Source organism: Bos indicus, chromosome 10, assembly GCF_029378745.1.
Source record: "Bos indicus isolate NIAB-ARS_2022 breed Sahiwal x Tharparkar chromosome 10, NIAB-ARS_B.indTharparkar_mat_pri_1.0, whole genome shotgun sequence".
Lineage (NCBI taxonomy): Eukaryota > Metazoa > Chordata > Mammalia > Artiodactyla > Bovidae > Bos > Bos indicus.
The window spans coordinates 21,464,976-21,607,279 of record NC_091769.1 but is presented as its reverse complement, the minus strand read 5'-3'; the positions used below and the strand labels follow the sequence as shown (position 1 = coordinate 21,607,279).

Sequence of the window (142,304 nt, the reverse complement as noted above, 5' to 3'; positions counted from 1 at the left end):
GACTCACATGCAGTTGGAGGAAATAATGTGACCTTACATAGACTTCACCCAAAACTCTCCCATTGGTAATATACTGCAAAACTATACTAAAGTATCATGACTTGGATATTGATGTTTACAAATTATTTTTAAAAAGAGAGATTTTAGGGAATTCCTTGGTGGTCCAGTGGTTAAGAATCTGCCTTCCAATGCAGGGAACACAGGTTTGATCCCTGGTTGGGGAACCAAGAGCCCACATGCTGTGCGGCAACGAAGCCCACACACAACTAGAGAAGCCTGTTTGATGCAGCAAGACCCAGTGTAGCCAGGATAAAAAAAAGAGAGAGAGAGAGAAATTTTAACATAAAGAGCAGCCCTTCTTCCTCTTTCCTCTCCCAAGAAAAAAGAATACTGTAAGCTGTTAGGAGTCATTTACATATTAGTAGAAATTAGACCACTTTTTCTTTTTTCTATGATTTTGGAGGGAAAGGATCAGCTAAGGGGTGAGAGGAAGGGGATGTGATGGGGGAGACAGAATGGCAGAGAGTCAGTACGCTGGGTGGTCTGGAGAGAACTGTCACTTTGTCATTTGGGTATGGGGGAGAGTGGGGCTATCAGCAGCAGCTCCTGAGGAGTGTGAGGGTTGATTATGGCCCCAAGTACCCATATGCACACCATCGTTGCCACCATCAGCAACCTCGCCCATTTCATAGTTTCATGCAGCTGCACGGCATCGCCTCTGCAGGGCAGCCTCATGCACCTAGGGGGCCCCAGGTGCTCTGTGGCCCTGACCATGCACATAACCAGGGTCCCATGTTCATCTCTCTCCTCCACATGCAGCCAGGACCAAGGCAGTTGACAGATCCAACAGCACTGGCAAGTCAAGTTCACGAGAGACAATCGTTGCCCGGCGAGCCAACCACGGAGCAGACAGGACATTAAGCGTGACACACGCATACACACGCCTACTCCTCAGGAAGAATCATCCTCTCCCTTCCCCCAAACACAAAGGAGTAAGAGAGAGGAGCGAAGGGAGGAAGGAACTGGAAGGATGAGTTGAGAAGGCCTGCTGGGTGAGCTGTGCCTCTGACTCCAAGGCTGAGCGCACCGGGCCCCCGCCTCCGCATGCACACACAGCCGGACTACATGCACGCAGACTGCTGCTCAGCCTGCCCGAGGGACAAACCCCACTCTAAAGCGACTGGAGCCAGTCACTCTCCTCCAAAAGATCCCAGAGAGCCTCAGGGGTCACTGATCTTCCACCGCTCGCCCTTGGCTGGGGCCTCCAGGCGGCCACTGCTCCTGTGTAACACGCATACGAGGTTGCCGTGGGTGAGTGCCGGAGGGTCCTGGGGTGAAGGGAACGCCCACACTCCCTCTTCCCTGCCCTGCCCTCTTCCCTTCCCTGTCCTGAAAACATGACACTCGTTTGTCATTTCATGGGAACTCCTCCCTGATATGACTGGTGGCTTGGGAAGCAGTTGAACTCAGGGGCTCACAGCTTGTGAGTAGGACTGTGTCCTTGGGGGAGGGGGGCTTCCTAAGAACCCTGGGAGGAACCCTCTGAGCCACAGCAATGGAAATCATCCATTATCTGCTGGGCTCAACCGCCCATTCTGGAGACAAGAGATGGGACATCAAAGAGCGGGCCAGATGTCCGGGTGTGCGGAGGTGGGGGCTGGGGACTCCTGGGTCCACTCACACCTTGGGCTTCCCTGAGAGTTTGGGGTGAGATATGGCTTTGGACAAATGTTTCCCTTTCGTTCTTCCCCAGTTCTCACTTCACACCCCTACCCGAGTCTCATGGTGGCCACACAAGGGCCTTCCACAACTGCTTGTCTGTTCAACAGGGAGGAGCCTGCACCCTCAGGGCACTCAGAGATGAACCGGTTCCACCTGCAGTCTGGACCCAGGACTTTCACGGGAGGTCAGCCCAGAGGCCCCGGGCATGGGTCCCTCCTGGTCTCTTTCAGAGTGGGGTTCCTTTCCAGCCAGCATGGCCTGTTTCTAGGCAAGTGGAAAAGGGACTCCGAGGCTGCAGGCAAGATGCTGTCCTGCTGCCAAGCACACGGCTCGGGCCTCCTCAGCCCTCTGCTCCTCTGGACATGAGGTGGGAAGGCTGGTGCTTCTTGCCACCACATGTAAAGCCACACACGTCGTGCGTCACCACATGAGCAGCACAGGCTCCTCCGCCAGGCGCCCACACAAAGCCCCGTTGATGGAGACAAGCCCCCCCACATATACAGAGCAATATGCACAGCAGAGGGGTCCCTGGCCCTGGAAGGGCCTGGATGGCACTCACCGGGAGGAGGTGAAGAGGGACCCATTGACTCCTCCAAATGTAGACAGGGCGACAGAAATGGGCATGATCCAGGCCATGACCCCCAAGAGTTTCTCTCCAAAAGTCTGAGAGGGAAAACAAGAGGGTGAGTAGAGAAAGCGAGCTCACAGCCTTCCACATGCATGTCACTGCTGAGAAGGCTCCCTCCCAAACCCACCCCTGCTGAGTCTCGGGTTAAAGTCCAGGGAAGGAGGGACAATGGAGTCCATGTCCTGGCCGCTCGTGCACCCCCAGGTCCCTTGGTGATGACTACACAGTGGGGAGTCAGTAATGTTTGGGACTGAATAATGAACAAGGCTGTGTGTGGTGGTGATAATAATAATAAACATTTGTTATCCTTGCTGTATGGATAAGGAAACTGAGGCACAAAGCAATTAAGTAGTTTGCCTAAGATCACACAAAGAAAGTGGAGGGTGAGGACCGGAAGCCAGCAGTGTGATTCCAGGCCTCGCGTATAAGATACACTAATGAGTCAGGCGGGCTGGGGTTCAAATCATAGCCTAGCATTTAGGAGCTATGAGATCTTGAGCAAAGTTCTTAATTTTTGAGCCTCAGCTTTTCCATCTGTAAAACAGAAATAAATCTTGATTCATAGAAACAGAAGATATTGGGGGGGTGGTTGGTATGATAAGAAAAAACCACTACGTAGGCTAAAGAAAAGGTGGTGAAGCTATACACTAGTCTTCGTGTATTGAAAGGATATAAAATGTTGGGGAGCAGCTTTTTCCACATTCTCTGAGCCAGGGACATACTTGAGTTACAGCACTTGTCTTTATGCATAACCCATAGCACATTTGGGGGAGGGGTTGTTCAGAAGAGCTGTCTTGCTGGGGAGGGTTGATGTCTGTGAACGGACAGTGCAGGGCCTCTTTCTTGATGGTCTTCAGAGATGAGACGTGTGGTAACAGTGGCGGGGTGGGGCTGTGGTCCGGCTGAAGCCGCATGAGGGAACTACGTGGTTCCCAGGTCTTTCCCAGGTAACAAGGACCAGAAGGCCTTGGACCTGCAAGATCTCTTTCCCCAAAGAACACAAACTGCACACGCTTTTCCCTGATGCGGGAAGGAGTCAGGTTGTCCAGGCGTGGTCATAGAGGCAGAGGGAAATGGCATGTCTTGTGCAAGACAGTGACTTTCTGAGGAGGAACCCATCTCCTTTATACAATCATCACATATACAGTTTAAAGTGCCCTCGGTCAGGAGTTAGCTCTTCTCAGGTGGCTCAGTGGTAAAGAGTCGGCTTGCCAAGAAGGAGACTCAGGAGATGCTGGTTCAATCCCTGGGTTGAGAAGATCCCCTAGAGAAGGAAATGGCAACCCACTCCTGTATTCTTATCTAGGAAGTCCCGTGGACAGAGGAGCCTGGTGGGCTGCTGTCCATAGGACTGAAAGTGTCAGACAGGACCTGGTGACTAAACTACCACCACAGATCAGGAGTTGGCAAACTTTTCTGTCAAGGGTCAGATAGTAAATATTTTGATTGCTCCTGGACACCTGAAGGTGTGGCTTCTGCCCTGAGGACTTGAGAAGACTTCCAAACCCACAAAGTCATGGATCGGGGGAAAGTGAGTGGGACTAAACCAGTGAGGCTATGTCACTGTTCCTGGTTTGAGGGCGTATGAGAGTTTTTGCTTTTAAATATTTATTGGAGTATAGTTGATTTACAATGTGGTCTTAGTTTTGAGGGCATGTAAGTTTGATTTCTATCCTTTTTTTAAGTTGAACTATAGTTGACTTACTGTTTCAGGCAAAGCAACCCAGTGATATATTTATATATATATATATCTTCCTTTTCAGATTCTTTTCCATTATAGGTTAGTACATGATATTGAATATATTTCCCTGTGCTATACAGTAGGTCCTTATTCTTTATCTATTTTATATATAGTAGTGCATCTCTGTTAGGCCCTATTCCTAATTTATCCCTCCTCAGGTTTAATTTCTTACCACAGCGACTGCATTTGATGCCAGCAGCTCCTGGGGGGACATTGCAGTGACGTAAGCCACATTGGCAAAGACATACACAAATGTGACCAGTGGGATGGAGATGAAGATGGCTCTGGGAAGGTTCCTGTAGAGGGAGAGGAGGTGAGAGGGGGCAGGTCTGGCACCTGGGACCACCTGCCTAGTCAGGGGGTCTGGGGAGTGCCTTCTGTCTCTCTGCAGGAAGCTGACCTTGCAGCCTTCTGTGATGTTCCCTCTACTTGGGGGGTGGATTTTGTCTCCATACGGGCAGGACAGTTGAAAGGAAATAAGACAGCTTAGGCTAGAAGTACACTCCACACCTGTTTATCTCTTCCTGACCAGAGTCTCCACAATGCGCTCCCCCAACCCCTCATAATTCCTACATCTCAAGACAAAGACCTGTCTGTTGCAAGACAGGTGAGTAAGATGCCTGGAATTCTCTCAGGGCACTTTTCATTCTCTAAGGCAGTGGAGTTATCTCAGTACCACTTTCAGCTTGTAATCTGCTCCAGGGTAGTCACTGGATTGTTTTTCTCCTGCAGGGTGAGTGACAAATGGTCTAAGTTCCTGGAAAATGAACCATTTCTTCAGGCTGAACCATTTTGAATGGTTCAAAATGAACCATTTCTCCAGGTCATGGTCAGAAGGGGGCTATCGGGAGAAGTGGGCAGTGGGCACCTGGCTCCCTCTTTCCAGTGGCAGGTGCCTTGGATATTGAAGGGGGAGGGGGAGAGCTGTTGTAACTCACTTGTGGGGATCGACAAGCTCCTCAGTCACGTAATTTAGAAAGTTCCAGCCTCCATAGGCAAAGGAGCCTTGAAGGAAAGCCAGTGCGATGAGGCCGATGTTGGGTTCCTGGAAATTATCAAATGCATTCTTTGGCTCCAGCCAGAAGTACTGTCCTGTGGACACACAGACAAGAGGCTGCTCAGAGAGACACATGTCAGAGCCCGGCAGCCCCAGGTCCCTGGTCTCCAGTGAACCACACATATTGGTGAAGTGGGGCCAAAATGGGCCAAGAAGTTCAGGACCCCCCAGAACATGATAATGATGAGTTCAAGTGGGGGCTCAGGTCCAAAGCACAGCTCTGAATGTTCCTTTTTCAAAAGGCAGAGTTCCTTGGAAGGAAAGACTGGGAGAGGTTACTGGGCAGGGCAGGGTAAATGGAGCTGGCTCACTAGGACTCAGAGATGCAGGAGTGGAGTCACTGGCAGTCTTCTGACCACCCTCCCTCATATTCAAGTTTGTACATTTTCATGGAGAAAGCAGCAAGAACAACAGACGCTCAAACATAAGCTTCTGTGATGCCATTAGCTCAAGCTTGCTGTGCTTTCTTTGTCAATATCCTCCTGTCTCTTCCTAGGGTGTGTGTTTGCTCTATCTTTTCATGGAATACATCTCCTGAAGATGGGGAAACTTCAGTGGACAGCTTTCCAATTGCCTTCTCAGCCCTCAGCACAGTATCCTGTACACATGGGGTCCTCAGGAAAGGCTGCTAAGACTGTAATGAGATACAGAGTAGCTGACCATATGTTATATCTTCACCCATAATCGAGCATTTAGACAGGAAATAATGAGATGAGAGTGATCGGGAGAAGGCTTTGAGACCAGATTAGGAGAGCCTCATATCTTTGAAAAGACAGCCCAGCGATTTCTTTAAGTCTCAACTCTTGAAAATAATACCACCTGCTCAAGAAATGAATCCAAAGGATGAAAATTATTAGGCCCATTATAGAGCTGAACCTTAACTCTGTTTCCTGGAATCAAAATCCAGACACACCGTACCACCTCCAGGGCCTGTGGGCGGGTGGGAGGTCCCCCTGTTTGTCATCTGACTTTCTCTAGGAGGTAGTGACACTAGGCAAAGTCTGGTGCTGCCATGGGAACCATGGAAACCAAACAGACTCAGGCTTGGAAAGGGCCAATCCAATGGGGAATGTTGGCAGGGGCCCCAGGAATGTAGAGCTCTCTCTTGTGGAGCTGAGTAATTTCTGAAATGTGTAAAAATCTCCTCTGTCTCCCATTTAAGATACAGACAAGATAAAATATAAGATACAAAGAGCTTTCCTGGAGCTGGGACAAACAGCAATGTTTAGAAATATGGAATCTTCATTTACCTGTGCTGGAACCATGAGGTCAGCAAGGGAGGAGAGAATTTGGCACCCCAGGGGGTGCTCAGCTCCCAACCATCCTGGGGAAATTGGTTTCTTGTCCCCTTTGTCAAGCAAGCGAATACGAAAAGTCATTCAAGGACTCCCCTAGTTGCACTGGGAGTTAAGGCTCCCAATGCAGTGGGGCCCAGTTCAATCCCTGCTCTGGGAAAACTAAATCCCGCATGCCACAACTAAGACCTGGCACAGCCAAATGAATAAATAGTAATAATACGTAAGAAAAGGATAGAATTGGGACATCTCAGGCTGTGCACACATCCACAGACAGTGCGAGGGTGTGTATACACGCAAGGGTTGGCGTGTTCTGATGATACCCACCTTTGCAGATCTGTACAACTCCCATGATGATGATCAGGCCCAGGGCCAGGAGCTTGCCAGCTGTGAAGACGTCTTGAACCCGGGTGGCCCACCGCACACTGGAGCAGTTGATCCATGTGAGGAGCACTGCAATGACAGACCCCCAAACACATCCTCAGGGCCATAAGGAGACTACTGGATCCCTCTGGACAGAAGCAGCAACACTCCTCGGTCCTGATGATGAGACTGTAACAGGCGAGCCAAAAATGCCGCAGGCTCATCACCAGCATCTGAAACTTTGGAGGGGTTAGTAGGTGGGGTTCCAAATGCGGATTGCTTGCTCAGAACATGCCCTGCTCAGGCTTAGAAGTCAGAAGTAAGAATGGAAGTGTGGGCACTGACTTTGGGGAAAAATCAGCCTCTCATCAGGGCATGAATGTGGGCTCAAGATATTGTGTGCTCAAGAGGAGCCCTAAGCAGCTGGTAGAATCCTGGATGTCGTCTTCCTGAACCTGATTTTAGGGTAACAAGGTTTAAGGGAATCTTTTGTTACTCAGCTTTTTCAAGTTCTAATTTACATTTAGTAAAGTTCATTTTTGTAAGTGTACAGTTTGATGAGATTTGACAAATGTATTCAGTTGTTTAGTCACTTCAACATCCTCTGTATAGAACATTTCCAACACCCCGAAAAGTCCTTTTTTATATTGTGCTCCTTTGAGGTCAGCCCCTTTCCCTTACCTCTGGAAGTCACCAATTTAACTTCTGTCCCAAAAGTTTTGCCTTTTCCAGAATGTCACATAAATGGAATCATACAATATGCAGCCTTTTGTGTCTGGCTTATTTCACTTAAAATGGTGGTTCTGAGATCCATTCATGTTGCTGTATACATTAATACTCCCTTTCTATTGTCGAGGAACATTCCACTATATGAATGTATTAGTTTTCTATTCAATAGGCAATGGACATTTGGGTGGCTCCCAGTTTGGGGCTATTATAAATAAAGCTGCTATAAGCACCTACACAGAAGTTTTTGAGTGGATCATAGAGGTCTTTGAGGGGAGTTTTCGTTTCTTTTAAGTAAATTTCCAGGGATGGGATTTTGGGTCATATGGTGAATGTAGTTTGACTGTATATGAAATAACCAAACTGTTTTCCAAAGTGGTTATATCATTTTGAATTCCCACCAGGAATGCATACTCCTGTTGCTCTGTATCCTTGGCAGCATTTGGTATTGTCAGCTTCAAAAGTCCGACCATTTCAAAAGAGTATGTAGTGACATTTCATTGAGGTTTTGATCAGGGCTGATCTCCTTCAGAATGGACTGGTTGGACCTCCTTGAAGTCCAAGGGACTCTCAAGAGTCTTCTCCAACACCACAGTTCAAAAGCATCAATTCTATGGCACTCAGCCTTCTTCACAGTCCAACTTTCACATCGATACATGACCACTGGAAAAACCACAGCCTTGACTAGATGGACCTTTGTTGGCAAAGTAATGTCTCTGCCTTTGAGTATGCTATCTAGGTTGGTCATAACTTTTTTTCCAAGGAGTAAGCGTCTTTTAATTTCATGGCTGCAGTCACCATCTGCAGTGATTTTGGAGCCCCAAAAAATAAAGTCTGACACGGTTTCCCTGTTTCCCCATCTATTTCCCATGAAGTGATGGGACCAGATGCCATGATCTTTTTTTTCTGAATGTTGAGCTTTAAGCCAACTTTTTCACTCTCCACTTTCACTTTCATAAGAGGCTTTTTAGTTCCTCTTCACTTTCTGCCGTAAGGGTGGTGTCATTTGCATATCTGAGGTTATTGATATTTCTCCCGGCAATCTTGATTCCAGCTTGTACTTCTTCCAGCCCAGCGTTTCTCATGATGTACTCTGCATAGAAGTTAAATAAGCAGGGTGACAATATACAGCCTTGACATACTCCTTCTGCTATCTGGAACCAATCTGTTGTTCTGAAGATCAGCCCTGGGATTTCTTTGGAAGGAATGATGCTAAAGCTGAAACTCCATTACTTTGGCCACCTCATGCGAAGAGTTGACTCAGTGGAAAAGACTCTGGACGTACTCTGCATAGAAGTTAAATAAGCAGGGTGACAATATACAGCCTTGACATACTCCTTCTCCTATCTGGAACCAGTCTGTTGTTCTGAAGGAGATCAGCCCTGGGATTTCTTTGGAAGGAATGATGCTAAAGCTGAAACTCCATTACTTTGGCCACCTCATGCGAAGAATTGACTCATTGGAAAAGACTCTGATGCTGGGAGGGATTGGGGGCAGGAGGAGAAGGGGACGACAGAGGATGAGATGGCTGGATGGCATTACTGACTCAATGGACGTGAGTCTGAGCGAACTCCGGGAGTTGGTGATGGACAGGGAGGCCTGGCGTGCTGTGATTCATGGGGTCACAAAGAGTCAGACACGACTGAGCGACTGAACTGAAATGAACTGAGAGACTAATGCTATTGAGCATGTTTTCATGTTTATTTGCCACCATCCCCATATCTTCTTTGGTGGCATGGGGGGCTAGGAGTCACAAGGATCCCATAGAAACACTAACAACATGGAACCTCCAAGGGCTGGCCAAGAGCTCAAAAGCTAGGTGATAGGATGGTTTTACTGCCACACTGCCTAAGCAACTTAGGGCAGCACAGGGGCTGCAGTCACCCAGCTTCCTGATGGTTATGAAGTACTTGAGAATATGGGAAAAAATTAAAATCCCCTTGTTTCCTCTTCCCCTGAAACAGACACCAGGATGTGCCCTCAACCTTCCAGGGGACAAGCCATACATGTAGCGAGACTCTGTCTCCTCAAGCCTCTAATCAGGCCTCAGATTTTCCTTGAACAGCTGACCAAGTTCTATCAACACCTTCTCCTGAAACTGTGCTTTTACTTTCCAAGTATTTTCCAACCTTACTTGATTCTGAGAACATCTCCTCAGGGTAAGGTCCTGACAGTATTATCCATCTGTAACCTTCCTCCCTGTGCTGTTTCTACCTGGGAACTTCCTCATCTTTCAAGATCCAGCTCAAATGTCACCCACACCATGAGTCTTTATTATTTTATTTTTCCTAACAAGGTGCCTTCCAGGTAAGAGGTATCAGCTGCATTTTGTAGACAAGGAACAAAGTTAATTCCTCCTTTCTACTCCCAGACCACTTTGTTAACAAGGCTGGCACTTATTTCTTTGTATTACAATTTTCTCTTTCTTTTTCTGTGTCTCCTTGTAGAAGTGCAGGGCTATGACTTTTTCATATTTTTAACCCCAGGGCATATCGTTTGTCACTGTTGTTTAATCGTTAAGTCGTGTCTGACTCTTTTTCGACCTCATAGACTGTAGCCTGCCAGGCTCCTCTGTCTGTGGGATTCTCCAGGCAAGAATACTGGAGTGGGTTGCCATTTCCTTCTCCAGAGGATCTTCCCAACCCAGGGATCAAACCCAAGTCTCCTGCGTTGACAGGCGGATTCTTTACCACTGAGACACCAGGGAAGCCAGGGCATATCATTGGTGCCTGCATATAGTAGGTGCTCAACAAATACTTAATACTTGAATAAAGAAAATGCCGCAATTCATCAATCCTCCAGTCTCTTCTCAGTCTGCACTTTCTACAGTGGGCACCAATCTCCCCAGCTCTCCAGGAACCTTCTCAGTTGGTTTCACGTCGTCAAAACAGCAGCAGGAAGCATAACTTCAAGGGCAGGAACTCTTGATTCCTAGTGGAGGAGCTTTTATCCAAGATGGTGTCATATAATGAGAATCAAAACATGTTTTCAGAGGAAGGATTTCATGTGCCCGAATTAGGAGAACATTTTGTAAATGTTCCAGATGGGCTGAGATGTCCTGATACATACACATTATCTTGCTCAATTCAGTAAGGATTTCAGGATCACATGCCTGGTAACAAGTAATTAGGTCTGTAATCTCAACTCCTCCCCAGGCCCCTAGGTACAAGTCTGGGCCCTTGGGCCCCTGGAATTCAAGCAGATACAAACAATGACTAAAGGATAAAGGAGACTGATGTATGAAAGGAAGATTAGGAAACAAAACCCTTGTGACTCCAGGAGAGGTAAGGATTACAGAATGAGGAACCAGATCATGATGTCATCATGCAGAGATCATCCTTGCCAAGGGGAGGAGAGGGCAAAATGAGGTCACCTCCCCATGTGCCAGCTTAACCAGGCAGCCAGAAAGGCTTCTTCACAGTGTTCCTGGGGACATCGAGAAGTTTGAAAGAAAGGACCATTTGTCAAGTTAACTTACTGTGCATGTCTTCTGTCCTTCCTAAGCCTACCCCCACAAGAACCCAGCCCTTAACTAATCTTTAACCTCTAGACTTTTCAGGAATCTTTCAGACATAATAGGGACTTCCCTGGTGGCTCAGACGGTAAAGCGTCTGCCTGCAATGTGGGAGACCAGGGTTTGATCCCTGGGTCAGGAAGATCCCCTGGAGAAGGAAATGGCAACCCATTCCAGTACTCTTGCCTGGAAAATTCCATGGACAGAGGAGCCTTGTAGGCTACAGGCCATGGGATCGCAAAGAGTCGGACATGACTGAGCAACTTCACTCACTCATTCAGACATAATAGAGAAATCTTGAGAATAGGGTGGGGGAGATAGACTGCCTGTGACACTAATCTCCTTGGACAACGGCTGCAGCACCACCCCCCCACCCCGTCTGACCCTTGGCCCTGTAGGCAATCACAGCATGTGACTGAGGGGAGAGAAGGTACTTTCAGTCTCCTGGTACCCCAGGTTAGCCTCCCTCACAGCAGGCTGAAACCTGAGCTTCCATCCCAAGAGGAAAGGTCAGTGAGGAAAGGCAACACTTGCCAAGACCCTGCCTTCCTCAGGCATTCTGTCTCTGTCTATACCCAGAGTGCTTTCTGTTGCTGAGGGCTATGTCCCCGCTCTCTTTCCAGCCAGATCTTGAGTTCTGCATGCTAGAGATACAGTGACCTTAGGGAAGCCACATGTAGATGGGGATGAGGGGCAATTGCAGCTTGAGATGTGAGAGTCTCCATCCATCCATCCATCCATCCAACCGTCATCTACAAAGAACCTTACTAAATACCCTGGTGGGGGGAGCTATAAATAAGACACAAGTCCCTTCCTCTCTTTAGGAAGTTCACACTGTAAGAGGGGAGATGGCTGAGCTAAAAGATCACAAAGCAACATGATGACAGTAGAGCTCTTCACAGAAGCTTGGCAGGCATCCACACGGAGCCCCTAGGTCAGCCCAAGGAAATCAGAGATGCTTCCTTTTTCTTTTCGCCAAGCCCCACAGCTTGTGGGATTTTAGTTTCCCCCAACCAGGACTCAAACCCGGACCCTAGGCAATGAGAACTCAGAGTCCTAACTACTGGACTGCCAAGGAATTCCCCAGAGATGCTTCTTATAGGTGAGGAAGATCCTAGCATTAGAGAATTTTTATAATGTGAGGCTAGCTGGACAAAATAAACAGGAAGACATAAGATGGGTTCTTGTGCGTTGTAATCTGACTGCGTGGAGGGTTGCTGCTTCTCTAGAGGGCCCCATGGAATCCCAGGTTTCTCTGTATTTCTTGGGCATCTTCTCCTCTCTTTTTCTTTTGTTTCCTGGCTTATAAAAAAAAGGGACGGTGAAAGGTTATCAAGAAGATGAGACTTCAAGAAGATGCTGAAGTCAGGGGTCGGTTACTTAATCTGCCCCGTTTGAAAACCTTAATGTCAAGGTAATGGGAGAGAGACAAAAAAAATGAGGCAGGCAGGAGGAGGGGACTCAGAACCCAGTAATCTCTTACCTGCCCAGAACCCAGGGCCTGGTAACTGCCATGTAGGTGGGAAAGCAGGGCTCAGCGCTTTCTGCCCTGGGAAATCTGTAGGACCAGCAGAGAGGCAGAATCCTTGTCAGACCCATGACAGTGCCTGTGCCGATCTGGGACGTCCACGTGAAGAGGGTAGGTAAGCTCCTGCTCCCTAAGAGAAGGTATCCCTCACCGCAGGCCAGTCCTGATCCTCAAACTCTGATTCCCCCACCCCAGGCCAGCCCTGATCCTCACACTGTGATCCCTGGGGAGTCACGAAGCCTCTGTTTCACTTTTCCCTCTGACAAGACACCAGAACTCATTGGGCCTGTGGTGGGCAGACACACCACCTCAAAGGTGTCAACATTCTAATCTTGTGAATGTTGCCTTACAAAAGGAATTTCACAAATGTGATTAAGTATCTTCAGGTGGGGAGATGATCCTGGATTATCTGAGGGGGCCCCGCCTCCTTATAACAGGCAGGCAGGAAGTTCAGAGTTACAAAAAGAGATGTGATAACAGAAGTCAGAGACGGAGAAAGGCTTGAGTGCTCACTTTGGTAGCACACACACTAATAAATTGGAATGACCAGAGAAGATTAGCATGGCTCCTGTGCAAGGATGACAAGCAAATTCATGAAACATTCCATATTTTTATAGAAAACAAATTTATGGTTATCACAAGGGAAAAGGGGGAGAGGGATAAATTTGGAGTTTGGGATTAGCAGATACACAGTACTATATGTAAAATAAACAAGTTCCTATTGTATAGTCCAAAGAACTGCATTCAGTATCTTTTAATAAACTATAATGGAAAAGAATCTGAAGAAGAAAATCTGTAACTGAATCACTTTGCTGTATACCATAAACACAACACTGTAAATTAACTATATATATTTCAAGAAAAAAAGAGAGAGAAGGAGAGATTTAAAGATGCTATGCTTCTGGCTTTGACGATGCAAAAGGGGCCACGAGCCGAAGAATACAGAAGCTGGGAAAGGTGAGGAAACAGTTCTCCCCAGAGCCTTCAGTGGGGCCTCAGCCTTGGACACCTTGACTTTAGGACTTCTGCCCTCTAGAACTGAAAGGCGACACATCTGTGTAGTTTTAAGCCACTAAGTTTATGGTAATTTGTTACAGCAGTAATAGGAAATGAATGCAGGGCCAGACACCACAGAGAAAGACAAGGACGCAGGGGAATAGCCTTCACGAGGCAGCACACGCCAGGGCCCCAAAGGAGTGCCTGTCACAGGCCTCACAGGACACCAGTTGGGGGTGGGGGGCGGAGCACCGGGAGCAGGCAGCGAAAGTGAGGTCACCAATGTGCTAACCTGGTTGGCGAACTTCCACGTCACATGCTGTACATGATAGCATCTCAGCTCTTCCACCTTCTCTTTCTCCCCTTGGTAACTCAATACAGGAGTAAACAGGCTCACCCTAGGGTAACTCTATCTGTGCACTTCCTCTCAGATAGATTCAGGGCAAAAGACTCTTCATACTCCTTCATCCATCCTGGGTTCTCCCCCAGCCTCCTCCATAGTCCATACAGCAACAGGCCCATGTGCACAACCCAGACGCACAGACACACAGGCCCAAGAGTTACAAACCTCTTTCGAGGCCAGTGGAGTGCTGAGATGTTCACAGACACGAGTCCTTTGTTCTCTGTCCCCAGAGTTTGGTTGGTCTCCTAACTTTACGGACCAGAGGCTACAATCAAAGGCCATAAAAGATGTCACTATGGAGAGCCAAGAGATGCTCAGGAGTTGAGAGTCTAAGTTCATTTTTCCCTGCAGAAGGGAAAGGGTGGCCCCACTGTGTGCTATCTTGTCGTGGACGCCTCCGCTCTGCAGCTTCCCCAGGCAGAGTCCACCCCAACTGACTCAGGGAGTCGAGGTGCACAAGATCCAAGGGTTATAAAAGTTGGAAGGAAAGAATAGGAAAACATTTGGGAGACAATTTTACCTTAAATTAGTACATTATAGACTACCGGTAAAAGAAGCAATTTAAAATCAATCTCTCTAGTCCATTTTGAAACAGAACATCAGTGAATCTTTAACGTAAATAAATAAATCTTCCTTCAGAAAATCCTCTAAGGATGAATTAGGGGATTGTGGGGCTGGTCTTAAGTCCCTAAGAGCATCACAGAGCCAGGGCTGTGACTTTATCCCTCTTCCCCTCAGCTCTATCCAGCAACACCTTGCGGGTAGAGGACCACACGGGTTTCTGGTGTCTCTGTCAAGTACAGATCAAGCCAATAGAGCTCAGAGCAACTTGTGTAAGGAGTGAAATGGTAGCAGTGGGGGTGGGGTTGAGCAGGTCTGAGGAGCAGAGGCAGAGATGGCTCCCTCGGAGGGACATGGCAGCCTGGGCAAAGTAAGAATGAGACAACATAGAACTTGAAGAACCCAATGGCCATGATGCCCTTCCCAACATGGTCACTTACTCTCTGGACAAGCCAGTCAAACTCTTTGAGCCTCCCTTCCCTATCTGTAAAATGGCAAGAAGTATGGTCCATTTTAATGCCACGAATATGCTCTATAACCGGTGTATGACTGTACAAAAGGTTACATGGTTATCCTTATTGTTCATAAGCTAAGAAACTGGAACTCAAAAAGAGGGCATGCTTTGCTCAGGATAATGCTGACAGTTGGCGGCAAAGCAGAGAAGATGGGAAAGGGGATGGTTTGGTGGGTTCTCGAGCCACCATATCACACATCAGGACCTACCCTGCAAAGCTGCATTGCTTCTCCCTTCTTACTTCCTCCTCTATCCCTGATCCTTTGCCTCAATTTGTCATGTCTCAACCTTTTTCTCAGCAGGATGCTCACCCACAAATCACCTGCTCTGGGGTCCTTCAACCCAAGCTGTCTGGAAGAGTGGGCACAAAGGTGGATTAGGGGGCTACAGGAGTGGTGAACATAAGGTCAAGGCACTGCACAAGGAGCCCAGATGTTCAAGCTTGTCCATGTACCTTGGTTGCACCACCCATTCTGTACAGGAAGGAGTGTCCTACAAAAAGCAAGGAATGCTGATGTTGCTGCAGCTGCTCTACTCATCAGGTCCAGAAAAGAAGGAAACTTCTCTGTTCTTCTGCAGCCAACAGTATACACACAGCCATTAACAACACTGCTGGCTAGGGTGATCCTGAGATCCTGTAACGGCCTGATGCACAGTAGGTGTTAATATGTACTGAATAGAGGATGGCTAGATGGACAAATCAATTCATAAAATACTGAGGCTGCACAGGGCCACTGTGCTTCTCTAGAGAGTAAACATCAGGGTTTTTATATCAGGGGACAACCCCATGAAGCAGGGTGGGCAAGTACTGCTGATGCTAGACAGAGATGGGGGAGGGTACATAACACGGCTGTTTCTCCTTCCCCCAAAGGGCTCACAAAGCACAAGCTATCCCCACCATGACCACTGGATGACTGTCTTTAGGACCTCCCTTGCTTTTGGATACAGGATTCTGGCTTCTTGCTCAGCTGGTCAGGCAAAGGGTCATTTCGTATCTTTAGCAGAGGGCTAATGAGCACTTTCTCACATGGATCCTCAAACCACTCTCGTTGCTTTAGTCAAGCCAGCTTCTGCTCCATGAACCACACTGCTCTGGTCTGATGGGTGAAAGTCAGGAAGAAGCCATTTGGCTAGGGGTCTGGGTTGACTGTTATAAGAGCAGTGCTGAGAGTGACACAGTTGGGGCTCACTTATAGATAGGTCTTGGTACTGAAGGGAGAGGTCTGTACCCTACTACCCAGAGGCATGGTTCCAACCTCAGGGGCAGTCAGAGAGACCCAGAACCTCATCTTATATGTGAGTGAAGTAATATTCTAACTAATTAGTGCCAAAGACAGGACTACCCCCTTGGGTCCCCATCCCTCCAATTCCCAGTTGCTTATTCTGCCACTACACCGGCCTTTCTTAAATCACATGCACATCATTCTTCTCCTCCCATGCCCACATTCTCTCCCCCTTGCTCCTGTCAGTGGTACCCATGGCCACTAGGGGCTCTGGGTCTGTCACCTGAAGATGCTGGCCAAGTTGCTTTCTGGGCAGCAGGAAGTAAGATGCCAGCGTGAAAAAGGGGGAGACTAGGATGGCTGTTCCTCAGAAACCAGCGGTTTTGTGTTTGCCGGTCCCCCAGGGCTTGGAAAATTATTTCCCACAAGCAGACTTTCTTTTCTGCCTTGTGTTCCCTCCTGTGGTCCCTTATCAATGTCACAATACATTTCTCTCCAACTCCGGGAACTCCACTTGGATTTCTTGGTTTTGCTGGCTCATTCTTTACTCAGGAGTGAGCTAGAGGCAGCTTAGCAAGGCTTGTTTTCCTTTAGCATTTCCAGAACCTGGGCTCTCTTTGTCTTTTCAGATAAGAGAAAGCAGGCAGTAAAAATGCCCAGCATGGCCAAAGTCAATAAAGACAGGTGATGAAGGAGAGAGGGAAAGATCATGAGAGACACAGCGGGGATGAAGAAGGAGGAGGAACAAAACACATCATTACTAGTGAGAGAGAGAGACCATGCGTGCGTCAGCGAGCTTGAGAGGAGCAGAATACAGAAAGAAGGTCAGGACAGAAAAAAGAAAGATGGAATGTACTAAAGCAGGCAGCTGCAGAAAGGGAAGCTAGTGATGCCACTTGGTAGAAATCAGAACACCCTGTTCCCCTCCAGAGCTTCAAAATAAGCACCTTTCTGGGATGGAGCTCCCCAGCCCTCTGATGCAGCCGTAAATTTCACCTGGGTCACGGGCCTGCCAGAGCACTGATTTCTTGGCCTCACATTTTGCTGGGGCATGCAGCCTCCTGCCATACTGGCCTGCTCCCCTACTCCCTCCCTCTGGACCAGGAGCAAAAGGGGTAAGGTGATGCCCCTCCGACAGGTCCTCAGGGTGGTGCCCCCAGCCAGTGACTTCAATGCCTGCCGCAGGGGGTGTGGCTCCGCTGCGGTCTGTGACAGGCTGGACCCAGCTCTTTAGATGTGACTGGGCACGTGTTTCTAATTGTGGAAAAGCTGCTTCCCTTGGCCTGACTTACTTCAGCCGTTTCCAGATCCAAGGAGGTAACCAGTGCCGGCTGCCGGAAGACACTGACAGGCGAAGAAAACACCGCAGCCCTGTTTGAGCTCTAAGGCACCCGACCTCGAGACTCGGATAAGATTCCAGCTCAGCCCACATAGGCCTGCCTGTCTTTCCTCCTCACAGACCTCAGAGAGGAAATTGAGGTAGGAGTTCAGAGACACAGAGCCAGCTCTCTGAAATCCTGGGCTCACCCAGAGTCAAGACATTTTTCATACGGGCTCAGGAGCTATTATAAAATCTCATGTCTCTGCCTACTTACCACAAAGGTTGGTATTATCACAGGAGTGAAGGACTGGTGAAAGACAAAACCGTGAAAAGGAAGCAAAAACAACAACATCAAATGCAGTTCTTTCCTATCAACAAAGCTTTGATTCCAGCTCTGGGAAGGTGCATAGTGGGGCTTCGGAATAGATCTTGCCTACCACGCTACAGCACGTCTTCCCTTCTCCAGCCCTTTTCACCTCGAAGCACCAGCATCATTTTGGAAATCTCAGAAGCCCCTCTAAGGACAGATGTGCTGAGCCTGTGGCAGGGCTTCTCACCTCCAAGGACAAATAAGCAGTGGAGGAGGGGTGCACCCCTATGCTGGAGCTTGTGGACATCCGGATTCACACAGCTCTTCCTGGACACTTCCAGCTGAGCTCCTGCCCATGCTGGCCCACCCCCACCCCTTCCTTTCCTGGCTCCCTCTTACCCTTCCCTCTTATTCTGATCCCTCCCTGCCAGTTGTTGGACCTGAAGTTTCTGCTGAATCACCATCTAGTACTTAGTTCAGCCAAGAAACCCAAACACCCAGCTCAGCAGTTTACAAGAGCTGAGTAATTCTTCAGCATTAGCTAAACATGGCTCCTGAACTGGGGTGGGGGAGAAAAGAAAAACAGAAGACACAGGGAAAGCAGGGGAGACAGAACACACTGTGCTATGCTACCTGGAGGAGCCCCATTTAAGTCCTACCCTTTAAAGAATACACAGAAGAACCATGAGAAAGAGGTCTTCATGATGCAGATAACCACGATGATGCAGATAACCACGATGGTGCAGTCACTCAACTAGAGCCAGACATACTGGAGTGTGAAGTCAAGTAGGCCTTAGGAAGCATTATATGAACAAAGATTAAGTGGAGGTGATGGAATTCCAGCTGAGCTACTTAAAATCCTAAAAGCTGCTGCTGTTAAAGTGCTGCACTCAATATGTCAGCAAATTTGGAAAACTCAGCAACGGCCACAGGATTGGAAAAGGTCAGTTTTCATTCCAATCCCAAAGAAGGGCAATGCCAGAGAAAGTCGAAACTACTGTACAATTGTGCTGATTTCACATGCCAGCAAGGTAATTCTCAAAATCCTTCAAGCTAGGCTTCAGCAGTACCTGAACTGAAAACTTACAGATGTACATGCTGGGTTTAGAAAAGGCAGAGGAACATCTACTTCTGCTTCATTGACTACATGAAACCTTTTCATTGTGTGGATCACAACAAACTGTGGAAAATTCTTAAAGGGATAGGAATACCAGACCACCTTACCTGTCTCCTGAGAAACCTGTATGTAGGTCAAGAGGCAACAGTTAGAACCGGACATGGAAGAACTGACTGGTTCAAAACTAGGAAAGGAGTACATCAAGGCTGTGTATTGTCACCCTGCTTATTTAACTTATATGCAGGTGTGTGTACACATGTGTGCTAAGTCACCTCAGTTGTGTCCAACACTTTGTGACCCTGTGAAATATAGCCCACCAGGCTCCTCAGTTCACGGGATTCTCTAGGCAAGAATACTGGAGTGGGTTGCCATGGCCTCCTCCAGATCTTCTCAACCCAGGGATCGAACCTGAGTCTCCTGCTGCTTCTGCATTGCAGGTGGATTCTTTACTACTGAGCCATAGAGCAAGCCCTAATATGCAGGTATATCATGCAAAATGCCGGACTGAATGAATCACAAGCTGAAATCAAGATTGCCAGGAGAAATATCAAGAACCTCAGATGTGCAGATGATACCACTAATGGCAGAAGTGAAGAGGAACAAAAGAGCCTCTTAATGAGGGTGAAAAAGGAGAGTGAAGCTGGCTTAAAACTCAACATTAAAAAAACAAAGATCATGGCAACTGGTCCCATGACTTCATGGCAACTAGAAGGGAAAAAGTAGAAGCTGTGACAGATTTTCTTTTTTTGGGCTCCAAAATCAATGCAGACGGGGACAGCAGCAACGAGATTAAAAGACCCTTGCTCCTTGGAAGGAAAGCTATGACAAACTTAGATAGCATATTAAAAAGCAAAAATATCACTTTGCTGACAAAGGTCCATATAGTCAAAGCTGCTATGGTTTTTCCAGTAGTCATATATGAACGTGACAGTTGGTCGGTAAGTCCCTTGGACTGCAAGATCAAACCAGTCAATCCTAAAGGAAATCAACCCTGAATATTCATTGGAAGGACTGATGCTGAAGCTGAAGCTTTGGCCACCTGATGTGAAGTGCTGACTCATTTGGGAAAGACCTTGATGCCGGAAAAGATTGAAGGCAAAAGGAGAAAGGGGAGGGAGAGGATGAGATAGTTATCTAGCATCACTGACTCATTGGACAAGAATTTGAGCAAACTCCAGGAAATAGTGAAGGACAGGGGATTCTGGTGTGCTGCAATCCGAGTGGTCAAAAAGAGCTGGACATGACTTAGCAACTGAATAACAACAACATTACAAGACATCCCTCCTGGCCTCCAGCCTCCATGACTGAATAACAACAACATTACAAGAATCTGCCCTCCAGTGCAAGGGACACAGGTTCGATTCCTGGTCGAGGAACTAAGGTCTCACACTGTGGGGCTAACTGAGCCTGAGAGCTCTCGAGCAAGTACACTGCAAATATTGGAGCCTGTGTGCTCTACAGCCCGTACTCTGCAACAAGAGAAGTTTGCGTACTGCAATGAGAAGCTCTGGTGCGCCACAACTAGAGAATAGCCCTTGGGCCACAATGAAGAGTTCGTGTGCCACAACCAAGACCCAGAGCAGCCAAACTGAAAATAAATAAATGAGTTCTAAAAACTCATTACTTTTCCAGCCCAGGCCTGAAAAATTCAAGCTATTTCATACCCCAATTCTCAGGGCCAAGAACAGTATGGGGTACATCATGGCCCTTGATAAATATTTGCTAAAGGAACAAAGGATTGTGATTCTCATTTATATAAGGCTGCCCCAAGGTCTCAGTCCCCTTCTGTTGTTCCAGAGAAGGCTTTTGAGCAACATCCTGGGTGGATTAACGCCCCAAAGGAAAACTTCCAACCAAAGACCCATTCAGCATCTCAGGGATTTGGCAAGGATGTGGAAGACAGAAATAGAACACACTGTAAACTGCTCATCACAAATGCTGGAGACAGTTAAGTAGAAACATATTTCATTTGAAACATTTTTAATTTTGATTTGTAGATAAACTGTATTTCTCCGGCTTAGCAGTCAGTCAGTCACATGGCCAGCCGACTCTGCTTCTACCTCTTCCTTGTTTTTGTCACCTTGTAACTTTGTTTTTATTTTGGGCCACCACCTATTTGGCCTGGAAAAATGCTTAGCCTGCTGACTTATCTCCCTGCCTCAAGTGTCATGCTCTTTTCTTCACTCAAATGTGGATCTAATCACGTTACTCCTCTGCACAAAATCCTTCAGTGGTTCCTTGGATGTAGACTGCTCTTCTCTGCACGATACCTAAGGTCCTTTAAGATCTGGGTCATGCACATGAAAATCTGGCTCATGCGCACCTCTTCTGCCCTATCTCCTGTCTCTCTCCTAGGCTCTACCCATACAAAAGAACTCTCTTTTCTCCAAGGACTCGTTGGTTTCTCGACCCCAAGTCTTGACTATGCTCTTCCGCCTACTCACTGTTCTATTGTATGCCCAGATGGAGGCCGTGGGTTTATCCTCCTAGACTTAGCTCAACCTGGAAGCCTTCCCCGGCGCCCCTCTACCAACTCTGAAGCAGCTTTCTCTGTGTGGTACACACTTTTGTCATCATACTATATTGTAACTATTTGTAATTCCATCTTTTCGCTAACCTTTAATATCTTCCAAGATTCTGTATAAATAAAGTCACTCAAGATAGGAGCTCAATGTGATGATTAACTGATGGATTTGCAGTTTCTTTTTTTCTTGGAAATCCATGTGAACATGATTTGTTCCATCTGCCAGAAATCCAGTTAGGTGGGTTTTGTATTATTATACCCAGTTCATGGCTGAAATTTTAGATTGGGACTGTGAGGTCTCTGTGTCTGTTTATCTATTTGTATATGTCTATATGGGGCTTCCCCAGTGGCTCAATGATAAAGAATCTGCCTGCCATGCAGGAGATGGGGTTTCGATCCCTGGGTCAGGAAGATCCCCTGGAGGAGGGTATGGCAACCCACTCCAGTATTCTTGCCTGGAGAACCTCATGAACAGAGGAACCTGGCAGGCTGTCGTCCATAGGGTCACAAAGAATCAGATATGACTGATGCGACTTAGCACACATGCATGCACATATGTCTATACACATATGTTATAGATGTGTGGTATTTTCTACCTCCAAATGGTATTGCCAAAATTAGTTTGTAAAAGAGCTCTATTTAACTGACTTGAAATATAATAGAAACTAGCCCTAATGAATTTCAGCTTCATGTGACCTGGGAAAATACTCAGTATTAAAGCTAGTCTAAAAAAAATAAAAATAAATAAATAAATAAAGCTAGTCTAAGTTTGTCAGTTTAATTAATACAGACATGTCTTTAGAGTTATCAAAATTAAGAATAATCTTTCGTTGTACCTAAGTTACTACAGATCAAAGATGACCATGTTACCTCTGTTACAAAATTGGTCAGCAAGAAAAATAACTTGAGATGATGATTGACTTTGTCTAATGTCTCATCAAGTTTTTATGAGTAATTTAAACATTAATTGTTGGAAACAACTAAATTAAATAAATGTAAATAGGACAAGAGTTTTTAGATAAACTCTTCAATAATTTTTTTATGTTTTATGGTGTGCCTACTTAAAAACAGTTTGTCTAGTGCTTGCCTTGGCAGCACATATACTAAAACCGGAATAATACAGAGAAAATTAGCATGGCCCTTGTGCTAGGATGACCAAAAAAAAAAAAAAGTTTCTCCAAATCTTTTAGTAATTTAAAACTTTGGAGTTTTGCTAAGTTAAATGATGGGGCTTCATTGAATGTCTTTATCACTTCCAAGTAAGATAAAATACTGAAACATTAACTGCTAAACTAGTCTAAATCTTCTGTCTTATTACAGAAACACTAAAGAGGTTTGTGTTTATTAAAAACATGTCTTGTACCACATTGGAAAAAAGCATTATATTATGAGGTAATGTATGTTTTTAGAAATTATGGTATGCATTCATGAGTTTGCCAGTCCAAAAAAGTAAACAGAACAAAACACTGTTATAACAGTTTACAATTGCTTAACAAAGATGAAACAGTTATCTTTTTTTTTCTCCCTATCTGATGTCTCCAGTATGTGGAAAGTCAATGAGTATTCTTATTTTCATGGCAATATAGCTAACTGTATAAGTTCAATAAGAATCTGTTCTCCCTATAACATGATACAATTAGAAACATTGGTTACATTACCAGGGCTTTGACTGGATTGTCAGATTTGAGAGAGACACGCATAGAATTAGATACGACCAGACAGCTTTAAAGAACTAAGATTGACTTCATGGAGCCATAAAGCTCTTTGGAAAGACAAGCTGGTACCATGACTTCAGGGTTCCCATCAGCTTTACCTGGTGAGTAAGAAAGATTCCTTCTTGGCAGGTGCAAGAACCTCAGGATAATTTTAGGAACCTCAAGGAGACAAAAATTCACCCAAATTCATAGGTATTACAGGTGAATCTAATGTCATGTTCAGTGTGGCTTCCTGGTCCTGAGAGGCAATTAAAAGTTCAATCTGGTGATTCCTTATGAAAAAGTTCCGGCAAAGCACGCTTTTAAAAGCCTGGACTTATGAAATAATCAGGCAAAGTTTAATAAAACTAAATTTATTTTACAAACAAGTTAGTCTTAATTTGGCTATCTTTGGTAAAGATGAAGGTGATTTTAGAGAGACAAAAAAACTTACGTTCAATAGAAACTATAATACATATTTATGGACATTAGAATCTAATTCTGTTAATCACTTTTGAGGTTTTGTTTTTCTACCTGTAAACTGGACTAGATCCTGAATTCTTCTAGTTTCCTCAAATATTTGGCTATAACTCCCCAAGTAAGGTTTTCAATTTTTCTCTCATTTCTGACTTGAAATCACTGAGAACCAAAGCTGTTGTTTTCTTGAAGATTATGAACTGGAACTGAACAGCCTGATATACACTTAAGAGAGCTCACATTTAGATAGTCTTTGTGCCTGTTGCTTTGCAAGTCATTCAGGAAGTTTACCTGAATACCAGATGACATCACCAGAGACATTTCAACCAGCAAAAGATGCTTAGAGCCTAACCTCTAGAAGTCTCAGCTGGTGACTCTCAGGATTCAGACACTGGGTTTATAATTTGCTCCAGCCATCAATCTCTTTTCTTCTTTGTCTCCATAGAAATGCCTCTTATTAAATACCTGGTTGCTTATACTCTGTAGGCCTAACTTTCAGTGCCCACCTATATCGCTGCCTCCTGACATTAGTAACTGAACTGACCTACTGTTAGGATTAAGAGATTGGTTCAATGAGATATAAAGCAGTCTATCAACTCTGGACTGTGAAATTTCTAGAGAAAGTTTCAAAGGCAAGACTGTAGGGGACCAAGATGTGCCACCCTAAAATGTCTCTGGCATGCAGATTAGTTCAAGCTGCAAAATGATCAAGGCCCACAAGACCCAGGAAGAAATTCTGCCCTTCCCCACAACTGCTTAAAAATAATTTAGATAGAGGACTGTTCCTGGAACATCATCACATCATCACCATCACCAGAGATCCTGTAAAATACAGGCTGGGTGAGGGGGAGATTAGAGATTAGAGTCCACTTTCTGTTCCATTGTCTCCACCACCCCCAGCAAACATTTACTTTTCATTTTCATGTCAATTACCTTCCTCCCTTTGAAGTCCTAAACTTTTATACCAACATTCTCTTTTGTACCATCTTCAGGTATTATTACCATCAGGTAAATACCATCTTCAGCTAAAGTGAGGGTTTTGGCCATTTGGGCATATACTCACTTTTTCTGGATTTCTTCTAAGTATACATGTTAGTAAACTTTTGTTTGATTTTTTTCTTTTTAATCTGTCTCATGTCAATTTGGGCTTCCCAAGTGACACTGGTGGTAAAGAACCCGCCTGCTAATGCAGGAGATGTAAGAGACATGGGTTTGGTCCCTGGCTCAGGAAGATCCCCTGGAGGAGGGCATGGCAATCCACTCCAGTATTCTTGCTTGGAGAATCCAATGGACAGAGGAGCCTAGAGGGCTACAGTCCTTGGAATCGCAAAGAGTCGGACAGGACTGAAGCGAATTAGCATGCAGCATGCATGTCAATTTAATTCTTAGACTAGCCCGAAGAACCTGGATCGGTAGAGGAAATTTTCTTCCTTTCCAACACTCCCAAGGCTGATGAGACACTCATAAGCTTTGGGGACCAGAGAAGGGCAAGAAGGCAACCCTGTCCAGTTAACAGAGGTAATGTGTATAGTGCATGGGGATAAGACGTTTAGGGCTGGAGAATATGAAACCTCAAAGGAAAACGAACTGAGAAAAAGGGATTTAGAAGTTAGGAAGGACCGCTGAATCTTCTCATGTCAAGGGAATAATTTGCAAGAGATTTTCAAAACAACACACGCAAGTATCTATCAAAGCATCTGGAAACTTTCTGAAGAGGAATCGCAAAGCAACTGAGGGTTAAAAGTAATACCAACAGTGAAAAGCCCTTAACCTTTCAAATCACTCAAGAAAGAAGGATGAGAAATCTGAAGCTCTGGAAAACTAGCTTCTCAGGAATCACAACAGACAGACAGAAAACAAGATAAGAAGTTTTTTTGTTTCTTTTGCTTGTGAAATGCATGCAAGTTACACTTTTCTCCTCAGGGGGAAAAAGGAGAAGGAGCTTCTTTTGTACAAGGCATTCAGGAAGAGGGGGACTTGAATGAGAAGAAAAGATTCCAATTCAGACGCGGCATGTAACCCCAGCCCCAAAAGAGAGGAAGGAGATCTGGAGCTGCCTGAGTAAAAGGTGGCCCAGTCCCCAAGAAAGAGGGGACAAACAAATCCTGAAGGAAAAACCACAGTTAGGGAGGAGGATGTACAAATGAGGTACCTTAGAACACATTCCTTCTGTGTCACTGGGACCACTTTGTTTATAACTAGGGACTCAGGTAGTAGCCACCGAATGTGGCTAAACAAAGAAAAACACAAGCTGCAGAAGTAACCTGTCAAAATGTATGTCTGTACACTCACATGTGAGCGTTGAGAGATGCATTTTACTTAGAATTATAAGGATACCTGTCCACTGTTACCAGGGCTTTTGGGCAGAGGAGAGGGGTAATGACAAGAGGAGTCTTTCCTGGTCAACTCTCTTTATATACTGAGTCTTTTACTTTGAGAATATGGTCATTTACTTATAAAATAAGAAATGAAGAAAAGAGGGAAGGAAGGAAGGCAAGAGAGAAAAATAACCAAGGAAATCACAAAAGGAAGGTACCAAAACCAAGTTTTAATCCCTCCCATTCTCCTAACTCCCTCCTCCCACTGATATGCTTGCTCTGGAGAAGGGAGAAAGGCTTTTCATTTAATTAAAATATAAAAGATTTTCTTTTTTTACTGCCTGGTGGCTAGGGATATTCTGCTGACTTAGCAGTGAATAATCAGCTTTGACCTAAATAATAGAGTAACTCAAAGTGGCAGTTGCAGTTGCATAAGCTTGAGCCAAATCTGCAGTTTCTTCTCTCTCCCTCTCCTCCCCCCATCACTCCCTCCAGGCTCTGAGCAGGCAAGCCAGTTACAGCAAATTCTTTCCACCTTTCCAGCTCTGGTCATTCCTTCCATCATTTCTCACCCGATCTTTTCCAAAACTCTAGAGTGTCTTTGTGCAAGGAGTCACCCACCTAGCCTTAGTGAGTTTGGGGAATGCAAAGAAAGCAGTGGGGTCTGGCTGCCTGAGGAACTCTGCTCTTTCTCTCCAAGGGAACAGGCTGAACAGTCTCAGGGTTCTTGACTTCTAGATGAAGGGTAAGGGTGGCCTTTAGTCTGAGACACTTAAGCAGTATCAGCAGAAAAAAGGAAGCCATGTCTGTGTGTACAGACGCTGATACAGCAGTGGCCAGCACTCTGTGGTCCCCCTTCCCACCCCCACTAACCTGTCTGATGGCAGAAACAGCCACTGTTCCCACATTCCCACACCCTCTTCCCCCTCCTCTTACCTCCCGCAGTTCCAGATCCAGCCAGCAAGCAAGGACCAAATGACTATGCTTGTGACTACCCTCAGTGACTAAATAGGACCACGAGTTGCCCCACACTGTGGTACGAACACTCTTGTCTCAGGCAGTCCTTGTCACAGCAACCTACAGCACATGTGCGCTTGCACCCCCATCTCACAGGAGGCAGCTGGTGACCTGGTCAAGCGCTGGCTGCAGTTAGAAAGTGGTGTGGAGATGCAGGCTCAGGCAGCATGGTTTTGGATCCCACATTCCTCTGCCTCCAAATTAACGAGCACAATGAATATGCTCCAAACAAGTACGCTGACCTCACAATAACACTCGCCTAGATGTGGAGTCTATTCCAGGGCTGAACACCACTGCCAAAGTGGGCACACCTGCCAAGAAGATCACCACTCAGGTCCCACCCCAGCCCCAGGGTGGGTGAGTGACCCCTCCTTCCCCTTCCCACCAGCAGGACAGAAGGAAGTGTCAAGACCTGGGAAAGAGTGTGACCAGGATGGTCAATGCCCTGAGCTGAGTGATGTGTGTTGGAAGGTATGGGAAGGCAGGGACAAAGCGGACTCTGGAAGAGGAACCTCTGAAATAGTCCAAATATTTACTTTAGAAATTAGGTATTTTTGGTTACAAGATATAACATATCCCAATCCATTGAGATCCTTGATGATCAGAGATTAAGTGTTGAGACTTCTAGAAATACAGATTGCCAAGCTTCTCTATGAAACCTCTCTAAGAAGCTTCCCTGGTGGTCCAGTGGTTAAGACTCTGCACTTCCAATGGAGGGGTCATGGGTTCAATCCCTGGTTGGGAAAGTTCTGCATACTGCGTAGCACAGCCAGAAAAAAAAAGCCTCTCTAACCTACTGCAGCTCATAGCGACCTTTTCCCCTTCTCAGATTTTTTGCTGCAATTGAATTCCAATCATGGAATCTGCCTATGACTTTTCTACCTAGTTAGAAAATTCATGACAGGTGGAGAGCATGGATGTGGCATTTGTTTTCTCCCAACTCACACCTGTACACTCTCCTCACAGAGAGGTTTAAGATGTGAGCTGGCAGGTGGAGGCAGAGGTGGAGAGGCCAGAAAAGTCTTCCCAAGAGCGGCAGTGAGCCTCCAGCATGGTGCGTGTGCTGGAAAGAGAAGGAACAATCTTGGCTAATTCACTTGCCTGGCTCCACTTCCTTTTCTGCTCAAGGAAAATGTAACACTAGCCCAGCTTACCTTATGGATTTGTTGTGAGGCTTGGATCAGATAACACATATGAAAGTGCTTCATATATAAGTAAACCCTGCCAGTGAAAAGTATAGTTCTTCTGAACAGCTAATTTTCTTCTTTTTAAAAAAACAAATAATCATATATGGAGGGCTTCCCAGGTGGTGCCAGTGGTAAAGAACCCGCCTGCCAATGCAGGAGACATAAGAAACACGGGTTTGACCCCTGGGTTGGGAAGATCCCCTGGAGGAGGGCATGGCCACTCACTCCAGTATTCTTGCCTGAGAAATGCCATGGACAGAGGAGCCCGGTGGGACTCGTAAAAAGTCAGACACGACTGAAGCAACTTAGCATAACACAATTATATGTGGAATCCATTTGTCCACAGCAGGCATATTGGAAATTGAAAAGTAACAAGGCATAAAAACAAAAGGAGCAGAGGAAAATAAAGAAATATATAAATAAAAGGAGAAGAGGAAAAAAATAACTAAAAGGAGAGGAAAGAAAGAGGGAGAGAATGGAGAACCAGATCATGAGGAAGACACTGTCCTCAGCGAGGCCCAGATGGTACTTACATAAGCAGAGGGCAGCGAGGAGGCGAAGGCCAGACTCTGGGGGGAAGCAGGTGGGGAAGAGCGGCTGCAGCACGTAGTTGGAAAAGGTGAGGGCGATGACAGCCTGGTTGGTGGGGTAGATTACCAGCACCGCGATCCACAGCCTCAGGAACCTGCGGGGGAACCAGATGGAACTTGAGCCAAGATAGGAATTAAGACCCCCCGGCCCCACCGCCAGGCATGGCAGGGATTCAGAAGCCATCAGGGGAAGTCTGGGCAAGTCATCGAGCAGTGTTAAGAGAGGCAGGTGGGCTAAAGGGATGCTTTTCCTTGTTGTTTTCTGGGATGCTGAGGAGCCCAGCCCCTGTCTGAACGAGACACCCAGCTCTCTGTACTGACAGTAAATTGGTTTAACTAGTTCCAACCAGCGTCTTAGTGTTCCTTCTCTCCTCCTGCTCCTTTCATCGTTTCATCATCTCTTCTCTACCACTCTGGCCCCCAGAAGCCACTGGTGGAAAAGAAAATCTGCAACCCCAGAATCTTCACAGTCGGGGTGTGCTAAGGGTGTGGCCAGTTGAATGAGTATTAAGTGGGTGCACTGAGTGGAGTTTGAAGAAGTGTCCTCCATACCCTTGGGCTCCTTGGTTAGAATTGAGCTCTTCAGTATCTGGGCTGTGGGGGCTGAGAAAATCAGGGACACCACCTACTTATTTTTCAGGATAAAAGGGCTTTGTTTTTGTGATGTGCTTTCCCTGGGCATCTCTAATCACAGTTGTCATTCAGTTCTACTTGTTCTCACTCATACAATCTTGCTCTCTAAGGTCAACAGAGATTAAGGGAATTCCCTGGTGGTTCAGTGGTTAGGACTCCACACTTTCACTGCCAAGGGCCCAGGTTCGATCCCTGGTCTGGGAACTGAGATCCCACAAGCCACAAGGTGCAGTAAAACAGAACAAACAAAAACCCTAAACAGAGGTTAAAACTACAGCCCGGTTCCTCTGCCACTCTGAGGGGGATCAAGGGGACACAGGCTGAACTGGCAACCATGACATGGAGGAACCCCAAGCTCGCACCCTCCTCAGCACACTGGACAGCCCTGGCCTTGGCTTCCCAGACCACTTAGTCCCCCCACTATTCTCTTACCCGGCCAGGCCTCCAAAGATGTCCTTGACATAGGAGTAGTCACCTCCAGATTTGGGGATGGTGACCCCGAGCTCAGCATAGCACAGGGCTCCCACAACTGTGATAAGGCCTGTCACGATCCAGATGATGAGAGCCAGGCCCACAGAGCCGGCATTCTCTAGCACACCTTTGGGCGAGACGAAGATTCCAGAGCCGATGATGTTCCCTGTGAAAGGCATCAAGAGTAGTGGGGAGACGAGGGAGTCAGTACAGTTGGCAGACCCCGGCACGGTGGAGGCGGTCTCACCTTTGATCTTAGGCAAAATGCCTTTGGGATGCACAGATCCCCTCCGGGCAGGTATATCTAGCAATAATTCTCCTTAGCAGGGGAAAGACCAGCAGACAATGGACATGGAGGTCAGGAACTGGTCGGGTATTTTATATGCGTCACGTAAGCATCAGGACAAGCCGATGGAGTCAGACATCATTTCTCTCATTTTACAGAGGAAAGTGAATTGCCTAAGTCTACACAGTAGTAAATGGTAGTGCAAATTTAACTTCCAGGGCGCTCCGACTGGGCCAAATGTAGTCTAACCAGACTGGTGACAAATGCCTTACTTAAGGCTGGCTGGAAAAGGAAAAGCTGTAAAATGGGCAGTTAGAAAGCTTTAAAAATGAGCTGAAGGGTAATACCTTTGGACAGACTGTGGTCATACCCCGTGTCTGGGGGTTTCCAAGACCCACAAGTATGGACAGCACTCCTGGAGGCTGGCCTCTACCCCAGACACAATAGCCCCACCCTTGGTGAGGAGCATGAAATAACCCTAAAAAAAACAGCTCTTGTAGTTTAGGAGTTGTTTGTCGGGATGCAATATGTGCAAAGCTCTATATTCTTCCAAAGGTCATTCCCCTCCACTGTTTCATGTGCCTCTCACAACAACTTCACAGAATTCAGGAGGAGAAAGGGCAGGTGTTCCTATTTCACAAACCAAGAGACTAAGACACAGAGGGGTTAAGTGGCTTTCTCCAAATTCCACAGCTACTGATGGGTAAAATTGGATCTAGAAGTCAGTCTCCTGATGCTTAATCCAAGGGTTCTTTCCACTAATCCACATCGGTTCTGTGTATAAGGGGTTAGTCTGCTTGCGACAGGTGAGGCTGGCCCCAGGGACTGAATGTTGGCTGCTGGGATGTGTGTGTGCACAAGGGAGGAACAGGAGTGTGGGGGCAGCTCCTGGGACGTTTCTTCCCAAGCTCTCCATTGTCCATATCTTACGATTCCAGGGGTCAGGGTACAAGGGTCAGGTGCTTTGAAAGCTCCCTCTTCCTCTTCATGCCCCACCCCACTGTACCAATGACAGCCTGAGGGAAGAAGCAGACACTAAATGGATTCAAGTCAAAATGCAGAGCTGGAGTACTGGAGGCCAGTTGGATTTGACTGTTCTGAATTCCTACCATCTCTCTTTAGTGGTCTGGAACCAGTTCTGGACAGATCGAGATGCAGACTATGGGATTTTATGCTCAAATTAAAAAAACTGACTTTTAGATCTCAATCACAGCTCAGCCTCAATCCAGTCCTGAAAACTTTCACTTCTAAACCAAAATTCAATTTTTAATTCCAGACTGTGCATCCAGGTTATTTTAGTCAAAGGGGAAGAGAATATTCTCATCCTGAAAGCAGTAATATTTCATTCTTTTGGGATGTAGAATATGCTGCCCCTTTTCAGACTAAAGAACTGCTCCTTGAGATGAGTAACGAGACAGGGGAGGGGCCCGGAGGAGCCTAGGAGCAGCTACAAGCAGGGAGACTGAAATACCAAACTGGAGAGCCTAGGGACACAGCTAGATTGAAACGCAAAGATGGCACATTTATGACTCAAACAGGCCTTTTTTCTCCTAGTGTTAAGCCATTCCAACAGAACAGGGCTACACAGAGAAGTGAAGCTAAAAGAAGAAACAATCCCTCATGTTTAAATTTGTGATCTAAACATCAGGCAAAGAGATACAGAAAAATGAAATCCTGGGTGCCCCCAGTTCTTAAAGGCTTTTCCTTTTTTGGTTTTTTTTTTTTTTAAGTTCGAGGCTTGGAATGAGAAGCTACCTCTCAACCCCCTTCTCAACTCATCTCCCATGTGTGCTGTGCATGAATGCTGGGTCAGCAGAGACTAAAGGGCCTCCTGGTAGCATCCTAGGACAGTCATCGTCAAACGACCCTTCACCTGCCACAGTGAACGTGAGATGGGGTTGCTGATAGTGCTAAAAGTAACACTAAACTCCTTGCCTGGCAGGAATTTATCAGAACAGTCATCTGTAGGGCGTTTTAAAGCCAGCCAAGAAGAGAGCAATAGAAGGTTATAAAACTAGCTCAAAGACTTGAAAAAGTAATCAGTATGGGACAAAAACAGGGTTTGACTCTGGTTTTTAAGATGCCGAAAGGGGTCGTGGGGCGATAGTCAGGAATTTCTCAGCACCAGGAAAAGGCTGTGGATGTTACTGAAAAGATCTCATTTTCTCAGTAATGAAGAATGTTCAAGTTCTACTTCAGGGGTGTTAGAAAACACCCCGGTGGAGATGAGTGAACATTTGGTTCTCCTGTTTTGCTCTGACATTTCCAGAGCACGTGCCCCACCCTGTCATCCCAGGTGGAGGGTGGGCGGGCCAAGACCAACAGCCCTTTCTGGGTGTCTGACCACTTCCTGTCTCCACTGATTCTTGGATAATGTGTCCTTCCATGGAGCTGTATAGCAGATGGTGAGGCTTGGCACTGGGACAAGAGTTCTCCCCGTCAACCATCTTGATTTTGACCAAATTAAAATGACAAAGATAAAAGTGGGAGAAAAAAAAAATAAAGACTTTCTTGGCTGTCCAGTGGTTAAGACTCCATGCTTCCACAGCAGGGGGTATGGGTTTGATCCCTGGTTGCTGCTGCTAAGTCGCGTCAGTTGTGTCCGACTCTGTGCGACCCCATAGACAGCAGCCCACCAGGCTCCCGTCCCTGGGATTCTCCAGGCAAGAATACCGGAGTAGGTTGCCATTTCCTTCTCCAGTGCGTGAAAGTGAATAGTGAAAGTGAAGCCGTTCAGTCGTATCTGACTCTTCGAGACCCCATGGACTGCAGCCTACCAGGCTCCTCCGTCCATCAGATTTCCCAGGCAAGAGTACTGGAGTGGGCCGCCAGTGCCTTCTCCGTGATCCCTGGTTGGGGAACTAAAATGCCAAATGTCTCACAGTATGGCCAAAAAATTTGGGGGGCTTCCCTAGTGGCCCAGTGGTAAAAGAATACACTTGCCAATGAAGGAGACACGGGTTCGATCTCTGATCCAGGAAGATCCCACATGCCTCTAAGCCCGTGCACCACAATTATCAAGCCTGTGCTCCAGAGCCCAGGAGCCACAACTACTGAGTCCACATGCTGAAACTATTGAAGCCCACGTGCCCTAGAGCCCATGCCTCACTAAAGAAGAGCCCATGCAGCAACGAAGACCCAGCACAGTGAAAAGTAAAATTTTTAAAAATAAATAATAAGTGGGGGAAAAAAATTGAATTATGTTAACCAAAACTGAGAACTGGGGGATGGGAAGGACAGGAACGTCTCGCTCTGATTCTAGGAAGCCACTACCTAGAAAATCAGAATCAGATGTCTCCTCTTCCTTAGCAGCCTCTGGAACGACTACAGGAAGAGGAATGTCACTTAGAGCACAGCTATGTACTGGAGCCGAAAGAATACCGACACTACATTTACTTAAAAGCCATGCCTTTTATATACAATCTTAGTGTAATTATTTGATTAGTATATATCTCCCTCAATAGACTGTAAGCTCCACGAGAGCAGAAACTGTGTTGTTTACCTGTGAAATGTCACAAAGTATTAATAAACACTCTATAAGTATTTATCGAATAAATAATGTTTGATGTCAATCTACAACTTACCTCCACGGAGCAGTTTAATACACCTGTTTATCTGGAACCTCAAAAACCTGTGAAATATGTCAAGTGTGTATTGTAGGCAAATAAGTAAAGCAACCCACTTATTCCACTGCTGAGAGTAGACTGGCTAGTATTACCATCTCTACTTTATAGGGAAAGAAACTAGGGCAACCATTACTCTCATTTTTCCAAATGGAGAAAATGAAGGAGGTATTATTTTCCCCATTTTACAGATGAAGAACCTAAGATGCAGAGAGGTGGTTATTTGCCTAAATCACAGGGTAAATTAGCAGTCACCGTCATAGCCTCAAGGTTTTCCCTGAAAATTGTTAGTTTTACATGCTCCACCCTACAGACAATGAGAAAGGTTCACAGAAGTTGTTTGTTCAAGAGCTGGAACACAGATCTGATTCTTTCCTCCTATTGCAATACCACCTTCAGCGATGAGTTACAAAAGATTCATGCCCATTACCTTACTTGATTCTCACAACTACTTTCTTGGGTGCATAGGTCAGGCACTCTCATCCCTATTTACCTTTGTGAAGACTGAGGCTCAGAGAGGCGAAGAGCCGTGATCAAAGTCACATACTGCATTAGGTAGCAAGGCCTGGATGAGAGGCCATGTTCTTGGACTCCTGGCCCAGAGGTTCCTCCTACTCTGAGCTGCCTCTCCTCGAGAAATTACACAACACATACCTTAACTTTTACACTGTCCAAGAGCAGGGCTTTTACACTGTCCAAGAGAGGCTTTTCTGGAATGGCTTTGAAAAAGGAGAACTGGGGAAGGGCTTTTCTGCCTTTGACTATGAACATTTCTTGATGAGAAGTTGGAAGAAAGTTGATTACAGCAGGAATTTTTTTTCTCCATTGTTTTACTCTTAGACTCATCATCTACAAAACCACTCGAGAATAAGATGCCCAACCGTCTGGTAGAGCCAAGGTACTGGAGGTTGGTTGGGTTTTCAATCCTCTCTTTCATCGACCCCAATTAGGGAAATAACCATCTTATCACATAGATCTTCTCTAGTAAAAAATGGGCCCTAGGATGCCTGGACAATGAAGTCCAGCTTGGCTTATTCTGTCAAAGAAAAGCCAAGTGAACCACTCCATTAAGAAGGGGCCAAGTTGTATCAGTGGGCAAGTCATCACTAGAAAAACTGCTGGAATTGAGAAAATCCACATTGGCCATGAACAATTGCTGACTTCCACCTGTGGGCCAATACCCATGTGATTCCTATTAAGGCCTTACTCACTTCCAGGCCTGTCCACGCTAGAATGCTGCAGCCATTACAGAATGTCCTAGGGCATGGAATTACAGATTTCTACTGCTCAACAGATCCTCAGATCTGAAAGGCTTTGGCCTTCCCTACTGACTCATGCTGGTCTTGGAATCTAGCCAGGGCTTCTCCTGGACCTTGGAGGTTCTGTCCATTTCCATGATGTCCAGATAAAGCCAGGGTGAACCTTCTTTGTACTTCTCACACAAAATGGTTGGAAGGGTCTTAGGATTTTCAGCACTGCGAGAACAGCATGGAAGTGGGGTCGGCACATTGAGGCCAGGCTTTGATCCTCACAGCAAGCCTGAAAGCTCACCATGCCTCTCGTCCTGTCTCCACTTTCCATCAGGACTATACAAATAGCCACCTCAGGGTGATGGCAGGTCAGGGCTCCAAAACACACCCTGTGGGGTTGCCGTCTCTTGTGGAACAGAGATGTGGAAGGAGCTTTAAGGACTCTGCTGGTTTAGATTCCTTGCTGAAGAATGAAATGGGTGCTAGACTTAAGAGTCAAAGGAGCCACTGAGTCCTTGCTTTGCCACTCACAAGCTGAGTGGCCTGAATTTTTCTTAGCATCCCTACACCTGCTGAATACTTGCTTCTGCCTTGCCTACCTCACAAGGTTGTGGTGGGGATCAAAGGTAAACATACATGTGTGGAAGCACTTTATAATCTGCTTAATGATCACAAATATAAGGAGTTGCTAGGATTTGCAATAGTAGGGGTAGAGACAGTCTCTAGAAGACACCAATAATGGTCTCGTCTTGGAAGTTTAGCTCTGAAATAGCACTGCAGGGCCAGGTCCATGAAGAACATTCTCTGAGTATCTGTTTACTTGTCTAGGTATAATTTTTAGATGCTTCAGGTGGGCGGCCAACAGGTAATTGCATCTCAAAAAGTATTTATTGAGCACCCACTCTGTACATTCTTGCTCTAAAACGTAATTGGGAAGCACTAGTTCACACATGGATTTTTAATATAATAGATGGAGCCAACCACCACCCACCAGTCACTGAAAGACAGGCATCCTGGCCTGAGGGGCTAAGTCTGCTGAACCCTCAAAAGTGCCCATTAAGGATTCACAGCAGGTGTCCAGCGTCTCCCTGTCTGATTGGGAAACCAGGCACCAACAGTGAGAGGCTTTGTCTACCTCAGTGGTTCTCATCCAGGGACAATTTTGCACCATCTCCCCACCTTCAAGGGACAACTGACAGTGTCTGGAGACATTGTTGGTTGTCACAGCTGGTGAGGGGGTGCTACTGGAATCTAGTGGATAGAGGCCAGTGATACTGCATGGGACAGCCCCCCAAAACAACAAAATATCTAGCCCAAAATGTAATAGTGCTGAGGCTGAGGTAAGCCTCGATGTTAATTTCTAAAGTCTTTTTCAAATTTGAACTTAGAGGAGATTTAGCATGTTTTGTGTTTTGCTTGTTTTTTGCTAAATGTAAAAATTTATTGTTTATGGGAATAACTCATTTTTAAGCTAAGGCTTCTTTTTCAAATGCAACACTAAATTTACCACCTTAACCATTTTTAAGTGTACAGTTCAGTAAGTTCAGTTTGTTAAGCATATTCAGGGTGGTCCAGTGGTTAAGACTCTGTGTTTCCACTGCAGAGGGCACAAGTTCAATCCCTAGCTGGAGAGCTAAGATCCCACAGGCAGCTAAGAGAAAGCAGATTCACATTGTTGGGAGACAGATCTCTAATGGACGGTTTGGCTTAGACTGGCTGCTATTATTCAAAAAATACTTTCTATGCACTTACCCAGGCCAGGCTGAATACATGAGGATATGAAAATGAGAAAGACTCAGTGCCTGTCGTCAGCAAATTGTGGGGAGAAGTGATGACATGATGCATGTGGACTCAGAACTGACACCACCAGGGAGAGAAGTTGCATGAAAGCAATCGCAATACATGACAAGATATTAGGGATGGACAACATCACTTGTGGGGCTGCTCAGTAAAAGCTTCCTAGAAGAGGGAAGCACAAGAAGCTGATGAGTAAGCAGACTCGAGTCAACAGAGAAAAGGAAAAACACTGTCTACTTGATAAACAGGTCAGACTTGGGCTGAATTGGCCAGTTCTTCCCATCACCCGATCAATCTAATCTGTTTTTGAACCAAAATGAATGAGTGTGGGGGTGGGGGTGGGGGGATAAAGGAAGTGGGGGTGGTAGAGGATGAGCTTAGGAGAGAAAGAAACTAATATTTATTGAATATAAACTGCTGGATACCGGCCAGTTTAATATTTCACAAGAAATTTCTATTTTATTGCCAATGAACTTGTTCCAGGTTACAAAGCTTGTAAATAGGAAAGCAGTTTACAAACCCAAGACTATCTCCAAAGCCCTTCCTTTTCTGATATCAACAATGGTTCCTCCCTGTCCACAACATGATACAAATCATGGGAAAATTCATCATATGCTTTCTACTCCCAGCATCAGGACCCACTTGCAAATGTCTCCTTATCCCTAGACAACCTGACCTGCCTGTTATCAGCTGCTGATTAAACACGCTATGCAGAATTGTACTCTAAAGAGGCTGCTAAAGCATTTATGAATCTCACAGACGTACAGGCACCTTGAAAGTCTATACATAGTGAGAAAAGTACACTAACAATTCTGCAGCACCCCCTGGGTAATCGGCCTTCACAATATGCTGCTCAGTGTGAGGTTGCCCAGAACATCTCAAGGCGCATTATGAAACCCTCTCCCCAGGAGTGACGTCAATGGTAATGCTGAAGATATAACCGCAGGGAGGAAACCAATGTGAAGAGTTGAGACCGTGACAATGGATGAGGGATGAGATGTGACTGATTAAGTTTTTCAGCTCAGACTTCATTCATTCTATAAATATAACAACTTAAAATAGACTTGAGGCACAATTTGGCTTCTTAGAAATAAAATTCACCAGTGCTTAGCACAAAGCCTAGCATATAATGCTGAATGAGTATTTGTTAAATGTTCAAATATAGGATGATCAGAATCCTGTGACCAGGAGCCTCCACACCTGTGCCAGGGAGCAGCCTGCACTTTGTCATTTACAGATTTCCAGGGAGAAGAGCCCAGGGGGCCTCCTTTGCAGACATGTTCTGGGAGGGGAACAAGGCATGGTCTTTCTTGCTCTGCACTCTCTCAGCTGGGAGTTAAAAATTAGAAGGGATGAACTCCTTTTGGTTGTTTTGGATAGTTCAGGATATATTCTTGGGGTTATTTGCTCATTCCTGTTTTTTTGATACCCTCTCACCTGGAGGGGTGATACCTCCCAGGGACAGGGGAGCCTGGTGGGCTGTTGTCTATGGGGTCGCACAGAGTCGGACACGACTGAAGCGACTTAGCAGCAGCAGCATCTCCAAACAATAATAACCAAACAAGGACTTCCCTGGTGGCCCAGCGTTTAAGAATCCGCCTGCTAAAGCAGGAGACACAGGTTCAATCCCTGGCCTGGGAAGATTCCACATGCAACTAAGTGCATACACCACAGCTACTGAAACCCTCATGTTCTAGAGCCCATGTTCTGCAACAAGAGAAACCACTGCAATGGGAAGGTCTCACTCACTGCAACTAGAGAAAGTCAGCAGGCAGCAATGAAGACCTAGTGCAGCCAAAAATAAACAAATAAAAAATAACAAACAACAAGAGCAACAACAGACATTCCTAAGGCCTTCTCGGTAGGCAGCTCTGCTGCTGGATTAACCAGCAGAGGAGAGCAGAAAACCCTGGTATCTGGGCAACTTGAAAGTCTCACCCAGGATGCCCATACCGCCATGCCACTTCAATAAGCCAATTTAATTCAGAAAAAGTGGTGTGTATATGTGGTGCTGGCCTCTCTGAGAAGGTCATCTGATCTGGGTACAGGGTGTTTTTGTTGTTGTTGCTTTTCTAAATAGAATGGGTTTTTTGATTCTGTTTCTTTGGACATCTTTTTTACCTGCTGGGTTTCTATTTTCTTTCCCGTACCCTAAGTGTCTCCTGCTAGTCATTTATTCTGCATAACTCTGCTCTTTGAGAGAGCATATTGTAGCCCTGCCAGCAGCCCTGCCTCAACTAGATTATTCCTTGAGCTCCCTGGTTCCTGGAGGTAGGAAGCAACAGGATCCCTGGTTCCAGCCACCCTGTGGGACATTTTGATTAAGCCCAGCGGCTTCAGAGTTCAACGACTTGAGTGAGAATCCCGGCTCTGCCACTGCCAGTTATTCATTCATTCAATTCTACCCTTTCCTTAACAGTACTTATTTCATGGACTTAGATGAGAATATTCATAAAGCACTGATCTGGTATGTGGTCGTGCTCAGTAAATGGTAGCTACTTATTATTATTACACCACTAAGTATAACCTCTCTCTGTTTACCAAGATGTGTTTGTTTTGAAAAGTATCCTACTTGGCTTCTGTCTCAAAGTTTTCTTTGAGAACAATGAGAGTTTCAAACATGTTTTCCTCCTGAATGAACAAAATCCTAATCCCTCTCATGTTGAAAAAAAAAACCTGAAGTACAAATTTGAGAAGAATTTTCACACTCCAGCCCTGTGGTTAATATCCAATAGACATTTAGGGGATTAGAAAGCTAATACATTAAATCAGAGACTAAAACGTAACATCTTCTAAAATGGTGTAAAAATACATGGGTCTGAAAATCTTTTGGACCTGAAATATTTCCAAATCAGCCCAGTGCCATTTCAGCATGGTTATACCTATAGTATGCTTCTTTGTTGATAAACAGCCTTTAAAAAAAGCTTTCCCCCAACTTTTCCAGTATCAGATACCCATGTCCTTTCCCAACTGCAGTGTCAGGACTATGGTCCTGCATGGCCCACTCCCCCACCACACAAGACACACCAACCTTCCTCCCTCCTCCCTTGGTTACCGACTGGAAACAGGGAATGGCTGAGCTTTGACTCTGGAGTCAGAAGATCTCGGCAGTCAGTCCTCCAGGATCTGTGACTCCATTTCCCCATGTTTAAAACAGAGTTATAATATCTATTTCCACAGAATTGTGGTCAGGATTAAATAAGGGAATATATATAAAGAGTTTATGTAAAGCTCTGGTTTTTCCAGTAGAGAATGCCGGTCCAGAGAGGAAGAGTGAGCTTGTGGGAGAGTCGATGGAAGCGCGGTCTGTGCTGACCACATCCTGCAGTAATGGAGCCAGCACACCTCAGGCTCCAACCCCCCCACCAAGTCTTCCTGCAGCTGTACTGGTACTTCTTCTACTCTCAACTGATTGCTCAGATCTTGTTTACATTGGGACACTTCCTTGCAGGGAACACAACACTGAGTGCTTCGTCTATAAAAACAAATAAGGACCTCTGCACAGGATCTGAAGGCAAACACCTCTTTTAGGACATGACAATTGAGAGTAGAGAATAATGCTTGTGAGTTTGATTTAGGATTTAGACAAGCTGTAGGTCTGAATCTTTAATACTTTTCAGCTGTGTGACCCTCACCAAGTTTCTTGTCTCTCTGAGCCTCTATTTCCTTATGTGGAGGAAGGGCTAAGAAGTGCCTACCATATGGGATTATTGTGAAGGATAAATAAGACAATGTGGGACTTCCCTGGTGGTCCAGTGGCTAAAACTTCATGCTCCCAATGCAGGGGTGCAGGTTCAATTCCTGTCCAGGGAACCAGATTCCACATGCTGCAACTAAGACCTGGTGCATCCAGATAAATACATACTCAAAAAAAAAAAAAAAGAATATATGTTTGACAATTGGACAAGTGTCTGGCATATAATAAATTTTTAATAATAACAGTAGCTTTGATAGCATTAATTAATGAATTTTGTGGCTCCTTCATACTTTCTTTAGATTTTGAGGGGGGGTCCACATTCAAGGAGAAATCTAAGTTCACCTATTACCAACAGGTTTCTTTGGCCAAATATGTGGCGAGCAATAGCCTGGTTAAATTAGGGCAAAGGTGAAGTTTAAAAATTAAAACTGGACAACCTCATTTCCAAGTTGATGAAACTATTCCTAGCTTAAAAGATTTTCAAGTTAGGTTCCCAACAGCCATTCAAAAAAACACTTTATTCCTATTGTCTTCACATTTTTGTCAAACGGTCAATTAAATTCAACAATCATTTGAGTAACTATTTCAAGTCAGGGACTCTGCTAAGCACTAAAGATTCAGAGACATATACGACACATTTTTTTGCTCAAGGAAATAACAGTTTAGTTGTTGTCCTTCTACCTACCAAATCTCCCAGAATTATCTTCTCTATTCCATCTTTCTCCATGTCCTTCAAGAGGCTTCTTAATCTAGTTCTCAGCAAGAACTTCTCTTTCTTTGTGCTTCTCACCATTCACCTAACTTTTTCCTCCTTAAGTAACTCAACTGTATCATAAATTTCCAACGTTCTTTGTCTAATGCATATAAAACTTATCTCTCCGATCAGATTATAAATGATTCTAGAGCAAGCATCTTCTATTGGTTCATTTTATATTTCTGTAACACCGACCATCTTGTTATTCCTATTTTAAAAGTGTTATTTATTTCTTTATGGCTGGACTGGGTCTTTGTTGCTATGAATGGGCATGCTCTAGCTGTGGTGAGTGGAAGCCACTCTTCCACGTGATGCGCGGGCTTCTCATTCCTGTGGTCTCTCTTGTTGCAGTGCTCAGGCTTCAGTAGTTGTGGCTCACGGGCTTAGCTGCCCTGAGGTATATGGAATCTTCTCAGACCAGGGATCGAACCCGTAACCCCCACATTGGCAGCCGGATTCTTAACCGCTGGACCACCAGGGAAGTCCTTATGATATTCCTATTTTAAATCATCGATGCTGATGGTGAATGAAACTTTTACAACCTTTTATGAAACATAGTTTAACTTATCCCTAAGTTAACTAGATATGAGATCAATTTGGGGCAGTTGCTATTTTTCCATACCTCGTGATCTAACTCACTTAGGAAATTTCCTTTCTCTCTGTACCTTCGAATTCTTTCTTCCACAGTGTTGATACTGAACACTAGATCACTGAATTTCATGTGCAGAATGCCGTTTCTATTTTTGCATTTGGTCTTGAAAAAACCTGAATCACTGTCATCTACTCGGAAACCCCTCTAGAGGACAGGGCAGCTACTCAGCACATTTGTAAATCAACAGCCACACAGCAGGGGAAGTGGAAAGGATTTTGCCCCCACAACACCCTAAAGGGGAAATGTGTGTCTCAGCTTAATTGGAGATACAATCATGACTATTAACTCTACAAGGATTCTTGCACTTTGGAATAATATCCTGATTTCTCTGAAATCACATATTTGGGGCCTCTTTTCACCATAGAATACCAGAGTTATTACTCTTCTTGCTACAATACCAATAGGAGCACTGGGACTACTCTTACACTGAAGTGCTATCCATGAGGTTGTGGACAAATCATTAGTAGCATTTACCCAACTAAAAGCCATAGCTCTTACACCTGGACACTCCCATTTCTTCACAGTCTTAGAAAAATGCTAAAGAAAGAAACAAAAAAAAGCTCATTATATAGGAAAATATCCTCAACCTTTGAAGGAGGTTGGTTTTGAAGGCAGGAAGGAGGTCTGATTGTGCTCGAGTGTGTGTCGGTGTAAACATCTGTGTATGAATCAGAATCTTCCCAAAGGAAGGAAAATACTTAATCCTCTCAGTCAAACTGTGAAAGAGGTAATAGCTCTGGGCTATTTATAGACCTTAAATTGGCATGTGCTGTACATATTGAGTACTTTGCTGATCTCATTTTTTAGAGCAGTTGCAATAAAGGTGAGATAGAGAAAAGGTAATGAGAGATTAAAATCCTGACTATAATATTTTAAAATAACATTACCTTACTTGTAACTGTAGATGCCTGGAAACCTACCAGAGTCAATTAGATACAGCAGCATTCCACTTTGAAAGCTGAGTGGAGATAACACTGAAGCCTGGGTGCAGAGGTGAAGAGGATTATCTGAATACTGTACTGATATTATTTGATTTCAAGGGTGTTCTCCAATGTCAGCATTGCCTAGTTGCCAAAATGCTTCTGTGCTACCATGAGGACCATGGGGTTATCCAGAGAAACTGGTCTGTGGGCATCAGGACACTGCTGCTGCTAAGTCACTTCAGTTGTGTCCGACTCTGTGCGACCCCCACAGACGGCAGCCCACCAGGCTCCCCCATCCCTGGGATTCTCCAGGCATTAACACTGGGAGTGGGTTGCCATTTCTACAAGCCTTCAATAGGAAGTCTGCACAGAAACCGATCTGGCCTAACTGTCCGGTACCCCTTTCTCTGGGGAAAAGGTAAGGCCCTCTCCCAAAGACAGCAGAAGAAACTCTCACCTTCTGGAGTAAAGGCAGTAATGAAGCATTGCACATCCATCTACAGTGGCTGTCTGGAAAGAGGACTGTGTTGTCTAGAGACAGGGCCATATTTAGGACCCCTGCCTGGCAGAGTGCAGTTACAGGGTTGGAGTGGCCTGCACTGGCTCTCTCGGGGACACTGATGCTCCCCAGTTTCAAAGCCTTCAGCCGGACTCCCCATTCTAATTACTCCCGTTTCCCTTCAGAACCTCATAGGGTCTTCCATGAGGTAAGAGACATGGATATTACACAACTCCACTAAGCAATGAGAGAAGCTGCCAACTACACAATTACAGAAAGGTACAATCTGTCACTTCTTTTCTTCCATAATTTATTTCCTCACCATGAAATGGGAATAACAGCCCTGTCACATCTACTTCACAAGAGAAAGTGCTGGATAAGATGGGAAAGCTAGAGAAAGGCAAGGCATCCTTATACTGCTGTTGTGGCTATTTTTATTACACACCCCCTAGACCCACAGTCTCATATAAAGTAAAACCAAATAGCTCCTAAATATGTCTCAAAAGCCAATCCACAGCCTGTTAAGGAGATGGCTGCAGAAAAGCCTGTTAAAAATCTAGGTTCCCCAGTCCTACCTTAAATCACTGGAATCAACCTTCCAGTGTAGAGTCCAGAGACCTATATTTTCAACAAGCTTGCAGGCAACACTGACCATCAGCCAGGAGTGTGTCCCTTAAGTGCTCCATTCCCCAAACACTGGACAGAACTGACTGGTTTGGGGGAAGAGATGTATGATATACAACTCTTCCTATACGTCTCAAACTTAATCCGTTTGTGCAGGCGAAAGCACAGGTCAAAGACAACCCTTTTCTAAGGGAGCAGGACACAGAAACAGTGCTTTGCGGGGCTGGGGGACTGAGGGATTAAGGTTCTACAAAAGGACCACCAGACAGGGAGGAATGGTCGGTGGGAAAAGGAATTGGACTCACCTACGATGATAGCACAACCACTGACCAATCCAATCTCTTTCTTCAGGGCCACTCCGCCCCCTCCAGAATCAGCCTCCTGCGACTCGCTCCCACCTGGGTGGTTCTTTTCAGTGTTGTTCCGGTGCCTGGTTCCTTTTTCCATGTTTCTCAACAGGATTTCAACCTCCGAAAGGGATCTCTCTTTCTAAATGCATATGGGTGTAAATATATTTAGAGAGAGAGCCTTTCAATTGGAAACGTCCTTTTCCGTGATAAGGACCACTCCTACCCTCTTTAAAAAAAATAAAAGACCCAGGCAGATAAAAGCGAACGATCCAAATATACCTATTCCGTCTTGACACTTTCTTGTCACTCGTGCTTACAAACAAGGAAAGTGTTGTTAAAATGGGGGCGGGGGAGGGGGGAGACACAGACATTTAAATGTAAAAATAGAACTGCACCAGCTACTCTGGCTGGAATTCTCCTGAAAGGGATGTAGCCTTCAGAAAGCAGGACCGTTTTGCACTGTGTACCAGGCAGTGGCTTATTTCAGACCTTCAAAGAGGTAGTCTGGATTTCCCTCAGCTATACCCCTAAGAAAACAGAGATTGTCTTTACCTCCCCTTAGCCTTTTATGAGGATAAAAGTCGTTTTCATTAACTGAAAGGAAAAAAGGCGATCCTCCGCTACTTTCTTCTCTTTCAGTGGACCCGACCGGTTTGCTCCGGGTCCTGTTTCCACCTGGCGTGGGTTCCTTCCCCCTCCCGTCTCCTGCCTTCCGCTTTCTCCAGAGGTCCTCTTCTGTCTCGCTTGTTTTCTTGTCCTTGTTTTCCTTCTTCGGATCTCCGTCAATCCTCAGGGCACAGACCGCACTATCCCTCGTGGTTCCAGAAGAGTGCCTCTAGCACAAACGAACGTGCTTCCCTTTTAGCGAGGGGTTTTAAGTGCTGGGATAGCTCCGCCTCCCACCTCCAGCGTTGCTCTCCATCCTCCGTCTCCTCCCTCCTGTTCAATGTAAATAGCAGCACACAGTCCCCAAAGATCACCGACAAGATGGATGAAAAGATTTCGCTTTAGTCGATCTTCTCCCTTGTCTCCATCTTTCTCTTTGTAAGTAGTGGAAGTAAAATCCTCCCAGGTCGACTGTTCGGGAGAGTCCAGGAGCTGGTATAGCATTACAGGTCATTCAGCAGACGTGGGCTTTATAAATAAGGGACCGGTTGTGCACACACTTCAATGCTATCAGAAATACACTGGCGAATGTATTAAAATATTTATGTCTGGAAGGTTTGAAGGAGAGAAGGCAGTAGGGACGTTATCTTCAAGTATCTGAAAATAGGAGGAAATCGGGGGTGGGAAAGGGGAGTGGAAAGAATTAAGACTAATGGAAAAGAAGTTCATTTAGTATAATTGTGAGCAGCCTTGAAGAGTACAGTGGAAACAGAAGTATCTCTTACTAATATTTAGTGTTAGATGAAACAGAAAAAAAAACACAAACTCTCAACCCTGGTCCCAGGAAAAAAATGACACAAAATCCGGTGGAATGGGGCCTTTTATAGCTTCTAATATTATATTTTTGCATAATGAAATTATTAGAAAGGCAGACCAGAGAGGAGGTGGGGAGTTATCAGCACCTCTCTGATCATGAAGCAGATTGTTGATGTTAAGCGATGACTTACTTCCATATTGATATTGTATCTAGTCTTCTGTGAAGAATTCTACCCAGAAACTCCTGCCTGAGGTGAGAGCAATGATGTCTATTTATAATTGCAAAGTACTCTGAAAAAACAGCAGAAAGCAATATAGCAGACAAAAGTATAAATCTAAAATGAAATTATTTTGAATATGTGTTACATACATTATGCAAAAGCACTTGAGTTTAAAGTGGGTCTAAAAAAGAAAGTTCCCAAGTTGTCACTAAGTGTGGAAATTTGGCCTTACTTTCTGCAGAATGTTCCAAAAGATTTTGGATTTTAAGAAAAGTAAATACTTAATTCCTTAAAGTGGGGATGGTTGAGCTGTTGTAGGAAGGTCTTTTCCAAATGGGGTAAAGTCCAATCAACAATCTTTTCTACTCCCCTTGACCACTCAGCAAGTATTAAGAGGTTTCAAAGGTTGAGAGTTCAACTGCTTCTCCTTCTGCAGTTCATGATACAATAAATTGAAAGCCTCAGCAAAAAAAAAAAAAGGTGGGGGGGTGGTGATGCAAAAAGGATTTTTTTCTTAACAAAAGGAGCAGACGAACAGACAAGGCAGGGAATATGTAGCCCAAAACTCCACAGGAGGGGATGAGTCATGAGAAATAAAAAAAATTTGAATTGCTCTTGGCCTTTCCTCATGACATCAGAGAGCATCAGTAATTTCATTTGGAAACTTCTGCTCAAATTTCAACATCAAGGTATAAAACAGTCTTTCTGCTCTCAAATATGAATTCTTTCAGTAATGTTTCCATTCAAAATGTGTAGATTTAGTATGAGATAAAATAAGAATGTGATTAATTCAAGGTCTCTTGCCTAAACTGGTGCTAACTGACCACAATATGGTAAGCTTTAGCCATCTCAATTTATGAACTAAGAAGCTAAGAGAGGAATGGGATCAAATACAAGCGTGGAATGCAGTTAAGCACCCCCAATTGGAAAGAAAGCGTTGTTGAAGATTAATATTTCTATTTCTTTTGCACTTGAAGTTTATAAGTGGCTTATGATTGTCTACTAATGGTATAATGTAAAAGCTAGAAAAGGAATCTCTACCCCTTCTCCCTCCACAAGACCATTCATGCATATTATATGGCTCCCTCCAGGTTGGGATCTTTTTGTGAAATAAATTCTAAGTGTGTCAAAATTCCACATGGCTAACGTGGAAGTCAGGCAAGAAAGATTCTTCCTGTGATATGTTGAGAAAAATCTGTAAGAATAATTAACTGAAGGTTCAATTTTGAGCACTGAATTCTTCTTTATTAATAACTAATGTACATTTGCCTTTATAACTTTAAATCTACTATCCATATTTAAATAATATATTATCTACAAACTGTTTTCTGCACAATATCTTGATTTTTTTCTCATTAAATACTATGGGTAGACAAGACTATTATTTTTTCCTCTTTTAAATGTTAGGAAGCTGAGGCTCGGAGAAATGTCTTATCTGAGGACAAAGATAGGGCACCTTTGGACAGACAGGATATCAATGGTTTACACAGAGATCTTTTCCCAGGACACTGCAGCTACTTGCTGATTCCTCAGCTTCTTTCACCTGAGGGAGACGAAGACCTTTGATCAGGCCATGTCCAAATCTTCTTGAGTTGATATCATAAATGTGCTAGAGCCCCACCTTGATATCACACCTGATATTTGTTCAGTGAGACCCACAGGTTTTAACCTGTCCCCTACCCCTCTACTGGAGAAGGCAATGGCACCCGACTCCAGTACTCTTGCCTGGAGAATCCCATGGATGGAGGAGCCTGGTGGGCTGCAGTCCATGGGGTCGCTAAGAGTCGGACATGACTGAGTGACTTCCCTTTCACTTTTCACTTTCATGCATTGGAGAAGGAAATGGCAACCCACTCCAGTGTTCTTGCCTGGAGAGCCCAGGGACAGGGGGAGCCTGGTGGGCTGCCATGTCTGGGGTCGCACAGAGTTGGACACGACTGAAGCAACTTAGCAGCAGCAGCAGCTACCCCTCTACTTGTACGCTTTTCCCATAGTCCCACAGTCCTTTCCAGGTACTTTAATACAACTCTGTTTCCAGAATCACTGTTTACTGGGTCACTGTTTACTATTGTATTTCATGCTTGAGATGAGAAGAAATTAATCTTTTTACCCAGGGAAGGGGTGGGTAAAAGGGTAGTTTTCTTAGGAATCTGTAGTCAGAAAGAGAAAGGCTGTGTGAGGCTGACATCTACTGTGCAAAGAGGGGTATAGCATGAGGGCACGCTACTTGTGTAATAGTGGAACAAAAACACTGTCATGTTTCAGTATTCCGCTTTCAAAACAACAGATAAGAAGTAACTGTTAGTGCAGAGGAGTAAAGCACAAAGCACATTCACTCCATTTCTGACTTTTTTTTTTTTTGCCTTGTTTCATGGCTTTCATGATTTCAGTTCCGCGGCCAGGGTTCAAACCTAGGCCCTGGCAGTGAAAGCCACTGGACCACTGGACCTCCAGGGAATTCCCTTGACTTCTTTTTCTGGACAAGCATTTTATTCTTGTTCCTTGTACCAGAGCTGTGAAGTCTGAGGTCGCTAAAAGAGGATCCAAATCTCTTTCTGGAGGGAACTCACAGTCCGTGCTCCCAATCCACTCTTCTCGCACCTTCCTGCCCAAAGTCAGAAGGGAGCCAGCTTTCTTCCTAGAATCCCAGCGACCAGCCTATAGTGAAACAGTGGCTTCCTGAGCTAGTGGTTCTAAGAGCCTTTGTTTCATTAAAAATGGAAAGCAGATGAAAATTAGTAAAGAAGAAGGAGGAAGGAAGAAAAGGCCAAAACGGGTAAGAAAAAAGGAAGGTGGAGTGAGGAGATGCCCTCAGTTAAGCCCTTTCAAGGGTATGCTCTGTTTGCCTTTCAGACATATTCCTAAATTGAAAGGAACTTGTATCTCCCGGGGTTTATGTCGTCCTGAGAATTTGGATGGAGCAGACCCTGTTTTGTTATGATGGTCCATTAATTCATGCTTTTCTGGAGATAATGATGGATCCTTGCTCTGACACTAGAGATAAAAATTCCACCATATTACTCTTCTGTCTGCTGCACTTGGCTGCTTTCCATGGACCTAGCCCAGCACCAGTGGGAAAGAAAGAAAGATGCACTCCCCGAGGCAGACTGCATGTCCTTCACCCCTTTACTGGCCACATCTATCATGGCACCTTGGTATTCTTTTTAGGATTTAGGTGACTTTAGTTTTGCGTACTTAAATATGAAACTTCCACCTCCTCACTGGTTTTCACTGAGGAGTTGTATTTACCAAAGATGAGGGCTCTTGTCTTTTAAGATATGGAACAGAAGTTCTCTGAGGTCAGAGGTTTGTTTTGTTCAACTGATGTAGCCCTACTACCTTAAGTGGTGCCTGGCACTCAATAAATATGATTCAGTGAATGAATGATGATGTGCATTAATGAATAATAAATTATATAATAACCAATGAACCGTTGTGCTGACTAATTGTAGTAAGATATAGTCCTCAGTGCTGGGAGAGGTACTGGATTGTGGAAAGAGGGGAACAACATCATCCAAGTTTGACTTAAAGATCATTTCTCACAGAGCACACATCTCAAGCAGGCCTTCCACACTGCCCTACTGCAGTCCCGTAGTCATTGCCTCTTGCATTTATCTGCTTGCTGCAAACCAAAACCATCTCCCAAATCCTCACTTTCAGTTGACATCCTTGCCTATTGTTTCATGGTGAAACAGTAGAAGAGAATGGCCATGTCCTCCAACCACTAAATCTGTCCAAGTGCCTGTATCTTTCCCTGCATACTCGACCTTCTCTCCTGTAGAAATGGATGTGGTGTGTTCCTGGGTATCTCCCTGACTTGTGTACTAGCTTCTCTGTCCTTTCTTACCCACTCAGGAATTTTGCTCCTGCAATTACTCCTCTCTTTCCAGAATCATGTATTTTACTCTCTCCTGGATCATTCCTATCAGCATGCAAACATGCTGTAATAACTTCAGTTTAAAAAATACAAAACTAACAGAACCTCCCTTGACTTTACTTCCCTCTTCAGCTGCCACCCCACTTCTCTGCACCCTGTTTTCACTTCTTCACCTCCATTCATGCTCTAGTCCACTACCCTTAAGCTTTTGTCTTTATCCACACGATGAAGCCATCTGCCAAGGTCACAGGTAGCCACCACAGGGTCCAATCTAATAGGGATTTCTCAGTCTCCAGCCTACTGATCTCACAGCAGCTCTGGCTCCTGGCATCCTCTCTTCTGGCTTTCCTCTACCTCATTGGCCTCTTAGGCTCCTCAGCCGGATCCTTTTTTCTTCCCAATCTCTCCTCTTCTCCATCTTCCCTCACTACCTGGGTATTCTCGTTCAGTCCCATGACTTTCAGTAGCATCTACACACTGATATTTCCCAAATTTATAGATCCAGCCCTCATCTCTCCCAGAAACTCTGGAATTAGCTATCTATCAACTTGATGTCTTTCTTGGATGTGTGTGTAATAGGCATCTCAAACTTAACATGCTCAATTACTTCAAACCTGCGCTTCCTCCAGTATTCCTCACTTTAGTAAATGGCACTCCTTGGTCAGGCCAAACATTTTGGAGTTAACCTTGACTTACCTTGTCTCTTATCTTTTACTCTGGTTTATCAACCAATTCTATTAGCTGTCAATTTAAACTTACTGAGAAATGACTTATTTCTTACCATCTTCACTGCTACTACCCTAATTCATTATGACCTTTATGACCTTCTCACCAGCTCTCACCTGGACTGTTTCAATCATTTCCTAGTTGGGCTCCCTGTTTCAGACACTTGTTCTCCTAAAATGTCCTGCTATACAGCCTTCTTAACAGAGCAACCAGAATGCTCCTGTATAATCATAAGTTGCCGGGGTCCTGCCCCGGCTGATCCAGGGTATTCGAAGCGGGGACGGCGTCGGCGACCTATTTATTTAAATATTTTATCAAAGATATAAAGAGTAATAGGATGAGGATAGCTCAGTAGGAAAATTCAGTGGAGAAAAGAGGCTGAGTAGCTTGGTTTACGCGGGAGACCAATAAAACTTCAAGACAAGAAGTTTGCACCACTTACATAGGCCGCAGGCATCCTTCCGTTCTCCCGAAGGAGAGGAGACACTGAGGCCTCCCCGGTCGGATCTTAGAAGCCCAGGCATAATTAGTAAGCATGGTGGGTTCCGCGCTCCGGATGGAGACTCAACCAGAGAGAGAGAGCGACATGGGGAGACCAGTATTTCGAGAAACTGATCCCAATTCTTTATTTTCCAGAGTCTGTTTTTATACACTGAGATGTTATACAAAAGTCACGTGGGGACAGCAGTCCTGACTTTTATTAAAGTCAGGTGCTTCAGACAAATGTATACAGAGGTCTTAGGGGTGTTACATCATCTTCTGGCCAGGGGGGCCTGCTGACTATTTACGACCCTCTCCTTGTGACAGCGGTCAGTCAATCAGGACACTTATTTCTCCAGGGCTGATTATTCTCAAAACAGATAAATAAAGTTACACCCAAATAAAGTTACATTCCTACAGGGTGAGGGTGTAGTGGGTTTTAGTTAAGGAAAGAATTTACTTAGCCTAAGGTCTAACGTGATTAATATCAAAGGTTAATACTTATTCCTTCTATATATTCATTAATGTGTGTAAGGGCAGGGGATATGGAGACTTAGCAACAAACATTGGCTCAACAAATGAAAAACCCTTCACCAACACAATTTCTAATTAGCCCACTATACTTATAGTTTTCTAACTTCTCTAAAGAACCTGTTTTTAGAGGGTTTAAAGCATCTCGTGCCTCTCACGGTTGGGAAGCTGTGAGCTCACATGTGGCCCGACGAGCCTGTCAGGCAGGCTAGAGAACCTTCAGAGGAGTTTGTAGGTTAAAACACTCTTGTCACACCCAAGAGTTTTTATTGACTGGAGCTCTAGGTTAACTCCTTCTCCGAAAGAGGTGGTGGGGGACAGCCCCCCGTAAAGTCAGAGGTGTAGGTAAGAGCACAAAGTAGTAAAGTAGGCAGGCTCTGGTTATGGGGGTAGACGCTCGAGGATTTCCAGGGGGACTCCTGAGGCTCGATCCCGCCTTTGCGTATGTCGAGCCTCCTTCCTCATGACCTTTGTCACGGGCGGAGTACCTCACTCTGGCCCCCAACAATAAGTCAAGTCATATCTCTCCCCTGCTCAGAATCCTCCAAACGCTGCCCATCCCACCTGGTTAGAGTCAGGTCTGAAGTCCTTTCTTAAGGCCTCAGGTGAGCATTCCAAAATCATATCCTTGTACTCTTCCTTCCACTTAGTCCTCCCAAACTCCTAGGCCTCTTTCCTGTTCTTTGAACACTGAGCTCCGCCTCAGATCTTTACATTGGCTGGAACTTCAGTGAGGAAGACTCCTCCTCTAGACAGTCCTGTGCTTTGCCCCCTCCTGTTATGCTCATCCATCATCAAATGTCACCTTGCAGGATTTCTCTGATCACCCAATAGAAAAATCAATCTTTATCCCATCACCTGGGCATTATTTGTTGTCATTATTACCTAATATTTTTTACTTATTTTTTCCTTGTTTCCCCTGTTAAAATGTAAGCTACAGATTATTGGATTTTTAAATTTTTAGGTGGGAAAATGATATTATGGTTATAATGAATATATAATTGTATATCATGGCTATTTAGAGTTGTATACCAATATGGATGAAACAATTTGATGTCTTGGGTTTGCTTCAAAGAAATATGAGAGGGAATGGAGAGGTAGTCTGTCAATGAAAGAAGGCCATGAGTTGATATTGTTTAAGCTGGGTGATGGGTAGATAGGAGTCCTTTATAATATCTTCTCTGGTTGTTGTTCAGTTGCTAAGTTGTGTCTGACTCTTTTGCGACCTCATGGGCTGTAGCCTGCCAGGCTCCTGAGGTTTCCCAGGCAAGAATACTGGAGTGGGTTGCCATTTCCTTCTCTAGGGGATCTTGCCGACCTAGGGTTAGAACTCATGTCCCATGCATTGACAGGTGGATTCTTTACCACTGAGACGCCAGGGAAGCCCACTATATTCTCTAGCTTTGTATATATTTACATTTTTCCATAATAAGAAGCAAACACAACCTTTGGTAGATTATCATTATCTCCCTAATGCCCAGAGTAGTACTAGGCATATAGAAGGAATTCAATAAATACATATTTATTGTACAGCAAAAACCAACACAGTATTGTAAAGCAATTATCCTCCAATTAAAAATAAATTTACAAAAAGAAGAGAGAACATTCTCCAACACATTTTTAAGTTTTAAAATGTTTCATCTGATCCCAATTAAACAAATGTTAATTATATGTATATAAACTGTAGAATATGTTCTTTATTACATATAATAATAAAGGCTTGTATTGATCTATAAAAATTCATATTTATTTAATACTGATTGCATTTTGAATCAGTTAGGAGAGTGAAGGTATATTTTCAAGATAAATATTAACCATTTACTACTAATTGTTGAAATCTAAATTTTAAGTTCCAAAGGAGATTTTATAAAGAGTATCCCCTTCCAGGTTTTGCATTTGAAAATGTTTAATTGTGGGAATACCAAAAACTAAACTTAAGAGCAATTTTTAAAAATCCAGCTTGGGGGCTTCCCTGGTTATCCAGCTTAAGACTCTAAGCTTTCCATGTTGGGGGTACAGGTTTGATTCCTGATCAGGGAACTAAGATCCCACATGCCATGCAGCATGGCCAATAAATAAATAAATAATTAAAAATATACATGTGGTTTAATTTCTTACCTCTTTTTTACCAAATCATGATAAGTAACTATCATTTCCTATACTACTACTACAATTGTGTAGCAAATCTGGAAAGGAAATACAAAAGTCTAAAAGGCTACAGTGTAGAGATCACTGATGTGCAATATATTGCCCATAGGAAGAGAATGTGATTGTTAGGGAAATTTTCAATACTTCACAATTAATCAGATTAATATAGAAATAAATTGTAATAGAAGTTGGATTACACATATGGGGGTGTGCTCAATTAACATCACTTGCATAGTCAGCCCATATTTATCAGCTGTTTACTGTGCTGGATACTGGGAACAAAGACCATCTGCTGGGGCTTCCCTGGTGACTCAGTGGTGAGGATTCTGCTTGCCAATTCAGGAGACAGGGGTTCAATCCCTGGTCCCGGAAGATCCCACAGGCTTTGGAGCAACTAAGCCCATGTGCCACAACTGTTGAGCCTGTGCTCTAGAGCCCATGCTCAGCAACGAGAAGCCACTGCAATGAGAAGCCTGTGCACTGCAACTAGAGAGTATCCCCCACTCGCTGCAACTAGAGAACGCCTGCGGAGAAACCAAGTTAAAAATAAAAATGCTTAAAAAAAGAGACCATCTGCCTTCAAGGACCTCAGGGACTGTGATGATTAATTTAAGGTGTCAACTTGACTGGCCACTTGACTGGCATGCCCAGATTAAGCATTATTTCTGGGTTTGTGTAAGAGTGTTTCTGAATGAGAGTAGCATTTGAATCGATGAACTCTAAAGTACCCTAAAGTAAATTTACTCTAAAGTAAATTGCCCTTCCCCATGTGAATGAGCATCACCCAATCTGTTGAGGACCTGATTACAAAAAAAAAGCAAAGGAAGGAAGAAGGAATTCACTCCTTTCTGCTTCCTATTTGGCCTGCTGGAGTTGGGACATGTCATCTCATCTTCTCTACCCCTTGGATTGGGATTTAAAACATTGGCTCCCCTGGTTCCCTGACTTTTGGACATGGACTGACTTACACCACCAGCTTCCTGAGTCTCCAGCCTATAGACAGAGGTTCATGGGACTTCCCAGCCTGTGTATTGAGTAAGCTAATTTGTTATAACTAAATCTCTCTTCCCACCTCCATCTAATATACATATATATATATATATATCTTCTGCTGGTTCTGTTTCTTTGGGAAACCTTGACTAATACAAGGACTTTAGATGCCAATACTTTATATCTTTCTCTATTCTCCTAAAGTGAGGTACAGCTAGGTTGCCTGTGAAACAGGAGGGAAGAGGGCAAGGCACAACCTTTAAAAGAATGACAAAACCCTTGAAGATAACAAAAAATGGTTAGAACCTACTAAGTCGAAGATAGTGGAAGATTCAATTTCAGTAGACATTGAGGTTCAGTGTACGCTTTTGGTAATACATTGAACGTGAAAGTGTGGGTCACTCAATTGTGTCCGGCTCTTTGTGACCCCATGGACTGTAGCCCACCAGGGGGGTTGCCTGGAATTCTGGCAAGAATACTGGAGTGGGTTGCCATGTCCTCCTCCAGGGGATCTTCCCAAGCCAGGGACTTAACTTGAGTATCCTGCATTGCAGATGAATTCTTTACAGCTGAGCCAACAGGGAAGCCCTTGGAGTGTGTATCCCTCTCTTAAAGAAATCTGCTTTCACTTTACAATGGCTTGCTCTTGAATTCTTTGCTGGGTAAAGCCAGGACCCTCACTTGCCTGTGCATTCCAGAGACTCATCTGAGACGTGGGACCTGATCAGCCTCTCTTGCCCCATTTTCCTGTAACATCATGACTCCCCCAACAAAGGATCACTGGACATTTGAGGAAAGCTCCAGCATGAAAGCCATAGACAATAATAAACACAGGTGATGCAAGGAACAGAGGAAAACTTCCCCCAAATTATAATTACCAGGACCCCGTTCTGAGGCCAGGTAATAGGCCCATTAGGTCATAACAGTCACTGGGTTCAAAACCAAACTCTTCTCCATTCCACAGAGAAAGCCAAACTCCTATGTTCCCCATTTCATCATGGCCACAGTATCATGTTTTTGTTACTGAGTTCAAGCTCACTCTGTTCACCAAGTGAGAGGCCAATAAATCTGAGAAATAAGGTGTTGAGGCAACCAATAGGGCTTTATTCAGAAAGCCAGCTGACTGAGAAGATGGCAGATTAATGTCTCAAAATAATCATCTGGTAGGGGCCTGGATGCCATTTTTTTTTTAATAGAGCCTGAGGGAGAGAAGCAATGAGGACGAAAGTCTGAAGGCAGAATCGAGGGAGAGGCAGTGAGGAAGTAAAGGAAGAAGGGTCTTAAGTCTTGCAAAACATCTCCAGGAAGGGCCAGCCTTTGGAAAGGGGTGTGTTAATCTCTTCTTTTTCGGTAGCCATTCACAGGTGGGCAGGGTCAGATTATCTCTTCATGGGCTGAACAAAGATACTTTAGTTCAACAATTCCCAGAGGGGCAGGATCCTTTGAGGCAGGCCATTATGTTCTTCTCTGCAATATTATCATAGCATTGTGCTCTCAATCACCCAAGCCTAACACCTTAATCTTTTTCCTTCTCTCCCCCTTTTTAACCCCGTAGCCAATTAGTTACCAAGTCCTGTTGTTCGCCTCTGAAAATTCTTTCACATCTGTCTTATTACCCACAGTTGTTGGCCTATTCCAGAACTATTCCTCTCTCTGCAGTCCCATTGCAATAGCCTGCCAATTAATCCCCCGTCTGTGATCGTCCATCATTCTGTCCCCAGAGTTATGTTTCATAAAACGTGGGATTGATCATGTTTCTATCCTGCTGAAAGCCTCTGGTGGTTCTCTATTATATAAAGTTGTGGTCCCTAAAGTTGGCCAAGTGAGCATCACAATCACCCCAGGAACTTCTAAAATTAAAAAACACTGGCCATAGGGAAGGTAGGCCTTCTCCTATGGAATCTTCTGGTGGCAACTTCCTGCAATGGAAGCTCACCCACAAAATTCCCTCTGAACTTTTAATTCAGATGGATATGACTATTGGTTGGGGGAACCACTAACTTAACAAAGTCTAAACTCTTGGATAGAGGAATCAATCAATCTCTCTAGCTTTTCCTCATAATATTGTCTTTTCCTCATTCTCTTTTGGTGTCCCATTCACTCTTCCCTTTAGACACACAAGACCAGCCTGTGCTTCCCCATACTAATGTGTTTACTGATGTTCCTCTCTGCCTGGAAGTCCCCTCTTTTCCATCTCTGCAGAATAAAACTTCCCTATTAAAGCTCATTCAAATACCCGTTCCTCTAGGAAAACTGTCCAAATTGTCCTGATCTCTCTTTCTCTCTTTTTGTTCTCATAGCATTCTCTACTTCCTCAGGGAAGCCTTCCTAAACTATATTCTCATAGTTATTGGTGTTTTGATTTATATGACAGTACTCAAAGTACATAATAGTAATACATTTATTTATGAGGTTTAAGAAAACATCTTTGTCTCCTACCATACTGGAAGTGCCTTGAAGGCAACAGTCATATCTGTTACCATGTACTGATGGTACCTAATATAGATGTTCCATAACATTTGTCGACTGGGAAGGAAATTAATGTTTTTGGAATGATCACATATTCTGTTTTGTTGTGTGTGCAATTATATCTCTATATATTCCCTTACTAGGTCACAGGCTTTTTGAAGGGAAAGATAAAATTTATCTTTGTACTATATCCCTATCCTCACCTTGATCTGTGCCTGGTGGCTAAGATGGTAAAGAATCTGCCGGAAATGTGGGAGACCTGGGTTCGATCCCTGGGTTGGGAAGGTCTCCTGGAGGAGTGCATGGCAACCTACTCCAGTATTCTTGCCTGGAAAATCTCACGGACAGAGGCTCCTGGCGAGCTACTGTCCATGGGGTCACAAAGAGTTGGACACGACTGAGCTACTAAGCATAGCACAGCACAGTATCCTAGGAGAATATAGATTCCAAAAGAGCCATGACTTTGTATTCTCTCTTGTCATGTCCCCAGGGACTAGAGTAGTGCTTGGCCCCTGGCATTTGCTTAGGAAATGCTTGTTGGATGATTGATTATAATTATCAGTGGCTCCTTCTCCTATAGTTCCTAGTGCTACTGTTATAGCCACGCGTTCCGGGAAACAAACTCACTCAGAAGGACAATGCAGATAGTGGAGTGCAGTTTATTATACCGGCGGGCCCAAGGCAGAGTCCCCTCTTAGCCAAGGACCCCCACCAGCATTTGTGAAAATCTTATACCCCATGTGCACGTGTCTGAACCCACCACCCCAAATTCCTTGAGACTTACATAAATCAAGGAAAATACAATCCCAATAACCCCATCATTCACGTGCTATGTGCTCATGTGCTCAAACAGTCAAACAATTAGCCAATAATCAATAAGCCCGAGGTTACACTCCGATAGATACAGAAAAATTTATGGCCTGTCTGGAGGAAGGGGTGATTAGCGTATGTTTTCTCTTAGGCAATGAGTAACCTAGATATGATCTTCAAGGTTCCCCTGTCTGAAGGGGGTCTTATCCTTCTGTTGTTGCTTTTCATAGGCACTAAACACAGAGTTCAGAGTCCATTGGAAAGGTGGCCGAGCATGGTCAGCATGAACAGGCCTAAGATGGAGTCCAGGCCCTATGAATTCCTTCTTCACTACCACTAATATTCTTCATTTTATTCCTAGATTTCTCTTCTCCAATGAGATATAGTTCCTGTTTGAATGTACTAAAGTGTGACTTGAAGCAAGGTAAGATTCTCCCTGATAATTTCCTTTCTTATTCCATTGTTTATCAAATATCTACCCAGCACCTGCTACATATCAGATACTGTGGGAGGACTGGTAAGCCCAAATTGCAAAGTGTAGTCCCAGTCTGGTTAGAGGTAGAGGTGAACACAGTGAGACAGGGCCATGACAGTGACATGGAAAAGTTACTCTGGGAGCGCCCCACAGTGGGCAGGCCAGACTGGCATCTGGAGAAAGTGATTTCTGAGCTGAGTCTGAAAGGACGAATAGAAGTTAATCTGGAGAATATGCCAAGCAAAGGAAATAGCTTAAAAGGCACACCGGTGGGAGAGTGTGATTTAAATTCAGTGTGACTGAAATGCACTGCGCTCTTGACCAAACATTGAGAGATGCAAAAAGAAATGTAAATCACGAAGAGCTTTAGTGCCATACTCAGTGAATTGTCTTGAAAGTATCCGGCAGTTTTAAACAGAACAGTGATTGGATCTGGCAGCTTAGTAGGATGGAATGGATTGGGCAAATCTATAGGCAGAGAGCAGTTAGGAGGTGATTAGGGTAATCAAAACAAAGAATAAGGAGAAAGAAAGCAAGATTAATGAAAATAGAAAGATGATGGATTCCAAGCATATTTATAAAATACATACTTGACGATCACTTACGTCTAGAAAATTAGTTTTAGAAATAATGGCATGGGTGCTTAAAGGTAAATAAAGATGTTTATTATATCGTATTTCTGCAACAGTTAAAAATTGGAAATGTTATGTGTCCATTAACATGAGATTAATTAAATTAGGATATAACTTATCAAAGCATGCAAACTTTAAAAAGGATGATGTATAAAGGTAAAAATATTAACTAAAAACAAATTGTAGGGCTTCCCTGGTGGCTCAGTGGTAAAGAATCCGCCTGCCAATGCAGGACACGTGGGTTTGATCCCTGGTCCAGGAAGATCCCACATGGTGTGGAGCACTTAATCCTGTGCGCCACAACTATTGAGCCTGAGCCCACAAGTCACAACTGTTGAGCCTATGTGCTGCACCTACTGAAGCCCACGTTCCTTAGAACCTGTTCTCTGAAACAAGAGAAGCGACCACAATGAGAAACCCATGCACCGCAACTAGAGTATCCCCACTTGCCATAGCTAGAGAAAAGCCCCTGCAGCAAGAAAGACCTACAACAGCCAAAAATAAATAAGTAAAATTAAATAAAAAAACAAACTGTAGATATTATGTATGTAATGTCACATTTTCATTTAAATGTGTCTAACATATGTGTATTGTGTGTTGGTATATGCATTGAAAAAATTTCTGAAAGGATTTATATAAGACCTGTCAACCATGTTTGTCTTTGGGGAATAGGGTCGGGGTGATGGGCTTTCACTTCCTGATGTCTAAACCTGTGTTTTCATTTTTTAAAAATTGTATGCAACATGTGAGCCTGAATAGAAAACAAAACATTTTCTTTTTCTATAAAGGACATTTGTGGGACAGTGGGTGAAATTTGACTAAGGTTTCTAGATTAGATAATAGTACCATATCAATGTTAATTCTTTGATTTTGATAATGGTATTGAGTTTATGGGAGAGAATGTCCTTGTTTATGGGAAATACACACTGTATTATGTCTAATCTTGTCATAGTTAGGAGCCATTGTCAAATTCAAGGTCATTAAGATTTGGCCCTATTGCTTCTTCTAAGAATTTTATGCTTTTTGCTCTTACATTTAGGTCTTTGATCCATTTTTAGTTAATTTTTGTATATAGTATAAGTAAGGGTCCAGCATTATTCTTTTTCATGTGGATATACAGTTTTCCTTGCAGTTTGTTGAAGAGATTATTCTTCCCCAATGGAATGGTCTTGACATCCTTGTTGAACATCAGTTGACCATAGATATGAGAGTTTATTTCTGGATTCTCAATTCTAATCCATTGGAGTACCCTTATGCTAGCACCACATTGTTTTGATGATGGTAACTTTGCTTTTTTAAAAAAAATAATTAGTTAGAACTGGGCCTTTGTTGCGTGCAGGCTTTCTCTAGCTGCAGCCAGCAGGGACTATTCTGTAGTTGTGGTGCACAGGGTTCTCATTGTGATAGCTTCTCTTGTTGTGAAGCATGGGCTCAGTAGCTGTGGCTCAAGGGCTTAATTGTCCTGCTGCAAGTGGGATTCTAGTTTCCAGACCAGGGATCGAACCTGTGTCCCCTGCACTGTCAGGCAGATTCTTAAACACTGAATCACCAGTAACTTTATATAGTATGTTTTAAATTTGGAAAAAGAGAAGCTAACGGCAAAGAAGAAAAGGAAAGATATACCCATTTGAATGCAGAGTTCCAAAGAATAGCAAGGAGAGATAAGAAAGCCTTCCTCAGTGATCAGTGCAAAGAAATAGAGGAAAACAATAGAATGGGAAAGACTAGAGATCTCTTCAAGAAAATTAGAGATACCAACGGAGCATTTCATGCAAAGATGGGCTCAATAAAGGACAGAAATGGTATGGGCCTAACAGAAACAAAAGATATTAAGAAGAGATGGCAAGAATACACAGAAGAACTATACAAAAAAGATCTTCATGACCCAGATAACCACGATGGTGTGATCACTTACCCAGAGCCAGACACTCTGGAATGCAAAGTCAAGTGGGCCTTAGGAAGCATCACTGTGGACAAAGCTAGTAGAGTTGATGGAATTCCAGTTGAGCTATTTCAAATTCTAAAAGATGATGCTGTGAAAGTGCTGAACTCAATATGCCAGCAAATTTGGAAAACTCAGCAGTGGCCACAGGACTGGAAAAGGTCAGTTTTCATATCAATCCCTGAGAAGGGCAATGCCAAGAAATATTCAACTACTGCACAATTGCACTCATCTCACATACTAGCAAGTAATGTTCAAAATCCTCCAAGCCAGGCTTCAGCAGTACGTGAACCATGAACTTCCAGATGTTCAAGCTGGATTTAGAAAAGGCAGAGGGACCAGAGATCAAATTGCCAACATCCATTGGATGGTAGAAAAAGGAAGAGAATTCCAGAAAAAACATCTACTTCTGCTTTATTGATTATGCCAAAGCCTTTGACTGTAGATCACAACAAACTGTGGAAAATTCTGAAAGAGATGGGAATACCAGACCACCTGACCTGCCTCCTGAGAAATCTGTATGCAAGAAGCAACAGTTAGAACCAGATATGGAACAATAGACTGGTTCCAAATCGGGAAAAGAGTATGTCATTGCTGTATATTGTCACCATGCTTATTTGACTTATATGCAGAGTACATCATGCAAAATGCTGGGCTGGATGAAGCACAAGCTGGAATCAAGATTGCCAGGAGAAATATCAATAACCTCAGATATGCAGATGACACCACCCTTATGGCAGAAAGTGAAGAGGAACTAAAGAGCCTCTTGATGAAAGTGAAAGAGGATTGTGAAAATGCTGGCTTAAAACTCAAGATTCAGCAAACTAAGATCATGGATCCAGTCCCATCACTTCATGGTAAATAGATGGGGAAGCAGTGGAAACAATGCTTGACTTTATTTTTTGGGTTCCAAAATCACTGCAGATGGTGACTGCAGCCATGAACTTAAAAGATGCTTACTCCTTGGAAGAAAAGCCATGACCAACCTAGACAGCATATTAAAAAGCAGAGACATTACTTTGCCAACAAAGGTCCATCTAGTTAAAGATATGGTTTTTCCAGTAGTCACGTTTGGATGTGAGAGTTGGACTACAAGGAAAGCTGAGTGCCGAGGAACTGATGCTTTTGAACTGTGGTGTTGGAGAAGACTCTTGATAGTCCCTTGGACAGCAAGGAGATCAAACCAGTCAATCCTAAAGGAAATCAGTCCTGAATATTCATTGGAAGAAATTAGGCTGAAGCTGAAACTCCAATACTTTGGCTACCTGATGTGAAGGGCTGACTCATTGGAAGAGACCATGATGCTAGGAAAGATTGAAGGCAGGAGGAGAAGGGGACAACAGAGGATGAGATGGTTGGATGGTATCACTGACTCAATGGACATGAGTTTGAGCAAGCTCTGGCAGTTGGTGATGGATGGGGAAGCCTGGCATGCTATAATCCATGGGGTCTCAAATAGTCAGATACAACTGAGCGACTGAACTAAAATTTGGAAATTGTGAGTCCTCCAATTTTATTCTTCTTTTTCAAGATTGTTTTGGCTATTCTGGATCCTTTGAAATTCCATATGAATTTTTGAATGGATTTTCAGTTTCTGCAAAAAGCACCATTGGAATTTTCATAGGAATTGCACTGATCTGTATATCACTTTGGGTAATATTATCAACAATATTTAGTAGTTTTCCATACATAATCTTGCATCTCCTTGGTTAAATTTATTTTAAGTATTCTTTTCCTTTTGGTGCTTCTGTAAATGGAATTGTTTTCTTATGGATAACTTATTTTTGACAGAGGCAATATAGTTGAGAAAAGATCTTTTCAACAAGTGCTGCTGGAACTACTGGATATCCACATGTGGAAACCAAAAACAAAAGACACAGGACTTTCATGCATACCTCAAATCATGTAGAAAAATTAACTCAAAATGAATCATATTCCTAAACATGAATACAAAACTGTAAGTCTAGATTTCTAGAATTTTAGAAGAAAATGTAGGAGGAAATCCTTGTGACCTTCAGTTAGGCAAAGACTTCTTAGATATGACACCAAAAGTATGCTCCATTAAAGGACCAACTGATAAATGGGACTTCACCAAAAGTAAAAATTTGCTCTTCAAGGGGAATTGCCTGGTGAACCAGTGGCTAGGACTCGGTGCTTTCACGGCCGTGACTGCATGGCATGGCCAAAAAAAAAAAACCAGAAAAAAACAGTCCCTGTCCTGCCTCACCCTTACTCTTTAAAGACTACTATTAAAAGATTGAAGACACAAGCCACAGATTGGACATGTATTATTTAATAGAGAAATTTCTTCAGAATATATGAAAAACTCTCAAAGTTCAAAATATGAAAAAAAAACCCAACCTAGTTAAGCATGGTTAAACAAAGATTTTAATGACACTTCACACATATTTGGGCTTCCTGGTGGCTCAGTAAAGAATCTGCCTGCAATGCGGGTGACCTGGATTCAATTCCTGGGTTGGGAAGATCCCCTGGAGAAGGGAATGGCAACCCACTCCAGTATTCTTGACTGGAAAAATCCATGAATAGAGGAGCCTGGCAGGCTACAGTTTATGGGGTTGCAAAGAGTTGGACACAACTGAGCAACTAACACTCACACACATTCGTTTCTATATAAGCACACAAATATATGTTCATCATTAGTCATTAGGGAAACAGCAATTAAAGCACAATCAGATACTAGTACATACCTATTAGAATTAATAATAAAAAGACTGAACATTCTGTGCTGGCAGTAACGTGAAGAACCTGAAACTCTTATACATTGCTTGTGGGAATGGAAAATGGTACAACACAATCACTTTGGAAAAGTTTGGCGACTTCTTCAAAAGTCAAACATGTACCCGGCATAGTTACTATATGATCTAGCCAGGGAAAAGAAGACATATGTCCAAACAAAGACTTGAATATGAACATTTATAGCAGCTTTGTTATAGCCCCAAACTGGAAACAATTCAAATTGTTTCATGAACAGATGAATGCACAAATTGTGGTATTTACATATTAGTGCTTCCCTGGTTGACTCATCCTTAAAGAATCTGCCTGCAATGTAGGAGACACAGGTTCAATCACTGAGTCAGGAAGATCCCCTGCAGAAAGAAATAACAACCCACTCCAGTATTCTTGCCTGGGAAATCCTATGGACAGAGAAGCCGGGTGGGCTACAGTCCATGGGGTTGCAAGAGTTGGACACGACTGAGCAACTAAAACCACCACTGCTACATATGATAAAATACTATTCAGCAACAAAAATGAAAGAATTATTGACACATGCAAGAACATGGATGGATCTCAAAATCCTTATGTTGAATGAAAGAAGCTCAACAAAAAGTATATATGATTTCTATATGTAAAACTCCTGAAAATGCAAACTAATCTGTAGTGCTATAAAGTACCTATGTTACCTGGAGAAAGAAATGTAGGGGAGGGTTGGGAGAGATTGTTAACAAAGAAGCATGAAGAAACTTTGGGGCATAATGGATATCTTCACTATCTTTAATGCAGTGATGCCTTCAAGGCTTTATAATATGTCAAAACTTATCAAATTATGCATTTTAAATATATACAGTGGGTCTGAAAGATAGAAGGGATAGAAGGGATAGGCTACCCACTCCAGTATTCTTGGGCTTCCCTTGTGGCTCAGCTGGTAAAGAATCTGCCTGCAATGTGGGAGACCTGGGTTCAATATCTGGGTTGGGAAGATGCCCTGGAGAAGGGAAAGGCTAGCCAGTCCAGTATTCTGGCCTGGAGAATTCCACAACTCTATAGTCCATGGGGTTGCAAAGAGTCGGACACAACTGAGCAACTTTCACTTCACTTCACATGTCAATTCTGTATCAATAAACTTTTTTAAAAGCTACCAATCTGATGTATAGTTAGGTTCATTTGTTTTAGTCTTCAAATTTTAGGAGTTGCTTTTTAATTCTGTTTCTGAATATGTAAAATAATTGCATTTCTATAGACAAAATTATATAACCAGTTAAATTCAGGGAAACATTCCTTTCATATTTTCACTTCTACAATGTTCCCTTCCTATCTCCAGAGGTAACTTTTTCTTTTTGCAATTTCTGTTTTATCATCTAGAGTTGCTTTTTTATATGCATTTATACTCCCCCATTTTTTGGCCATGTTTTGGCCACAACATGTGGGATCCTAGTTCTGCCCCCAGGGATTGAGCTGGTGCTCTCTGCAGTAGAAGCTCAGAGTTTAACCTCTGGACTGCTAGGTCAGTCCCCTTCCCAAAACAAAGAATTGCACATTATGTAACCTATACCTTTTGTTTTCATTTAACAATAAATTCTGGAAATTGCTGAATATTCTTCTTTTAAAAAATTCTTTTATTTATTTACGGCTGCCTTAGTCTTTGTTGCTTTGCTCGGGCTTTCTCTAGTTGCTGCGAGTGGAGACTACTCTCTAGTTGTTGTGCACGGGCTTCTCATTGCAGTGGCTCCTGTTGTCTCAGGGCACAGGCTCTAGGTGCACAGGATCCAGTAGCTGCAGCACGTGGGCTCGGTAGTTGTGCCTTGTAGGCTCTGGAACGCAGGCTCAGTAGTAGTTGTGGTGCATGGGCTCAGTTGCTCCATGGCATGTGGAATCTTCCCAGACCAGGGATGGAACCCGTGTCCCCTGCACTGGCAGGTGGATTCTTATCCACTGCGCCACCAGGGACATCTCTCCTTTCTTTCTATTTAAAAAAATATTTGTTTACTTATTTGGCTATGCTGGGTCTTATTTGCAGCATATGGGATCTAGTTCCCTGACCAAGGATCAAACCCAGGCCCCCTGCATTGGGAGCCCAGAGTCTTAACTACTGGATCACCAGCGAAGTCCCTCTCATTTCTTTTTATATGTGCATAATACTCAACTGTGATTTGTCACTGATAAACATTTGCTATTATAAATACTAGTGCAAGAAAATAACCTTGTTCATAAGTGATCTCATATTTTTGCCAGTGCATCTTTGAGACAGATTCTTAGAAATGGAATTGCTGGGTTAAAGATAAATATATGTGTAACTTTCCTAGATAATGTCATGTTCACTACAGAGTGGTTGCTGTGTTTGGCATCCTCACCAGCAACATATGAGTGTCTGTTGCCCCCTAACCTTGACAAGTGAATATGTTACGAAATACTTGGGTCTGCCAGTCTGATCGATGAAAAGTGGTAGTTTGATGGAGTTTGCTTATCCCACTAAAAGTGAGGTTGAATATCTTTTCATATGTTCAAGGGCCATTAAATTTTTTTCTATGAACTGTTTATGCCTTTTGCTCAACTTTCTGTTGTCATTGGTTTTCTCTTTTTAGAAGTTCTTTGTATAGTAAAGTTATTAACCCTTTGTGATTTAAGTTGTCACAATTTGTCACTTAGGTTTTCACTTCATCTATAGTGGGCTTTCTCTGTGTATATGTGTGAGAGAGAAAAATTTGGACTCTTTCTCCAAAGGGTGTTCTTTTATTTTTATGTTGCCAAGTTTATCAATCTTTTCTTTTATTGCTTCTAGACTTGGATCATAGCAAGAGTTCTTTACATGCACATACACACATCTTTTAATCACGTTAAGGAAATATCCACTGACTCTTACTTCACTGAAATTTTAAATCAGAAATGGATATGAATTATGACAAACGCTTTGTTGGCAACTGGAGAGAAGCATATGACATTTCTTCTTAGAAATATTACTATAATAAGTTACATTAATAGATTTCTTAATACTGAATTATCTTTTTTTTTAATGAGCATCACCTGGTCATACTTTAAGAAATGTACTCTATTTTCTATCTTATTTAAGATTTTTGAATCAATATTCACAGGTGAGATTGTTATATGGTTTTCTTGTGTATATGTGTGCAATCTTTATCATTTGTTTACTAAGTTCATTTCATAAAATGTTTTTAAAAGTGTTATCCTTTTTCTATGACCCAGAATGTGTAAGTAGAATTAAGATTATATTTAGGAAAACTATGCAATGGTTTGAGTTATGGGCTGAACTAATCACTTTTTAGTGGAACATCTTTTTAACCTGAAAGAACAACTAACAAACTATACTTATTCAGATTTGGGTATTTGATAGACATTTTCTCAAAAATATACAAACTGAGTTTGTCATTTCAAGGAAAACAGGTGACTTAGTGTAATACTTATTGCCAATGATAAAACTCAAACTTTCAGATGAAAATAAAAATTTTGAGAAACTTGTATCTGTAACTGTGTGCCTGACTACTTCCCAATACTCAAAGATTTTTCTGGTGAGATTGGTAATGATAGTAACAAAGGTGATTTTAAAATATTATAAAATGAGTGTGTCAATATTTAATATTGTTTCATGAAATGTGTCAATGTGTATAACTCAGTGAACTAGTATTTTCCAAATGACCAATTTGGTCTAAATGTAAAACGTGACAAGTTCATTGATACAGTGCAGCTAGCTTTTAACAAACTCCCACTTCTTAAATGTTGATGTAGTGTCAAAGAAAAATATTAACAAAATCTAAATAGGTGAATAGTGGACTCACTGGAAAAGATCCTGAAGTTGGGAAAGATTGAAGGCAAAAGGTGAAAAGGGCAGCAGAGAATGAGATGGCTGGATAGCATCACTAACTCAATGGCTATGAACTTGGGCAAATTCCAGGAGATAGCGGAGGACAGGGAGACTTTGCTTGCTGAGACCCACCGGCTCGCAGAGTTGGACAGCACTTAGCAACTGAACAATAGGCTCTAGGGAAATACTACTCTCTTTTCCAGCTACATACTTGAGTGAGTCCAGATCTTTACACGCTTCAACCAAAACAGTATACTGTAACAGAGTGATTGCAGAAGTACATGTGTGAATCCAGCTGCTTTCTATTAGGTCAGATTGTGTGTGTGCACGCGCGCGCGTGCGCGCACACACACACACACACACACACACACACACACACACACACGCATGCTCAGTTGTGTCCAAGGCTTTGCAACCCCGTGGGGTATATAGCCCACCGGGCTCCTCTCTCCATGGACTTTTCCAGACAAGAAATACTGGAGTGGGTTGCCATTTCCTTCTCCAGGGGATCTTTCTGACCATGGGATTGAACCCACATCTCCTGCATCTCCTGCGGATGCTTTACCACTGAGCTAGCTACCTGGGAAGCCCAGGTAGCCGGTGTTGTTCAGTCGCTGGATCCTGACTGATTCTTTGCCATCCCATGGACTGCAGCACGCCAGGCCTCCCTGACATCATCAGATGCCTGGTCAGATAGTAAGAGATTATAAAATGGTAAAATAAAAGTGATGCCACTCTTCTCACTAAATTATATTTATTTTGGAACATATAGTTATATTTCACAGGTTATGTTACCACTTAATGGGTTTATTATTGTTGTTTTCAAATAAATTAATAAATATTTTTAACTTTTCAGTTTTAATTGCTAATATAGTGAATATTGATAGATACAATCCACAGAAACCAAAACTTTGTAGGGAGGGAGTCTTCAATATATATATATATATTTTTTGCCACAGCATGCCTGGGATAGAGGATCTTCCTTCCCCAACCAGGGATCAAACTGTGCCCCAGCAGTGGAAGCGCAGAGTCCTCACCACTGGACCACTGGGGAATTCCTTTCAATACTTCTTAAAAGTTAAAAGAGTTCTGAGACCAAGAAGTTTGCAAATCAGCATTTGTTGACTTCCTCAAGAAAATTTCATGTTCACATTTTTTTTTGGTCAGCTACTTTTATAATTGAACAGAGCCATAAAATTCTTGGATCATATTTTCTTTTTGAAAACCTTGAAATGTATCTTCATTGTTTCTAGCATAAAATGATTCTGTAAGGAAGTCTTATGCCAATCTACTTTTCTTTTCCTTATAAATGGCTAGTATTTGTTGTCTGGATGCTCAAAGGGGTTTTCCTTATCTTTTTTCCCCTTATCTTTAAAGACTAATTTAATAGCTTTACTAGAAAATGTTTTGGTTTTGACTGTTCTGGGTCAGTTTTCTCCTTTGCAATAAATATGTAGACTTAGTTCTTATTTCAGGAAAAATTTCTCAAAATTTTGTTTTAAATATTTGTTCTGATACATTGCTCTGGTTTTCCTTGCGGGAATAACCGTGTGTGTAAAATCTCTTTGCTTGTTCTCTATATCTCTTTCTCTTGAAAGTTTTTATTTTTCTTTTTAGGAAAACCGTCCTCCTTTCAGCATTATTTCTGAAAAAAAATTTTTTTAATTTCCTTGATACTGGTTAGTTCTCATTCTATACAAATCACTTTTTAGCTTTTCTATTTCTGGTTTACACTGTTCTTTAAAAGCATTTATTATTTTCTTTATTTCACTTGAAAATAAAGTGAAAAAAGAGAGAAGAAAAAAATTACGTTAAAGTTTTCATCAGCTTTGTGACCACATTTTTCTAGTGTATTACGTCTACTTGAATATTATTAGGTTTGTTTTCACCTTTTTGTTTGCACAGTAGCACGTTTGGGATTCGACCATATTTCTTATCTTTTTCCAATTTTAAAAGAGGTAGATTTTCCCGGACTCTACTTTCGTCTCTCGGGCCCCGCCCACTCCCGGGCCCCGCCCACGCCGCTCACACACCGTCGAGGGACACGCCCAGCTGTTTGTCTCTCGCTGGTGCCAGACTCTCTATTTTTTCCCGCCATTTCCAGCTCTTCTTGAGAGCTGGTTGATTTCGGTGAGATCCGAGGCCCTCCGCGATCACTGCGGTCAAACAGGTAGGGAATGTAGTTTAAAAAGAGCTATTGGTAAATTTGAGCCTTTGCCTAATCTCCATCGCCCTTAGAAATAGGGCGAGTCTTACCCTCACAAACCCTGTTAACGGCTCTTCTTTGAAAGAGTTCATTTGGTCAACCCATTTGATTAAAATTCTTGCTCCGCCTAACTGGGAGCATTGTAACTGGGACCTTTCCAGTGGTTCTTTAGATTCACTTCTGGGAGAAGTTAGTGTTTCTGTGAGCAACAAATAGAAATCTGAAGCGCGTGCCTCTGTGTAATGTCTTTGCGTTGAAACGTTTGCATGCTTAGTCGCTCCAGTCGTGTCTGACTCTGACCGGATGGACTGTAGCTCGCCAGGCTTCTCTGTCTAAGGGATTCTCCAGGCAAGCATACTGGAGTTGTTTGTCGTGCCCTTCTCCAGAGGATCTCCCCCACCCAGGGATCGAACCGGTGTCTCTTTACAGATCCTGCATTGGCAGTCGGGTTCTTTACCACTAGCGCCATCTGGGAAGCCCTATTGAAATATTTATTCAGTGTTTTTGTCCTGAATCTTGCCCTTGTGTGACAAAAATGTTAAAGTGTGGCGCAAACTAGCCAACATCCTTTGAGCAAATGTCTCCATAAACGACTTTATAACGTTTTTAAAGAAAAAACATAAGTGGGGAAGAAAATTTACCCTCTGTTTTGTTTTTTTCCCCCAATTTAATTTTAAATTAAAATCAAACCTGTTTCATTCTTGTAGAATATTCATGAAATTAAACATAAATTCATTAAATATATGAACTAATGACAGATCTGTATCAGTTCTGTATTTTTAATGTCAGTTTCTTCATTTCAAATCTTGCTGTTCAATGAATATCAAATGCATCTTTTATTTTTATTTTTTCAAATGCATCTTAAAAAAGGATGGGATTGGACAAAACGTTAAATGATTTTTAAGATCACTTTTAGATCTATGATTCTGAGGTTCTGTGGAGTAGAAGAAAATGTAAACAATCTGAGACGTCATTCAAAAACCATCTTTCTCATAGATAAAATGTGTCCCAAGTGGTTAATATGTGATCTTCTATATTTTGTCCACTACCTCCTCCTTGCTCCATCTTGCTGTATCACAGGAAACTATTAGGAAATAAGAAGATGGTTCTTTTTTTTAAAGAGTTTTTTCTAATTACAGATTAATACCTGAATTAATACAGAAAACTTAGAAAACAAAACGGTGTAAAGACAGCATATACATACAACAAATATCCATAATCTCACCATTCAAAAAAAAAATCATCACTGTCCTGTTACTTTTCTGAATATGTATACTTTTTAGAAAATGGCATTGCATACTCTGCAGTCTGCTTTTTTACACTTTAGAGATATATCTTACAACCAGTTGAAATACTCCACAAAAATATGCCCATATTCCAATAAGTTAGCAGAAGCTGAGCAAGCATTAAGTAGATTTTGGAACAGCTATAATTATGTTATAGTAAATATAATTATGTTATGCCCAGAGTTGTTCTCTCTCTTTGCTGCAGAATGGATTGGTTTCACTGCAACCGATGTTTCCGAAAAGATGGGGCCCATTTCTTTGTCACCAACTGTGGCCATATTTTCTGTAAAAAATGTGTGATTCTGGGTGAGTGACTTAACTGTTTGCAGATTCAGGCAAAAATGTTTTAAACTTAGAAATAATGATTAGCCATTTCTCTGTGTAACTTGGAATAAATATCACTTAGGAGGTCAAATGTGCTGTGAGTATAATAGGAAACTGTTGATTATGAAAATTGGAGGAATCCATTAACAAAGAATGATTTAGCAAATGGAATATCTATTATTTGAACATCAAAAGGTGCTTGTCCATGTTCTGAAGCCTGTAGCAGGGAAAGCCACAAAATTATCAGACTGACTAGAGAAAAGAGAGAAAAACAAAAATGATGACTAGAAATTGGGAAATCGGTTGATAACAAGAGCCATTTCTAATGGAAAGTGGTATAGTCTGTCAAGTTAATTTATTTAGAAATATTGACGATGATGATAGTGGTGAGTAATACCTTTGTGGTTTTCACATGTCCTGATTTTGTTAGAAGGAAAGTTATGACCAACCTAGACAGCATATTCAAAAGCAGAGACATTACTTTGCCAACAAAGGTCCATCTAGTCAAGGCTATGGTTTTTCCAGTGGTCATGTATGGATGAGAGTTGGACTGTGAAGAAGGCTGAGCACCGAAGAACTGATGCTTTTGAACTGTGGTGTTGGAGAAGACTCTTGAGAGTCCCTTGGACTGCAAGGAGATCCAACTAGTCCATTCTGAAGATCAGCCCTGGGATTTCTTTGGAAGGAATGATGCTAAAGCTGAAACTCCAGTACTTTGGCCACCTCATGCGAAGAGTTGACTCATTGGGAAAGACTCTGATGCTGGGAGGGATTGGGGGCAGGAGGAGAAGGGGGCAACAGAGGATGAGATGGCTGGATGGCATCACCGACTTGATGGACGTGAGTTTGGGTGAACTCCGGGAGTTGGTGATGGCAGGGAGGCCTGGCGTGCTGCAGTTCATGGGGTAGCAAAGAGTCGGACACGACTGAGTGACTGAACTGAACTGAACTAATTTTATATATCCTTAACACAACCCCAGGAGGTAATTATTAATAGACCCACTTTACAAGTAGGGAGCTGATTCAAAGAGGTGATTTGACCAAGTTCTTGTAACTGTTAAATCTTAGAAGTGGGACTTTAAGATATGTCTTTTTTTTTTTATTTAAGTGCTAAAATACTTACAAGGTATGTATGTATTCTGGGTATGTAGGTCCAGAAGAGGGACTTAGGATGCTTTGATCAGGGAAAATTTCATGGAAGAAGTGCCACTTTGGTAAAGTTTTGAGTAATAAATTGGAGTCTGCCAAGCGAATTAGGCAGGGAAGATAATTCTAGTTTAAAAGAACATCATGTATAAAGGAATATAGCATCATAAAACTTAGTACAGGGAAGTACACATGGTTGGGATTGGTAGAACATAAAAGAATAAGATGAGAAATGTGAGAGATGAGGCTAGAGAGGTAGGCAGTGGCCAGATGATGGAAGGCTCTATCTACCAGGCTAAAGAACCTGAACTTTATCCTGCAGGTGATGGAGACCTGTGGCAGTTTCTTTGTTTTGTCTTTTTCTTAAATAGAAGAATGGTTTGGATGTGCTAGCTGATTTTGGCAATAATACAGGAGGAAGACCCGGAAAACTTTATCCCCAAGGAAAAAGAGTCAGGTTAGCTCACCTCTGGAGAAGCTTTTTTGAGGTGTGAATCTCATGACCCTTTTAAGTTCTCTGCTAATGTGACAAAGCTATTACTATGCTAACAGCAGCTCACTTTGGAGCAGTTTGTCTCAGTGAAGCACATGTCATATGATGTTTTCTCCTGACATGGCATTTATCTTAATCAATAACCAGCACCACTACTAAAAATTCAACTTCAAAGGAAAATTAGGAATTTTAATTCTCAAATCTTTCATGTTGAGTCAATTAGACAATGAGGGTAGGAGAGCTCCAAAATGATATCCAGGAATACTAGCAAAGTGCAAACAGGGCAGGAATAATTGGAGAATTTCTTCAGGTACCCAGTGTGTGCCTACTGTCAGGGAGATGGAATAAAAAAATAATAACTTAAAGTTGAGATCATTGGTACTCTTTCTGCTGCTGCTAAGTCACTTCAGTCGTGTCCGACTCTGTGCGACCCCATAGACGGCAGCCCACCAGGCCCCGTCGTCCCTGGGATTCTCCAGGCAAGAACACTAGAGTGGATCGCCATTTCCTTCTCCAATGCATGAAAGTGAAAAGGGAAAGTGAAGTCGTTCAGTCGTGTTCCACTCTTCGTGACCCCATGGACTGCAACCTACCAGGCTCCTCCATCCATGCGATTTTCCAGGCAAGAGTACAGTAAATGTACACCCCTCAATGACTGCTGGGAGGCAACTGTCCCTTATTTGTAGAAGAAAATTGGGAATTTATTTAAAAGGAATGGGTAGAGGTACAGAGTGAAAGCCTTACTTCTTAGCAACATACAAGTTTGGAAACGCTGATTTCTGGCATGGTGCTCAAGTTGAGGTCCTTTTTTAGCACAATGACATTCTGAATTCAGTAAGAACCTCTTTTCTTTAGCTAGCCAGCTTGACTGTTGCCACATACTTTGGGAGAATCTTACTTCATGCCCGTGAGAACCAAACATTTTTTTCCCTTTCCTCCCTAGAAAAATGTGCTGTTTGTGGAACTGCCTGCAAGTATCTGGCTCTTTCTGATAATGTAAGTTTTTCCTTCTCTGTCACAATCTTATCCTGTTTCCTGGTGTATAGGAAGTATACAAAGAATACAGTGACTATGAACTGAAAGTTGGGGGGAATTTCCTGTCGGTTCAGTGGTTAGGACTCAGTTCTTTCACTGCAGACCTGGGTTCAATCCTTGGTCAGGAAACTAAGATCACCAAGCTACACCATGCAGCCCCCAAAAAAGAAACAAAATGCATAGATAACAATTGAGGTGGAAAAGGAGGTAAACAAGAGATAGAAGAATTATTTGTGGATTTGTGGCTACTGCCACAGAAGTGTGAGGTAAGGAGGATTAAGACATACAGTCTACATCTCCTGGTTCAGTAGTGATCACACTCTTACCTAGCACAGTGAAATTCTATCTGGTGCTTTAGAAAGGGTGGTACATCTTTAACCATATTTGCCAGTATTTTATTTCATTCCATTGTGATGTGTCTTATTCTCTTGATAGCTGAAACCTCAGGAGAAGATGTACTTCAGAAACCCTGTGGAGACAGCTTTGCAGTACTTTAGTCACATCTCTCAGGTATGAGAAATAACAGTGAAGACATTCTGATTTTCCAGGCAAGTTATAATTGCATCTTATTTCTTTTCCAAAGGTTCTCTTTAAACTGCATTCATACATTTGTATACAGTGGGGAGAAATTGGCTGCCCTATTTGCTTTCTTCCCTGATAATACAAATCTCAACAATTAACTTTTTACTGACCCAGAATCTGTGATAGGCTGTAAAAAACACTATGTAGCTGAATCTTGTAGTTCCTAGTTCTATTAAGTTATTTTTGAGGGTAAAGATGCCTCTAGGCAGCTTCATTATCCTTCTGTGCAGATTTAGTAAATCTTCTAAAAATTTCTTTGAATATATAGGTCTGACCCTGTAGAGGACTTAGCAGCCTGGCTTTCAAAGTTTTGCTTATAGACCTAAGTTCAAGAAGGGATTTCTTGTTCTCTATTCTTATTTTTCAATAACCTTTCTTAGTAATGCTTATATATTTAATTCTTAATTTAGTATTTATAATTAGTTGTCTGAACTTTAGAAGATATTTTTCTTTTCCTGATGCATGATATGTTGTCATGCTATTGACTCAGTCAGGAGCAATCGAGTTGTGGAAGGAGGTGAAGAGGAGACAGGACAGATTTGAGAGAGTTCCCAAATTGTAAAAATTTCGGTTTTTCACTTTCATTCTTTAGTTCTCCACCAAGATCATTTCATGGCCTCATGGGATTCTTATCTGGGCATGTTTCTTGAGATTTTATCACTGTTTTTCTTCTCTATTCTTCTCATTATTTTGAGAGTTATTCTTTTATTAAACATGAAGATGGTCCTTTGTCATGTTTGGCTGAAGAGAGTAGATTTCATTTTTCTTTGATGTCTCCCCTTTGATGTCATCAGTCCTGACTCTGGAGATGGAGGAAGGGAAATGAGGCTTTCACGGCATCCTGTTTTTAGCTGCTTGGGTGAACCATCATATTTGAGATACTATTTAACATTATGAGGAGATAAAATCCAGCTGAGACTCAAGCAGAAATGTAAACAAGGTCACATGGGCAAGAGAAAGAGCAGAGCTTTGGTTAATAACTAAACCAAGGATTAGTTAATGATCAGTAGAGAAATTATATGTAGTCTGAGTTCTAACCTACCTAATCATGGGACCAATTACACATGGTCAAGTAATCAAGATAAAATACATGGAAAGGGTCAGTTAATCATCACTTTAGTGAAGTGCCAGTTTGGTAAAGTCAGCAAGGTCTGAAAATGTGTTTTCCTAATCTGTGAAGTTGAATAACTGATCCAAGTAATGTCTAGATTGTCTTTTGCTCACATTTTCTTTCCTCAGTCAGACTTTTACTGACTTATCTCAAATAGCAGCCCCAAGTTTACTTATCCTGCTTTATTTTTCATTGGAAATCTTATCTCTAACATTTTATAATATATTTGTTATTGTCTGAATTCTGCTCTGCTTTCTCGTAGCATAATGTGTTCAAGGTTCATTCATGTAAAAATATTAGAACTTCATTAGTATTTCATTCCTTTCCATGACCAAGTAATACTATAGATGGATATACATTTCATGTATTCATTCGTCAGTTGAGGGACATTTAATTTGTTTCCACCTTTTGATTATTATGAACAATGCCACTATGAACACATGTATACAAGTTTCTGTGTGGACATATATATTCATATCTCTTGGATGTATACATAGGAATTAAATCACTGGGTCAGATGGTAGTTCTGTGTTTAACTTTTGAAACTGCCAGACTGTTTTCCCAAGTGCTTGCCTATTTTACATTTTTACCAGCAGTGTGTAAGGATTTTGATTTCTCCAAATTCTAATCAACATTTGTTTTATCTGTCTTTTTTTATTATAATCATCCTAATGGTATGAACTTGTATCATGGTGTGGTTTTGATTTACATTTAGAATTGATGCTTTTGAACTGTGGTGCTGGAGAAGACTCTTGAGAGTCCCTTGGACTGCAAGGAGATCCAACCAGTCCATCCTAAAGGAGACCAGTCCTGAGTGTTCATTGGAAGGACTGATGCTGAGGCTGAAACTCCAATACTTTGGCCACCTCATGCAAAGAGTTGACTCATTGGAAAAGACCCTGATGCTGGGAGGGATTGGGGGCAGGAGGAGAAGGGGACGACAGAGGATGAGATGGCTGGATGGCATCACCGACTCAATGCACATGAGTTTAGGTGAATTCCGGGAGTTGGTGATGGACAGGGAGGCCTGGCGTTCTGCAATTCATGGGGTCGCAAAGAGTTGGACACGACTGAGCAACTGAACTGACTGACTGAACTGATGTTGAGCATCTTCTTGTGTACTTATGGGCTATTTATTTGTCATCTTTAAAGTGATGTCTATTCAGATACTTTGCCCTTGCCCATTTTTTTAAAAGATTATCTTTTTATTATTAGTTATAAGGGTTCTTTATATATTCTAGGTACAAGTCCTTATCCAGATACATGATTTGCAAACATTTTCTTCCATTTTGTTGGGCCCTTTCCACTTTAAAACTAAGAAATATAATAGGGCTTCCCTGGTGGCTCAGTGGTAAAGAATCTGCCTGCCAATGAAGGAGACTTGGGTTCAATCCCTGGTCCACGAAGATCCCACACGCTGAGGAGCAGCTAAGCCCGTGCGCCGCCACCATTGAGCCTTTATTCTAGAGCCTGGGAACCACAACTACTAAGCCGCAACTACTGAAGTCTGCTCTTTGCAACTAGAGAAAAGCCCGTGCAACAAGGAAGACTGAGCACAGTCAAATAAAAATTATTTAAAAAAAAGAAATAAAATAAATATCCATTAAGTAAGTTCAAATAGGCAGAACAGATAAGATGGGGTATCAGTAAAATAGGAAATAAAGAGAGAGAAGATACTGAGAGAAGAGGGAAAGATGTAAATTCACAAAGAAAGACAAATTCAGAGCAAGAGGCATAAATGAAAATACAGAAAAAGACTTTTATTAGTTTAGTGTTGGGATAGACAAATATTTCTTGAAAGGTCAGTAAATATTTAGGCTTTGCAAGCCATGCAGTCTCTGTTGCAGCTACTCAACTCTGCTGTTATAGCATAGAAGCAGCCATAGGCAGTCTGTAAACAAATGGCAGGACCATATTCTAGCAAAAGGCAAAGGAGAAAAGGAAAGATATACCTATTTGAATGCACAGTTCCAAAGAATAGCAAGGAAAGGTAAGAAAGCCTTCCTCAGTGATCAATGCAAAGAAATAGAGAAAAACAATAGAACAGGAAAGACTAGAGATCTCTTCAAGAAAACTAGAGATACCAAGGGAACATTTCATGCAAAGATGGGCACAATAAAGGACAGAAATGGTATGGACCTAACAGAAACAGATGTTAAAAAGAGGTGGCAACAATACACAGAAGAACTATACAAAAAAGATCTGATCGATAGTTGCCTGACTTTGAAGTCATATGTTTTGCTAATGTACATAAATAACTACCATACAAGTCGTTTGAATAAAATCAAGTCAAGCCCCGATCTCATCAATAGACCAGACCAGTTTCCCATCCTTCACTTGAATTTAAACATTGAACAACTGAGATAATCAATGATGCCTTTGAAGAAAGGTTTTGTTTAGTCAAAGATTATTTTACCTGAAAAGAAAGAGTTTATCTGTCACCATATAAGACTTCTGAAACAGTATAGTTGAGTTCTTTGTCACTACTGAGCAGGTTGAGGAACTTAGGCCCCAATGTAAGAGATAATATTGCTTTGATTACAGAGCAAATACTATTGTTTTGTTCAAACCAAAACTTAACTTTCTGACTGCACTGCACAGCATGTGGAATCTTAGTTCATCAACCAGGGATGGAACTCATGCCCCTTGAAGTGGAAGCATGGAGTCTTAACCACTTGACCACCAGGGAAGTCCCCTGCTTTTGATACAGAAGCATTTAGAAAAAAAAAATCTCTTTGAGCATCATAATTACTCTTGCAGTTACAAATCTGAACATTTAACTGCCTTTTCAAAACCCTTTGATGTCCTATCACCTGTTTCCTTCCGACCCTTCAGAGTGACACCTAGTTCCCTTAAGATGGGGTTCCTCCAGATCTTCTCTCTCCAATGTCATCCACAGCTACCACTTCACATTTTATGTACCACATAAGTTCTTATGTAGGTTATTTATTACCTAACCTATAGGGTAGGTTTAGTTCTTTTATACACCATGTAGTGTATAACAGTTTTGTATCTCTGTGCCTGGAACACTTGACTTCCACACTAAAGTCACCTCTTAATTATTATTTCTATACTTTATACATGCTTCTTCTGTTTTTCATATCACCTTTTGTTTTAGTTATTGATTCATACTTCTGAATGTCTCTTGTACAATATGGTGAAGAGCTACAAAAGTACAAGAGTTCATACTATCCCTCTTAGTATTTCCTATTCCTTATATCCATCACCCTGCTTCACCAATTCCTAGCTCATGGCCAATCTTCCTTTTTCTGGACAATCCCATCTCCTGCCACCCCATCTAGATTATTTTGAAGCCAGTCAGATATATCATTTCAATTTGTAAATATTTCAGAGCCTGTCTCTAAAAGATAGGTACTCTTTTCTTAAATATAACCACGTCATGATAAAATAATTCCCTAATATTATCCATTACTGCTACTGCTAAGTCACTTCAGTCGTTTCCGACTCTATGTGACCCCATAGACGGCAGCCCACCAGGCTCCTCCGTCCCTGGGATTCTCCAGGCGAGAACACGAGTGGGTTGCCATTTCCTTCTCCAATGCATGAAAGTGAAAAGTCAAAGTGAAATCGCTCAGTTGTGTCCGACTCTTCGCAACGCCATGGACCACAGCCAACCAGGCGCCCCCATCTGTGGGATTTTCCAGGCAAGAGTACTGGAGTGGGGTGCCATCGCATTAGTCAGTTAATATTCAGTTTCCTCAGTGTCTCATAATTATTTTTTTTTTCAGTTTTATTTATCTATTCATTTTTTACTTTACAATATTGTATTGGTTTTGCCATGTATTGACATGAATCTGCCATGGGTATACATGTGTTCCCCATCCTGAACCCCCCTCCCACCTCCCTACCCATCCCATCCCTCTGGGTCATCCCAGTGCACCAGCCCTGAGCATCCTGTATCATGCATCAAACCTGGACTGGCAATTTGTTTCACATATGATAATATACATGTTTCAATGCCATTCTCCCAAATCATCCCACCCTTGCCCTCTCCTACAGAGTCCAAAAGACTGTTCTTTACATCTGTGTCTCTTTTGCTGTCTCGCATATAGGGTTATCATTACCATCTTTATAAATTCCATATATATGTGTTAGTATACTGTATTGGTGTTTTTCTTTCTGGCTTACTTCACTCTGTATAATAGGCTCCAGTTTCATCCACCTCATTAGAACTGATTCAAATGTATTCTTTTTAATGGCTGAGTAATACTCCATTGTGTATATGTACCACAGCTTTCTTATCCATTCTTATCCATCTGCTGATGGACATCTAGGTTGCTTCCATGTCCTGGCTATTATAAACGGTGCTGCAGTGAACATTGGGGTACACATGTCTCTTTCAATTCTGGTTTCCTTGGTGTGTATGCCCAGCAGTAGGATTGCTGGGTCATATGGCAGTTCTATTTCCAGTTTTTTAAGGAATCTCCACACTGTTCTCCATAGTGGCTATACTAGTTTGCATTCCCACCAACAGTGTAAGAGGGTTCCCTTTTCTCTACACCCTCTCCAGCATTTAGTGCTTGCAGATATATTCCTAAGTATTTTATTCTTTTCGTTGCAATGGTGAATGGAATTGTTTCCTTAATTTCTCTTTCTGTTTTCTCATTGTTAGTGTATAGGAATGCAAGGGATTTCTGTGTGTTGATTTTATATCCTGCAACTTTACTATATTCATTGATTAGCTCTGGTAATTTTCTGGTGGAGTCTTTAGGGTTTTCTATGTAGAGGCTCATGTCATCTGCAAACAGTGAGAGTTTTACTTCTTCTTTTCCAATCTGGATTCCTTTTATTTCTTTTTCTGCTCTGATTGCTGTGGCCAAAACTTTCAAAACTATGTTGAATAGTAGTGATGAGAGTGGGCACCCTTGTCTTGTTTTTGACTTTAGGGGAAATGCTTTCAATTTTTCACCATTGAGGATAATGTTTGCTGTGGGTTTGTCATATATAGCTTTTATTATGTTGAGGTATGTTCCTTCTATTCCTGCTTTCTGGAGGGTTTTTATCATAAATGGATGTTGAATTTTGTCAAAGGCTTTCTCTGCATCTATTGAGATAATCATATGTTTTCATATTTCAATTTGTTAATGTGGTGTATTACATTGATTGATTTGTGGATCTTGAAGAATCTTTGCATCCCTGGGATAAAGCCCAATTGGTCATGATGTATGATCTTTTTAATATGTTGCTGGATTCTGTTTGCTAGAATTTTGTTAAGGATTTTTGCATCTATGTTCATCAGTGATATTGGCCTGTAGTTTTCTTTTTTTGTGTGGCATTTTTGTCAGGTTTTGGTATTAGGGTGATGGTGGCCTCATAGAATGAGTTTGGAAGTTTACCTCAGTGTCTCATAATTATTTTAAAACTTTTAATTGGTTTCAATAAACTCTATATAACTGAGTTGACTCTTTTGTCTCTTAAGGTTATTTTAAACTGTAAGTTTCCTCTTGTTTCTTTTTTACTATTGTTGAAGAAAATGGTCTTTTGTGCTGTAAGGCTGTTCATAGCATGGATTTTGCACACTGTATCTACCTGGAGTCATTTAATATGCTTGTTTGTGCTCTATATTTTCTCTAAGTTAATAGTTATTTAGGCTTAATCAGAACCATTTAAGTTGAGGGGAGGGGATGAGACAAGACTACTTACAGCAGTGCTGTGTTCTACCAAGAGGTATGTAATGATTTTCTGTCTCATTTTGTGTGATGGTAGAAATTGATGAACTTTACATTGATTCATTAGTTCACTGAGTTGCAAGATGCTGATATTTTAATTCTGTCTTCTCATTGTTTTTAGCTGAATACTTGGAAAGGATAAATTTACATTTTTCAACTATATGATTATCTTAAGATGTAATTCAAACTTATGGGAATTCCCTGGTGGTCTGTTGGTTAAATTCTGAGCTTATACTGCAGGGGGAACTAAGGTCTAACATGCCACATGGCATGGCCAAAAAATAACAACAACACCTAAGACCTGTAGATATTAAGGAAAAAGGGAGTCAATTTCACCAAAGATGGATAAGGGAAACTAATACATTTTGAGTACCTAAGATAGATAGTGAATTTACCAATTTTTTTTATATGAAAGTGAAAGTCGCTTAGTCGTGTTTGATTCTTTGCAACCCATGGACTACACAGTCCATGGGATTCTCCTTGCCAGAATACTGGGATCTTCCCAACCCAGGGTTTGAACCCGGGTCTCCTGCATTGCAGGCAGATTCTTTACCAGCTGAGTCACCAGGGAAGCCCAAGAATACTGGAGTGAGTAACCTATCCCTTCTCCAGTGGATCTTCCTGACCCAGGAATCGAACCAGGGTCTCCCACATTGCAGGTGGATTGTTTACCAGCTGAGCTAAATTTATTTATTTGGCTGAGCCCAGGAGAAGGCAATGGCAACCCACTCCTGTGGGTTTGCCAGTACTCTTGCCTGGCAAATCACATGGACAGAGGAGCCTGGTAGGCTGCAGTCCATGGGGTCGCTAAGGACTGAGTGACTTCACTTTCGCTTTTTATTTTCCTGCATTGGAGAAGGAAATGGCAACCCACTCCAGTATTCTTGCCTGGAGAATCCCAGGGATGGCGGAGCCTGGTGGGCTGCTGTCTGTGGGGTCACACAGAGTCGGACACGACTGAAGCGACTTAGCAGCAGCAGCAACAGTCTTAGTTGTGGCTCTTCGGATCTTTGATCTTCGTTGTGACATGCAAACTCTAAGTTGTGGCATATGAAATCTAGTTCCCTCACCGGGGATTGAACCTGGGCCCCTTGCATTAGAAATGTGAAGTCTTAGCCACTGGACCAGCAGGGAAGTCCCTACTGATGCTTTTAAAGTAAATTTTTTAAACTTAGCAACTCTTCTACAAATATTCAAAGCATCAAAATTGCATGGGTATATAAATCTTCAACTAAAAAAAAAATGACATTTAAAAGTAAAAATTAGGAAAGCCGTTCTTTGGCACACACACACACATACACACACACACACAAAGCTGGTCAAGCTACTATTCATTTCCAAAATATATTTTATGAGACAAAAGGCAATTTTCAATTAAGGCAATAATATGTACACCCACATTGGATCATATGTCTTATCTTAAGAAACCAATGAGCTCACCTTTACTTCTGTATGGTGACTCTCTCAGTATCTTTCAGTGGTTTCTTCCTTACTTTTTCCAGCCTCTTGGCATTAACTGGATCTAATTCAGAACTGAAATTTAAAAAATAGTCTACAGTAAACAAAAATTATGTCCCATGTTATCAATTCTAAAAGGAGTGGGAATCCAGAGCATGAGAAAACGATGATGCCTTTACCTGGTCCTAATATGAAGACACAGGAAAGGAATCTGAGTATTAAAGTAGGTAGTTCCATGCATTGTTCCAAGGAAATAAACAATATTTAACACTTGGCATTATACAACGTTTAATGTTATCAACAGAACTACTTTTGTTACTATCTGCTCTGTTGTTATATGAATAAAATTATCCCAACTAAAAGCAAGTAGGCAAAACTTGTCCTAAAGAATCTATAACCTTTTTATGAGGCTGAAGGATTTGAATGAGACAGAATAATGAATTTGCTCACATTTGAGATTTGTAAAATACTGAGATTCATTACTGAGTTTAGAATCTCCTTTAGTAGATATATTTGAAATAGATCAAACATTTGTACTCTAGCTTTGGGAAAAATCACTTGTTTTCTCCTCTAATTTTTTTTGCTGATGGTTGTTTACTGAGTGATCTTTCTTCCTCTTGGAATGGTCAGATCTGAGGTTTGGGTGTTAGTTTTTTTGGTTAAGTATGTGAAGCAGGCCTACTTAGCCCTAGGCAAAAGGTTCCCCCAATAGTCTAGTCTTGTCCCCTGGAATTCCACAGTAGGGGAGGGTCTGTTCCCCCTTCACACAGGACTAGGGGAGGAGTAACCAATCTAGAGAAAGATTTGGGCTTTCTTGGCCCAAGCCTGATGCTAACAATTTTATCACAAACTGATCCCAAGAGTAGGTTAGGATGTTTGGGGTACTGGCTTTTGGCTATATATTATATCTACCTGTAGTATCTATTTCTTCTTAATCCTTTGCCGTTTTAGATGACTCTCAGGAGTGAGTGCCTTTTTTTCTGCTTCTGCGTTATTCAAATTTTCTAAACTGAATATGTTTTTACTTTTATTGGAAATAAGAACAATTTCAAAAATAGACTACAGTGAGTTCTTGTCTATATAGAATTAGTTTAGTTTGTTTTTGAGTAAAAAATTGAGTCTGGAGACTGTATAGATTCGGAAATAGAATTCTTTAGTAGGGTAGCAAAAGCAATTTGCAAATTAGACAAGAATGAAAAGTTTATGGCCAAAACTACCAGATCTAGGAAGGACCTCAGACAAAGGGTTTATGGCTTGAATAGGTAGGAAACAGATGAGACATAAATACTGCTGTGTATTCAAAAGTACAGCCTGACAAAGCTAAAACGCTTTCTAAATATTAACTTTTGATCTGATTCAGTAATCCCATGATGGGCACATCAGTACATCAAATGGTGAATGAAAACAAAAGATAAAATTATTTGCCCATGCCCAGAAATAATATTCAGGAAAAGTCATCTCCGTCTGTGTCTCTTTGCCCTCTACTGTAGCAGTATAAACAGCCTGGAAGTATCTCTATGTATCTTAGGGAAAGTAAATTGGTTACCAGTGCTCTCCAGTATCTAGGAATGTGGAAGCTGAGTCCAAACTAATTGTAAACGAGTAAGGTCAGAACCAATTCTAAACTTGGAAACTTTTTTTGTTGTTGGTTGTCACGCTTCTTGCTCATGATGAATGGTTATATTTTAAAAGGGCTGATCTGTGTCAGTATTCTCATTAAGATATTAGGAAGGTGTTATTCTGGAAATATAAAGCTTTGGCTTTCCCTAGTTTTGGGGAACCTCGAATTAGGTCAGATGCTCCAGAAGAAAACAATCAGTAATAGAGTATGAATTGAAGAATTCCTGTTTGTTGCTGGAAGTAAGGGGAAAGGAGTTATGAGGTTGTATGTCAAAGGCCTGTTTTCCCCTAGTAGGTGTGGAGTTTCCAGAAGAAACAAACAGATCTCCTCATCGCCTTTTATAAGCACAGAATTACAGAGTTAGAAGCAGCCATGCAGGAGTCACAGCAAACACTGACCAACCAGGACAAGTAAGTGACAAATCAGGTCACCCAAGAGCCCTTTCCAGGGAAGCTAGAGCCTGTATATCCTTATGGTTCCAAAGCCTGAACATTGCTTCATGTGTGTTTATGTTTGTCTTGGGTAAGTTCAGTACAGAATTTTGTTCCCTCAGTCTCCATTTTCTTTTTCTCTTTCTTCCCTCTTTATAGCTTTCCTCTTTTACTTCCATCTGTCAAAAACTGCTTCTTCAGAGAAATCAGACATGGCTTTTTCACAGTAATAATGATGGGAGATAGCATTTAAAATGTTACGTGTAGGAGGATGTGTTTTGGAAGTCTTAAGCTAAAAGATGGAATCCCTGACAGAAATGTTCAGACATCTTCAGGCCAGGGGTGCATGTGGAGAAGAGATGCAATTCTGTATAAAAGCCTCTGAAACCATACCAAATGATGCTTATTTTCTCCACCTGGTTCTTCTCACCACCAAAACCCTGCCATTGCTGACCTGAATCACTAGGTCTCTGTCAGAATTATCTTGTATAGTGGCAAACATCTCTCTGGAAGCATTAACTAGATTTGATGATAAATAAAAATCAGGATTTTTTTTATTCCACTGACCTGCTGAAGCTCACCGTTTCCATCTTTTGCCTAGAGAGCTGTCAGTCTTAAGGAAAGAGAATGGAGAACTGAAGAAATTTCAAGCCATCATGAAGGTGAATAAAATAGATTTTCCATAGTATTATTTTCTCCTCTATTTTGCCCATCTGTCTAGCTGACTGAATAGAATAGTTTTCCATGGCAGGTATTAATTGATAATGTTTGTAAAATAAACATAACTGTAGTAAATGGACAAGGCCACAGAAGACCTTGAAGGGATGAGAGGACAAAATTTAGCACAGTGGTAACCCATTCTCGAACATCAATGAATCATGACATGGCACATGGGGAAGCTCTTTTACAGAAGAGTTATCTGTTGTAACTTAAAATTTCTCTTCAAGAATCCCAAGGCACTCAGGACCCTTCTTCTCCATCAAACTCTATTTCCTAGACATTTCTCTCTTCCCAAGAGTGTTCTTTGTGTTTATATAGCATGCCTTTTGATCTTTCTCTTATATTTTCCTTTCTCTCTCCATAGATTCTCTATATTTCTCCATGTATATCAGTCTTCAAGATTCCCAATATGTTTTTGTGAAGAGAGACTAAAATTTTCTTCCCCTAAAGCTAAGTGTTTCTAAGGAAACACTGCAGCTGTTTTCTTCTATTGGAAATCTTAGTAACCACAACTAGAAGACATTGCAGCTTAGTTATCTGACAAGTAAGATCCATTGATGGGGACTCTTGAGCTAAAGCTTCCTTCACCCCCATTTTTTTCACCTACAGGAATCTCCAAGTTGGTACCAAGGAAGCAGGTCAGTTTTATCAGGCGCCATAGCTTCCCTCTTTGAAAATATCTATCCTTTCTTGACACTTGGCTCTAACTCTTATGTGGGCTCTGAGGTGGAGGAAATGGTTTATGAATTTATCTTTCACTTAACCATGAAAGAGTTACTCACTGAAAAGCACTGATGTAAAATCTTGAATGCAGTGCTCACCCTTGACCGTCATCTTATGAAATTCTACTCATCCTTCAAAATTCAACTCCTGTGTCATTTCCTCTGTCAAGACTATTAGGCAGAGTTAGATGTTCTATTATTCATTTATTCAATAAATATTCATTAATTGCCTATTCTTTGTGATGTACCGTGTTAGGTGCTGGGTGTACATCACCAATTTTTCTAATTATAAATGTCTGTACCCTACCAATCATTAAATATTTTTAGTATCAGCTCTGTATTGATGGATTAAAAAAGCATGGCCATTGATTCACAGAAGCTAAAGTCTAATGTTCTAGCATACTCTGTACTTCTAATACACCCATTATTACATTTAACGTTGCTTTTTTATTGCCTTCCCACTAAGCCTCTCAAAAACAAACCACATTCTAGTTATCTTTGTAACCTCAGGATCTAAGATACATGAGCACTAAATAAATGCTTGTAGATAGATGGAAGAGGGGATGGAGGGAGTGAGGGAATGGTGGATGTGTAAATGGGTGGATAGATGTACGTAAAGTTGAGAGTATCTGGTAAAGCACTAAGGGAAGGATGAAAGGACTTCAGAACTTCTATTACGGGGAATAGAGAAGTGGAGAAGATTTCATTTAGGGAATTGGAGAGCCAAGGAGACCCATATGGAAAACTTGTTTCCACCATGCTCAGGGAGGAGGCTATTATTTTTATAAATAAATGGTGTGATTGATCCTCTAAGGTGGCAGGCACTAAGTTCTGCTTACAGAGATTAGAACTGCCTTTGTTTTTTTTCTTCCTTGCAGGTTAAACACACCTCGACCAGTGGGCATCACGTCTCCATCTCAGTCAGGTAGAGACCATGTTTTGCCCAAATATAAGCGTGAGATAAATAAATATCCTTTTTCATAAACTATGAACCATAAGGAAGATGCTTTCCTCTCAGAAAGTATAGTGTGATTTTCCTATTATATATGATATGGAAAGGCCAAACTCGCAGATACTAACTTGCAACAGACAGGCTATGCAAAAGAGGGCACACCATTAATGGCAACTTTTCATCCTCTGTTTTATTCCCTTTTAGTTACTCCACGACCCATTTCTCAGCATAGTAGCCAAGTGGTCAGGTGAGTAGAAAGCTACACAGAAACATTAAAACTGTTGGCAGAAGATGGAAGATGAAAGAAATGCCTAGATGTGGCTGAGATAGGGACTGAGGAGACTTTATAAAGGCTTAATACCAGCTTTATTTGCTTTTCGTTTTTGTTTCACTTCATACAGTCGGTCCTCCTCAGTGGAGTCTACCCCTTATAGAATGGCTGGCTTTAGTAACTTGGGACAAGTAAGTAATGTTTACATTGTCTTTCCAGACTGAGATTTCTAATGCTAAATGAAAGCCAAGATTAAAGCAAGAATATTAAACCGATTGGTTTTGGCATGAATTGTCTCTCTTTTCGCAATGCAGACCTGATATTAGAAGCAGACCTGATTCATAGCTTGGAATGAATAGAGGTGAAAATAGTGGACCACATTAACAGTGTCCATCATGTTCATTTTGGAAGGATTAAAATGTGGGTCTTTCTTGGACTTGTGCACTACCCACTCTGGGAGAACAACATATTCTTCAATGTATATGTAGCATGAAATATGGAAGCCAGAGAATCAGGATCTATTTCCTGTTATTTTTCCCTCAGGGAGCCAGAGGTCTTCAGGGAAGGAGCACTCCGAGGGATTCTTTTACTGGTAAGAGGGGGAGAAAAAGGTTTTCAGAAACCAACATATTCTGTAAAACTACCAGCAGATTTTGGGTTTTCTGTGCATAATATAATGCCATTTTACTTCCTTTTTCTCTATACAGTGATCCCAGGTATCAGACACTACTTTTGAATAATATTTCTGTTCTCAAACTGATAAGGAGAAAATTGAAACTTGAGTAATAGGAAGTATTTGAAACCCTCTGGTCAGGAGATAGAACTTTTGAGTAATTGACTTTGGGTTTTTTTTAATTGCCACAAGATGGCAGTAGAAGTTAGAGCTAAAAGAAGATTAACTAGATGTCAGTTACGTTAGCCTGAAGAGTATCTGGCTTCTTCAATTCAGTTCAGTTGCTCAGTCATGTCCGACTCTTTGAGACTCCATGAAATGCAGCACGCCAGATCTCCCTGTCCATCACCAACTCCCGGAGTCTCCCCAAACCTATGTCCATTGAGTTGGTGATACCATCCAACCATCTCCTCCTCTGTCGTCCCCTTCTCCTCCTGCCCTCAATCTTTCCCAACATCGGGGTCATTTCCAATGAGTCAGCTCTTCATATCAGGTGGCCGAAGTATTGGAGTTTCAGCTTCAACATCAGTCTTCCAATGAACACCCAGGAATGATCTTCCTTACGATGGACTGGTTGGATCTCTCAAGGATCTCTCAAGAGTCTTCTCCAACACCACAGTTCAAAAGCATCAATTCTTCGGCGCTCAGCCAGCGCTCGGCTTTCTTTATAGTCCAACTCTCACATCCATACATGACTACTGGAAAAATAATAGCCTTGACTAGACTATGTCTCTGCTTTTTAATATGCTGTCTAGGTTGGTCATAGGTTGGTCAAAACTTTCCTTCCAAGGAGTAAGTGTCTTAATTTCACGGCTGCAATCACCATCTACAGTGAGGCCCCAAAAATAAACTCAGCCACTGTTTTCACTGTTTACCCATCTATTTGCCATGAAGTGACGGGACCTGATACCATGATCTTAATTTTCTGAATGTTGAGCTTTAAGCCAACTTTTTCACTCTCCTCTTTCACTTTCATCCAGAGGCTTTTTAGTTCTTCTTCACTTTCTGCCATAAGGGTGGTGTCATCTGCATATCTGAGGTTATTGATATTTCTCCCGGCAATCTTGATTCCAGCCTGTGCTTCTTCCAGCCCAGCGTTTCTCATGATGTACTCTGCATAGAAGTTAAATAAGCAGGGTGACAATATACAGCCTTGACATACTCCTTTTCCTATTTGGAACCAGTCTGCTGTTCCATGTCCAGTTCTAACTGTTGCTTCCTAACCTGCATACAGGTTTCTCAAGAGGCAGTTCAGGTGGTCTGGTATTCACATCTCTTTCAGAATTTTCCACAGTTTATTGTGATTCACACAGTCAAAGGCTTTGGCATAGTCAATAAAGCAGAAATAGATATTTTTCTGGAACTCTCTTGCTGTTTCGATAATCCAGCAGATGTTGGCAATTTGATCTCTGGTTCCACTGCCTTTTCTAAAACCAGCTTGAACATCTGGAAGTTCACGGTTCACATATTGCTGAAGCCTGGCTTGGAGAATTTTGAGCATTACTTTACTAGCATGTGAGATGAGTGCAATTGTGCGGTAGTTTGAGCATTCTTTGGCATTGCCTTTCTTTGGGATTGGAATGAAAACTGACCTTTTCCTGTCCTGTGGCCACTGCTGAGATTTCCAAATTTGCTGACATATTGAGTGCAGCACTTTCACAGCATCATTTTCCTGGATTTGAAATAGCTCAACTGGAATTCCATCACCTCCACTACCTTTGTTCATAGTGATGCTTCCTAAGGCCCATTTGACTTCACCTAGAGCCAGGATATCTGGCTCTAGGTAAGTGATCACACCATCGTGATTATCTGGGTTGTGACGATCTTTTTTGTATAGTTCTTCTGTGTATTCTTGCCATCTCTTCTTAATATCTTCTGGTTCTGTTAGGTCCATACCTTTTCTGTCCTTTATTGAGCCCATCTTTGCATGAAATGTTCCCTTGGTATCTCTAATTTTCTTGAAGAGATCTCTAGTCTTTCCCATTCTATTCTTTCCCTCTATTTTCATTGATTGCTGAGGAAGGCTTTCTTATCTCTCCTTGCTATTCTCTGGAACTCTGCATTCAAATGGGTATATCTTTCCTTTTCTCCTTTGGTTTTGCTTTTTTTTATAGCTATTTGTAAGGCCTCCTCAGACAGCCATTTTGCTTTTTTGCATTTCTTTTTCTTGGAGATGGTCTTGATCCCTGTCTCCTGTACAATGTCACGAACCTCAGTCCATAGTTCATCAGGCACTCTGTCTATCAGATCTAGTCCCTTAAATCTATTTCACACTTCCACTGTATAATCATAAGGGATTTGTTTTAGGTCATACCTAAATGGTCTAGTGGTTTTCCCTACTTTCTTCAATTTAAGTCTGAATTTGGCAATAAGGAGTTCATAATCTGAGCTGCAGTCAGCTCCCGGTCTTGTTTTTGCTGACTGTATAGAGCTTCTCTATCTTTGGCTACAAAGAATATAATCAATCTGATTTCAGTGTTGGCCATCTGGTGATGTCCATGTATAGAGTCTTCTCCTGTGTTGTTGGAAGAGAGTGTTTGCTATGACCAGTATGTTCTCTTGGCAAAACTCTATTAGCCTTTGCCCTGCTTCATTCTGTACTCCAAAGCTAAATTTGCATGTTACTCCTGGTGTTTCTTGACTTCCTACTTTTGCATTCCAGTCCCTTATAATGAAAAGGACATCTTTTTTGGGTGTTAGTTGTAAAAGGTCTTGTAGGTCTTCATAGAACCATTCAACTTCAGCTTCTTCAGTGTTACTGGTTGGGGCATAGACTTGGATTACCGTGATATTGAATGGTTTGCTTTTGAAATGAACAGAGATCATTCTGTCATTTTTGAGATTGCATCCAAGTACTGCATTTCGGACTCTTTTGTTGACCATGATGGCTACTCCATTTCTTCTGAGGGATACCTGCCCGCAGTGGTAGATATAATGGTCATCTGAGTTAAATTCACCCATTCCAGTCCATTTCAGTTCGCTGATTCCTAGAATGTCGACATTCAATCTTGCCATCTCTTGTTTGACCACTTCCAATTTGCCTTGATTCATGGACTTGACATTCCAGGTTCCTATGCAATATTGCTGTTTACAGCATCGGACCTTGCTTCTATCACCAGTCACATCCACAGCTGGGTATTCTTTTTGCTTTGGCTCCATCCCTTCATTCTTTCTGGAGTTATTTCTCCACTGATCTCCAGTAGCATATTGGGCACCTACTGACCTGGGGAGTTCCTCTTTCAGTATCCTATCTTTTTGCCTTTTCATACTGTTCATGGGGTTCTCAAGGCAAGAATACTGAAGTGGTTTGCCATTCCCTTCTCCAGTGGACCACATTCTGCCAGACCTCTCCACCATGACCCGGCTGTCTTGGGTGGTCCCACATGGCGTGGCTTAGTTTCATTGAGTTAGACAAGGCTGTGGTCCATGTGATCAGACGTAAAAATATTGCAGAGAAGAAATACTCTGCCAAACTCCAACTTAATTTCTTGTCTCTTTCCCCTTAGAACTAGTATTCTTACTACTGTTTTTTAAGACATTAGTCAGTCCATAGAGAATACTTATCAGAGAGGATTTCCCTTTCTTTCCCAAGAGGCAATTTTTAAATTCACAGATCTCTTCCTGAAATAGCCATTTTTGAAATTCACCAAATAGTCTTCCTCTGATTCTTTCATACTCACCCCTTTGAAGAGTAGGTGTTTTAGCCTATTTCTGTCAAGTTAGTAATACTCTCTTTTATTCCTGATTTTAGTTATTTAAGGCTATCTTTTTTTCTTGGACAACCGGCTAAAGATTAGTCAAATGTTTTAAACAACTCTAAGAGTTTTAAAAATTTGTTATTGAACTATAGTTGATTTATAATATCATGTAAGTTTGAGGTTTACAGCACAGCGATATATGTATATATATTTCAGATTCTTTTCCATTTAGGTTATTGTATAATATGAGTATAGTTCCCTGTGCTATACAGTAGGTCCTTGTTGGTAATCTATTTTAACTAACTATACATAGGAAAATCCATGGATGGAGGAGCCTGGAAGGCTGCAGTCCATGGGGTCGCTAAGAGTCGGACACGACTGAGCAGCTTCACTTTCACTTTTTACTTTCATGCATTGGAGAAGGAAATGGCAACCCACTCCAGTATTCTTGCCTGGAGAATCCAAGGGACAGGGAAGCCTGGTGGGCTGCCATCTATGGGGTCGCACAGAGTCAGACACGAATGAAGCGACTTAGCAGCAGCAGCAGCATACATAGTAGTGTGTATATGTTAGTCCCAGCCTCCTAATTTATCCCTCCATTACCCCCCCAGGATTAGTGAATTTTGTTGATAATTTCAAAGAACCAACTTTTGGTTGTCTTGATTTTTCTCTATTATTTTTCTATTCTCTATTTCCTTTATTTCTGCTCTAATCTTTTTCTTTGCTTCTGCTTTTGGGTTTAGTTCTTCTTGTTTCTTAAAGTGGAAGGTTTCATTGTTGACTTGAGATCTACTTTTTTAATATAGATGATTACAGTTATGTTTCACTCTGAGCACTGCTTTCACTGAATCTTTCAAGGTTTAGTATATTGTGTTTTTGTTTTCATTCATCTCAAAGTATTTTCTAACTTCTGTGATTTTTTTTTTTCTTTGACCCATTAGTTATTTAGCAGTGTTGATTATCCATATAATTGTTAATTTCCCAAATTTCCTCCTGTTTTTTATCTTAATTTCATTTCACTGTTGTTGGACAACATATTTTGTATGATTTAGATCCATTTAACTGTATGGCCTAAAGCATTGTGTATCCTGGGGAATGTTCCAGGTACAAGTGGTGTTCCAGGTACAGGTACAGAAAAGAGTGTATATTCTGCTGTTGTTGGATGGAGTGTTCTATAGATGTCTGTTAATTTAGTTGGTATATAGTGTTGTTGTGTTTTAAAAAATATTTATTTGTTTGGCTGCAACAGATCTTAGCTGTGTTGTGGCATGCAGGATCTTTCATTGTGGTTTCTCTCTGGTTGTGGCTTGGGCTCCAGAGTGTAGGCTCTGCAGTTTTAACACATGGGCTTAGCTGCCCCACAGCATGTGGGATCTTAGTTCTCTGATCAGGGATCAAACTTGTTTCCCCTGCATTGGAGAGCAGATTTTTAACCACTGGACCACCAGGAAAGTCCTTACAATGTTGTTTAAATCTTCTATTTTCTTGCTGAACTTGTCTAGTTGTTTTATCCATTATCAAGAAGTATCTTAATTTCTCCTTCATTTTTGAAAGATAGTTTTGCTGGATTTAAAACTTTTGGTTGACATTGTTTCATTTAGCATTTTGAATATGTTATCCTCCTGTGTTCTGGCCTCCGTGGTTTCTGAAGAGAAATCAGTGCCAGTTTTATTGAGAATCCCTTGCATGTGATAAATGGCTTCTCTTTTGCTGCTTTCAAGGTTCCTCTTTCTTTCTTTTTTTTTTTTTGTCTTTAGCTTTCAACAGTTTATGATGCATCCAGGTATGGATCTCTTTGATTTATCATCTTTGGCATTTATTGAGCTTCTTGGATGCATAGATTAATATTTTCATCATTTTGGGAAGTTGTCAGCCCTTATATCTTCAGATAATTCTCTCTGCCCCTTGTCCTCTCTGTTTTCCTTTTGGAACTCCCATTTGTTTGTGCTGGTATGCTTGATGGTATTTCATCAAGTTCTCTGAGGCTCTGTTCATTATTCGTCATTCCTTTTTATTTCTCTTCCTCAAACTGGATAATCTCAATTGATTTATCTTCAAATTTGCTGATTCTTTCTTATGCCTGCTCATATCTGTAGTGCAGTTTACATTTTAGTTAACTTATCAATTCCAGAATTTATATTTACTTAGTATGCTCTATTTAGTGAGACCATTGTCATACTTTCATTTAGTGCTCTAGACATGGTTTTCTTTAGTTATTTGAATATGTTTAAAATAGTTGGTTTAAAGGCTTTCTCTTAAAAGTCTAATGTATCTGTGTGTGCATGCATGTGTGTGCTAAGTCACTTCAGTTGTGTCCAACTCTTTGCAGCCCTATGGACTGTAGCCCACCAAGCTCCTCTGTCCATGGGATTCTCCAGGCAAGAATTCTCCATGGCAAGAATTCTCCAGGCAAGAATTCTCCATGGCAATGCCCTCCTAATGTATCTGCTGCTGCTAAGTTGCTTCAGTCGTGTCCGACTCTGTGCGACCCCGTAGATGGCAGCCCACCAGGCTCCCCCGTCCCTGGGATTCTCCAGGCAAGAACACTGGAGTGGGTTGCCATTTCCTTCTTCAGTGCATGAAAGTGAAAATGAAGCCGCTCAGTTGTGTCTGACTCTTAGCAACCCCATGGACTGCAGCCTACCAGGCTCCTCTGTCCATGGGATTTCCCAGGCAAGAGTACTGGAGTAGGTTGCTGTTGCCTTCTCCACCTAATGTATCTAGGCTTCCTCAAAGACAGTTTCTACAGCTTTTTTCCTTTACTTTATATAGGTTCTACTTTCTTGTTTCTCTCATGCCTTATAATTGTTGAAACCTAGACAGCTAAATAGAAGGCAATGGCACCCCACTCCAGTACTCTTGCCTGGAGAATCCCATGGATGGAGGAGCCTGGTGGGCTGCAGTCCATGGGGTCGCTAAGAGTCGGACATGACTGAGCGACTTCACTTAAACTTTTCACTTTAATGCATTGGAGAAGGAAATGGCAACCCACTCCAGTGTTCTTGCCTGGAGAATCCCAGGGACGGGGGAGCCTAGTGGGCTGCCGTCTATGGAGTTGCACAGAGTCGGACACGACTGAAGCAACCTAGCAGCAGCAGCAGACAGCTAAGTAATATAACATGGCAACCCTAAGAATCAGATACTTCCTCCCCTCCCAAAGTTTGTTGTTGTTGTTTGTCATTGTTTGTTTAGTGACTTTCTAAAACTAATTCTATAAAATCTGTTTTCTTTGTCATATGTGGCCACTGAAGTCTCTTTTCAGTTAGCTTAGTGGTCAGCTAATGATTGGACAGAGATTTCTTTAAACACCTGATACCAATGAATCTCTCAGTGTGTGCTAAAGGACTGTATATTGAAGTGCACTTTCAACACTTAGGCAGTTGACTCCTGTGCCACAGCCTTCCCTTTCTGCTTGTGTGACCTCTACGTAAGCCCAAGATGACAGCTTAGGGTCTTTTTAGGTCTTTCCTGAGCATGCGTATAGCCCTGTGCACATGGCCTTGATTCCCAAGAACCTGTTGTTCCTTTTCAAAGTCCCTGAAGATAACTCATTCCCATAGCTTTTCTTTTGATGCTTTTTGATTAGCCTTTTATTTGTTCTAATTGATAGTCAACTCAGGCAGCCTAAACAAATGCCTCTAATTGTTTGCAACAAACACTCATGGGGAAAAGGCTTTTCCCGCTCGATGAACTCTAAGCTCCAAGTCCTGGTGAGTTTGGCACTTTGTTGCGGTTCGGTTGATAAGTCATAAACTCTTTACGACCTCATGGACTACAGCACGCCAGTTTGGCACCAAGTCAGGTCAAATAAAGGCAGCCTTGCAAGTGAAGTCTTCCAGTGAACTGCTAGACAGGTGAAGTAATGACAGTTTTCTGGGATGAGGCTTTGAAAGAGTTCTGACCCCATTCCATCCCCTATGATGGTGGCCAGACTGTTGGTTTTAAATGCTTCCATTGAGCTGGACAGGGAAAAGTGGGACTAGGGCAAGTTAAAATGTCACAAAGCTCACTGTTCTTACTCACATTCAGTTATTTTTCTGGAATAAACTTTACCCAGATTGTTAAAAACCACTTGTTAATTTCCAGAATTCTGAAAAAAGTCCACTCTGACAATTTTTGCCAGATTTCTCATTCCTTTTATGGAGAGACCCTGTGGACGTCCTTACTCTGCCATTTTTACTGATGTCACCAATTTAACGACACATTGTGTTTAGACATTCTTTCTGGTAATCTTCAACTTAGAGGGGAAATCAAAGCACAGATACATTGGAGCACATCAGGGCAGTGTGCTCATGATCCTGGCCTACAAACTCATGAAAGGGAAAAGACAGTTTCATAGTGATCTGCTGCTAGGTGATCTGTGGGCTTTTTCACTTGCCTTTAGCCTCAAAGCCAAACATATATGCTGAAAATCTTTGATCCCTAGTTCCTTTGCCCTGGGCCCCAGAATATCTGTATCTCTTCTCAGTTCATGGATTATCTCACAGACTCGTTTTTATGCTTTCCAGTAACGCCTTCACCAGCTTCTACTCACAGCCTATCTTATAGGTAAGTAACAGTGTGTTTCCTTTCACTTGAGATCTGTTCCCACTGACATTCTGCCGGCAGCCCTGGAGTTATTATCTCCGCTGACCTGTACTACTGAAATTTATAATCTACCTTGTAAACAAAAGAGAAGATTGAATAGTACTGTGTCTAATACACATCTAAATTATTTATTTGTATTCTCAGTTGCAAGCAGGGGATTTATTTCCTCTATGGCTTAAATGTGTAGGCTCTTCCTTTACACATGCCTTTTACTTTAACTTTTCCTTTTTTCTGTTGATGCTCTTGTTTCCCCTCTTTAGAGCTTCATCTGCCTCCTCTGGACAGGGGGTCTTTGCTTTCAGACCGTCTCTAAATAGTGGGGATTCAGGTCACACAAGAGTCTTCACTCCTAATAATCCAGGTAAGTTAATTTAACATTCCTAAAGAAGTGATGCTTCAACTATTGACATATATACTAAAATGACGATTTCAAGGTGAAAAGAAGTTGAGATTTTTTTACATGCTATTCTAGACCCTGGAAAAGCATTGTCTCAAGTTGTACTCCTTAATTTTCTTTAAGACCATTTCCTTCACTTTGGATTGTGAAGGCAGGCTTTGGATTGTGCCTAATTTTCACTCATCTTATCCCTTATACCAGTCTGCTATAATATTTAACCAGAAGATTTGCCTGTAATATTAAACTGGCTTTTTTTTTTTTTTTTTTTCTGTTGCTTTTGAGATCCCTATGTTGGAACACTGCTGGGAGCTAGTGCTCAGTGAAAATGATAAACCAGCATCTTTTTTCTCATGTTTTCCAAGATACTTTTGCTACCAGTCCTTGCGATAAGGGTCTGTCACCTTCCATAGCTCACCAAAATCTTGATATTGTCTTTACGTCTTTCTATTCATAGTTAAATTCAAATCTCAGACCTCCATGTCAATACCCCATCCTCAAAGGAAAATAATGGGCATTATAACTCACCTCTTGAGTTACTTAGCTAACAGCCTTTTCTCTCCTGAGTAGTGTACTACAGATTAAGAACCACTTATTTAACCTGATCCATCAATAACAATACTGAGGAAATACCCCAGGAAGTTATCTTTCATCATCCCATTCCATCCTTAAGGTCAGAGGCAGAACAGAACCACACTGGAGAGCCTTCCTAGTTTCCAGCTACCAGTCCAACAGGTGAGCCAGTCTAACTTGTCCGCACATGAAAACCTCAGTTAGGCCTGCACACTAAACGCCTCATTCTGGTGTCTTGTTAAGGTCATAAAATGTAACCAGTGAAGAGGGAGGTAGATTTCAAGTGTGGTAATTTTTCAGAGTGGTCTTAAGTTTCAAAGATTCTATTCTACTGTCAGAGTAGCCTCCTGGTTTGGGGTTTAAAAATTAGGTCACACAGTTGTTGTTTAGTCGCTAAGTCATGTTTGGCTCTTTGCAACCCCATGAACTGTAGATTGCCAGGCTCCTCTGTCCTTGGGATTTCCCAGGTAAGAGCACTGGAGTGGGTTGCCATTTCCTTCTCCAGGGGATCTTCCTGACCCAGGGATCGAACCTTTGTCTCCAGCATTGTCAGGTGGATTCCTTACTGCAAGGCTTTAAACTGAGAGGTCTTGGCCATGGTGAACCTAATAAGTATGCTAACACAAATAACATTCACCAAAGTTTCACAGATAAAGATTTTCAGTGGAATATATCTTTTGGATAGAGATACTGAATGAACTAGGGAAAGCCATTTTCATTTCTCCAGAGAGAACTAGAATAATGTTTTGTAAATTTGTGAAACTATGATTCTGATCCAGAAAACAAAAGGAAAAGGGCATGGGAACAAGAAGAACGGTTTGTAAGGAGCTCTAAGTTTACTTTTAAGTCTTGGGTTTTTGAGAATATTTAGACCAAGCTCCTGGTGACCTACTAAAGGTAGGTAAATATTTTGCTCTCAGACTTCAAAATGCCCTTTATTTTCATCAGCAAGAAATTAGGGTCTAAGCCTTAAAAGGCAACACTGGGGGAAATAACATCCCTCTGTGTGTGTGCATGCTAAGTAGCTTCAGTTGTGTTGGATTCTTTATGACCCTACAGACTGAGAGCCTGCCAGGTTCCTCTGTCCATCAGATTCCCAAAGCAGGAATACTGGAGTGGGTTGCCATGCCCTCCTCCAGGGTATCTTCCTGACCCAGGGATTGAACCCACGTCTCCTGTGGCTCCTGCCTTGCAGGCAGATTCTTTACTGCTGACCCACCAGGGAAGCCTCTCTAAGATCCTTGTAAATGGAGGGATTAATCTACAGGTGAAAAAAAGACTTGAGGCATATAAACCATCTGCAAGTAAATGTTCTTCAGTTGGATCTCGATTGGAGTACACTGTATAAAACCATTTTATGAGACAGTTGAGGAAAACTGAATATTTAGTGGACATTTGATTAAAGAGCTTTTAATGGGTTTTTTTGGTAGGCATGATGCTATTGTGGTTGTTTTTTAAAAGTCTGTCTTAAAAAAATGTCTATCTTTTGAAGATGCATACTAAAATATTTATGGATAGAAAGTTGAATGATTATCCTAGTTTTGCTTTAGCTTCATCTAGTGGAGCAGGGCAGTGTGAGGGAGCAGAAATCAAAGAAAATTTGCCATGAGTTAACTGTTGAAGTTGGGTGATGGGTACATGTGAATTCATTATATTACTGTTTTTGTATTAAGAATTATTGAAGAAAGTACCACTCACCCAGAGACATAATTCTGCCTCCCTGGTAATGGTCTCTGGGTATGGTAGTCATGTTCCAGCTTTCCCCAGTTTGATTTTAGAAATACTCTGCCTTATCACCGTAAACCAACTGAAACATTCCAGTTTCATAAGTGGCGACATAGCCTTTGTCACACTGGATGTATCAAATCTTATAAGTTTTCTTGCCATGGAAAAAACTATGGGGATGCAACAGCAATGGTTTACTGTCATGCTAAACATCATATAATGAGTTAAAAGGGCCTTACTTGCCCTTTTTTATTATAAACGCCCTTAACTGCCTTCCTGTCCTGTGCTGCAGAATCTCTACCAACAGAGGCAGATGGGATTAGCCAGAGGGAGAGAAGCATGGAACACTCCCAGATAGACCACCTTCAAGGTCTCACCTATGCATACTGCTGAAGTATGGACAGAGGCATCTCATACTCACTTAGGTGTGATGCCCTTGGAAAATGTACCCCTGCCTACACCCCTGTTTCATTGTATACTTTCTCTCTCTCAGTCTTTACCCTATACCTGCTGTATTACTTCCTATGCAAGTGATTGGGTCAGACCTTCAGGAAGATGTTTACTATCTCTCCCACAGGATACAGATAGCTCCCTTATTTCCTGAAACTTGAAACAAAGGTTATAAAAACAATTCTTGGCATCATTGGGGTGGTGTGGGGTGATATATTTATTAACCATGTTTTATTTCTGGATTTTACTTTTTAGCTTTGTATATATTCTCCCGTTGTCAGTGTTAACAAGCAATAACTCTGTTCCTTGGCCTATTATAATTTTTCTATTTCCCTATTGTTTCCTCTGTACCTAGATACTGTTAAATATGTTGATTTTCCTTTCTTTCTGTTTGGTAACAGTTGGAGACACAGGCTTGAAGCCCTACTAAAGTATACAGATAATGAAACAAAGAGGATGCCCTTTTATTGCTACTGTAACTCTGTTGACGTCATAAACTCTCAAATGGTGGGATAAGCAAAGAACACTACCACTGAGATCAAACATTTATTCTTCTTTGGGTAGTAAGGGGTAGAAATGAGGGATTAAATGGGTGGGCCATAGCAGGTATACCTTAAGTGAAAATACTGGAAAATTGAAGATAGCATCCGCTAGAGATAAATTAGGTCTTAAGAATGACCTTGTAGCTGAATAGGATCCCATTACCCTTTCTGAAACTGAGCTTATTTTTAAAGGCATTTCTAGACTCCCCCTCTTCTGAGATAGAGCCTACGCTGTTGCAGGTGCAGAAAGCAATCTACCTAGTAATAGGTACTGATCTATTTCAAGTTTTGTTCATTTACTTTACCTCAGTATATCCTGCTGCTTTGAAAATAAAAAGTATACTAAATCAGAAAGTGGATGAATTTGGTTCCATTAATCTTTAAAGGAGAGAAATGGCAAAGTGGAGAGAGAAACAATTTTATTTTTGGCCTTTTTATTATTAGTCTAGCAATTTGGGGCTTCCACTCTTTTATTTCTAGATGGTTAATCCACTGATATCTTTATATCTGACCCCAACTGATCAAAACCACTCTAAAACAAGGACTTCTGTCCCCAAGACAGATATTATAAACAGGGGGTAAAGTCTCTTTTCTGGACACAAATTAAACCAACACCAAAAAGATTAAAAAATCAGTTTCTGTCAAACTAGGCAGGAGGGAGTGTCAGGTTTGTAAAACCAAACCTGGAATCTATCTGCACCGTCCTCCCGAACAGCAGACACCATTCCCTCTCCTCTACCCCTCTGTAATCTATAATTCTACTTTTTTAAAAGGACATCTCCCCTAATTCCCACCTCCAATAAATATCCAGTCTAAATTATTCTCCACCCAATTATTAAACTTTTTCACAAGCTCCGGGGGGAAGATTTACCCTGAGACAAACAGTGAACAGAATGGGGATTTTTGGAAAGGTACAAGGCATAGTGGTCCCAGTATCAGAAATGAAAACATTCTGCTCCCTGTGAGATTCAAAAAGCAGCAGGAAAACGTAGAAAGTCAAGCTGGTATGAGGAGAGGAAGTATTTGTGATTGACTGGGACGTAACTGACATTCTTAGCTGCATTATGCATGAACTTGTGCTCAGAGAGAAATGGGATGCAAGGCAGCCTTATATGCCGGGAAAATGCTGGGACTGGAGTCGTATTAGAAACTTTACTCCTCCTTTACAGAACTCCATGGCTGTGGGCCAAAGCCTAGCCTCTCTGTAGAACAGTAAGGGGAAAGAACAGGGATATGAAAAGAGCAAGAGCTTTTTCCCAGACCCATAGCAAGCCCCTCACTGAGACTGGAGGCCTAGATTTCTGCCCATCCGATCCCCACCTCGTTCTGTACTCCATGGTCATCCTCCCTGGTCTACCCTTACTATATCCCTGTCCCCCATCCTCAAGAACACAAAGTTTTTCAGTTTTTTGCCACAAGGTAAGTTAAAAAAAAAATGTGGTTTCTTTGTTTAAACAGTTACTCAGTTGGTTTGTCTTTTAGTAACAGACCTCCCCTCCCCCAGCCTCCCACTCAGTCCTGGATGATCACATCATCGTCATCATCGTCGTCGTCCTCCTCCTCCTCCTCTTCACCATCTTCTGGCAGTTCCTCCTCCTCCTCTTCCTCCTCTTCATCTAGACAGACCACCACTTCAGCTGGCTCAGGTAATCGAGAGTCAAACCAATCCAGTACCTGCTGGGTGCTAAGCCTTGATGCCTGACTCAGTTGAGGGATATCACTTTCCCGGAGCTGTTGGTGGGTTGCCCAGTACCTCTCCAAGGGTCGTATATCCGGTGGGGGTGGGGGATTTGGCAGAGGCGGTGTCTCAGCCCATTCATTCAAGGAGCGGGTTGAAGGTGGTGGTGTGGGAACTGCTGGATCCTGGAAACTAGGGGCACCAGGTACTGCATTGTCCCGAAACCACTTTAGTTGCCCATGCTTCAAGGCATAGCGTGTGTCACCAAACCACTGAATAATCTCAGGCCGAGGTAAACCAGTGATCTGCTCTAATTTATGGTAATCCTCTCGCCGTGCCCATTGGCACTGTAGAAAAAACGATTTGAGGATAGCCAACTGCTCTTTGGTTTTGCGCTTGGTCTTTCGCTGGCGTTGCATGTCTGGGGAAAGATACTCTGCAGGGCCAACCCTACCTGATGCTGAGTTATGCCTTAGCCCCTGGGGCCAGGCTGGCTCCAGCTGTGGGGGTAGTGCCTGTTCATTGGGTGACAATGGTTGTGGGGCACAGCCCAGTGGCTGAAGGGGCTTAGAGGTGGCAGGAGCTCCATTAGCCAGTCCCTGGAAAGAGGAAGAGGTAGAGGAAGGAGGAGTCACATTAGATGCTGACTCCTTCTTACAACTACTGGCAAGTAATGAGATGGATTGAGGCTTATCCCGAGCACGGGGCTGGTGGACAGCTGTGGCGTGGTTCCAGGAAGCAGTAGCTAGGCTGTGTGACTGGTCGGGACACCTGCCTGCCTGCTCCTTGGAGAGGCCACTGCATTGATGATCCTGCCAAAATTGTGATTGGTGGGGAAATGCCCCACTGCCAGGTACCATCAAGGGCTCCTTTGCTTTCTGGTGACTCAGTGACTCCTCAGGCTCTACCTTCAATCCTTTCATCTGGGTGGGCTCGCTAAGAGTCAGGGGCACTATTCCAAGACCAACTTGTTCCGGAGGTGGCACAGGAGAAGGAGGCATTTCCTCTGGTGGCCGCCCTGCATGATGAGTAAAAGAGAGAAGGGATTTGAAATGGAGTTGGTCCCGATGGTAGACTACTCGGGCTCGAGTCTCTTCAATTTCTTCAGATGACCAGCTAATGCCACAGCGAAGGCGCTGGGCCATGAACCAAGTCTTGACTTTCTCCATCTGCAGCCCATAGCGTAGGCAAAGAAGGGCAATGTCTGCTAAACTGGGATAGGGGAAGTAGCTGAAGGTTTGGAGCAAGTGTTCATTGCTGTCCAGCTCACTGGTCTGGGCTGCTTGGGTCCACACAAGCTGTAGCTCCTCAGAGATTGGAGGGAGGCAGATGAGGCCCGCAGGGGAGCTATTAAGACTGCTGGCCTCTTTATTAGGAGGCATGGTGCTTTCTGATTTGTGCCCTTCAGAGATAGCTGTAATAAGAAGAGAAACAGCTCGATCACTGGGGTTCCCCTTTCAGGCCATTGCTCAATTTCTACCAAACAAAACGCTGGACTCCAAAAACAATTTTCTATGTGTACTGTACTGGATTGCTTTTAAAGTATTTAACAATTTCTCATTTAATTTTCATAACCTTATAAATCATCAGAGCCTGCTATAATTCCCCCTTTAGGTATGAAATAACCAAAGTCCAGAGAAGTTAAATTATTCCAAGTCACAAAACTAGTGAGTGTTGTCACCAAGATGATAACCTGATTTCTGAGGTTAAAAAAAAGGAAAACATCCTTAGAGCCTTATCTTTCCCATTCAAATTCACTTCACCCTCTAAGTTCATGCAACAAGAGTGACAGAATGAAGACTCACCTAGAAAACCAGAGAGATGTATGTAATCTCAGAACACTTTATCTCCTAACAGATTATTTCTTGAGTTATCTCTAGATTTAGATTATCTCTAAAATGTGGAAAGATTAGGATGTGTGAGAACGTGTGTGAGAATGTAGATTCTCTACAATGTGTGAGAATCTAGAAGGTAGAGAAGGTAGAACAGCACTGTCCCTCTACCCAGCTCCCTTTTCTTCTTGGTGGTGGAGTGTTGCGGGAAGGTGATTGATAGTTTAATTTGTTTCTAAGTCTCAGTAGGATGAGATGGGTCAGTGATCTGGGATGTACGGAGTTCCCCTTGGTTTTGGTCCAGAGAGGGTAGAGGGAGGTGAATGTTTCCTTCTCCAAGACATCCACAGAACAAAGGTTATTCCCCTCTTCCCCAGCCTTTGTCTCTTCCAACTGCTGAGTCTCTCTCCAGGGAGCCTAGAGAGGTCCCTCAGACCTTAATAGCCCCCTCCACACAGGGCCGGAGGCCTGCAGCTCTTATCTCTTCAGTCCAGCTTTCTTCTTAGAACCAGGTGGGCAGGCTCATTATAAACTGTAGCCAGGTCCTGCAAGCTACCCAGTGGCACCAGGGCTCCCAGGCTCAACATGGGTGTGGGGACCGCAGAGAAAGCCTCTGACTATGCTTCATTCCTGGAAACCTGCCCAAGCTCTTTCCCAGAATAATTCTGGGCCCCAGTTTGACCTTTTTTTTTTTTGCCACGTGGCTTGTGGGGATCTTAGTTCCTCAACCAGGGATTGAACCCATGCCCCCTGCATTGGAAGTGCTGAGTCCTAACCACTGGGCCACCAGGGACTTCCCTGGTAACCGAGTTTTAACTCAACTCCCTGTTAAATGCTCCCTATGTGGGCATTAGAGACTAACATTATCTGTCACCCTTTACTTTTCGAGGACTCCCATCTGAGTTTACAAATAGTCCTTCTAATACATTACAGAGAGGACAGCATGCCTATGTAAAAGTTACAGATAGAGCAGTGTAATATCTGAAGTTTTATATGATGAACAGAAAAATTCGGCAGCATTCTAATGCATGTCACCATTCCCTTTTAACAAGAAAATCTTAACAAACTGAAGGCCATGCAGACCTTGAATGCAATACAGTTTGAGAACCTTCAGAGGGTAAGTGGAGGCAGCATGGCATAGTGGATACGAATGTGATTAAAGCCAGCATTACATAGGAAGTTTGAATCCCAGTTCTGTCTGAACTTACAGGTCCCTCAGTTTCCTCATGTGTAAAAACTGAAGATAATGTTGAGCGTATGTAAAGTTACATATGTTTTTACAGAGCACCTACTGTGTGCTAGGTGTCGTATAGGCGGGGCCTAGAGCTGTTAGAGGTAGAGGTCTAGGGTGAGACAGATCTGGGATGAATCACAGCTTCACCACTCCCGAGAATGCTTGCCTAAGCCTTAGTTTCCCATCAGATTAAAAGGTCATAACAGCATCTACCTTGCAAGGTTATGACTAAAAAAATGCAACTGACATTATCCCTATACTAAAGGCTCAATAAATTAGAGTTTTTATCATTGCTTCAGCATCATGGGATGACTCTGATATAAGGTAATGCTCCTCCTAGACAACAGGGGAATGAGGCAAAGATGGAATATTTTAAATTACTGTAGCCAATCTGTTATTGCAGAGTCCTAATTCTAATGAGGAGTGGGGGAAACCAAGGTATCTGATTTTGTACTTTTTATATTTGGGGAGTTGGATATAATTCCAGAAAGGATTTTGCTGCTTTTAAAAAAAAGTATCAAAATGACTGCTTTAGAACTGAATCTATAATTTAGATATAAATCCTTTTTGATTGCTGCCAGGTGAATTTTGATTGCTGCTACCCAACAGGTTCATCTCAAGACACAGCTGAGTGGCTGTGAGGAAGTGCCTGCACGGCTAGGTACTTAAAACCACCATTTGGAAGTTGTGGCCCACCAGGAACACCACCACATCTAAGCTGGAGAATACTTGATGATCCAGTGCTCGACACCCACTCAACCTTATTTGTGCCCTATTTTTCTAAGGTCATGGCAACAGTTTAGATGTGAGGAAAAGGTAGCACAAGGAATAAAGCAGTCCAGCGTGAGGATGAAGACTGCTAGACAGGGAATAAGGCAGGTGCAGCTATAAGCCAGTAAGGAAACAGGTTGCTTTCATTCATGTGGTCTGCTATCCTTAAGATTCTCATGGCTTGATAGTTCAGTATAACAGTACTGCAAAGGTCATATTTGGTATACTGCATATATCCACATTTCTTCAATAACACAAAACACAAGTTGTGAAAAGACTTTTTGATACAGAATGGTGCCTTAAAATTAGGACACAGCAGTAGAGCTGGTACCTCCCTGGAAGAATCTGGCTTTGATATAGGAGGAAACTAGAACCAGGGAATAGCTCTTGAGAACTATAACAAGGAGAGTAGATCCTACAGTAATCAAAAGCACAGTGAAGACACTATAGCATCTTGTGTCCTTGTACCTCATTTGGAGAAAGTAGAAAAAGAAAGAAATCAGAGCTGGAGAAATAAGGACTCCTCTGGGTAGAGTTGTCAGTGATGGTGGTACTATCAATTCTGAATTTACTAAATCTGTAACCATGCCAGATATGTCTTACTGCTACTTAAAGTCACCAATAAAAAGTACAGAGTCAGGGTAACACCCTTATTTCCCTTTGGGCTTTCCATACCCCTGGACAAAAGGCAGAAAAGTATTAATGGGCTGCCTTAAACTTGCAGTGTAGGTGTTCACACAAGGCTAGGAAAAAGAGATCTTCAGAACTTGAGCCTTGGCTAGGAATTTACTGGTGGTCCACTGGGTAGGACTCCACACTTCCACTGCAAGGGGCATGAGTGTGATCCCCTGGTCAGGAGACGTAAGATCAAATATGCGGTATGGTGTGGCCAAAAACAAAAATCTTGAGCCTAGGCTTAAGGTTAAAACAGGTGACAGTTCAAGTGAAGACCAGATGTGAGCCTGCTAAGTTCTCTAAGTCTTTATTCAGAGAACTGAAGAATGTTCCTGAATGAAATGTGTTTTCAGGGCCTTAAAGGACATTTAGTGATACTCAATTCATGTGCTTGTCACTTTGTGGATCATGACTCTTTTTGAAAATAAGAAGTTAAAGGTTTTCAGAAAGTTATGACTTACCTCGCACCCCGCCCCAAACATTCAAATTTACAGATTATAAATTATAATCTCAGGGGGTTCGCTGATTGTCCAGAAGCCCCTGTTAGAAATTCTGTCCTGTGTCCTCCGAACTTAATAAAGGCAATGGTCGTAAGTGCTTTAAGAAAACAGTTTATGAATGAATGGAAGGAGTGGCTGGAAGCCTGAAAGAGAATGTAAATTAGTTTAGAAGGGACTAGGTACTAGTGCCATTAGCTGGACAGAGTAGAAGCGAAAGATGTTCAATTGGTCCAGGAGCTTGGTTTAACTGACCCCCACTGGATTACATAATCAGTACCCACAGTGCACTGGACACTAGAGGCTGGTAGTCTATTCTCTAGCATGGCAAAGTCATCTGCTTCCTTCAGCTGCCCTATGTGCTGAGGCCAGTTGTGTGTGATTCCAAACCTGCTTATGCCCCTTGTTTGTCTCTATATAATTAAACATCCTATAAACCTATGAAAATTAGTGCATTAAGAATTGTTTCTGAAAAAAAAAAGTCAGATGCATTGAAAGACATAATACAAAGAAATGCACATTTTAAAAAAGTTGTTGAGTTGGGAGTAGGCAAGAAAACTGTAAAAGACTGAGGGCTAGGAGACTTAAAAATCTCAGAAGTATTCTGCATTCATATTGCTTCAAAAGTGTTTAAATTCAGACTCCACTTTAAAGAAACCAAACCTGGAAATCACAGATGATGATGCAGTGGCTCCAGTCTGACGGCTTATTAGAAAAATTACCCGGGGAAACTTAACCCGCGGCATCCACCTCGTTCTGATTTACTTAGCCTGGATTGGGGCAGATGAAGGTAGTTTATTTTAAAGTTCTCAGGGTGTAGCCAGATTAGAGATTTGCTTATGTAGTTGATATTAGAAAGACAATTGGGACTGCCAATCAGCAAACACAAAGAAAACGCTGGGACACTTACCCAAGAAATTGGTGAGATGAATGTACTTTTAATGACAACGCTTAGGATATGTATGCATCATTTAAAAAATTCCCAACTTTAACTGGCTTACTTTCAATTACTGCCATCTACCTATCCTCAGCATAAAAAGCCCTTCAAATGTATGGTGAGAAGAGGGTTCATACAAAATATATCATCTGGGTCCACATTACCAAATAGGTCTCAGCTTGAGTCTTCTTTCAGTTTAGAAGTCTCTGATTAGGAGGCAACACCAGGAACCTTTGAGGACTCAGGTTCTTACTTTTCTGGTTGGTTTTCTGAGTATGGCTGGGTAGAGGTCAGAAGGGGCAGTTTCTCTCAAACCTTTCATTCCCAAAGGCCATGCTCCCCAGGAATAAGGCCAGGTTTCTGTACGTGTGTTGAAGTCGCCAGGAGGCAGTCATGGAGGGGAGGAGGGGAGGCCTGGGAAGGAAACGTTTCTCCTATCCTCCATTTCGCAGGCAGTCTAGAAGGCTCCAAACTGGGTCAGAGAACAAAAAGTTGCTGCACTTGGGGCGATGAGCCCCAGGGAGCAGGCAAATCTCAACCCTCTCTTCGCCAAGGGCGTCCCAACCCGGCCTTCCCCTCCTTCTATACACCCACTCACCCTCCCCCAGTTAAAACAGGGAACCGAAAAGTCCTGAGGAGAAAGGAGAGAGTACCGGACCACTTCGAACCTAGAATTCTCCTCCTCCCCCCAGCGCGGAGATGGGGCTCCGGAGGTCGGAGATCGTACAGGGACTGGAAGGGGAAGTCGAAAGGGCTGGGGATCACTCACCGCAGTCCAGCCCGGGCGGCGGCTCCCAGCCTCGCACCATGGGCCGGGGGGAAAGGGGGAGAAAGGGCAGGGGGCCTCCGGGGTGAGAGTGGGGTTGCTGCCCAGCGCGGCCTGCTCCGAGCCCACCCGCGCGGAAGGCCAGGACCGGGACTGCCCCCCCTCCCCGCCCCCGAGAGCGCGCCCGTCTAGCCCAGCCCTGCTCCAGCGAGTTGGAGGCGGGGCGGATGGGTGGGGTGGGCTCCAGGGGTGGTGCCAAGGTGGCCCGAGTTCTGATTGGTGGGAGCAGGCAGGCGGGCCCTCGCGGAACGGGCTGGGCCGGCCATTGGCTGAGTGGGTCTTGGTTGAAATCGGCTATTGGCTGCATGGGCCTCAGCCGGGATGCCGATTGGCTACATGGGGCAGGGAAGATGTCCCCCCGGGCTAGGATGCCGTGAACAGTACCCCCTCCTACCCTCGCCTTGTGGGCGCCGGATCTTCGGGGGTACGCTGGGCAATGTTCCTCCTGGAATTCCCCAAGAAATTCAAAGCAGTTTGCTGAACTGTCCAAACCGCCTACAACTACTCCCCATTTGTTTCCTCCGGAAGGAAGACGTTTTCAGTATCCCTTTGCCAGTTTCGTATAGGAGACAAGCGTTCCCAACCTAGGGTCAAACCTCCGTCAGCAGCGTCAACTGTAAACGAAGCACCTAGAGCAACCGTTAACTTGTTCTCGAGATGGATCAAGTGTCTTGGCCACCCAGAAAAATGATCCTAGCAGCCTGGCACCTTCCGCCGCTTCCCGGGTCCAGTTGTCACCAGACAGGTGTTCTCAAAGATGAAGTTCTAGAGGGGGTCACCTCATTAGCTCTTGCCAGCCCCCCCCCCCAGGCCCTCCTAGTAAAGACTACCTGGAGTTGTGCCTCATGTTGGGGGGCCTTGATTTTGCTGTCAAGAAAGGGATTATAATAAAACGGGCTTTCTAACGACTTAGTATTGCACACACTGCAAAATTCTGGGCCAAAAGTTTGTATAGTTAGGATTCTGTCTTCTGACCAAAACTTGGGAACAATACTTTCTGAAGTGACTCTTCTGTTCTCATGATAGTCTTCTCTTGTTTATTTAGGTCACAATAGCTTATATACTCGGAGAAGGCAATGGCACCCCACTCCAGTACTCTTGCCTGGAAAATCCCATGGACGGAGGAGCCTGGAAGGCTGCAGTCCATGGGGTCGCTGAGGGTCAGACACGACTGAGCGACTTCACTTTCACTTTTCACTTTCATGCATTGGAGAAGGAAATGGCAACCCACTCCAGTGTTCTTGCCTGGAGAATCCCAGGGACGGGGGAGCCTGGTGGGCTTCCGTCTATGGGGTCGGTCGCACAGAGTCAGACACGACTGAAGTGACTTAGCAGCAGCAGCTTATATACTTAAAATAATTTATAAAACAGTTTCAGAATGGTGCCCTGTATTCCACATATCTCGCCACTCCCCATATACCCTGTAAAAAGTCAACCATCATAACTGATACTTCTGATTCTTCATTGCTCCACACTAAGGTCTAGAGCTCTTTAAAGGTTGCCAAGCATGAGAAATGTATCTCTAATTCAGCTTTTCCTGTTGACTCTGCATCTGCCCCTTCCTCCCTTCTCTCAGTACATTTGGTAACAATCCCAAGTCCTAAGAGCCATGCCCTTCAAACTAGTATCCCTTAAAAGCATGATAGGAGTAAGCAACAGAAATGATCTTCTCAGCTTTACAGTTAGAAACTTTTGATCACTTAGGATTTAAGCCAAGGCCGGTGCTATATACAAACCTCCAAACTCAAGACTTATTATAATAACCCCAATGGTTTGTATGTAAGGAAGAAAGGGAAAAGCGAAACATTTTAGGCAGTGACAACCCTCAGCTGTCAATGGAGGGCTCATTCTTTTAATCCAAACAATGAGGCTGGATATTGAGTGGGAAGAACTCAGTTTGTTTGGCTAGAAAGCCAGGCAGGAACTGTGAAAATTTAGTGGCTGCTCCTGGGGGGTTAAGTCAGTCCTTCTGGGCATCACAGATCATGGGCTGGGAATTATGAAATGTAGACTACTCAGTCACATTTGCCTCAGAAGGATACACACTTCCAAGTCAGGGGTATGCAGAAGAGTCAAAGACCCAAGATTTAAGAGAAGAATCATCCAAGGAAAGAAATTCCTGTGCCCTGGTTCTGGAAAGCAGGCTGAAGACTCCCTCTTTTATGTTGGTTTCACCCTTACACGTAAGAAGATGATGGAGTGGACTGGAGTAGGGGAGTGGAAGAGAGGAAGAGGTCCAGACTTGACATTATCAGAGAAGGAAGTTAGCAAGTCAGTGATCATCGAAGCAGTTCCAGGAACTAGTGCTGAAGAATGTGGACCTACCACGTCATCCTCAATCTTTAGTGAAAACTCCCTCCCGCTTTGCATGGCTCAGTAACATTAGCAGGACTGACCAGATACACAATTACCCAATAGCTAAGGAAGCTGGAGGAAGTTAAGAGTCCTCTCTTGCACAGATCTCTTCCAAAGCACTGGAAGAGTCTCAGCAATGTGTTAATATGTTTTTGTAGAATTAAAAAAAAAAAATTCAAACTGCAATTGGTCAAGATCAATGTCTCTTTCTGACTTCCCCTCTATCACCCTTCTCTTTTTGTCCAGTGGCAGTGAAGAGGCCATGGGCATTTTGGGATTGACTAACGAAGTTGAGTTGGGAATACATTTAGTTTGGGTTTAGGAGTCACACATCTGTCATTTGCAGTTACTTCTTTGAACGGTTAATAGTATTTATAATGTTACAGGCTGAACTGTGTCCCCCTAAAATTCCTGTCAAAGTCCTAACTCCCAGTACCTCAGAATGTAACCATATTTGGAAATAAGGTCTATTCAGAGGTAATTAAAATAAGGTCTTTAGGGTAAGTCAATTCAGTATAACTGCTATCCTTATAAGAAGACGGAATTTGGATGTAGACATGCAGGTAGGACAGACCATATGAAGACATAGGGAGAAGATGGCTCTCCACAAGCCAAGAGAGAGGAACCTCAGAATGGAATCAACCCTGCCAACGTCTGGATCTCAGGCTTCTAGCCTCAAAACCGTGAGAAAATTTCCATATTATAAGCGACCCAGTCTAAGTATTTTGTTATGGCAGCTCTAACAAACTAATATACAGCCTCCAGGAATACTACTAATGTCAACAATTCAGTTATGTTATTCATTATTACAAAATTTGAAAATGCTCCAAAATCTTACACCACATATACTAAAGAAATTTGGTAGGGTTTTCCCAAGTTTGACAAAAATCCTCCCCTCCCAATTATGTGAACATAATTGTTCACTTACAAGGTGTGAAGGTGAAATTTTTTTAAATGATCCAAAAAAATTTTTTTTAAGTGATCATGGTGATGGAATTACCTCTTTATGCAAAAATTATATGTAATCATATTAAAAGACTGGATATCAAAGAGTGTGCAGCCAAAAACAAAATTGTAGGGGAAAATATTTAGGTTTGCCACATAGATAGCTTTTAAATTTTGTTTTTCTTGATTTTGTGATCTTTATCAGTTTTTTAAAAATTATAACTTTTATATTTTTTCTCATCCTGAAATATATTCACTCTTGTGCCTCATGTATTTTATTTTTCTTGAAAAAAGGGTCCATAAGTTGTGTGCTTCAGACAACCAAAAACTTGGATCTATCCCTGGGAATGAAATGGATATGGTGAGTTTCTGCCCCATTTAGGGAAACCCTGCTCTAATGTTTTGTGCTCTGTCCTGAGAAACACTGGAGGGGAGGGCTGACCAATCACAGCTGCCAAGTATGGAGGACTTAGGATAGCAAAAGCTGCAATAAAGGAGTTTGCAGAAGAAAGATTTCAGACAAACCTATTACCAAACGAAGATGTGACAAGTCTAGAAAGACATTAGGGCCATGGAGCAACCCTAGGCAATAAGCCATGGAGGGAACCCCTGGAAAGCCCTCAGTTACCTCTCCTTGGGTGTCTGCTCCTCATGCCAATTCTACTCTTCAGCATATCTGGTTTCAGTTACAATGTGTACTAAAGAGTGGGTACTCTGCAGTGACATCACAACTTGGCCATTATGATGTAATGACATGGCATCTGATTAATCTAGGGCTAGGGCTTCCCTATAAAGTAATGTCCTTTCATTACTTTGAGGGTAATTGGACTCTTTCATCATTCAGGTGATGTGGGAGTCAATAACTATTTTAGAACTCAGTCTTTTTCAAGGTTACTTCCCTTTAGTATCTATTTCTGTCACTTCATTTTGTATTAGACAAAGGTCTTTGCTTTTCCTCTCCATTATGCTTCTTGTTGTTTTAGGGTTACCCTTGACAAAGGGGCTTTGATCTTCCCTCTACTGCCTAAGGAGCAGAATGTAATTTAGATGATCCCTTAAGAGCACCCCACCAAAGGGGAAACCTTTTACCTGAGGTATTCCCTTTAATTGCAGCAGCAACTGGTTCTGGGTGCAGGGTAGAGGGGAGCTAAGCACCAGGCCTGGTAACTTTCCCTACCACTGCCCAAAATGGTAGTGTCATACAATAGGGGTGTCTCGTAACAGGGCTGCCCAACTCCTCCATTATCTCCTTCCCATCTCAAGAAATGAGATGGCCAAGCAATGAGGGGTGAGAGGGAGGAAGAAATCTTGCCTCTGGGTCTCTTGCCACCCTCAGCCCCCCCAAAATAATACTTATCAACATCTTATACTTTCTTTTCAAATTTCAGCTTTATTTCAAATATGAGGTCTTTTATTCAAAAGGGAGGGCAGTTGCATGAGGAAGCTGAAATGAGGTACAATACCAGCAGGTATGGGGTCCAGAGTACCAAGCTGCGCTGTGAAGGAGGTGGGGAGGTTCAGGGAGGGTCTGGTGAGAACAGTGGTTTGGGGGGATTCACAGAACACACTTTTATTTCCTCTCTAGGTTAGCTATTCAATGGGTAGATTATCTAGTTGTTTCTTTGTTTTAGCAACTTCACTGTTCTTCAGCAACATCACTGAAACAAGTGCCAAGGCTAATGATATACTGGTCCCTTTTGTTTCTCTTTCTGCCTAAATGCAGTAGGGAATGGAAACTAGAAGCAGAAAATGAAACACTTCTGATGTATCCCTTGCCAAGAAAAATCATGGGTCTGTCCCTGTGGAGAGAGGACTCTTCGGGAGCCTGGGAATAGAATGTGGTCAGGAGGCTTGGGTTTAAGTCCCATCTGCAGTTGTACTAACAAATTCTCTGACCCTGCTGGTGTCCCTTCTCATCTCTGGACCTGTGTCCTCATCTCTAGAGGAATCTAGAAGACAAGCCTTTTCAGGTCTCTGAATTGTGATCTATGGATTGCCAAGATCCAGAGGAGCTCCAGAGAAACAGGAGTTAGAAGAAAGGGAATGTGGGATAAGATTGGAAAGCTGAGTTAGGGCTTATTAAAAAGATAAATGATGAGCTACATTCATAAAGGAAAACAAAGGAACAGGAAGAGTATGTAGGAAGGACATCTGAGGTCTGGATGAGAGAGGAAAGGGCAAGAGTGTTCCTGCTGTGTTGCTTTAAGGACCCAGCCCGTGACCATGGTACAGGTTTCTTATATGGCACTTCCCAGGCCATGGCTGACAGGTTATACCCTCAACTGTTCCTGTTCGTAGTCATCAGGCTTTACAGGAAAGTCCTGTGCCTAATACATGACACACTTCTAAAGATTCTGCCGAATTCCTAGTGTTTCTCATGTCAGATTTGACTTACAGCTTACCACCTTCCCACCACTACCCTGTGGCAACTCTGTATGGAAAAACCACAAGACTCATGTCTTGGCTCTATAAAGCTGAGAACAGAGGAATGGGTGAGCAATGGTAATTCTTAGAGATAAAGCTCAAGAACAATGAATTCTCTTTGGTTCCCTAACCCCAGGTCCATTTGCATTTATGCCCTTAGTATTACTCGGGCTCTAGGAGACCAACCATCCAGCAGACCATCCAGCAATGAGCCTGTTCATGAACCCTTCCAGTGCAAATATTAGGGAACTGGGCAATTCAAGGCTAGAGTCGGGCGGTGGGGAGGGAGGGTAAGAAGGTGTGTAGCACGTCAACAGGTGTGGACGACCTAGGGCCAGAAGAGAATCCCAGTGTATGGGAAGGCTGGAGTTCACATGGGTTCCTAAATTCTCCAGCAGGCAGGCGAAGTGGTTCCTTGCTGATCACAGGGTCACAGAAAGCAGCAGCAAGCTTCTGGAAGGAGCAGATGAAGCTTGGGACCCTCAGTGCTTTGCCTTTCCCAAGCCAGTTAGGGACACTGGGAAGGCAGAGCACAATTAGAAACTGGTCTTTTCCTAGTACGAGATATGTGGCAAGGGTTTCTGTTTTTTTTTTTTTTTTTAATGGCAAGGTTTTAATTTTGTTTTTAAAGGAAAATATTATGGAATCATGCTTATGCACAGAGGCTCTGGAGATCTCCTGCGTTCACAACCCTAGCTCTGCCATTTACTAGTTTTGTGATCTTGAATAAATTACTGAGCTTTTCTGAACTGTTTTCTCTCTAAAACAAGAATAACATTACTCAATTCATAGGGTTGTTTTGAGGAAGATAATGCATGCAAGGCACCAGATTTTAGTGGATAAATAATGTGGGCTCTTGAGATTGCTAAATACAAGCTAACAGTCATGCATACACAATAAGCAACCCTCCCGCTTCATTATCCTCCCTTGGGTTCTTCACTGGTGACTAAAAAGTGCATTGCTTGGTGGCTTCCAGTACACTTTGTCTCTTCACTCTGCTGGAACTCTGACCTGAAGGTGATCCACAAGATACATGAAATTCTTTCTTTATAAGGATAACATTTAAATGGGCATTTGAGTGACTTGGGGTTTCTCTTTTAACCTTTTTTTTTCTTTAAAGAATTAGGGTTTTGAAAAAAAAAAAAAAAGAATTAGGGTTTTGGAGAGGAGGGGCACGATAAGCCCCATACTCTATTCTGAATGCATGTATGGGCACATGTGTGTCTACCTTCTCTCACTGAATGGTAAAAGGGGAATCCAAAAGTTTTTGAGAAATCAGTAACAGAAAGAAATGGGTTTGGGGGAGCTGGTTACCTGGGAACTCCATGCTCATCTGTAGCATCAGGAACTGCTTCTTCTCCCTTCTAGGAGACTGTCAAGAAGGAGCCTGAGAGAGGAAAGTGGACCAACCATGGTCTTGGAGAAAAGGAAGCAGGTTCTCCACTCCTCTGGAGGGAGAAGAAATAGCAGAGATCAACAAGGATGAAGAGGGAGGCAGATGGAGTTAGAGGAAATGAAGGTAAATACCCTACATGCTAAAAGAAAATGAAAATGGTGAGAGGGGCAGAAGGAAAGAGAAGAGCTTAGAAACAGGGTGAAAGGAGCGAAAAAACAAACACCCAGCAGAGGTTAACTAGGAGACATAAAGCATGAATGGGAATGGGTAGGAGAGTCCAGCTTTCCCATTCACTTGCTCAGGGTATGGAACAGACTGCTATCTTCTGGCACCATTTAATTTTCAAGCTGCTCTGTTTATTTGAAATGTTTTCCATTTCTTTTTTTTCCCCATTTCTTATACCAATAATCCTTTAACCTCAAGAAAGTCCCCAACACTGTTTCATCTTAGGGGCTCCCAAGCATCATTTTCCCCAATAGAGGCACCTCCCCCAAGCTGTCTCATAGCACCCAGGCTGGAAGTCTGTGGGGCAAGAGCAAAAAGCAAGGGGGCAGAGGATGTGCTGTGGTTTGAAAGAGGCCCTGGAATACCCTGAGACTTCAGGCTGGTTATGGGATGTTTCCTGGGCTCTGGAACATGTGTCCAAAACTGGAGGACCATTCTCAGGCCCAACCAGACGCTTGGGGTGCTGTGTGTTCTGAACTGTAAGCACTCCAACTGCAGGCTGGAGAATGTGGCTTCTAATCCACACTCTGCCCCTCACAGATCATACAATGTCAGAGCAAGAAGGGGCCTAAAAGATCAGCTAATCCAAATGCTGTTTCTCAAGGAGGAAACTGGGGCCCAGAGAGGTGAAGTAACTTGCCCAAAGTTATCCAGCTAGTCAGTGATTTCCTTTTCTTCTGAGGCAGAAAGAGTCCCGTGTTTCGCTTGTCCCTTCACAAATACAATCCATAAAGTGCTTAGAGGTCATTAGAAGGCACCCAGAAAGGTAAGGCTGGCATTTTTCTGGAAGCCCCGGATTGCACTCACCCCTTAGGCACCACATTATTTAGCTACAAGGCCTGGAGTTGGTTTTGCTTTCATTTTCATCCCACGGCTGCCTGGAGGAAGGAGCTCTGACTGTTACCTGCCATCACTCCCCAGCCAGTCATCAGAGACTGAAACCAGGGATTGCAGGGATGACAAGGGAATCCTGTCATTAAAGCGGGGGCTGGGGAGCAATGGCCAAATTCCTGGAACTTAAGCAAGGTAATTATGGCTGAGTTAAAGCTAGGACAGCAAGGCTGTGGGACCTGGGGTGGCAAAGACCAGTAAGAGGGAGTGAACCAGCAATCTAAATGATTTCAACTGCGGTATGTTTCTAGTTCACATAAAATACCTCCGGAGTACCAAAGAGGTGTCCTCAACCTTTGACTACCTAGGCCTGACCCACCTACTCACTTTCTCCCAGTACCCACTCACGGAAGAGAACGTCACCATCGTCCTTTTGCTTCTTTCCTAATATTCCAGCATCCCTTCCGTCTCCCTTTTCTATGACGTGGGTTCATCCACTCACATCCACCCCCCAGTCTCCTCGGCTTTCTTTAAGTCCACGCACTCCCTACACCCCTTTGGTTTCTCCCATTCTCCTCGCCCTCCCTGACTTGACTCCTTAGGACAGCTCCCCGCCAATCCCGGTTTCTCCCATTCCTCTCAGGCAAATGTTTGGGATCTCCCAACCCTCCTGGTGCCTTTGATTTTTTTCCGCCGTCGGCCGCCTGCGTCTCAGATAAAGTGGATCCAGCCCTGGGGCTCCGCGTTTCCGCCACTGCCCGGGTGCTCCGGCCCACGCAGAGCATAGTCACGGCCGCCGTTGTTGTCCCAGAACTCGCGGCCAGTCACGCGGTAGCGTAGGGCGAAGAGCAGGGACCCTCCAATGGGTGGCGCCGGCAGGCGGAAGGAGAAGCGGTCGGCGCGCGGCGGGGGTGGGGCCGGGCCGGCGTAGGCGGCGGGCGCCTCTCGTTGGCTCCGCCAGCCGTCTGCACTCCAGCGCACGCTCACGCGCTTCTCGTAGGCCAGGTCCAGCACGCGCGCGCTCCCGGCCACGCCCAGCGGGCCCGCCTCGACGCGTTCTAGGCAGATGCGCTGAGCCTGCAGGCGGGCGGCGAAGCCGGGCTCGCTGGCCGGCTCCAGGGCGGCGCGCGCCTCCTGTAGGGAAAGGAGGAGCTGGGAAGAGGGAGCCGGGGGAAGGAGAGGGGCGGGGGCAGAACGGGGGCGGGGTCAGGGTGAGGCACCGGACCAATCGGAGGCCGACCTTGGCGTCCGGGCAGTCGGCGGGGGGGGGGGGTTGCGGTTAGCAGGGAGAGTGGCCTAGGGAACTCGCCAAAGGGAACCCCAAAGCGGGTGAGAGAGAGCAAGCCCAGGGTTGGGAATGGAGATGGGTGCTTCTAGGTAAATCCACTCCCACACTTCCGCCGAGGCCAAGCTGAGGAAGTCCTGGGGAAGCGGAGTGCCCCTGCCGCCTACCTGGAGGCCTCGGGCGCGGGGTTGGCACGGCGCGAAGTGGCGGAGGGCGTCCCTCTGCAGTTGGACCTGCACGTGGCGGGGCACCCGGGGCAGCTCTCCCGGGCGGAAGCGGCGCACGGCTGCCAGCTCCAGCCCCAGCGCGTCAGCGAAACGCACTCTCTTACGGGTATCGGGGCTGTGGTTGCGGAGCGCCCGGGTCCCGCCGCCTCCGGCGGGCGCAGAACGAGCCCGGCGCCCCCGACTGGGACCTGGAGCTCGGGATCGGGCCCCGAGACGCGTCCCTCCCTCGCTCGGTTCCTCCTCTGGCTCCTCCCCGAGGCTGGGCCGCTGGCTGAGGTAGTAGGCGCGCTCTGTCAGTGAGGCGATGAAGCTCAGGTTGCGGGGGATGTCGGTGCGGGGGTGCCGCTCGCGAGACATGGCACTCCCCCCACGCCCGGGCGTGACCCTCCGGCGGCGCCGGCGCGCTGCCCTCCTTTCCTAGCTCGCACCCGGCCGGTGTTCGCACAGAAGCTTCAGCCACCCCTCGCAGTTGTGTGCTTTCCTTGCTGTCACCTCTAGAATCCTTCACTTCCTGCAGCTCTGCCTCGTCTCCAAGTGACTACCTTTCCTCCCACTGGCCACCTTCTCCCAGGGTCTTTGACCATCACCTCCTGCAGGCTGTCTCCTCTGAGCCTGCGCTTAGCCGCGCTCACCCTCGGGTCCCGCGGCCCTCGCGGGGCCTGGCCCCCGCCCACAGCCCTGTGACAAGTGATTCCCCATCTATCATTGATGCTGCTGCACCAGGAGGCGGGCCCTCCACTCTATCGGTTCAGAGTGGGACCACTCTTCCTTTTTTTTCTTTTTAACGGCCTCAGCCTTTCCGGCGCCGGAAGAGTTAACGCAAGGAGTAGAGCGCAATCTTTTCTTTAAGAGGAAGGTTCAAACCGCCCAGCCTGAAACTTTCTCTTCTGTGCTCAATGTTTTCTTTCCTAAACCCTAGGCTCCAGGTTTGGGAGGATGGTAGTGGTGGGTGCAAATATGGGAAAGTCACAAAAGCTAGGTAGAGTCTCAAATAGAAATTGAGATGTGGCGCTCAGATAGGTGGGTGGCCCTTTGGAAAGAGTTCTGAGCTGAGAGTTGTGGAAAGACCTAGTTTCTGGTCTCACCTCTGGTGCTATTCAGCTGTGTGACTTTGAGCAAGGCACAACTTCTTTGGACCTCAGTTTTCTCATCTGTAAGAAAAAGTGGATTAAAATTCTGATCTCTAACCTAACTGTAAGCTCTTTGACCAGCAGAGGCTGTGTCTGATTCATGGTGAGTTTCAGCACATAGTAGGCCTTCAAATTATTGAATGAATCATCACATATCTTTCTTGGAATTGGGACTGTGGAGTTGTAGTTCCAGTGAGAGCTCCAAGAAGAGCACAGAGCTGCTTTTTACTCCATTTTTTTTTTTCTGTATTTGTGGAAAAAAGTGAAGTTTTGTTTAGTATTTTTCTAATTCCCTACTGATCTTATGTAGCACTTACAATGTGCTAGGTACCATTGTTTTACAAACACTAACTCATATAGTACATTCATCATAGGAGAGGGAGTATTATGCCTAATTTATGGATGAGAAAATTGAAGGAGTGGGTAGGTCTCTTCCCCAAGGGCACTTAAATTAATATTTGGGGAGCTGGAATTAGAATCTCAGCAGTTCTGTTCTAGAGTCTACTATTTTATACCCTTAATTATATTAAGTGGATTAAAACATTTCATGGTAATAATTAACTATCCAAGCACTGAAATATGGAATGTTAGAGTAGAAATGGAATCTCTAGAGCAACAAGGGAGTTCAACTGTAAAATCACAAGTGACTAAGTTGGAAATAAATAGTGAGACATATACTGTTTATTAAACAATTTATTTCTGTTGGCATTTTAACTCCAGTATTAAGCATAGCAATGCTCCTTAACCAGGACTCATTTTTAAAGTGATATACTGAGTTTTATTTTCTTCTTTTACACATACATATGTAATCCACAGAAAACACATTCTTTTCATATTTTAGGGTATGAAATAATGCTACAGTAATTTGTGCTATAGTAAAGCAGTTTAAAACTGTCTTCCTTGCTCTGGTGCCATATGTCACTGACGGAACAGGTAAGGTTCAGTGTCAGCCTACATGGCCCGGGGTTTTCTGAGAAGAGCTCTGTTGTCTCAGCTGCCATTCCTTGGCTCTGTGGTATTGGTCTGAGAAGATCCTTGAGGCACACAGCCTTGGACCTGGTGTAATTTGTGTTGGTCCAGCAGTCTTTGTTTCTTAAGTAGCCACTGCAATGATCTTCAAACATCTGACTAGGCCTGCCCAATAACTGGCCAGAGGCATCGAGTGATTTCTTCAGTCAACATTTACTGAAGGTCTATTAGGCCATGAGGACATAAAAGTGAGTACGATTCAGTGCCTGCTCTCACGGAGCTTATAAATGAATGGGCCAGGCAGAGAGAAATCTGTTTGGATCCTGAGACTTAAAAGTGTTTTTATTTCAAGTAAACATCTTAGAAGAAATCAAGACTGCAAATGAAGGACTAGATTATTCTCTAAAAAAGGAGGCACCCTTGCTGATGGCATCTGGAATGACTATTCCAAGAGCAAAGAAGAAATGCAGATGGTTGAAAGGATACAGTCATAAAGGAGCGAAATAGATGCTAGGTTCAGAATATTGGGGAGAACTGAGTTTGGGTTTGTAAATGGTGTGGATTTGGCTTGGCTTCATAAACAGCATGATAACAACATTGATTACCGGAAGCAAAGAGGGACCTTGAAGCAGTACAATGTTAAAGTTAAGACAAACTTTCAAATCACAATTAGGTTGAGGCCTATCTTCTCAGTATGTGGCTTTGGGAAAATTACTTAACATCTGCAAGCCTCACTTTGCTCATCCATAGAATGAGAATAACACAACATAAGGACCAATGTGAGGATAAAATATTAAGCATGTAAAGAAAGCATTTAATACCTAAATAAGTCTTTAAAATGTGTTAGTTGTTACCATCGTTGCAAAAAATACCTTTCTTCTTTAGTTTGGGGCAGATGGGAATACCAAGGCTTGGACTGGAGGTAGAAGCAAAGGAACCAGCAGGGAAGGAGAATTGGGTTACCTCTTTTGGTCTGGTTGGAGAGTCCTCCAAATGGAGCTGTACTATGTGCCAGCTGCAAGAGCCGGTGGGCCCCAGCCAGAATGCCTGAGGGTGCCTTTGTGTGGATCGGCTGTAGTCAGGTGGCTTCACACCCTGTGTAAACATACTGCCTGGTATAAATAATAGACATTCATGTATGTGTGTACATATATGTAATCTGAAAGGATAAACGTCAACCTTGACATTAGCAACTTGCAGGAGGGAAGTGGAATTTTGGGAGCAGCAGAGGGACTGAGGACTGGTGTTTTTTTCTCTACACTTCTATATTATTTGACTTTTTCATAATGAGAGTAAGTTCATGCACTGGGTAGAAAGAATTAAAAAGAAAACCAATCTGATTATTTAAAAAGGAAGAAAGAAGATGAAGAAAAGTTACCTGCAGAAACTGCTCGCATATCCGAGTCTTGGCTCCCCGATGCTTGGCTAAAGCCCCAGCTCACACAGAGGCCACTGGGTTAAAGGTCCTGGAGAGAAGAGGAAGTGTCTGCTGTCTGTGTCACGTCTGCCAGTCCCACGGGGTAAGGCGCCTGGCAGGCAGTTCCCACCAGTATGGGAACGGTTCTCTTTTCTGGGCACCCACTCCAGGGCTGGAAGAGTTCAACAAGTGCATGGAACGTCAGAGACCTTCTGGAAATGCTGAATTTACTCCAAGGTTTCATGAGGCCCAGCCGGCTTCTCTTCACAGCCTCCAGGGTCAGAAGCCCTGCCTGGCCCTTGATGCCCTCCTGGCCCTGTTCTTCCTGGCCTCCAGCAGCCCTCTTCTTTCCTGAGTTGTGGCTCTTCCCAAGCCTGCGTCCCAGCCCCGCCCCTCTCTCTGGACGCATCTCTGGGCCCCATCATCACCCGGCGCCGGGCCCTCCCTCCCGCCCCCCCTTTCTCCTCCCTCCTTCCTTCCCTCCCTTCCTCCCTGTCTCCCTCCCTCCCAGCTCCTGCACCAGGAAACAGCCGGATCCCGGCAGCGGCCTGACCCGTGAGATCCCTAACCTGGCAGGCAGGCGGGGTTGGAGCCTGGCTGAGGGTGGGGGTGAGGGAGGAGCTGGGCCTCTGGGCTGCACTGAGGGGAGCCGGGAGCAGAGATGGTGTCGGCAGGAAGCCCTTGGCCCTGGGTTTCCCGGGAGGACAGTCATTAAACATGGATTCGGCCACACAGCTGGTAGAGCGTTGGGGGCAGGGGCCTGGTCCCGGGAGCTGCGACCCCAGCCCTTCTCAGCCCAGACCCTGATTCCTAGTCTTCCCCACCTAGCTCTGATCTCCCCTCCCCTTCCCAGGGCTCCAGGCTGGGCAGGAGGATGAAAGGCCCCAGCTGGGGGCTCCTTGCCACCAGTGCTGGGTCCTAAGAGCTGCCATCCAGGCTGGGTGAGTGTCCCCTTCCTTCTCTGTCCCAGGCAATCCTTTGGTTCTCCTCCTTTCCCTTCGGCCCCTGTCTCCTCCCCCATCTTGTGTCTCTGCCAGCATCTTTGCATCTTGCCCCTGGGGAGGCCCCAAGCCCCTTCCTCTAGCCAAAAAGGTGTGTACTGGAGGGGGAGGGGTTGTAGGGGTGTCTTAGAGCTGCTGTTGTCTTGTTATGGAAAGAATCTAAAGTATTTTAGATGAAATTTACTTGTTTTATATTGAATTTGGCATATTACGAATTTAAGGGCCAGCCCCTCTGGCCGTGGGGCCCCTCGCCATGGGTTAATTTCCTTGCTCTTAACCCTCCCGGCCCAGAGGTCTCTGAGATTTCCCCTCACCTCCCTGCCTGTCTCATGGGCTGGCCAAACCTGAAATACCTCCTTCTAGGCCTCTGACCCTATATTCATGCCAGTCTTTTATGTTTGACTCCAACAGCCGCCCGGATGGCGACCCCAGCCTCGGCCCCAGACACACGGGCTCTAGTGGCAGACTTTGTGGGCTATAAGCTGAGGCAGAAGGGGTATGTTTGTGGAGCTGGCCCCGGGGAGGGCCCAGCAGCTGACCCGCTACACCAAGCCATGCGGGCAGCTGGAGATGAGTTCGAGACCCGCTTCCGGCGCACCTTCTCCGATCTGGCAGCTCAGCTGCATGTGACCCCGGGCTCGGCCCAGCAACGCTTCACCCAGGTCTCTGATGAACTCTTCCAAGGGGGCCCCAACTGGGGCCGCCTTGTGGCCTTCTTTGTCTTTGGAGCCGCGTTGTGTGCTGAGAGTGTCAACAAGGAGATGGAGCCACTTGTGGGACAAGTGCAGGAGTGGATGGTGGCCTACCTGGAGACGAGGCTGGCTGACTGGATCCACAGCAGTGGGGGCTGGGTAAGAACCTTCTTGATTGCTGCTCTGCACATCCCTCCGAAAAGTTGGTTTCCAGGGGGAAGACGGGGGGCTCTGGCTGGAGCTGGGGGGCAGCTGTGCTGGGAATGAGGCATGGGGGCCAAGTCTGCCTGTTTGGGTGGAATCAGGTGCCCTCACTATGGGCATCTCTGAACCCTGCACTCCAGGGCTGCCATGCATTCATCATTTGGTGGGCTCATGATCCAAAGCAGAGGACAGAACACACAGTAGCCAGGTAGTGCCTGCACAGAAATGGCATCCAACCATCACAAATTTTTTACATCTGAGTACATGGCATGGGCAGGGTCGGGGATCAGGGATGGGTGGGCCAGACAAGCCTTGACAAAGGATGCCAGTTCTGAGCAGAATTTTTGGCCAGGGAAATTTCAGATGGGATTCACCTGAGGTAGAGAAGGGCAAATGAGCCAGGTGCTCATGGGGGATCCAAGGGGCTGGGGGTGGGGTGGTGCTTGCAGTGGACGGAACTGGAGCTCTTCCTCTCGTCTTTTCTCCACTTTTCCCCCTCCTGATCTCCCTTTCTCCTTCTTTCTCTCCTGCTTCCCTTCTCTCCCACAGGCGGAGTTCACAGCTCTATACGGGGACGGGGCCCTGGAGGAGGCGCGGCGTCTGCGGGAGGGGAACTGGGCTTCAGTGAGGACAGTGCTGACGGGGGCTGTGGCACTGGGGGCCCTGGTAACTGTAGGGGCCTTTTTTGCTAGCAAGTGAGAAAGTCCAGGGCCAGGTGGGGTGAGGTGTGGCTGGGGGGCAGGAGAGCAGGAGCAGAGTGGAGGAATGCCCTTGGAAGAAGTGGGGAAAAGAATGGGCATGGAACGGGAATTGGAAGGGGAAAGGTGGCGTGTGAGGGAGCTGAGTGTGCCAAGCAGGCTGTTGAAAGAGTGAGCTGGAGACATTGTGGAATGTATTTGGAAAGTCAGGAGATGGAGTCATTCCAGGGCTTGGGGGAGGTGGGAAGGATCATGCCTGTAGGTATAGGCACAGGAAACTCTGCCTGGAGCTTGATTTGCTGCCTTGAGGGAGGTGGACTTGCAGAGGGGGTTGGCATCTCCATTCAATAAGTGGGATTTGGGGTAAATACAGAAGGCACATCCCTTTGGAACGGGAGCTCGGGGTTCTCAGGGGCTAGGAAGAAGTGCTGTGACTGCGGGCTGCTGAGACATGAGGGTGCATGCTGGGCTGCTTGTCTAATCTGGTGGCAGTGAGATTCCTTGAAGAGAAAACATTCACTCCCTCTTGCAGTGGTGAGAACAAGGGTAGCTCTCTGTCCCTCCTCCCAACCTTCCCCTCCCTCTCCCCCTTGTTTTGCTGCCTCAAGGCCGAGGGAGAAACACTGTATCCAGGCTGAGGGCTCTGGCCGCTTTTTTGCAGAAAGTTGTCAGCAGGGCTTTGGAGAGAAGAGCAGTTCTATAGCTGACCTTGTTCCTTCATCATCCCCCTTCCTTGTGCATCAACACACTTGCTGCTGCCTCCTGGGCTCTGACAGAAAGGCAGGGCTGTGGAGCCTGCGGTGGGTGGGGGCTTTGGGAGCTGGAGCTGCCCCTGCCCTCCTCTCCCACTGGGGCGCCTTGGTGCCTAAAGGGTTCCCTATATCTCTGGGACCTTCTGTATCCAAACTTAAACTCTAAATTGGGGCTTTTAACTAATTTTCCCTTTGAGTGTGTGGATGTAAATGCAGACCTGGAATACAGTCTGGTCCTGCACTGTGTCTCGGAACGACCGTGGATGCCTTGAGAGGAACATTCCAGCTCTGAACACCATGCGTGTGAGGGTGACGTGTAAACTCTGTGGCTGGCCTGGTCCATGTGGTGGGCAGTGGTGCTGCTTCATTAAAGGCCAGGTGTCTGGGTTCCAGAGTACCTGCCATGACCTAGAAGCATTGCTATCTTCTTGGAAGCCACACTGTTTGCATGGGTGTTACTTGTCTGTACCTCAGAGTCTGAGGACGTTAACTTCAGAGCGCACAGTCATCTAGAACAGATTCAGATGACGGCTTTTTCTTTTGAGAAAGACATGGTTGAGTTCACTCCAGATGCATGTCCTGAGCCAGATCTCACTGCTGCACTTTCCAAGGTGCTAAAATTGCTGCTTTCCAATGCTGACTTCTTCTGACACAGTGCTCTAGAACCCTGCCCTTGATCCTGAGCACTGACCTGCTTAGCTAGACCATGGTTGATTCTTGGAGATTTTCAGTGGTCCTAGAATGTGGCGACACAGTTGTACTCACGAAAACGTGGGACCAAAATTGGCCTCAGGTGTTTAGCTCAGACTTTTGCTTTTGAGGAGGGCTGCACTTTTTAATGATATTTATAGGGGAGGTGGTGGACTGCATGGGCCACTTGGTCTGTTGTGAGTATGCTGGTACCAGGCTCTCAGAGCTGGTCTGTGGCAGGCAGTTTTGGGGTGTGTGTTGGGGGGTCTCTGACTTGCTCAGGTCAAACTAGGCCATTGGTTTTCCACCTGCTTGGCAGGACCCTGAAGTTTCCTAGGGGTTGCCTCAGGAGTCCTTGGGGGAGACGAAGCTGGGTTGCTGAGCAGGCTAGGCGACTTGCCCTCAAACAGAACAGCTCCCCTGTAGCTGTCTTACATATCGGGGTTCAGGGTAAGATTTTATTTGCATTAAGGGGTTTGCTGCTGAAAAAAGAAGAAAGTTGGAAAACCACTGACTAGACCATCCAAATTGGAGCCTGTGCTCCCCCAGGTTTGGGGCAGACTTCCCCCGCCCCCTACCACAGAACGTCTCGCCCTCGTAGTTTTCCTGGAGCCTGTAGCAAACAGGGGAGGCAGGGACCATGGTCAGTTACCAAAAAGCCCTGCTCGGAGGCCTTCACACCTGGGTGGAAGGAGAGGCTGTTTTCTGAAAGGGAAAAGGGCGTGGGCTGGATTTCCAGAGGTATAGCTTGGATGGGACCACAGAGGGCAGTTTTGACATGTCCTGCCCTTCTTAGCCTGAGAGGGAATGGAAACCCCAGAGACTCTTCTGTCAGGGAAAACTAGAGACTCTCTTTTAGAGCCATATAGTTCCTTGGGATTAGCTCTTGGCCAAGATGGCTGAGTATGGCTCCCAATTTTTAAATCCATTTCATTTTTTAAAAAATAAGGGAAATAAATCTTATTGCCATTTTTCAGAGATTAACTAGGTGGAGAGGGTGTTTCTTGCTCTCCAGAGCCCAAAGGGACAAATATGGACTTTGCTTAGGCCAAGGAAGGAGCAGAAGTAGGGCAGCTAGGTCCTGCACTTATTAACCCCACTCCCCACTTATCCTGGGGCATACACTATTTTACTTTTTTAAAATCATAAAGCGGCGGGAGAACAGATTTGGTTAGTTTAGAAGAGAAGAAAAGCTCTATAAATATAAATATATATTCCTGTATTTTTATTTAATAATTTATAAATACCAAGTTCATTTGACTTTTATTTTTGTGTAATATGTAATGGTCGTATTAAAAAAATAAATAAAGCCCAGAAGTTTAATGAGAAGGACTGAGCAGGGTTTGTGACTTCTATACTATATAGCCTGCGGTCAGGACATTTCTTGATCTAATCATTTCATCATGACCTTGTTAAGGCCAAGAATTAGATTAATAGGGATTTGGGAAAATATTGAGATAAAAAATTAAAAAAAAAAAAAAAGGAAGAAATTCCCTGGCAGTCCAGTGGTTAGTACTCCATACTTTCACTGCCTAAGTGCCTGAATTTGATCCCAGGACAGGAAACTCAGATCCTGAAAGCAGGGCCAAAAGAAAATCAGAGTTGTTCCTCCACCCCATCTCGGCCAAATGCCAAAGCCAAGAACTGCATCTGTGCCAACCCAAGCCTTGAGAGGGTGTGTGTATATGGTGCTTTGGGATAGCCACAACAAAACCCAAAACGAAACAAAGAAAACCTATCAAAAATCTTTATGATGGAATCAAGTCCCCAGTTGTGGTTTAGCCCCTGATCAGAAGTGTGTGATGATGAACATTTCTCAATATCCTGCTACCTCTTCAGACTTAAGTCTGGCAAAAATGGAGCCCTTGTTTACTTTCCTGGTCCCCTTAGATATTTGGTTTCAGCCGTTTTAATGTGAACTGCTAAACTGGATGGGATCTATAGAATTGTTTAGCCTATCCCTCTGTACTTCTAGTCTAGGACCATATCAAAGTCATGTCTAACAAGAATACTATCTTAATTTGAAATTACAAGTGGGAGTTTCTAGTCTTTCTATAATCCAATGCAATAACATGGTATTTGGTTTATGTGTTAAATTGCAGTGAGAAATACACTGCTTAGAGGAATGCACTGTTGCATTTCTATTCTCTCTATATAGAAAAATGTACAGGACAAGCCATTAAAATCAGAGAGTGGCTTAGTGAGCATGGCTTTTGGGAAAAGGGAATTAGATGGTCTTAACAGTTCCTATCACCAGGCTATATTAGCTAGTGTATTTATTCCTACTGTGGTTTGATTGGTTTATAATTTGCCTAATTCCAAAAAGCATTTGTAATATTTTACTATAATACAAAAGACAAAACAATAGGAAAATACAGTTTTTTGAAGTAAGGGTAAAGGGAAAATTGAAATATTATAATAAAATGACAGCAAAAGGAAAATTAACACAGAAAAGCATTCTATAAGCAGTATTGCCAAATACTAAAGGTAGGCTATGAATCCAACTCTGAGCTTCTTGGCAGCTAAGGTAAATGGGTGAACAATGAGATTCACATCCCTTTTAGAATTTATAAAACTTTTCAGTTCCTCAAGGTAGCAAAAAGTTTTGTGGCTCTTCTGAGAAGACACTGAGTGCCATTAGTGGACATCACCATCTAGAATGCCTAATAGCAGTACGATGCTGAGTTTTACACTCCCGTTGCCTGCAGAAACACCAGAGGGGGATTCAGTAGGTCCTGAGCTTGTTCTATCAGAATCACCACAGTTTAGCCCAAATATGCTCTGATGCCATAGTTTAAAATAGGGCTCCATTTTAGACTATCTAGATGGACAGATGGATGGTTTATTCTTCACACAGTTCTCTGTGAATGTTATTTCTCCAAATGCCACTTCTGATGAAAATTGGGCAACATCTAGTTATACTTTCTAACAAATGGATGGATTATAGATATTCTGTTTTTAGTTGAGAGCAGATCCTTTGAAAACTTTAAAAGCTGTCTTAAATGTGGTTACAGGTGAGATGTAAATAAAATAACAATATTTAAAAAATCAACCAAAACAGATAATATAATGGAATATGATATAGTTTTTTATTAATCCAGTCATTCATTCAGCAAACACTCAAGCATCCTGTGTGTGCCGAGGACAGTTTTAGGCACCGAGCTAGAGAAGTGAACGAACTGGCACAAATTTCTGCCTTCATGTTACTTGTATTCTAGTAATGGAAACATATAAAGCTAAATAACTATCTACCTACATAAATAAATAAATTTCACAGCATTAACTAACATAACATTTCATGTTAGGGGCAAATGCTATGGAGAAAAAATAATTCATTAGGGTAGGATTGGGAAGGTGTATGTATAGGTTTCAATGATAAATAGAGTGATCAGCAAAGTCCTCATTTCTAAGGTAACTTCTGAATAAAGTCATGAAAAATGAAATTGGAAAAATATTTTTATTGACATGGAAGAATATTTCTGTATCTTATTAGGTAAAAAAGAAAATAAGAGTAGAAAACAATATATACAGTATGATCCCATTTTGCTAAAAAAATATGTATACACACACATACATATATATACCTCTATATCTATTTGTGTATTGAAAGTTTGAGGAAGGGCATATGCCAAAATATTAGTGATTATCTCTGGATGGTGGATTTTATGGGTAATTTTATTTTTTTTGCTATCAGTATTTTTGGAAATTTTGATAAGGAACACATTTCATAAGGTACAGCATATTAAAACAAGGTTTTCAGGGCACAAAGTTTTCCAAAAGTTAACCTAGCAGAATGGAGATTAAGCAGCCCAACAGAGGCTCCTTCTCACTAATGGCAACCCCACTTCCCCTCAAGGTTGGACCTAGGGAGTTAAGGTAGGCCAGGGCAGACTCTGCATTAGAAAATAATTGGAATGGACTCAAAACAGAGGTAAGTAAATGATCAAGGCTCCAAGGTTCTGTGTCAACACTGTCCATTAGAAACAGAATGCAAGCCACATAGGTATTTTACATTTTTTAGTAGCCTCATTAAAAAAAGCTAAAAGAAACAGGTAAAACTAATTTTAATAGTATTTTTTACACCCAGTATATAAAGACTACTATAATTTCAATCTGTAATTAATGTTGAACAGTTATTAAGTCATTTTAGTCACTTTTTCATCCTGAGTCTTTGAAATTCAGTGTATATCTGACAGTTGCAGTACATCTCAATTCAGACCATTTCACATTTTAAGTGCTCAGAGTAACCATGTGTGACTGGTGGCTACCATATTAAACAATGTACTTATAGATTAGAGGGAATTATTGCAGCAGTCAAGGTGAAATTTTCAAAGCAGGAGTTAAAAATAGGGATGAAACTACATTAGGAACCTAAGTATTTATATGTTTAGTGAGAAAACTTTTCCCTTCTGGACAGAACTGGACATGCCCTCATCCATTTTTACGGATTTAATTCTCCTTTTCTCAACTAGACTGACCATTCACTTTCCTTAACGCATTTTTCCTCCTAGGGCACAACATCACTGAGTTATAGTTCTGAAACTCCATGGCCTTCTGTTTACAGGTTATTACTGAAGGAAAGGGGGCTTCTCTAGTAGCTCAGGACGTAAAGAATCTCCTGCAATCAAACCAGGAGACCCTGGTTCGATCCCTGGGTCAGGCAGATCCCCTGGAGAAGGGAATGGCAACCCACTCCAATATTCTTGCCTAGAGAATTCCATGGACAGACCATGGGGCCGCAAAGAGTAGGACAGGATTGAGCCACTAACACTTTCACTTCCACTGAAGGAAAAGTATATTTATAATGGGTGAACCTTGTATCATTACATACCAATTTTTAAAAAATTCATTCACAGAGGAAAACATCTCTTTGATGTTCTCTATGCATCAACAAATGCAGGATATAAGATTATTACATGTAAAGCAATTATCCTCCAATTAAATATATATTAAAAAGATTATTACAGAAGATCATCCATTCAGTTAGCACCTATTGAGCACAGTGGTAGCCAGTGGCAATGCAAAGATAATTAAGAAGGTGCCCCTGCCTTCTACCGTTTACAGCCTAATAGGAAAGTATCTTACAAATCACCATTCAAATATCTTTAAAAAATGTGTTTGTAAAAGTAAATGTTTATTGAGTAAGTTGGGAAGTTGGAGTGTTTTTTAAATTTTAAATAAAAATAATACTTGATAATTATGGAAAAATCATAGAACATGGGAAATTATAAAGAAGATCAATCATAATCCTACTATCCAGAGAGGATCACTGTTAACATTTTGGTATATTTCTTTTCTGTTGTCTCTGCTTATATTTTGTGATCATACTGTATGCATAATTTTGTATACTGCCGTTCTGCTTACCATTATATTGCGAGCATTTTGTCATTACATGTTTTGAAGACATAATGACTTTATAAAATTACAATATATGCTTGTATAATAATTTTCCTGAAAAATGCCCACTTGGACAATCAAGTTTATATTTTTTTTCACTTTGATGAACATCATTATTCTCAAATTTTTATCTAGGTTTTAGATTATTTCTTTAGAACAGATTAGAAGAAACACAATTACTGGGTTAAAAATTTCAGTATTTTAAAAATATGTTGCATATTGCCATAGAAAGATTGTCTTGGTTCTTATTCATTTTTCCCCTCAATGCCCAAGTTGTTATTTTTTTTTTTAAACCAGGTATACATAGCTTTAATCACATTTTATATACAATTTTACATTCTGCTTTCTGGCCTAACAAAAATTTTTGCAAGTTATCACAGTGTAAACCTTTTTTTAAAAAACCAGTGCATAATCTTATGATGTAATTATAGGTTGCCTAAACATTTGTTTATTGTTGGAATTTAGTCTTTTTCCAACTTCAGCATCGTACGTAATGTTCTCTTTGTATATTAAAACAGACCTTATAGCAATTTTGATCTGAGCTTTTAAATCTGGTTTTGAATTCCCTGCTCACTTCTGATTAGTTCTGTGACTTGGACAAATTACTTCATTCTTTTCTCATCCCTAAAAAAGATTATGGTTTTGTGATTCCTTACTTCATAATGTTGTTTTGAGAATCCAATGAGATAACATAATAAGGAGTCTAGGATGGTGCCTGTTACAAAATCAAGTGCTTAACAAAATTGGATTTAAAGGCATTATTTTAAAAATCCCATTTCCCTTAATTGGCTTTCTTAAACTAGGTACCAATGAACATCCAAGTCTTGACTTAGTTAAAATCAGTAGAAAAGATTTTTCTTCCAGCCAACTCAGTTTTTTAGAGCTTGTCTTTGGTGCTAAACTTAGTTCTCCCAGACCAGTGAAGCTGAGATGGTTCATGAAGTATTTTTCGGTGAAATTTTAAGCAACTGTGACTCTGCTCCAAGTTCTCCTGTTCCTGAGGTAAGGATCTGTGGGGGGGGGGGGGGGGGGGGGGGGGGGAATTGAGGGTGAGGGGAATAGTGGGGTATACTGTGAAGCTCTGACTTTTTGGTTTGCTAACAGGAATCTCCTCTTATCCAAAACCCCCTACCAAGCTATGCATATCCTTCCAGGTTGTTTCAGTAACTATTTGGTTAGGCTCAGGTGAATCTGGCTTTCAAACTGTAGCTTGGTCTGGCTATAACTATCCCTCTTGCCAACTTAGCACCGCCATTCCTTCCTTTTTAATAAATGTATAGGAGCACCACTAAACTATGGCAACCCTGTCTTGCAGGGCTAGATTTCATTGGTATCTCCGAGTGCAATGGTGTGGTGGAATTCCTCTGGGGTCTGAACCAGGGTCTGAAATCTCGGAAAGCGTGGTAAATGAAAGGTGACACCCAGCTCCCGTCAATGTATCTTCTGGTCAACAAACATTTATCTGGACACTTACTATGTGCTAGGCATATTGCCCTAAGGTGGAGATGCAAATATAATTAGAGACCAGCCTTTCATCTCCAAGCTCTCACAAGCACTAGCTAGGAAAGGCTGCACAAAATGATTAACTGTTCAGAGGAGGTAGGCCCGCTTGTGATGGCAGAGGAGGGAGGGTAGTGAAAGGCTTCGCAGGGGAGGTGATGATGAGGCTTGCTCTGGTTGAAGAGGGACTGTATATGCAGAGGCACAGACCTGGGTACAGATACACCCACTGGAATGAGAAGCGTGGAAATAACATTCACGAAGTAGCCTGGTCTGGAGTTCTCTAAGATCTAGCTAAGGAGTTTTGAGATTTTATCTGGTGTGAACTGGGGTCATGACCCATTGGAAGCTGATCCATTAAGGGGCTGTAAATAAGAGAAGAACAGGCTGAAACTGGGGCATGAACAGAATGCTTGGAAAGTATGCCTGTGCACAAAGACAGCACATAGAGGACTCATGACTGGTACTGGAGTGAGGATTACTCCCTGCTTTCTGGTTTGGGGAGACCTGACGGATGGTGGATAGATAGTGGTGCCAATAACCTAGGTAGGAAAGGTAAACTCCGTTCTGGACAGCGCCGTTCAGAACCCTCTGCTGCAACAGCCCATCTACTGGTGCATTCCTGATAAAAGACCGGTTTCCAGAAATCGCCGCAGTTTCCGGCCTCTACCTTCCAAGAGCTCACTAGCTGGCAACCAGCAGCATCAAGATGGCGACCTCCTAAAGACTAGTCATGTGACCTCGGGTTTCCCTCGATGGGAGCCCAGCAGTCCGTTCGGGGGCAAGGTTCACCTGTCGCGAAATGGGTGTCAGCTCTTCGAATCTCGCGAGCCAATTGGCATCTGAGACTGGGCCATTTCGGCGAGGCGATCGGAAGACTGTTTCTTTCCCGTCGCCTTGCCAGCGGCCAATCACCGAGCGTTATACTTCGCAGATCCGCCCTTAGGCGGGGGAGAAGCAGTAACGTCGTCACAGCTTGGCGTTATTGTTACCTAAGGACTTGAGAGGAGGTGGGACGTGTGTTGATTGACAGACCGACTTCCCCTACCGGGATTTGAGAATTTGGCGCAATTCCCCGCCTTAGAGGTGGGGTCTCATTTGATTGCCAAGTAATATCCCCCAATGGAGCCCTAGCTCATGGTGACGGGCAGGCTGCTTGACTAATGAATCCTCGGCGAAGCCGGCGCAGCTCTCCAATCGCTGGGCGGCGGGCCCCAGTCTGAGCGGCGATGGCGGCGGCGGCGGCGGCGGCAGCAGCAGCGGGGGCTGCGGGCGGTCGGGGCTCCGGGCCGGGGCGGCGGCGCCATCTTGTGCCCGGGGCCGGTGGGGAGGCCGGGGAGGGGGCCCCGGGGGGCGCAGGGGACTACGGGAACGGCTTGGAGTCTGAGGAACTGGAGCCTGAGGAGCTGCTGCTGGAGCCCGAGCCGGAGCCCGAGCCCGAAGAGGAGCCGCCCCGGCCCCGCGCCCCCCCGGGAGCTCCGGGCCCTGGGCCTGGCTCGGGAGCCCCCGGCAATCAGGAGGAGGAGGAGGAGTCGGGACTGGTCGAGGGTGACCCGGGGGACGGCGCCATTGAGGACCCGGTGAGGGAAAGAGGGCGAGCGAGGAGGCCGGCGACCGGCCGGGTCACGGGAGGCACAGAGCTCGGGCGAGCGGGAGGCGGGAGGGGGGTGGGGGTGGGCGGGGAATAACGTGGCTGGGGCCGGGCCGGGGACGCAGCCTCGACCGCCAGAAGGGGCCCAGCCGGGTTGACTTCGGCGTCATGGGTGCCTAGTGTTGTACTAAAAAAGGTAGCTTTCTTTTCTTTTCTTCACGACCCTCGCGTGGGGCGAAGGAAATGGCCGAGCATGGCTGGGGCCGCGCGCGGATCGAGAGCAGGGCAGAGCCCCTGCGTTGGTTCCTCTTAAGCTCTTCTCCATACCCTCCCCACTCATTGTAGGAGCTGGAAGCGATCAAAGCTCGAGTTAGGGAGATGGAGGAAGAAGCTGAGAAGCTAAAGGAGCTACAGAACGAGGTAGAGAAGCAGATGAATATGAGTCCACCTCCGGGCAATGGTGAGTAACTGGCGGTTGCACGCGGAGCCCAGGTCCTCGGATGGGAAGGGTTATGAGAGTACGGTTTATATGGAATTAGATACTCGGAACCTTGGAGCTGCTTGTCTGAGCAATTACTGGGCAGTTGCCGTGGTTATAGTCCATTGTGCGTTTCTCTGACCTTTGTGAGACAAGGCCTATGTTTTCGTGATGGTAGTCTTGTGCTTCCCTTTGTCCTTGTTACAAATGTGTTGCTCTTTGTTCTTAGTCTTCCTCTACTCTTTGTGGAGGTTGCCAGCTGGTGTTTGACCTTCAAGTCTAATAGTTCTTCGTTCAGTCGGAGACCCTTTAGTTAGGAGTTCTAAGAGAAAATGCCCAGCTGCAGGGGGCTTCTCCTCTAATCTCGAAATGTCCAGTCTCAGCCCACCTAATTTTGTTCATTTTTCAAATCATTTCAACCAAGGGTACAATAGGGACTTGATTTGGGAGCAGGAGGGGATTCATGTACTGTTTTCTTTGAATTTAAGAATGTATTCATCTGTTCCATAACTTGTCAAATATTTAATAAGCACCTACTATGTGCTAGACTTTGCTAGGTAACGGGTACAGCAGGGAACTGAACAGACCAAAATCTTTACCTTTGCTAATGGTGGTGGTAGTGGTGCATATATTGCCCAAGTAGAAAACAAGGGTTATTTTCTGATTATTTTTTCTTCAAAGCTGGCCCAGTGATCATGTCCATTGAGGAGAAGATGGAGGCTGATGCCCGTTCCATCTATGTTGGCAATGTATGTATGAGGGCCTTGATTGGGGTTGGGGGAGCTCTTAGTTTGGGAGATTATTTAATAGGAGTCTTGATGGAAACTTTCCAGGATAGGTGGTGGATTTAAGGAGTGGAGGGAAGGTTAGAATGAGGTGAAAGTTAATGGTGATTAGCAGAGGCTGTGGGGTTGGAAGAAGAAGAGTCCCTTAGAGAACTAGATTTGATGTGCTTTGGTGTATATGGGGGCTTCCCAGGTGGCACTAGTGATAAAGAGTCCTGCTGCCTCAAAAGATGCGGGTTCTATCCCTGGGTTGGGAAAATCCCCTTGAGAAGGAAATGTCAACCCACTCCAGGATTCTTGGCTGGAGATTTTCAGGGACAGAGGAGTCTGTTGTGCTACAGTCCATGGGGTCGGAAAGATGGCTCAGCCCAAAGGCTTGGCAGGGTATCTGTTGAGATGGGAGTTTGCCTATTGCCTGTGAAATGTACCCCCAACAGGTGGACTATGGTGCAACAGCAGAAGAGCTAGAAGCACACTTTCATGGCTGTGGTTCAGTCAACCGCGTAACTATACTCTGTGACAAATTTAGTGGCCATCCGAAAGGGTAAGTGTGGGGAAATTGAGGTCATTTTAATCACAGTTAAAAAGTAGGTAAATCATGCTTTATATTGAGCAGTAAGTTAACTATATGTTAAAGTAAGTAGTCTTCGTCTTTTTAAGATACGGCGTTAACGTTATGTATCAGGGATTATACTAAAAATTGCTTTCAGAGGCCCAAGAGGTAACAAAGATGAGGGCTGGGTGTGGGTGGGGGTCATGAACTAGAATGGAGGGGCGGCTTCTACTTGGCTTTACCTTGTTCCGCCCTCTGGACATCCAGGGCCCTTTGTATCCTATTTTATAATTTTCCAGGAGTAGGTGCAAATTTTGATTAAAGAATTCCATTAAGAATTGTTTTGGACAAGTAGTTAAAAATGTGAACACATTGTGCTCAAAGCATGCCTGCAAACTGGATTTTATCTATGAGCTACTGTTTTTGACCTCAGATAAAGTGACAGTTACTCTTTTCAGGTTTGCGTATATAGAGTTCTCAGACAAAGAGTCAGTGAGGACTTCCCTGGCCTTAGATGAATCCTTATTTAGAGGAAGACAGATCAAGGTAAGCCCCATCCCATCGTTCTGGTTGTCAGTAAACGCCCCGGGTTTACTCTAAGGCTTTCTGTCGCGCTTGTCACTCTCAGGTGATCCCTAAACGAACCAACAGACCAGGCATCAGCACAACAGACCGAGGCTTCCCACGAGCCCGATACCGTGCCCGAACCACCAACTACAACAGTTCCCGCTCTCGATTCTACAGTGGTTTTAACAGCAGGCCCCGGGGTCGCGTCTACAGGTCAGGATAGATGGGCTGCTCCTCTCCCCCGCCTCCCATGAACCCTTCCTTTTCTCCTCACCTGAGGAACCTCCCTCCTTTACCCTCCCCCTTGGTTCCAGGGACTTGGTCTCCTGCCTGTGCAGGGTGAGGAAGGTAGTTGCAGGCCAGGCGGCCAGTCTCATCTTTTTTCTGGAGCCGGAATTGGTGATAAGGGCTGGATCTCTCCACTCTGTTCTGAGAGATGCTGCTTCTCCCAGCCTTTTTTTTTTTTTTTCCATGAAAGTTGATGGCAGTGAAAATGTTTACACAGGAGGCCCGGGAAGAACAGGGCCTCAGAGCAGTGAAAGTGCTGCTTGGACCTTTGCTTCCTTTCCCAGAGATAGGGAAGGGTTGAAGAAAGCCAGAGGCTAGTTGATCCTCCTGGAACGCGGTGTGGGAGGATCAGGATAGTTACACTCTAATAACTAGCCAGGCTTTTGCAAGGTTAACCCGCATGCTGGGCCTGGTGTGGCATCCATGTTGTTACTGCACTTCCATCTTTGTACATTTAAATAGAGGGATTAGGTGGATAGATCTTGGCTTTTCGAAAGATTTGCCTCTCTGCTCCCTGGAGGAATTAGGGAAGATCTGTTGGTGAGAGCCTTGCATTTAAGAGCTATGGAGAACTGAAAACTGGATAAACAAGGAGTCCTTTTTCTTGCCCCTGTGTCTCAGATTATTTTTTTATTGCCACTGTTTGGCGAAGTAATAACAGTTAATTTCCCCTCCCACTTGCCAGGTGTGTCACTGTTTCTGGGATTGTGGGGATCAGTTTTAGGACTTGGCAACTTCTTTCCCCTCTTCCCTTCACAGAAACTGGGGCGAGGGCCCACGGGGGAGGGGCTTGTGCTGAACTCTTTAGTGATCATGTTAACACCTAACTCTCCTTCTTTCTTCCAGGGGCCGGGCTAGAGCGACATCATGGTATTCCCCTTACTAAAAAAAAGTGTGTATTAGGAGGAGAGAGAGGAAAAAAAGAGGAAAGAAGGAAAAAAAAAAAGAATTAAAAAAAAAAAAAAGAAAAACAGAAGATGACCTTGATGGAAAAAAAAATATTTTTTAAAAAAAAAAGATATACTGTGGAAGGGGGGATAATCCCATAACTAACTGCTGAGGAGGGACCTGCTTTGGGGAGTAGGGGAAGGCCCAGGGAGTGGGGCAGGGGGCTGCTCATTCACTCTGGGGATTCGCCATGGACACGTCTCAATCGCGCAAGCTGCTCCCCTGTTTCCCTGTTTCCCTTTGCCCCCTTGGGGGCTGCTCAAGGGTAGGTGGGCATGGGTGGTAGGAGGGGTTTTTTTACCCAGGGCTCTGGAAGGACACCAAACTGTTCTGCTTGTTACCTTCCCTCCATCTTCCTCACTTTCACAGTCCCCTCCTGCCTGCTCCTGTCCTGCCAGGTCTACCACCCACCCTGCCCCTCTTTTCTGGCTCCCTGCCCCTCCAGATTGCCTGGTGATCTATTTTGTTTCCTTTTGTGTTTCTTTTTCTGTTTTGAGTGTCTTTCTTTGCAGGTTTCTGTAGCCGGAAGATCTCCGTTCCGCTCCCAGCGGCTCCAGTGTAAATTCCCCTTCCCCTTGGGGAATGCACTACCTTGTTTTGGGGGGTTTTGGGGTGTTTTTTGTTTTTCAGTTTTTTTTTGTTTTGTTTTTCTTTGCCTTTTTTTTTTCCCTTTTATTTGGAGGGAATGGGAGGAAGTGGGAACAGGGAGGTGGGAGGTGGATTTTGTTTATTTTTTTAGCTCATTTCCAGGGGGTGGGAGTTTTTTTTTTAATATGTGTCATGAATAAAGTTGTTTTTGAAAATAAAAAATGTTTGGCCTTTTGGGTGTATGGATTATTTATCTACCTGTCCTTTCTTAAGTCTCAGATGGCTGTTAATTCTCATTTCTGGAAATGCTGGTGGTGTGGAGGGGAAATTGCGACCTAAATTAAGGAGCAGGAGTTAAAATTACAACTAGCAGGAACATTATGTGTTTAGTTTGAGTTTTCTGAAAATCATGCAGTCTTGTTTGGCATTTGAGAGGTGAATTAACTGAGCCTGGGAATATAAAAGAATGGCTAGTAACATTTATGTACAAATGAATTACCCATACCAGCATTAGATTCTTACATTGGGGTCTGGGTAGCCTTTCTTGGTTTCTCCACCCCAAGGTACCCTCAAAAAATGAAAACTAATGTTTAATGATAACTGCAACGCTTACATTGTCTTCTCTAGCAAATTGTGGCCACTTAATATGTTCAGCTAACTTACTTTGGGTGGTTCCATTAGGACAACTAGTCATTGACTATCCTTTAGTTTAGCTGCTTGGTAATATTAATAACCTGATTTCTCCATTTTATATTCCAAGTAAAAGTCCTTGGGTACTGCATCACACGCCCCAACCCTTTGTAGGCTGCATTACTTAAAGGGTTTCTAAATATTTAAACCTCTGTTTTATTGAACCATTCCCTTCTGTTCCTAGGGTGTTTTGTTCATGATTGATGTAGATGCTCTTTTTTATAATCTTAGGTTAAACAAACAGCTTAACATATTCATGGAGCCTTCGTCTGCCTCTGAAATGGCTTGAAATTTCAGGTCAGTATTGACCATCCAGTAATTGAGCATTTGATCATTTGTACTACTTGCTGTTATGTCCTTTGTTAGATATTTGGGAGTCTTCTCTATATTGAAGTAGAACAGTGTCTTCTAAGCTGAGTATGGAAATTTCAGAGGCTGATTAGCAAGAGACTGGATAAGTAACTTAGGAAAATGTGCAACATCCTAATGCTTGATGTTCCTAATGCTGGGGAGGTATTGTCTATCCACCAGGGGGCAGTAAGTTGATATATAAGTTCTGTAAACTTGTTTGATCTTGGGAGGGTGAGTTGCTTTTTTGAACCTTAGTGAAGTTGCTCAGTTGTGTCCAACTCTCTGCGACCCAGTGGACAGTAGCCCACCAGGCTCCTCTGTCCATGGGATTCTCCAGGCAAGAATACTGGAGTGGGTTGCAGTTTCCTTCTCCAGGGGATCTTCCCGACCCAGGGATCGAACCCAGGTCTCCTGCATTGCAGGCAGACGCTTCACCCTCTGAGCCACCAGGGAAGCCCTTTTGAACCCTAGTTTTTATAATTCTCTGTGTTCAGTCAAGTTCTCAACATCCTATATGTCTTCTGCTTTAACTGTTTGAACAACTCTTGCCTTCATTGTAAGGTAAAGATCCTTCTCCAGGGGATCTTTTCCACGGGAAGATCCCCTGGAGAAGGAAATGGCAACCCACTCCAGTACTCTTGCCTAGAAAATTCCCTGGATGGAGGAGCCTGGAGGGCTACAGTCCATGGAGTCGCAAAGAGTGGGACACTACTGAGCAACTTCACTTTCACTTACCTTCATTGTAGTGGTACGACAGATTGGTGGCTCCAATTCATGTTTCCGGAAAGGCCCATATGCTGTGAGGTGTGGAACTAAGGTTTCTCCCAATTTGATCTTGATTGATTTTTCCTGCCACATCCTGCTGCACATCTGATACACTGTGCACTCTTGTTGAGTTTTTACTTTATTTTCATGTATTGCTCATGCTGTTTAGCCTGCTATGCATATCATATCTGTTCAAATCCTAAGATAGAAGCCAAGGTGTATAAGCCAAATACCACAGCCAGGAAACTAACTTGATTTCCTGGGCAGAAAGAATCACGTCTGCACTTAGGGCAAATTGCTCCTCTCTTTGGAACTTAATGGTTTCATAATTTAAATGATTCTGTCCCTGTTACCCCACTGGACTAAAAATTCAAGGGCATGGATTGTGCCTTTGTATGGCCTCACAGCACCTGCCACTTAGGTGGTCAGAAAGTGTTAATTCACCTTGGATGGTCCCTTTATCCTGGACCTGCTGATCCTATCCTTACAAGAATTACATTTCCTATTCTACCTGGTCTCTTCATTATTCATGTATCATCCTCAGTGATTTTAGAGGAAGTAGCTTGGGAAGCAAGTTGCTTTCCTTGAAAAACATTGGTTTTCTGTCAGTCATTCCTAGTAAACTCTCTTAACCAAGGGGCAGGAATAAGTCCAATCTCATTTGGATTCTATAGGCAGGAAGTGTCCTTGAGGAGAGAAGGGAAGCCAGTCTAAGATTTCTCTGGAATGAGTCTGAATCAGAGGCAATGTGTGATACAAAATGAATGAGGACAGCCCAGTGCTTTCTCAGAATTTGCCTGACTTGTCACCAGCAATAGAAAAAAAGCAGTGGCTGGGTTTTTTCCCATAATGCCATAGCTTTCCTCGGTTTTATATGGTTAGATGAGTAACCTTTCTCAAATTATCTAGTTTTAAAATGTTGACCCAGGTAATGCCTTTTTCTCCTTCTTTATGCCTATGGTAATCATTGACTCAACAGACATTTGACTATTTAACCAAGTACTGGGCACTGTTCTAGGTGCTCAAATTTGTCACAGTAAAAGGAGATACTAAAGGACACTAAAGGAACTTGAGGGACTTGCCTGGTGGTCTAAGTGTCTAAGACTCCACATTCCCAGTGCAGGGGGCCTGGATTTGATACCTGGTCAGGAAACTGGATCCCTCATGCTAAAACTAAAGATCCTGAGTGCTGCAACTAGGACCTGACATAACCAAATAAATAAAAATTCTTAAAAAGATGTAAAAAAAAAAAAATTTTTTTAAAGTAAAGGAAATTGTGTTATTTGCTGAAGAAAGCTTGCAATATTTCTGACTTCTGACTTTCATCCCACCAGAAGGCTCTATGGATTTATTTGTGTTTTTTTTGAGATATAATTCTTACACCATAAAATTTGCCTTTGAAGTGTACTTAAATTTCAGCAATATTTAGTACATGTATTTATAGTAAACATAATTTATACATATATATGTACATACATATAGAGTAATCATCACCATTACCTAATGGTGCATTACCTAATTAGGGCATTTTCATCACAGCAAACAGAAACCCTATACCTATTAGCAAGCATTCCCAATTTTTCCCTCCTCTGAGTCTCAAGCAACCACTAATACACTTTATCTACAGATATGACTTTTCTGGATATTTCATATAAATGGGCTCATATAATACATGGCCATTTCCACCTGGCTGCTTTTATTTAGCATAATGTTTTCAAGATTCATCCATGTAGTGTTTACCAATACTTCGTTCCTCTT

At 43.4% G+C, this 142,304-nt stretch overlaps 5 protein-coding genes and 2 non-coding genes across 17 annotated transcripts in view; 4 read left to right on the top strand and 3 right to left on the bottom strand.

Moving 5' to 3' along the window:
• Window positions 1-45,425, bottom strand: part of SLC7A8 (solute carrier family 7 member 8) — a 52,898-nt gene extending 7,473 nt beyond the window's left edge. The window contains exons 1-8 of the mRNA XM_019968339.2: window positions 44,938-45,425; window positions 44,341-44,524; window positions 29,892-30,096; window positions 28,770-28,921; window positions 6,771-6,896; window positions 5,030-5,183; window positions 4,264-4,387; window positions 2,282-2,385 (exon numbers count right to left, since the gene is read on the bottom strand). Of these exons, the coding sequence (XP_019823898.2) occupies window positions 2,282-2,385; window positions 4,264-4,387; window positions 5,030-5,183; window positions 6,771-6,896; window positions 28,770-28,921; window positions 29,892-30,096; window positions 44,341-44,482 (1,007 nt within the window). The 5' untranslated portion in view covers window positions 44,483-44,524; window positions 44,938-45,425. The remainder of the gene's footprint in view (window positions 1-2,281; window positions 2,386-4,263; window positions 4,388-5,029; window positions 5,184-6,770; window positions 6,897-28,769; window positions 28,922-29,891; window positions 30,097-44,340; window positions 44,525-44,937) is intronic.
• Window positions 13,080-13,187, top strand: LOC139185560 (U6 spliceosomal RNA). Its single transcript, XR_011569128.1, has one exon. It is a non-coding gene; the product is annotated as a U6 spliceosomal RNA (small nuclear RNA).
• Window positions 22,623-22,730, top strand: LOC139185559 (U6 spliceosomal RNA). The gene has a single exon (XR_011569127.1). It is a non-coding gene; the product is annotated as a U6 spliceosomal RNA (small nuclear RNA).
• A 24,293-nt stretch (window positions 45,426-69,718) lies between the features above and the next one.
• Window positions 69,719-100,708, top strand: RNF212B (ring finger protein 212B). The gene is made up of 15 exons (XM_070797109.1): window positions 69,719-69,834; window positions 71,362-71,462; window positions 74,063-74,115; window positions 74,590-74,664; window positions 84,911-85,026; window positions 85,649-85,709; window positions 86,377-86,405; window positions 87,368-87,414; window positions 87,646-87,688; window positions 87,843-87,903; window positions 88,256-88,304; window positions 96,592-96,631; window positions 96,931-97,031; window positions 97,738-97,799; window positions 99,655-100,708. Exons 2-15 carry the CDS (start codon window positions 71,363-71,365, stop codon window positions 99,718-99,720), a joined length of 903 nt encoding a protein of 300 aa, XP_070653210.1. The 5' UTR covers window positions 69,719-69,834; window position 71,362; the 3' UTR covers window positions 99,721-100,708.
• Window positions 100,709-100,756: 48 nt separating this feature from the next.
• HOMEZ (homeobox and leucine zipper encoding) lies at window positions 100,757-112,825 on the bottom strand. Of its 6 annotated transcripts, none has more exons than XM_070797106.1 (3): window positions 108,748-108,954; window positions 107,006-108,450; window positions 100,757-103,446 (listed from the first exon to the last, which is right to left on the bottom strand). In XM_070797106.1, the coding sequence occupies exon 3, from the start codon at window positions 103,412-103,414 to the stop codon at window positions 101,867-101,869; it is 1,548 nt and encodes a 515-aa protein (XP_070653207.1). In that variant the 5' UTR covers window positions 103,415-103,446; window positions 107,006-108,450; window positions 108,748-108,954; the 3' UTR covers window positions 100,757-101,866. The 6 variants fall into 6 exon arrangements, with proteins under 6 accessions (XP_070653207.1, XP_019823897.1, XP_019823894.1 ...); XM_019968338.2 differs by having other exon boundaries at window positions 107,006-107,187; XM_019968335.2 differs by lacking the exon at window positions 108,748-108,954 and having other exon boundaries at window positions 107,006-107,187; window positions 108,143-108,741.
• Window positions 112,826-113,474: 649 nt separating this feature from the next.
• On the bottom strand, window positions 113,475-119,138 carry PPP1R3E (protein phosphatase 1 regulatory subunit 3E). Its single transcript, XM_019968333.2, has 2 exons — window positions 118,433-119,138; window positions 113,475-118,114 (listed from the first exon to the last, which is right to left on the bottom strand). The coding sequence occupies exons 1-2, from the start codon at window positions 118,847-118,849 to the stop codon at window positions 117,692-117,694; spliced, it is 840 nt and encodes a 279-aa protein (XP_019823892.2). The 5' UTR covers window positions 118,850-119,138; the 3' UTR covers window positions 113,475-117,691.
• A 3,253-nt stretch (window positions 119,139-122,391) lies between these two features.
• LOC109564800 (bcl-2-like protein 2) lies at window positions 122,392-138,975 on the top strand. 6 transcript variants are annotated; one of them, XM_070797108.1, is made up of 10 exons: window positions 122,452-122,563; window positions 122,862-122,949; window positions 123,421-123,860; window positions 132,349-132,444; window positions 134,879-134,993; window positions 135,693-135,760; window positions 136,234-136,340; window positions 136,808-136,895; window positions 136,978-137,129; window positions 138,051-138,975. In XM_070797108.1, exons 3-10 carry the CDS (start codon window positions 123,429-123,431, stop codon window positions 138,088-138,090), a joined length of 1,098 nt encoding a protein of 365 aa, XP_070653209.1. In that variant the 5' UTR covers window positions 122,452-122,563; window positions 122,862-122,949; window positions 123,421-123,428; the 3' UTR covers window positions 138,091-138,975. The 6 variants fall into 6 exon arrangements, with proteins under 6 accessions (XP_019823891.1, XP_019823889.1, XP_070653209.1 ...); XM_019968329.2 differs by lacking the exons at window positions 122,452-122,563; window positions 122,862-122,949; window positions 123,421-123,860; window positions 132,349-132,444 and adding an exon at window positions 134,157-134,522; XM_070797107.1 differs by lacking the exons at window positions 122,452-122,563; window positions 122,862-122,949; window positions 123,421-123,860; window positions 132,349-132,444 and adding an exon at window positions 134,632-134,729.
• The last annotated feature ends 3,329 nt before the right edge of the window (window positions 138,976-142,304 follow it).

Excerpts from the sequence above, each read along its gene's own strand:
- LOC109564800 (XM_070797108.1), top strand. The coding sequence starts at position 123,429 with ATGGCGACCCCAGCCTCGGCCCCAGACACACGGGCTCTAGTGGCAGAC. Across the intron at positions 136,341-136,807 it reads TTTAGTGGCCATCCGAAAGG|GTTTGCGTATATAGAGTTCT; the intron begins GTAAGTGTGGGG and ends TACTCTTTTCAG. Across the intron at positions 137,130-138,050 it reads CCCCGGGGTCGCGTCTACAG|GGGCCGGGCTAGAGCGACAT; the intron begins GTCAGGATAGAT and ends TCTTTCTTCCAG.
- HOMEZ (XM_070797105.1), bottom strand. The coding sequence starts at position 112,778 with ATGCTGAAGAGTAGAATTGGCATGAGGAGCAGACACCCAAGGAGAG. Across the intron at positions 103,447-112,732 it reads GAGCAGACACCCAAGGAGAG|CTATCTCTGAAGGGCACAAA; the intron begins GTAACTGAGGGC and ends TTCTTATTACAG.
- PPP1R3E (XM_019968333.2), bottom strand. The coding sequence starts at position 118,849 with ATGTCTCGCGAGCGGCACCCCCGCACCGACATCCCCCGCAACCTGAGC. Across the intron at positions 118,115-118,432 it reads CCCGCGCCCGAGGCCTCCAG|GAGGCGCGCGCCGCCCTGGA; the intron begins GTAGGCGGCAGG and ends CTTTCCCTACAG.
- RNF212B (XM_070797109.1), top strand. The coding sequence starts at position 71,363 with ATGGATTGGTTTCACTGCAACCGATGTTTCCGAAAAGATGGGGCCCAT. Across the intron at positions 85,710-86,376 it reads AATTTCAAGCCATCATGAAG|GAATCTCCAAGTTGGTACCA; the intron begins GTGAATAAAATA and ends TTTCACCTACAG. Across the intron at positions 87,904-88,255 it reads GCTTTAGTAACTTGGGACAA|GGAGCCAGAGGTCTTCAGGG; the intron begins GTAAGTAATGTT and ends TTTTTCCCTCAG.